General features: G+C 31.5%; 1 protein-coding gene across 1 annotated transcript; it reads left to right on the forward strand.

The window, feature by feature from the left end:
• Positions 1-2271: 2271 nt before the first annotated feature.
• Positions 2272-116876, forward strand: LOC129223051 (uncharacterized). Its single transcript, XM_054857615.1, has 8 exons — positions 2272-2385; positions 87578-87875; positions 99081-99269; positions 100741-100978; positions 102652-102845; positions 103282-103544; positions 112576-112865; positions 116629-116876. Exons 1-7 carry the CDS (start codon positions 2272-2274, stop codon positions 112840-112842), a joined length of 1563 nt encoding a protein of 520 aa, XP_054713590.1. The 3' UTR covers positions 112843-112865; positions 116629-116876.
• Positions 116877-144179: the final 27303 nt, after the last annotated feature.

Below are 144179 nucleotides of genomic sequence, written 5' to 3' on the forward strand. Positions count from 1 at the left end.
TTCTTATTGAGCGAGTGAAAAAAAAAAAAACTGAACTATAAGCTCCACGTCCGAAAAAAATAAGAACATAATTGTTCAACAATCTTTATTTTTGTAAAAACGATTTTTTTTTCAAAAAACTGTAATGGAGTAAGTTACTACAACTCAAAGGGTAAGTAACTACAACATAAAATATTTCCTATCTTAAAACTTGAACATTGCTATTTTTTCCGCCATTGAACCACTGTGCTACGGGGATTCTTTTTACATTGGAATGATAAAAAATACAAAGATAATTACAAAGAAGGAGTTTTTTTAGAAACTGCATATTCTTCAATCAAATTATGTTAAATATTTTTTTTAACCAAATCAACTCTAAGTTTTGAAACAAACACTACACAATAGGGCAGCCTATCGTTTTCTCTTTTAACCGGTTTAAATGTGTGAATCAATTTCCAAGGTCAACGAGAGGTTATCTAACCAAAGAGGATAACTGAACGTTAAGAAATTCAACTAAACAGTAAAAAAACTTAGACAAAAATTATCAGTAATCTCAATCTATTATTATCTTAAAAATATATTTAAATGGAATGTAAGTCATTATTTTAACTAAGCAAAACTAAGTAAATCAAAATTCACAGAATGGTATAAGGAAGTAGTTAAACTATATTGTGAAAATGATAATCTTTTTGGAGAAAAGAAGAATTTTTTAACGCAGACAGTAAAAAAAGAACCCCCCGAAGATTTTTTTTTTTTTTTTTTTTAAAGGAGCGTTTACAAAGTTCATATTAAACCCGTGCTATGTAGCCAATTTCATTTTTCATTTTACTTCAAGTTGACCATAGACCTAGAGAGTAGGATAAAAAAGTACGTATAGTCATGATTTAGATGTAGAAATACAATGTTCGTAACTGTTCCTGAGTTATCCTCGTACTTCGTTTACTGGTTTACGCTTCACTAATTTTATTTATTATGTATTTAATTGTTTATTTATTTTGGTGGGGATTCGAAATTTAAGTGAAAATTTATTTGTTTTCACAAAACATACCCATTACAAAAAATTATTACCAATGATTCAATAATAACCACATTAGTTTTAAACTTGTTTTAATTGGAAAAGCACTTCTAAGGTATAGTAGCCATTATCATTCCCACCAGAAAAGCCACTCTAAGTTTCTAAAGATTAAGCTTCTAGTCGTTCCAAGCAAGGGGAAAATTACTTTGTAACACTATGCATTTTAGAATATTTTAGATAAATTATCCAGTCACAGTTAAAAGGCTAAATTGTTGGTTTCATGAGTAGATGGCGCTACCCTTGGCGCCACTCCGAAAATTATCCAGTGTTGGCGACAAGATTCCTGAAACTCCGGAGATGGAACGAAAGCTGTTCACCACATTTTCCGCACTTCCACTCAAACGAGAGCCGGGAATGATTCTCCGGAGAAACTTTGGAGCAGAAATGCGTGGAGAAGCAATACTTTTTGCACGATTTTTACTGTTGCGTCGGAGTGGTTTTTACCGCTACTTCGAATATATCCGCAGTTAAAACTATTGAATTTTTCTGTAAAAAGGAAATCTCTGAAAAAATGTCTGAAGAATTGTATGGCATTTCGTTCTCTTGATTGGCAACACGAATTTGGATTTCCATTTGCATTTGATGAATGAAGCTAAAAGCCTTTATATTAAAAAAGAATTGTAATGTCTTTTCTGTTCAATTTACAAATATATAAAATACATACATATTGATTTTATCCGTTTTATGTGCAGTAAAATGTACAAAATATATTACAAAAAAGTTCGTTTTATGTTTTGTCCAATTTGAGAAAGCATCAAAATAATGTGTTAAAGATGTGACTGATAGTTTTTTTACGGTCAGCAGTGATGAAATAACAAGACTATTACTGTTGAAAAAAAAAATTCTTCAGAAAAATATGTAAAAAAATGCTATTGAATAATACTTGTTTTTCAAAAAATAACTTTTAAAAGATCTAGTAATGAGAAAATGGCCTTAATGTTTTCATCATAAAATACTAAACAATGATATTAAGATTTAAAAAAGTCTGTCAGTGAGTGAACGTATTCTTGAACAAATACTGATGACATGGTTTTGAACTTAAAGAGAAAAAACTCAGTTTATTGAATATGCATTTAAATAAAAGATTAAAGACTTTTGAACTAAAAGACTTAAGTATGAAACGAGCATATGGTAATCAATGAAGAAGAAGCAGTTTTAAGTATCAATTTTTATAAACGCATTTCGATTGCAATTTGCGATATGTTTTATGATATGTGATGGCTGGTGATCACGTGAACAATCCACCTGTGACATTTCCTGTTGGTGATGTCGTAAAACAGGGATACCTGTTTGTGAAGAGACCTCCTAGGAGATATTTTAGTAAAATACGAGTAAGTATAGTGATTATCCTTAATTAGTTATTCAAGGATTATTAGTTTAAAATGAAGCATGAGCAAAACCAGTACTGATTTGCAGTTTTTTGCATTGTTGAAAGTAACAGCTCTCATTTTATAAAGTAGAAGTATAGCTTTATGTCATCTACCTTTAATGTATTAAATGAGATATGTTGACATAAACCTTAAATTTTTAAAGCGAATTACCAGTAGTTGGCGCTGTACTACCGCCGTGGGAAGACAAAGCGCGGTATCTGCAAAAATGAGTGTTTGAGATCTTTGAAGAAACTTTTGGAATTTGACTTTTTTTTTTTTCGCGCTATTTTTCAGCGGAAACCGAATATGCAGGGTTGTACAATAAGGCTAATTTTCAGTTACAGATATATACTAGTAGTTGATATGTATAGGACATAAAATAATTTGAAAGAAAAATGTAGGCACCAAACGATCAGCTTAAAATAAGCTGAAAAACTAAACACTGTTTTCTAATTTTGTACTTTTCATAAAATTATGTTTATGCTTTATTTATTTATGTATTTTGCTAATTTCCTTTTTATTTGCAAGCATTTGTTCGAGTGGTTTTATTTGCTTTTAGCTTGGATGTTTAGAAGTAAAATATATATTGCTTACTTAAGACAAACGAGGAGAAATTTATAATTTATTTATTTTTATTTTATTACAGATGTTTGTTCTGTGCTGTTTTATAATTTAATTTTAACTATATTTAATCCCATGTAACTGTGATATGCTCTCTGTAAAATTTTCATAGGTTATTGTTAATACTTTAATGCAATGAAGAAAGTTTTTATATTTCTCTTACATTCATTTCGAAGTCTTAGTATTAGTGTACACGTTAGTGACAAAGTTCAAAATATGGTAATTGTCAACATTATCTGGTGAGTATCAACATTCGTATACCAAAGACATCGATGAAACACAGAATATTTTTGGCAAATCACTGATGAAAACGAGATTTTCCAGTTTATATCTATCGCGGTATCACATATATTTGGGACCGTATTATCTTTTTTTTACTTCCTTTTACAAAAAAAAAAGTATTGTATTCGCGAAAAAAATTTCACTTAAAAATAGACCTTAATTTTCATTTTGCTCACTCCCGAATGAATGTTGAGTTTTTTTTTTCGACTCGACCACACGTTGATAAGTTCCTAAGAACGTATAGACACGCGAAATATCCATAATGATTATTCTCGAGTTAATTACAACGAATTTTCTCGTGACGTCTGTATGTACGTATGTGCGGATGTGCGTATGTGCGTATGTACGTCACATAACTCGAGAACGGTAAGTCTTAGAAAGTTGAAATTTGGTATGTACATTCCTAGTGGGGGTCTAGATGTGCACCTCCCCTTTTGGTTGTATTCGAGTGTTATTAAAGGCTTCTTTTGAGCTTTTTTTGGGAGGGGGGAATCATTGTTAATTTTGATGTAAACTCAAGTGGTGTTATAATTTGGCGGGCACTTGGCGATATATCGCCAGTCTTTTGATCGTCAAGTTTTTGTCACCAACGTGGCGACAAATTTGGCGATTTTTTAAAAAAATCTGTTTCAATTTGGCCACTGTTGCTGATATTAGGAGAGTAAACTCTTGAATCACATTAAAATTGTCAGTAATGGGGAAATGACATTAAATTGGAGTAAAAGGAAGTCATGCGATGCACACATCAGCTCGTTTCCCTTCAAAATGATGTATTTTGTTGCCATTTTTTTGATATTGAAAAAGCATTTCTCCAAGGAAGCTGTTTTTCGTGAAATCTTTAGCTTCATTTCCTTTCTCTTAAAATTGCTTGCTTAATTCTGATTTAAAATTAGTTTTAAAATATGCTATCAATATGTGATTTAATTAAAAACTTTATAAAATATTTAAAATTATTTATTACTAATGGGCGTCAATATTTATTATCTAAAAAGCCTTTTTGGATCTAAAATTAACTGGTTGTTTTGGGGAAATTATTATAAAATCGTTATAAACATTTTTGCAATTATTTCAAACAGTTTTATTTTATACGCTCAAGATTTCTGAAAAAAGGCATTTTTACACAAACGTGTTTCTTATGCGCTATATAGGGACCGGATACGAAAAATCGCAAAAAAAAAAAAAAAAAAAAAAAAAAAAAAAAAAAAAAAAAAAAAAAAAAAAAAAAAAAAAATTTTTGTTGTTTTTGCAACACATCTAAAAAAGATTCTTTTATGCGGTGGGAAGGGATTGCATAAAAAAAGTCTCACATAGGAACTAACGTAAAAACATACAAAACAACTAGGAATTGCCTATTTAAATGGAATCAAAATAAACCAAGGGGTGGTATCTTTGCCGAGTAGTCGGGCAAAATTTCCCGAATAAGGACATTTTTGGGAGGTCACAGTGACTTCCCAATAAGGTGTCTTTGTCGTCACTTGAAGATCTAACTCATCGTCGTTTTGAAAATAATTTCGTCAATTGAGTCTCAATCTAATTGAAATTTTCATATACCTAAAAGAAAAATCACACAAAAAAAAAAAAAAAAGCACTCGAAATATAATCTGTACAAATAATGTACGAAATATATTCAAGAATTTTAAAGAAACTTTTAAAAAATCCATTGACATACATATTTTTAAAATAATGGGTGAATTGGAGACCTTGAGGTGAAAAGGAAAAGGTTCCAGATTATTTAGGCTTTATGATTTAAATATAAAGTGAAATATGTAAAGAGAAATATTTTTTTTGACATCACAATTAAACTAAAATGCTATATCATATTAAACAAAAAGTGTGTAACAAAGCTACATTTCACAAGAAAAATAATTTAGTTTCTCAATAATTCAATGTAGTATTTTGAAACTAATTGGTTTTTACCGCTAGACTCATTGCGTTGCTACTGGAGCAAAATTTTATTTAGTTATTCGGATTATTACTTATCATTTACAATTCATTGAATTAGTAGAAATATTAAGAACAAGAACGGGGCAGTTCCAGTATTAATTGCACGCTAGGAATCAACATATTAAATCAAAAAGTCATTAAAATTGGCTTTAAGGATACAATTTCTAATTTATGGTAAAAAATTTAAATTTAAAAGTATCTGTACAACAAGGATTTTTTTTATCCATGAAAGTTTTTAACAAGTGGAGCTATCTCCTTCTTGAATCGAAGTCTAATACAGCTATGGATAATTAAAGTAATTATCACACGCATATTTTTGAACAATGTATTGAAAGTTGCCTATTTGATAGAGTGGTTCCTAATATGATTATTTTTATTCAATATGTTGCTAGTCAATATTTGCTTTTTGGATGAAATCCTAAGTTAAAATAGCTAAGGTTTTATAGTTTTTTACAATCTTGAAGTTTCTGAACAAATAATCAAGTATTTTTCAAAATCCTCCACAAAACGCCTGAAATCAAAATAGGTGGCTATTTACAGCAATATATACTGGTATGTACAACGCATGGTACAATAAAAATTTTGCTCGTACGTATTTATATTTAGTCGTTTATTCAACTTTAAAAAAGTCCATAATGTTCCTCTAATATTATAGAAGTTATATCAAAATTGTAAGAATTATTGAATACTAATAAGTCAATTTTTTAGGCACCAAAGTTTTAAATTACTCAGTAATTTTAGTTAATTAAAGGCTACGTTAAAAAAAATCTTAATTAAAAATAAATAAAAAAACTTTAAAAAAACGCATTTCTTGCATGTTTTTTTTAAATTCACTTATCTATTAAAAATAGGCAAAATAATATTTTAAAAAAATCTTATCATTTAGAAAAGCGGTTATGGAAGAGTCGTGACAAACTGCATTTTCAAAAGTAGGGGAGACCGGGGCAATGACTATGCTATTAATTTTCGTGGTTTATTAATTTATTTTTAAGGATAGAAAAAATAATTTTACATGAGCTGTTAGAGTAGTCCTTTGTAGTATTAAATATATTGCCATTTACTTTTTCAAATAAAAATAACGAAGGATATTTTTATTTTTTCATAAGCTTAACTAATCGTCATCTTGTCCCAGTACTGGGGCAAGATGACTTTGACCTAGGGGCAAGATGACAACGTTGAAAAAGGTTGAACATATTTTATGTTTTGAATATGTTACCTACTTTTACAAATGATAACTGTGTTTTAACATCTTACTAAGTATCAAATTAAGCGTAATGCGTTGTAGCGTAATGTTCAAGTGTTAAGTTCTGCAGCTAAAAATAGACACAAATAAAAATACCATTTTCATGATTGGAACATTCCTCATGCCACCACTCTTGGCTTTTACAGCTCTGGATCCATTCTTCTGTTGGAGGGTCTCAAAATTCCACTTTCCAAGCAAGGCATCTTAGAACACTATTCTTTGAATTTGATGCAACTGCATTGCTTGGCATGAATACGGGCCCACACTAATAGACTTGGACCTACAGTAATTTGGTCTGAGTTTTTTTTTTTTTACTCCCTTTTTAGCTTCACAAGCTTATTTTCCCTGTTTTTTTAAATAATTCTTTTTTTTCCGCTTTGCTCCTTGTTCTGACATTTCTTTGACGGGTGAGCTTGTAAGAATATTTGAGCTTCAGTTTTTGTTTTCTCGCATTGTGTTGCTTTACGCAATGCATTGAAATCAAAAACACTAGCATGCTTATTTGGTGTATCGGAATCAGCATTTGCCATAACTTCTGCTTCGTCGGGAGGGTTTATATGTTGGTTTTCTACTCCCAAGGTCTGAGGATTAGCACTATTATTCAGTTTCAGAGCCAACAACGTCATAGTACGCTAAAAAACAAGAAAATTATGAGACTTGATACCTCATTCTTTAAACCCTTTATCGGCATTTCCAACTATAGCTGCTTTGAAGTAAGCGGTGCTCAAAAGCTCACCAACATTTTTTTTTCTGTGATAGTTTGTCCTTGATGAATGACCAAAAAGTTGTCACATACTTGGCTATAGTAGGTTTTTAATGGGCAGAAAAATGACGTATCAGGAGCTAGAGACGATGGGATGTGTGAAATGGCAACCCAACCATAATGTTTTTTCACTACGATATAAGATAGCCTGTAAAGCTTTGTGAGATTTACGATTGTCAATAATCAGCAGAGCAGGAGATTCTTTGCTTGGTTTAATTCATTGAACTAGTCATTTGGTCAACTAATTTATAAATAGCCCTTGGTCACCCACTTTCGAACGATATCTGCCTTCATTCAATGCGTCCTTTAGCCCCAGAGGAGAAGCGCAAGGTCGCGTGGACAAACAGATAGCGTTTACAGGAATTTAATAAAGTGGACAACGTAGTTAGTTTAATAAATTCCGAAACACGGGCAATAGGCAAGGTCGTCATCTTGCCCCGCGTTGCTGCCCGTCATCTTGCCCCAGACTGCCTGTTTGAACTGATTCTTCTCCGTTGCTATAACAGAAGGCGATTAATTGACATATATTAATGGTAATGGGTAGTATTTAAACAAAGTTACTCATAAATACTCAAGAGACACGGTATATCATGTATGTAAATGCAGCAGAGCTTATTTACGCATGCATAAAAGTTATATCGTGGCAACGGTAAACAATCAGAGCTAAAGAACTAACACAAATATGGCGATTTCAGCGTCTCTATACTATTGTTGAACGAACAGCGGATACAAGAGCCAGTAGCATGCAGTTGATGAAGTTACCTAGTTTAAAACGGAAAAATTAAGGCATTCGTCATCCTGCCGCGGTCTCCCCTACGTTGGGAAAACTTAATGATTGACAATCTCTGTTCTAAAATATTTACATTTTAAAAGCAAATACAATTATAAAGTAACAATTTACAGAGGAAAGTTTGTGTTTTAATTAAAATTATTACTAGAAGACGAAAAATAAACTATTTTATTTACCAAATACCAGAACATTAACTAGTGACGTACCTATATGGATGACACTCGAGGCGGTGATTTGTGTTGTCTGCCCCCCCCCCCCTTTACAAACGCAAAAAAAAAGTTTGAATTATTATCTCTGCAAAGTTGAAAATATTAGATCCATTTCAGTTTCAGCCCCTCCAAAGGGTGCTTCACATCGCAAGCGCTTCCCTTTCCCCGTGGTGATGCAACTGCGTTTGATAGAGTAAATATAATTTAAAACGAACTGAAATGTGCCTCACATGACTTCCTTTTACTCGAATTTAATGTCATTTTTCCATTATTGGTAATTTTAATGTGATTCAATAGTTTACCCTCTAAATATCACCTACAGGGGCCAAATTACAACCAGATAAAAAAAAAAATTGCCAAATTTGTCGCTAAATTGGCGACAAAATTTGCCGACCAAAAAACTGGCGATATATCGCCAAAGGTTCGCAAAATTCTAACAACACTTGAGTTTACATCGAAATTAACAATGATTTCCCCCCAAAAAAGGGGCACAAAACCCCTTTAGAAACACCCGAATGCAACAAAAAGAGAAGGTGCACAACTAGACCCCTCTAGGAGTCTACGTACCAAATTTCATTTTTCTAGGGAATACCGTTCTTGAGTTATGCGACATACATCCGCACATACGTACATACAGACGTCACGAGAAAACTCGTTGTAACTAACTCGAGAATCGTCAAAATGGACATTTCGCGTGTCTATACGTTCTTAGGCACTTATCCACGTGTGGTCGAGTCGAAAGAAAACTCAGCATTCATTCGGGTGTGAGCAAAATGAAAATTAAGGTCGATTTTTGATTGAAAATTTTTTCCCGAATACATTCCTTTTTTGTAAAAGGAAATAAAAAGGGTCGAAATTTCTGAATTTAAGTATTTATAATTTTCAAAAAATTTGCAATTCCACTTAGGGTGTCACCCACCAGACGGGTAACCCTCGGAGCGGAGCACCACCTTCACCCCCTCCCCTTAGTGACGCCACTGCATCAACTGAGCTTCACATTTTTCACTCGAAGGCTGCACTAAATTAAAAAATATATAGTCAAATCCATATCCACATATATATTTAATTTTTAATAAGCATAATAATAATATTTTTAATAAGCTGCATGTGGTATATTGTTATCAAACCTTAAAATGAAGTATGTTAGAAATTTAATTTCTTACATTCTACAGAATACAAAAATACTTTTAATATTATTCTTCACGAAAAGAAAGTCAAAACAAATAAACAAAAGACACATTTTAACAGAAAATTTTCCTGTTTTTTCCCCCATTAAAAAAAGTGGAAATTCTATCTTTATCAAAGAAAATAATTCGCTATTACATTATATCAATTTTTCACTTTCGTGTAGCTTTTGTCAAAATTGTGATTGTTTGATAACTTTAACTTTTCTTCCTTTTTGCGTGTAATTTATGCTGCTTTAAAAGGCGGCATGTATAGCATGTTCTTTTATTCATTTTCAATGCCTTAAACAGCCTTTTTTAGTAGAGGAGAAAGTGTTTTCATTGAAATTTCAGTCAATGGTATTTCTAATTGAAAGTAAAAGAAAATTTTATTTCGAAGAGTTTTTTTTTCTCTCTTTTTATATTTCATGTATGTCATTAATTTTTAAAACATTGTAACGGAAAAGCGTTTCAATCATATGTCTAAACATAATCACTATCTTTTTGTCAGAAATACATTTAATTTATTTCTTCCGTTTTTTTTAAAAACTTTTTATAATAAAGAAAATGTATGCCTTTCTTTGTTATTATAAATTTGGATTGAATTTCTTGCATTTTGATTTAAAAATTCTAAGTTTTTTTTTTTTTGAAGACCAGTTTTAAACATCCACCTTTTATAATTAAGAAGGTAATAGTTTGTTTTTCGGTGAAAGAACTAGAAGTGTATTTTGAGAGCTATATATGTTTTGAGAGCTATAATATAATGAATAGTTCAAATAAAATTATTGATGTTATTATTATAATTACTATTATTATTATTGTTATTATTATTATTATTATTACTTTTATTATTCGCTTTTTTTGAAGAATATTTGTACTAGAATCACCGATGATGGTCTATTTTTTTGCATATAAGGTTACGATTTGAAGAGAAAATCCAGAGTTCTCTATGGTCGTCTTCCTTAAGAATTGTACCTAGACTTTTATCAATTGTAACAGCTCGCTCCTAAACCCCGAAGATAAATCAGGATTACGAAAACTACAATCGACTTCGACTGCAGTGTAATCGGGATTTTATTATTGTTGAAAAACAAACTTTGCAGAAAATTTAGTTCTTGTCCAAACTTTTATTGGTGTTTAGTTAATTTCCTTAGGAAAACTACTACTTGTTTTCTTTAAAGATAGAAAGCAGCAAGAACGTGGGTTAGATAACACTTAGTGCTATTTTGCTAACCCTACTGTGTTGGTAATGCATACAGGGTGATCGGAAAATGATTGACCAAACGGGGCTATTGGTTTAACGAATACAAAGCCTTGGAGTACAGTGCGTGTCCATTCATAGCACTGAAGCGGGTAGAGGCAGCTGTGTAAAGCTGCGGAACCCTGCTGATAGTATTGTTATTTTGCGGTGATTATGTGAAGATTGTTTTCAGGGATACTTTTAACGCCTCTGCGCATTAACGTATTCCACGCAACGTATTCCACGTAACGTATTTCACGCATTGAAAATTCAGATATACGCACAAAATATAAGTCAAGCGCATCTTTGCCCTCTTTATTTTAAATTAAAATTTAGAACTTGTAAAAATAGGATGCGGAAAAAGAAAATAAAAACATTTTGAAGTAAAAATGCTACTCTTAGAACGCTGAGACTTTTTAGTTTTGAGTAAAAATTTCATTTTTACGCAAAACTAAACTTTGAGAATGCACTTCTGAAAAATTATCAAAAGTCACTTATGATTTTAGCGCAGTAGCAATTGATTAAGAAGCTGCATCAAAAGTTTCACATTTCTTCTCGTTGTTCTTTAAACAGTAGAAAATCTTCAATTAAATGGAATAGAAATAAAATTTATTGTTTACTAAAATTACTCTCATATTTCAACAGACTTTTTATGAATGCTAATTTGCAATCAGTGAGTTACAATAGATGGAAAGAATATAATTAAGGATTTAGCTATGAAGTTTTAATCTTTTTAAGTTAGTTTGGTGAAAAAACAAAACAAAACAAAAGAAACTCTACAAAGAAAGAAAGGAGTTCTATTAGCTTAAAAGACAGATTTAAGCTCGTAAGAAACGTTCATGCCCTAAGCAATATCTGTTTCCTAGAAAAAGTAATAGCAGATAAATTTTATTCAAAGATTTAATTACACAACGTTAATGAAATATTCTGGATCCTCTTAAGATGTGGGAACAAAAGTAATATTTTAAGCAAGACCTGTTAGGTTTTTACTAAGTTTAAGTTAAATGAAAAATGATATTTTACTAAAACACAAAAGAATGAATTGCTTCTGATTTTTGAACAAAAGCCATTTGGGCTGAGTAATTACTTTTGTTTTTTCATGCTGTCCATTAGTTTAGTGAGAGACTCCAAAATGGGTTTCGCATTTTTTCGTTTATAATTTTCGTCGCACTTAAATTATATAACAGCCTTTACAATTATTAACTGAATAATATTACACAAATATTATTCAATTTCAGTTTTTTGAACTTTCTTTTTTTACCTTTTTTTTGTTTTAAATCAAATAAAGAACATAAAAAAATAAAGTAAAAAAATAATTGAATAAAATACAATGTACATTAAAAAAGAAAAGAGAGATTTACCATTCATTAACATAACTTTCACTATACATATTCTCTCTTACGTCGCCATCGAGAATTGGTCATTTTTTAATGGTAACTGTTGTCTTTGGGCACCAAGAATGCTTGGGAACTAAACCCTGTGGGTTCTGCGTTCGGCTGACCACCTAACCGGAACATATGCCTAGCACCCTGGAGCCCATGGTCAGGAATACTAAGATGAGGGTCGCGCAATCCCTATGTGCAAGGGCGTGCGAAGCGCCTCTGCCTACACCACTGCCTCTGAAAAATGCCCACCAACACACTGTGTGGAGGGAAATCATGAAAAGTAATAACTGGTTGCGTTTAATCTGGCAGGACGTATAAGCCTAAAATACCCTTTATACTTTTCTATAAAACGATTGCTATGGCTGAACATAAAGAATAAAAAATTGCTGGATTAAAAATCAATGTTTAAATAAAAATTTACAATCTTGTTGGAATACACTTTTTTTTTAAAATCAACTTTATAAAGCTTTAAAAAAAAAGTCCATTTTGTGCAAATAGTTATATATACTGTACTTTAAAAAACATTTTCCTGTACTATATTTTCTATTTGTGTCTTCCAAAAATATAAAACGAATTTTGTATCTTCTATTAGGTAAAATAATTCAAGGATATTTGTTGTTAGTTCAAAGAAATCGCAAATCAAACAGCTTATTGCTTTTTATTTCGTTTTGTTATTTTAAGGTAAAAATTATGTACCCGAAGTTACCAATGTGCAAAACTGTATGAGTACATTAGTTACAATTACTATCACTATAAAAGCCACGCATTGAAACTTCATCTCAAACATAACGATAAATGTGAATGAAAAATCAACGCCTCTACTCGGAATTATTGATTTATCTACGCATGCATTCAGAGAGCGGAAGTATCAATTATTCATTGGAAACTATTTTAGCAAGTAAAAATACGCTTTTTTCATCACGTAGGAAATTACATGATCAAATCTTGACCTGAAACATGAAGTTCCATCCAGAACTAAACGAGCCAAGCATCGATTTTCAATCATTAAGTCAATATTTTCTGGATTACTTGAGGTTGAAATTATGTCAAACATGTAGCTTTCTAAGATTTAAAACTGATGTCAAACAACAAAATATGCATCTCTAATGCGAAAAAATGATGAAATAGAATATGTAGTATCAATTGTTAATCCCCAAATTGTTCAGTGTGATTCGTAAAAAAAACATTATTTGTGAACGATCTTTTAGGATTTGTAGCTTATTCTGAAAACGTTCCAAGAAATAGGAAACAGTTATTTAAAAAAAAAAAAAAAAAAAAAAACGAAGTACAATCTATTGTGATTTATGCAAGTCAAAGATAAATATGACTGAATTAAAATTAAATTAATTCAAAACGTAGATTTTTTTTATTGATTTTGAGGTAAATGAGTCAGAGTCGGTTTTTCCTTCCTCCAAGTACACTCCTTGTCCTGTGGAGTCAGAATCGGAACTGATTTTGTGCAAAGAAGTCGCAGCCGGAGTCAGAGGATTTAAGTTTTAGGTTTACTCCGGGGTTTACTTAGTCAGAGCCGGAGTCGATCGTTTTCTCTTTGACTCCGGACTCGTGGAAATAATGACTGTTAAGGCGATGGGTCTTTATTTTCGTTTTTAAGTTTTAGTTATTATTTTTTCCTCATGACAAATTGGTAACAAAAAATAAAAGGAAATTCTGAGTGTTTAATTTTTTAACGGAGAGAAAGTATTATTTTATTTTTTATGAAAACTATATATTTATTTAGGTGAACTTCTTTTTTAAAGATATTATCCTTTTTAATTTTTGATTAAAATCTGATGAACTTTATTTTTGTTTAAAGAAAGAGCTGCAAATGCTTTTAACAGATAAAAACGTTTGTTTTGATGTGATTTTTGTTTTGATTTTTTTTTTTTTTTTTTGTGAAACAGTTAATTTTTTTTTTTTTTTTTTTTTGTGGAAAGTCTAATATATGAGCTGCTTTTGCATTATTTAAAGGTGCTTCTATTTTATTTTTTGCGTATCTATTTCATTAAATTTCTTTTTTGGAGGCATAGTTTTTTATTTAACTCAACTTTAAAGGTTAAAAGAGTATATTTGACCTAATTTAGGGTCAAGGTTACTAAAAGAATATTTATCGAATTCTAGAAAGCAGATGTTGGTATGCGGAAAAGTAGGCTCGGTTAGTTCCAGGCGGATCTTCTTGTTTCGGAATGATTTTGTTTGTAAAAAGACTGCTGGTTTGCATGTGCAAATAACGTTTTTTAGCTAAATACCAACGCACAAACACACTATTAATGTTTTGAAAGAAACTTTTTTTTTCATTTTTTAAAAATTTATTTTAATACACTATATCATGAGAAACACTTGTACCTATTTATGATGGAATATTTATTTTATAGAAGTAAATGTTTACTCAATTTGCTCTCGGGTTTCGCATTTCTTTTTTCAAATATTAGCTCTAAGCGGCGAAAATAATTTATTTGTCCCGTCAATTTCAGATTTTAATCGGTTTTGTTTTTTGACAATTTTAATAAACTGCTCGAAGAAAAATTCTTTTCAAAAAATTGTAGAGCCACGGATTTTTGAACTTAAGAATTATTTCTTTTTAACTTTTTTAATGACCATTTTCTTTAATAATAGAGAGCTTTTGCTTGTCAGTCTGCCCTGTAACTGCTACGTTTAGTTCTCAACTATGAGAAAGAGTAAATTATGTAGCAACACTTTTAGATCGCGAGCTTCGATCTGCTTTAAGACGATGAAATTTAATAGACGCAAACTGTTGAAAGAAATTCCTCATATATATATATTAGCGAATGATCGAGTAATGCTGATGAAATAACGCTGATGATCGAGTAATCAGCAATGAAACATGCTCCATGGCGTGATAATTTGATAATATTTTCTGGTAGTATTTGACATGCTTTACTTCAACGAGGCTGAACTGTGTCCGGTACTTAGCTGTTTTGCTGGTAAGACTCGTTTTAGGGGAAGTTAAGAAACGTAAAAATGATCAACAGTGAATGCCATCTACTGAAGTTATATGTTAATCCACTGAAGTTAGTATTATAAATTTTAACTATCGAAATATCACCAAACAGGCAATTGCTGCGTTAAAATTTAGAAGAAATTTTCACCCGTCATACCTCAACGAATGGCATGAAATAATCATTTTCAAATGAAAAAAAAGTAGTTGAAGAAAACTTTTATCATAACATAGTATATCGATCTAGCCCAGAAAAAATCTTGCCCTGATTAAAGCTTCTTCACCAAGAAGGAAACAAAGTGCCCATGACAAAATGAAAACATTACAAAACATTTAACACGTATCTACGAGTAAATTAAATAGTGTTTCTTAGTTTTCAGTAACAAAGATGCATTGTATCCGATTCGGCTGATTATCGTGACAAAACACATATAATTATACATATAAATTAATTGTATAATTATATGTGTTTATGTATTTTCCTTATAGAACTCTAATTTGCGTCGGATCTCTACCAAATTTGTCTGAGGGAAGGAAAAGGGGGTCGAACGTCAAAAAAAAAAAAAAAAAAAGCTTGAGTTTTAGTTTTTGCACTCAAAAGGTTTTTTTACTCTTATTTTTCACCCGAAATAGTAATCGTGTCGTCTTGATTTTAGTTTCATTGGATATCCATTAAAATATCCTCGGGGAATATTTCATTCTGAAGGTATTGAAAACTCCAGGTTTATTGAAAATTAAGAAGTAATAATAAAATTTTTCCTGGTTGAGAAAAAAATCACTTTTAAATTACATGTTTATCGTCTGTGCGAGCTTATTAATTAGCGTTAAAAAGTCATCATTTTATCAAATTATCTGTTGTTATATTTTTTACTTGAGCGTGAACAAATAAAATTATTGCTCTTAATTTTAGACTTTTAATGTAATTGTAGGATTTAAAACTTTCTCATATTTATTTCTTCGCCAGTTATATTTTTTATTGTACTGACGGAGAAAATAATCGAGGATTTTTTGATACTATAGGGAGCACTATATAGAAACTTTCACTACTGACTTTAATAAAATCGGGACTTTAAGACTTAACTTTTACGATATTTCAAAACAATTGATGCTGTATTGAATTTTGAATGACCAACGTCGTTATTTTATTTGAGACACTTAGAGAATTAATTCAAAAGGAGAGTTTTTGAAGCTATTTTCCACACACACACACACACACACACACACACACACACATATATATATATATATATATATATATATATATATATATATATATATATATATATATATATATATATATATATATATATATATATATATATATATATATATATATATATATATATATATATATATATATATATATATATATATATATATATATATATTAATGGAAGTATTATTGATGTTATTTGAAAACTGTGTCCCTTATTCTAAGAGGGGCTTTTAAAAATTCATGTCCTTATAATAATATTGAATTTTAAAGACCGTTTTTCTTTTTATTCTTTAGAGTTTGGGGGAATATTGTCCTAATTCTAATGTGATTTTTTGTGGAATGTTGTTCTTACTCTACTGGTGATCTCCAAGGACTGGTGGCCTCACTCAATATAGAGTTTTAGGGACTAATTTTTAAAATTTACATTTTATTTTCGGGGGGGGGGGGGATGTTGTCCTAACTCTAATTAGGAGACGTTCGTTTGTTGACGTTATTATAGAACTGTTGCCTTAATTTTTAGGACCCTTTTAGTATTATTGTCTTCTTTTATTCAGGAGAAAAGCACGTGCCTCACGGCTCACGTGCCTCATTTTTTCCCCGCCAAGAATCGCTGCAACAATGAAGGTACCCCATGAACGCCAGAAACATTCTAATGGTAATTGGCATTGGTATTTTCTTTTACGAAATTTCCTCTTTGGAATGCGATTTTTTATGGATCAATGTCAAAATTCATATCTGGATTTTAAGGTACTGTTGCCATTATTCTAAAAAGAAATGCTACGCAATTTTATTTCTCTTATTTAAGCCAGATTGTTGAACATGAGCCACACATGACATATCTTTTATTTTAAAGGTAGGTCTTGCAAGGGTAGGCGACGCATCTAGTCCACATAAATAAAACAGAGAATATATGTGTGTGTATTTTTCCTTTACAAATCCAGTTCATGTTTTATTTCAACCAAATTTGGCTGGGAGGTACTTCTGCATCCGGGGAGGGTCGTAGTGCCTTTTTCGAAAGCTGAAAAAGTACCGTACATTATGAGTTTTGCCTCGATTTTAGTGAAAGCCCGTGAAAGTACCCCCTTTGAGGAATTTTGTCCGACGGATTTTAAAATTCCAAGGGCCTAAATTTACCATTAATAAAATGATATAAACATTTTTATGTCATAAAAACCCTTTGAAATTGGATATTTAGCGTCTGCGTGAACTCATCAATTAGCATAAAACAATCATTGCGTTAAATCATCTGTTCCCTTTTTCGCTTGAGTGATCAAATACGTTTCTCCCATTTGCTTTGACGCTTTTTATGTTGGGGTATGATTTAAAAATTTCGCCGTTTGGTTATTACTTCGCGATTTCTTAATTTTCTCTACTACCGACTGAAGGTAATTAAGATTTTTAGTAGCATTAATGGACACTTTTAGTATTGACTTTAATGTAATCGCGGCTTTTAGGTTTGCCCTTAACGTTGTTTAATAATGATTGATGCTTCAAGTGACTGACGTTCTTATTCTAATGGGGAATTTTACAGAACTTGTTTACAGGGAGTTTTTTTTGAAGCTATATTTAATTTGACTATAAGAATTTTAATGGAATTTAAAAGAGAGACTTTTGATGTTATTTTGAACTTTTTTCTTATCCAAAATTGGGTGCTGAAACTTTTTGCCTTACTCAAATAAATATTTTAGGGACTGTTGACGTTATTCAAAAAACTGTGACCCTTTTTCTAACGGAGAAATTTAGGGAATGTCCCTATTTTTCTCATGTAGAGTTTTGAGGGCTATTGTCCTTAATCTAATGGGATTTTTTACGGTTTGCTTTCCTTTTTTTTGATGGGAATATTAAGGAATGGATGGTTAGGAAACTAATGTCGAGATTGCACTAAAGATTTTTGACGACTATTCTAATGAGGATTTACAGTGTCTAAGGATTTCTGTCTCTCTGGCCTTGATTTTACTGATGCTTTTAGCTATATTTATCCTTATTTATTTAGGAGAAAAACCACGTACCAGGTACAATCTGATAGAAATGGAGAAAGTTAGAGGACAGTTAATTTCTTATACGAAGTTTTCTTTTTCAAATGGGAATCTAGAGGAACTAATCCCTAAGTTTTAATGATGATTTTTAAGGATTGTTGTTATTATTCTAACAGGAAATATTGCACTACATCTTTTTCTCTTTTCGCGAAGTAAGTTTGTTTAACGCGTGTCACTTGACTTTTTTTCAAGGCAAACCGTACTGCGTCGAACAATGCAGCTAGTTATAAGTAACTATATCAACGAATTGTAAGCTTGAATGAAATAAAGAGAATCTTTTTTTTTGTTTTATTTTAAACAAATCTCACTAATCGCTCTTTTTATTTTATTGAAAAAAAATATATGTTTGACGTGAAACATTATTTTATAGGTAAATATTTACCATTTTCTTAATGGCCTTTATTAAATTTGCTAATGAATTGATAAGCGATCTCTTTTAAAATTAAGGTATGATCGTTATGATTTGTGATAGAAGTACAGAAAAAGAGAAATAAAAACATTGAAAAATATTGCAGATACGAATTATGTATCAACAAGAAAAACAATATATCCCATACTAACCTTTTGTTTCAGATGTTTTCTTTACTTTCCTACTTCAATCTTTGCTTTTCTCTAAAAAACGAACGAAAGTTCCATTTTTTTAACAATTGCATCTCTTGCGCCTTCTAAATTTATTATCTATGTCACTCCCATGTGTAGTGCCTCTGAAGAGTAAGAAATCAAAACATGTGCTAGTAAATATTGATTTCTATATTTTTGTATTCGAAAAAGGTAGATTATTATTTGTGTATGAAAAAAATACTTTATATTTATGTTGAAAAAAACATTGAGTGTTTTTCTCCATTTTTATACTTTGTTTTTAAGATGCAACACTAACCGAAGATGTGAAAAGCGTAGTTTATGCAGTTAATTTATTTTAAATCATAGTTTCTTCATGCAATGGTTTTGAAAATATATATTTAAATTGTTTATCTTTAAAAGTGATTTCCATATCTTTGTTTTTCTACTAAAATGCAATTACATTTAATATAATTATTTGAAAAGAGGTTACATAGATTCAAAGGAGATTTTTCTTCTCACTTTTTGTGTTTAGTTTTTGCTCATGATATTCAACATGTTACTAATGCATAATAAATGAAACACGAACTCTCAAACTGAACGCCAAAAACCATTAAGGACCTTGTAGTTAATTATTTGTTCATTTTTCACTCGCTTGCTTTATGACATTAGGTGAGCCATTAATTATTTTGTAGTCGGAAAATGCTTAGTTTGTTAGACGAGGAAAACTATTTCGTTAAATAATTAAATGAGAGCAAGAACCATTGATTAAGCAATTAATAAACACAAAAAGCAATATCCAAACAATTAAATGCAATGCTTCCTTTTCAGTTTAAGTTTTAAACTGTCAAGTATCCTTTATTTTTTCAAAACTTATAATAATAATAATAATAATAATAATAATAATAATATGTTATTTAGTTAAATGTTGAACTTTTCAACATCGCAGTATAAATCTTTGGCCTTTGATTAACATCGATTTTACCAAAACATTCAAAAAAAGCTAAAATGGCACGGACGAAATTTAAAACGGAACTTCAATACTACCTACGGCTCAAAACAACTAAAGGATATTGAGGTTGTGGGTTGATTTTGAACCTGGAGATCTTTTGGGATGATTGATACATTATCGAAAGGCGTTAGTTAACAATTTGGGACAAAAATTACATTTGCATGGCAGGAAAAAATATATTTTTCTTTTTCAACTTTTGGGTACAAAAGGGAAAAAAAACGCACTTTGTGAGTAGAAGAAAAGCTATAAAAAAATGGGGTTTTCTTAAAAAAAATCGGTTTCAGTAAGGGGTATGGTAACCCCGGACGGCCAGCAATGTAAAACACCTCTGAGGCATGGAATTAATGAGGCTATTAATGAGGGGATGAGGCGTTCTGCCCCACTCCTCCTGAAGCACTCTTTCCGGTTCTTGGAGAGTTTGGGGAGGTGGTAGGCGTCCAAAACCTCGTTGCCTAGAATGTCCCAAACATGTTCTATTGGGTTCATATCTGGAGAACACGCTGGTCATTCTATTCGTATGATTCCTTCCGCCAAATAAAATCATTCATCAAGTAAGAACGATGTGGTCTGCAATTTTCGTCCACTAACATGAAGTCACCTCCAATTGCTGCAAGGTAAGGGAATACAATAAGTGTGAGGATCTCATTCCTACTTTGACGACATGTCAGAGTTTCATTCGGAATGACATGCAGATCGGTGCGCCCATCAATGGAGATGCCAGCATGCACCATCACACCACCATCACCAAATCTGAAATTTTCGGGCGCGAAAGCTGTATTGTTTGTAGTGCTAAGCTTCCTCCAGATGAAAATACGCCATTATATAGATAAAGACAAAAACGGGACTCATCAGAGAAAAAAATAATGTTCCATCCATTTCTTCTCCAATTCACATGATCTGTTACATACTCCCTTTATCGCGACGGTGTCTCGCAACTAATGTGACACAGACTATTGGTCGACGAGCATACAGACTTACACGTGAAGGTGATTTCGGACAGTTTGTGCCAAAATTGTGGGTACCAGTACCCGAGCGAAAGTGTCGTTGTAGTGGGGTGGCATTCATACTTCGGTGTCTCGGAGCCGTTTAAAGCTAGCTAACGATCTTCGTTGAGCGTTGTTGACCGTCTGCGATCTTGTCCTGATTTAACCCTGCCAGCATTTCCACTCTCTAAAAACCGTTTCCATCTCATAGAAATCACACTTTGCAAAACTCCAATAACTTCTTTTGCCTCGGCTTGTTTTTGGCTTCCCTCTAGCCTGACAACCACTTTAGAAGCTTCTGATTTTGTTAAATGACTTCCGTGAGACATCGCATTCATCGAAACAACGCGCTTACTGAATGTCGATCATTATTTTCTGCTTTGTCTTACAATAAGTTAAGAACGAAATCTCCTTCGCCGCCACTGAAACGTCGTTTTCGACGTCAAACTCAAAACTTGCATACTGCAGTGCTTGAAATTAAGAGAATTTGCATTTTTAACTCCCTTCTTCTGTTCTATGCAAAAAAAAATTTGTTAATTCCTGTTTTTTTGTACAAAAACTTACAATACCCTTTAATTGTTTTGAGCAGTGTATTCATGACACCACACTGTATCATCTAACTATATTTTTGCTCATTTAATATTCAAAAGAACCTTTTTAAAAGTAGTTTTTTATGTTATTGTTTTAAAATTTGTTTTCGCTTGAGATATTACAAAAAGTATCAAAGTAATATTTGTCTTAGATACCAAATTTATTACAAGTTGATAAGTCTTTCTCTTCAAATAATTGTCTGCCCCCCCCCCCCCCAAAAAAAAAAAAAAAACTTTTAGTTTAACTTTCGAATTACGTTGAACGTACTTATCAATAGAACCTGCTTAAAAATTCTCTAAACTGAAGTTAAAATAAAGGGCATTAACTTTTTATTGGCTATATAGTCCAGATAAAGATGTATGTCAACATAAAGAGTTTGCAAATCAAAGATATCAACAGAATTTGACAATAGAGGTTATATAACTTGTTAGGTGGTAATATATGGAAAAGCTTTTTTTTTTTTCTTTTTTTTTATGCGGATAGCAGATACTGCAAAAGTTGTTTTGCCAAAAAGCAACGTACTAAAATAAATTTCTACCTTTACACAAAAGCTCAAACTCTTAACCATTAGTGAATCCTACATACGTATCTCTTCCTCTTTTGGGCACCAAACTTGGATGATTGAAAATATTTGTTAATGAAACGAATAAAAGTGTTGCTAACATCCAATATTGAAATAAAACTCCTTGAGACCAGTTAGGAAAATCTAAAACTGGATATTTTTGTAGAACCGCAAATTAAAGCTCTCATTACTTTCATAACGGTTTGAATATAATCAAAAAATTTTAATGGGAATCTTTTAAAGAGAGCGTAACACAATTTCTTCGCAATTTAGAAGACGTGAACTATGGAAAACTAGTTTCAGAACAGCCTCTTTAACTCTGAAATGAAATACGTTTCTAGAAATAAATTTTCTGGTTTTACACTTGAACTTCTTTTTAAAATATATCCATTGTTTGTAAAGTAGGCAGAAATAGAAACGAACAACTGCTTGTGAGTACATACATATTAAAGACAATTCTTGAAGAAAGGAAAATTTAGTCGTTTTTATTAAACTTTAAAACGCAACTGCCTCTTTCCTCATTTTTTATTTAAAAGCTAATAAAATTCAGCAAACAAATGTGCTCAAAGTTACTTCAAAAAATACACGACCATTTTTTTCCGGTAAATTATATGTGAATATACATTTAAAAAACAAATGAAAAGCAAGAGAACATAAAATTTGACAGGAAAATTTTGCTTCTATTAGGAAGAGTATTAACCAAACAGTGGTAATTTAAAACTCATAAATCTTAAAGTTATTACGACTTTATTTGCATACTAAATGCAACCATTTAGTATAAGACAAAAATATTCCTCATATACTTGATGCAACAAGCATTTAAATAATTTGAAATGTTGAGGGTACAAAATGTTATTAGTATGAAACGATCTGCGATTAAGATCAAGTCCGTTTTAGAAATTATCGTTTTCCCCTTACACATTTTAAACTTTTTCTAGAGGATTTATATAACTTCCTGAATTTAAAGCCTTCTACTTTGATTTTGCTGCGGGGATACCTTATTTTGTTATGGTTAAACATTTTAAATGATTTTACATGTGAAACATGATTTCTTGGGCAATTTTTATTACTATTATTACTATTATTATTTTTGTAGAACGTATAAGAATTGCAAATTCGGAAGTGTTCAATATATTTCAAGCGTGTTTACATTGCTCTCACTGTTCATACAGTAGTTCAAACATTCAGTATTTCTCATACTTTTAATTCTTAATTCTTAATGAGAGCATTAATATGATTCCTCAATTTCAATTTATTACAAAATACAACATATTGGTGGAAATGAAACACGGAGAGCTACTAAAAATTCCAAAATTACAGACGTTTTAGCTCGTACAGTTTGTTAGTATTATTTCCCAATGTTCTTTCAAGAAAACTCTACAGCTCCAATGAATTGCTATAATGTGTAGAATGGTCAGCACTGGCGCCCAATCCTTCAAGTTTGACACTTACTTAAGGCTGTTAATCTTGTTCCATTATTCAGTTAATAGGAAAATATTTTGCCAAAATTGGGATGTCATCTATCTTGGTCATCGAATCTACAAATAAAACATTTACTTGTTTTCGTGCTGTCGCTTTTATATATTTAGGGAAATTTTATATTTGGTTTTTATTGTTATCCCCATTTATTATTCCCAAACTTTCTTCCTCAAAAAATACTATTCTAAAAAGATATTCTAACATTTTCTTATCATTTGTTTAGAGAAGAAAGCATTCCGTTACATCAGAGCTAAAAAAATAATGAAAGTTAAAAAAATATATCTTAAAACGCTTGATAATAAATTGACTGTATTGATTTTTCGTTTTACTCTATGTTTTTTATTCAATGTACTGCTTGTATTTTATGCGTTTACTTTACATTTTTGTCGTTTGCATTTCCGATTATAGCTTCGTTTGTATTGAAAGTTAAAATTATGTTCACAATATTTTGACGATAAAATTTTCAAACTAAATTTATCGTCATTCTATGTTATTTCTATTTTAATTTCATTTTGGACCAGAACCTCAATTACATTTCATGCATAATACAAAACTCCATTCAAATGCATTTAATTTAACAATAAGGCACAGGTAGACTCTAATTTCAGTTGTTTTTCACAAATACTATGCAAATTAGTGTTTTACGACCGAGTAGTAATTTTATTAATGTGTCAAAGTATCAAAATCACAGAAATTGGGGTGCCAATTATAAATAGTTACTTGCACAACATTTAAAAAATTGATTTTCCCTACAGCGAGTTAGTTGGAATGTTTCCATTATTTTAACAGGTTTAGGGTCTGGTGGGGGAAAGTGGTCAATGGGGTAAAGTGATCATACATCAAATAAATGGCTATAACTTAGAAAGAAATGTTCGAATGAATGTGAAAATTTTATTTTAGGATAGGGCAGTTAGAAACTATATTTTGAATACAAAATTTCACAATTGGAAAAATTTTATTTGGTAAAATAAAATATTTTGTGTGAATATGAAAAATTTAAAAATCTAAACACCTCTTTTAACTTCCTTGGAAAATTTTGTTTGTTAGAATTATGAACATATTGACTGTACAGGAAGCTTCCTACATGTCTCAAGAACTCTTACTCATTGGCAGTTAGCTGAATCTATTTTGGATAATTTTTTAGAACAATTTAAGTAAGATGGGGTAAAGTGGTCATAACATTAGGCTTAACGAATATTGTTTTTGTAAAGTCACTAAATCTTTAAGCATGAGGAAGACATAAATGAAATATTAATTTTAACTTAATATATATTGCTTTTACAGTAAACAGGGTTAAATATACGAGTATATGCGAATGCATACGCATATACTCGTGTAGGCTCGTATATATACGTATTCACATAACTGCACCAATAAAGGCGTAATATATGGGTATCTGCAAGTATTTTTTATCTATAAAGGTTCGACTATACACGTATATACCCACTTGTACTCGTACATATACGAACATTTATATACTTAGGTAGACACGTATACTTGAAATATATATAGACTCGAAACTCGAATAAACATTTACACACAAGGCACTCTTAGGCAAATTCTTAAAAGGTGTAAGAGGGGAGGAGAGGAAGAAAAAATCATAAAAAAATATGGTCACAAACACAACGCTGACGCGCTACATGCACGCAAAGACAGAAACTGAGGGATGAAAAACAGGTCACAAATGTATTACAAAAAGACAATTTTACACAACATTTTAGGTCTTAAAAAAGTTTTAAAGTGATTGTTGAAACTTGTGGCCGGCTGCTGTAATACATGCGTCGCAATCACAAAGCAATCTCTGTTGCAATAATGATACTTTTGAAAAACTTTCATCAGTCGTTGTGCCTTTGTTGTGATGCGTGTATCAGAGCTACAACAGGCCGTAACTTTTAACATATGCTCTAAATATTTCTTAAAAAGTAAAATGTTGCGTAAAATCATCTTTGTGTAACACATTTGTGACCTGTTTTGCATCCATCAGTTTCTGGCTTAGTGTGCATGTAGCGCGTCAGCGACCATAAGTTCATTATGATTCTTTGCTTGTTATCCTCCCCTCGCACACCCCTTTGATTTTTGCCCCTGAGCTTGGATTCACTCTGTAAGCATGCATGTATATTAGGCGATATACCCGTGTACACATATATGTACAGATATACTCTAAATGTACGTATATATGTCTATACTGGTACATTATCGTGTTTGCACGTAAACATACGTATATGCTCATTGCTTCCATATGTATGTACGTGAGTAGACATGTACAAATACGCACTGGATATATCCACGAAATAATTCGTGTATACCCGTATATGTGTGTATGTATGTACTCTTTTATACGCGTATATCCGTCTACTATACACGCATATACTCAGGTATGCATGTATATACTGGAGACACAAGTGCATACACGCATATGATATTCGTTTATACGCTTATATACTCGTACATACACGTGACACGTATATACTCGTGTAGACACGTATACTGTAGGCAATCACGTATACATGCTTATATGCACCTGTGTATATACTTGAGTAGGTCTGTACATGCATGTATCTGATGTATACATGTATCTACTTATATATGAACATGTATACTCATGTTTACACGGCGCGTATATACTCGTGTATACCCGCATATACTCGTGAATATACTTGTAACTTTACAAAAAACCGAAATATACAAATATTATGGTTATTTGTAACGGTTTTGCATCTATTTTGAACTATGACCACTTTACCCCATGCTATGACCACTTTCCCCCAACCCATGGGGTAAAATGGTCATAAATACATAGGGAAATGAAAGTGGTATAAAACTACTTAAATCAATATTTTTTTTCCTGAAATTCAATGTACCGTGTTCATTAATAATGCAATGTAAAATAACAATAAAAAAAGTTGAAGTGTTTAAAGAATTTATTGTATTTATTATCCACCTAAGTTGAAAACCTCCGATTTTATGACCTTACCAGACCCTATAAAAGTGTGATCGGTAACAAATATGGACAAAATGTGAATTTCGTGTAATTTGGGAACAAACTAAAATAAACCTTTATCAAACATTTCAACTTTTGCTCGATCTGGAAAAAAATGTAGAACAAAAGGGTTTAAAAAAAAACAATTTTGATTAGAAAAGAGATCATGTTAGCGAACAATAAAACGAAAGAAAAAAAAAAGCTAGGTGAAAACTTAAGATGACACGTTTCTTGTTTAAAACAGCTTCAAACATTTTAACAGAATTGTCACACGTATGGACAATCATTCGATGCGTTAAAATTCTAGTTTGGAAATATGCCGATAGTCAAATTGAGACAAAATAAAAATTAAATCAATATGTAACAAATGCAAGTTTACTGTATTCTTGGATACTTATAAAAATTGTGGTTGAAAAATACCAAAAAAAAAAGGGTTTCGTAACTAAAAAGCGGGGTAAAAAAATTAAACAAAGGCAGTACATATTTTAAAAGCAATTATTTTACTAATAAGCACGAAAGTAAATTACTTATGGAAAAATGACGTAATATCAGAATTAAGAACATTTTAATACCTTCCTTTATAAAAAATCATGATTTATTTGAGTTTCAAGAAATGTGTGCCTTAAGATGTAAACATAATTGTGTTTTAATGCAAGCCCTTAGAAAGCCCGATGCAGAATACAAAAAAGTGAAAAAAAAAACTTCTTCCGGAGAATTTTTAAATTATTTTTGATAAGTAAATAATACATTGTTAAAATTATTAAATAATAAATCTGTAGGATTTCACTTTGATGCCAGATAATTAATTTTTCCCTAATATGACAGATTTAGGATATTAATTCTCTTTTCTGCTGGTTCTTTCAAATTAAATTTTTCGCCAGAAGCTACGATTACATCATTCCCCAAGAACTTTTATTTTCACGCTTATTTATATTTTGGAGTGAATGCAAATGTAAAGATTTTAATATTATTCTGGCAACATTACATAATCCTAATTGTTGTTCCCATGTAGATTAAATGACACTTACGAAACGTATTTAAATGTTTATTGCATTTGTCTATAACTATTATGCAGGTAAAATGATGCTTATGTTTTGGAAAATAATTTGTTAAGAAAGACAAGCTTTTGTTATAAAAAACAATACACTTAGAAGCTTTATGGAATGTGGCACATAAACAAGCAGAAATTAATGTATTCCTTTATTGTTATATACGAGTATCTTTATAGTCTCTAATGTGCAATAAATATTTCTATTTATCTGTTATGAAAAATAGAAGCACAAGCGCACCTGTTTATTGTAAACTATCGAAAATTGTCTCGTCTTTTAGAAAATTATGTTGGAAGATGTTATGTTAATTGATGTGTTATGTCTACAAATATTTAAATATCTGTAGCAGCTTTGCTGCAATATTATATATATTAATGCATAACTGATGTAGCCGTATATCTATCCCATTCCTCCATCAAATACAAAAGACCTCGTTTCCTTAACTGCCAGATGAATAAGATTCTTTGAAAATTAAACAGATAAAAGTATTAAAAGAGTATATTCATGTTTATAGTGTAAATACAAGTTTTATATGTATGTGCTTGAATGAACTTGATTTTGCACAGAAAAATGTGCTTTACATATAAACGTACAATTTGTAAATTTAAATGTCACCAATTTTTAAACTGTCCCTCTCCAGCTAAGTACTCTTTATTTACACATTTAACATTAATAACAACACTAATTATAAAGGTTTGAAGGGATTTGTAGGATAAATTTAACGTACAACGGTGTAAGGCAGAAAATGAAAATTTATTTAATGACATACTTTAAAACTGGCTTTAATTTTGTCATAAAAATTATTTACGTGGGAGGACAAAAATGAGATAAGCCTCTGAGAAGTGACTTCATTGTAATAGCCATTTTTTTAAATCAAAGAAAGCTTTCATTAAAATTGCAACAAAAATAAACCTAACATTTACAATGAAAAGTTCTCAACACAATATAAAAGTTATTTAAAACATTTTTAGTTTTTTGAAAGAAACACTTGAGAACCATTTTTAAAAAACTGAGAAACCTGTAAGCCGGATTCTATTGAAAATGCATTAAAAACACGCTTACTATAAGGTTTCATATATAAACGTACGGCACTTTAAAAAAGAGAAACAGTTTTGCATGTACAGTAGTTTTAGAATGAAACCTAAATTAGAAGTTATGGACAAGACATTCCTTTGAAATCAAGAAGCGTGCATTTATAGTCGTCTACTTTTTGAAAACATATTAAAATATTTAAAGTTGCTTTAAAAATTCCACGTAAGGTTTCACATATCCTGTAGTATGTGACAGCAAAAGGAAATTAATTATTCTTCTTAATGTACCGCTTTCATATTTAAGTAATTTCTTCTAACAAATGCAGTTTTACACGCAATAATGAACTTTCTTCCATTACGGAAGGAGAATTGATTCTTTTCACACTAAACTTTTAAAAGCTTTGTTATCATTTGTAAATCAGCCTACAGGCACGAAAAATCGACTTGTTTTTCTGTTCCATGCTTTAGATGTTCATCCCACGTAAGATATTATTATGGATAAAAAAATGTCTCGGGTTTTATTTTGCATTGTGCGTGAATTTACGCTAAATGCTTGAAAAAGCGATTAATAAATAATGTGTTTTCAAGTGTAATGCTTTTCCATGCAGGAAATCACGTGCTTTTTTCGTGTTTCTGCTGGAACATAAGTTAAGTTGCACTAACTTTAGCATTGTAATTATATTTGGCTACAATGAATTCAACGGTAGGTACGAATAATTCTTACAGGCTATTGATACTTTTACACCTGTTCTATCAATAACAGTTTAAAGAGCTCATGAAAAATACATTAGGAACACACAAAAAGCAGAAAAATATGTTGAAAAAGTATGGGTAACAATCCTCTTTTAGTTCCAAATGTGTCCTAGAAAATTCATGGTTTTTAAAATATCATGCAATAGAGAAAAAATCTTTTTTTCAAGAATGATTTTTTACAGCCACATCCTCAGACCAGGTGTAGGTCAAATTCATTTTCCATTATAAATTCTACATTCAAACCTTTTTTTCACTAATTGTTGCGCACATCTGTTTTTCTCCTTTAACCATTAACAACTAGGGGAGACTGGGGATATTTGATCCTAAGGGATACATGATCTCACATAATTTTTTTTAACAAAATCATAAAGTAGAAATTTGAAACCTGACAATTATGTTAAAGGTATACTTGTACATAAAAACTGGCAAGCCAATTTTCAGCAATTTTGTTTTAGCTTAAGAAATGATTGTCTGAATGTGTCAAGGGAAACTTTTTTTTTATTAAAGCATTCTGAAGTTTACATTATCCGTTATATACAACTCAAAAGAAATCCAAGTGTAATGTTAAAGTATAGACAGTCTTTAATAACTGAGACATGTTTTTAGTTAATTGCCACTTATTGTTAACTAGTGGTACCCGCACGGCTTTGCCCGTAATAGAAAAAGTAAAAGGTCTTTTGGTTCGCCTGTATATTTACAAATAATGTATGGTGAATTTTCTCGAAAGTTGGCTTGTACCCATCTTACGGTTCCACGTTATGATGATTTCGTATCTCGCCAATTGGCTTGTGCCCATGTTACGGTTCCATGTTATGATAATTTCGTAATTTACTCGTCCATCTTACGATATTTTTTTTCTTAATATTGGAATAGAAAAAGAACCACATCGAATTTTCGAAAAATCGCTTCGAGGTGCACACTCCCAAGCTACATACTACCTTTGTGCCAAAATTCATGAAAATCGGCCGAACGGTTTAGGCGCTATGCGCGTCACAGACATCCTACAGACTGACAGACATCCAGTCATCCTCCGGACAGAGAGACTTTCAGCTTTATTATTAGTAAAGATAGAACAATTATGTTTGTAAAAATCGCATATTAGGGATACTTGATCCCTTCGTTAGAGGGATGCATGATCCCAGGGATCAAGTATCCATATGACAATATAAACACAGTGAAAACAATATAACTGTTGTTTACTTAGTTGACAATAACTTTAAACATTCAAAACTATGTTAACATAATAAAATTTATCATGGTATCAGTGATAGATTTAAGCAATCACTGCAGTAAATACGCTAAACAATTAAAATCGTATACAACCCTTGTAACTCACATAACACCTCAAACATCTAAACATAAACTAACTCTACTGATGAATTCTGTTCTGATCAGCCAAATGTGCTTGAACAAGTTGAAAAATATGTCAAATCCTTGTTTGAGGGGAAAAAATGATTTTGCCGTTGTTAGATTTACAACAAAAAAGTGAGTTGCCCATTATGTAGACCAATTAGCAGATATAATGCAAAATTGGATTTCTAGAGTTTGAAATAATTTTTCTAAAGCGAAAGGTAATATGCCTCATTAATATAATTTTCCTTAAAAATTGACAAAATGTGTTTAGTTGCACACATCGGGTTGAGCGGAACTTTAAGAACTACAAGAAACGAATTGTTTGCATTTGACTTTTCAGGTTTTGAAAACATAATCTAGGCTTTCTCTTCTTTTTTATAAGTACATCAATACTTACATTTTCTTCCCTCTTTTTAAAAATTAATTCAATTGATAAAACTCTTAATTTTTTATTATTGCAGGACAAGAAGCAAATAAGTTGATTTTTGTGCTAGTCATCCTATTTCTTTTATTTTCTCTAATTTTAGCTTCACTATGCTACTCAAAAAAATTGTTAGTTTTATTTAAAATACATATATTGTTCACAAATTTATTGAAGAATGAGTAACTGATCAAAAGCATCATAAGTTCATTAAAGATGTATACATTTTTTTTACAAATTTCCTAGTGGAATTTTAAACAATGTTGTTTTGTGTTCACATTATTACAATCTATTAAAAAATTTTTAAAAAAAAAACGTTATTTTTTAGAAGCATTATCTAGAAAACTAAAATCCATAAGTAAATTGCTCATCTAATGAAAAGTATGTGTATTTTCTGTGTGGGATCAAGTATCCTTTATGAAGGGATCATGTATCTCTTGATGTGGGGATACATGATCCGTTTATGAAATTATTGAAAACAAATTATTTTACCAAAACTATCTGTTTAATTTCAACTATAAAATACTGTCAGATAGAAGCTAAAATTACCTTTGCTCACGTACTTAAAAAAAAAAAAAAAAAAAAAAAAAAACAAAAGACAATTTGCAGCAGAGAAAAAAAATTTGAAAACTAAAGTGGGGATCAAGTATCCCCAGCCTCCCCTACTAATTATTGTTGTTTCTGCTGTCGTGACTGTGGTTATGATCTATTTCTGTGCTACCAGTTTATGTAATTGTATGTTTTGATGCTCTTTTTTCATGATAAACTCGATTTTGACCTGCCATCACTTTTTATAATGTTGAAAGTAAATTCAGTTTTTTGGGGGGGGGGGGGGGGAGAACGAAATATGATTTTTTTTTAATTTTGAGAGAGAGAGAGAGCAAACTTTTAATCATGTCATAATTTATTTCAAAAATTATCTTTCCGGTTTCTTCTGCACTGATTTTAAATTTGTTGCTGCAAAGCATTGCTTTAAAATGTCTGGATTTCATCAGTTTCGGATATTTTTCATATGTATACACCTATATTAGTAAAACAACAAAAAGCTTTGACTTTCTTCAGAAATGTTTCCTGTTTACCACTCCCCTCGACTTAGATATCGTGACATTTGAATTGCTACCATTGTTGTTCTGAAATTCAATGGGAGCAATAAGTTAACTGCTTAATAACAAATGGACCTTAAGACCCTACCCCTACGAAATGCTATTTACCCTCGTGCTCTTGTTATAGCGATATAAGATCGTAATGTCATCGACGTTCTGAGAAAAACGGCAAATTAAGGATTTCACACCTGAGAATTATGTGTCTTTTCATATAACATCAAAATAATTGTTTATTTCCTGTAACATTTTCTTTCGTGATTAGTTATCAAAATAAATAAACAGTTGATTAAAAGTTAGTATATGTTTAACGTACTGTAAATAAAAACTTGAACACAAATAAAAAGGCATTTATTAAATCAGCTCGGTAATTAATTAACAAAAAAATGAAAAACCTTGAGTGTCTGTAAAGTACATTTAGATAGAATTGTCTTTGTTTCCAAATACAACATTCTGGAAGAAAGCAAGGTTATTTCCTTCATTCACTTAATCTTCTAACTTCAGAACATTGATTCAAAAAATTTAACTTTATGCTTCAATTGCATGATTTTTTTCATTCTAAAGGTATGGAATTTAATAATATTAATTAATAAATTAAAGCATTTAACTCGGAGCCGAAATTTGTTTACGAATTTTTTAATTTATCTAAAAATACCGGAAAACTACTTACTTGGTTACTCATTAGCATCATGTTAATTGCAATCCTTTAAAAATGTAAATAGTTTAACGTTTTTATTTTTCTCCTTGTTTTATCATTACGATTTAAAATTTGTAAAAATACTCATTTAAAATTACACTTAGCAGACATGAATGATAATTAACCATTTACGTGTTTTCAACGTTTTGAAATACATTCTAACACGTTAACTAGATTTCAATATACAAGCAGTAATTAAATTTATTCAAGAAATTTAATCCAGAAATCAAGTAACAAGTTTTGTCATTAGCAGCTTAAATTGCGGGCAGTAATGGTCTAATCACGGCTTAAATGAATGACCCATTTTGTCTGATGAAAAAACTCTTCGGCGGTAATTTTTCTTATCTAACCATGTTTTTTATTCTCGGAAAAATGTATGCCGACTCATTAATAAGTAACAAAGTGTATCTCATGATAAATCTTAATCACTTAGTACATGTATCTTAGATTACAATGAAATTAAATATAATAATTTCTTTATTTCTAAATAAAAATGATTTTGAGATTGGTAATTTTTTATAGTAGACCGGGGTAGACCGGGGCAAGTTTACGCAGTGCCCTTTTTTCAAAACGAATTATAACTGAAGAGCAAGCAGTCATAGCATATTGATGCTGCAAATATCTAAGCAAATATCCTCACAAGATTTTGAGTATTAGACGGGCTTCGGTCTAGCATGCAGAAAGAATAATCTTTTTTCTGTCAAGTCGAGTAAATTTTGAGTTGAAAGTTTTGAAGCTTATTGTGAATGAATAATACCTAGTTAAGAAAGAACCAATATATAAAAAATAGTACAATATTATCCTGTTTTGATAATTGTATTTGTATGAACTGAAATATTGTTAAATTTTTTTGCATGTTAAAAATAAATCCTAACTTGGCGACGGGGCAAGTTTACGCGTTGACGTCTAAGCACCTTTATACGCACTTCTTATTCTGTCTAAACGAGCCCTGACGCTTTTTTTTGCTCCGAACTGTCTCAAAACTTTTCAGTATTTTCAGGCTGATTAGTTTTGAAAATCACTATTTAATTTTCAATTGAGTTACAAATTCGTGTCTTATGGATTACAATCATGTGATGCTGACTTCATGTCCGTTCAGCTTTCACTTTGTAAACTATGTAGTTTGTAATAAATTTGCTTTATTTTAACGATGGTAAGACATTATGTTCCAAACACTAACAGAATTACTTAAGGTGTCAAACTAAATATGTTTAAACGTGCCCCATGTCCGGGGCAAGTTTACGCAACCGACTGGGACTCAAAAATGTTTTTTTTCAGTGTTTAAAAACACAAACTGAACAACAACTGAATATACCAATTTTGACTCCATTAACTGCTTCATAAAACCGCAATGTCTGAAATTTCCTAAGTTAAAACATAGAATTTTAAAAATTTATTTAAAAAATGCGCATAAATGTGCCCCCCGGTTTACCCTACTAATAATACTATTTAATGCTAGCATCAAATGCGAAACATTACTTTCGAAATATCCCGTCAATTATGAGTCTTACTGAACTTGCGAAAGACATTTGGGAGACTTTTGGTTTTTTGATGTTATTTTAGTAGCCGCTAACCATGATCGTATCAATTAAAAGCTCCTTCACTAATGGGCTTTTATATCACCGTTTGAAATGTATCTAAACTTTCCGTACTTAATTTCAGAAAATTCCAGCAATAAAGCATTTTAGACTCAATTTTAAAAGTTTCCTGTGAAAAATATTTTAATTTAGATGTAAAATATCTTCCAAATTAAAAAAAAAACATATCTTATCGATTGTACCTGAAACTGTTAGAAAAATAAAATTCCTGGATGTAATGTTTAAGTCGATTCAAAGGAAGGTTAAGAGAAAACAACTATATAATATTATTAGAAGATGATTTATCTATGTTTCTATCTATGTCATTGTTACTCCTGGTGTGCGACAAAAAATAAGCATAGAACAAACTATTAATAGATTTGTAATTTTTCACACTTTGCACGTCTCCAGAACCTCAGAAGAGTGCTAATTGCTAATTTTAAGCTTCTTTCCCTTCCAAAGAAAAAAAAAAGCTATGGAAATCTGAGAAAATGGGAGGGAGGAGGTGGCATTTCCAAAAATGGGACGTGTAGGTTGGAAACGGGGGTGATATTTTGATTCAGAGGGTATCTTACATAAGAATCAGCAGGATTTATGTCAGAACCACTTTGAATGTATTTTTTTTTCTGTCACGCAGTGTAACTAGCGGAGATATTATTTACGTTAAATTTTACACAACAAAAGACCTTATTCAAAAATCAGAGAATATGCCAGTTAGTTTCTAGTTCTAGACCACTTACTCAAATTTTTGTTTTCCTTGCAAGTAATTTTGTTGTTTAAGTTCTTACAATTAAAAACGTTAAACATTTTGAAATTTCACGCTGAGATAATATTATCCGTATCATTTCTAAATTTTTATAAACCTCAATGTATGTTAATGCTTAACCTGTAACTTCGCTTTAATACTATTTTTCTGCATACAAACCTTAAAGAAAATGTACATATTATTCATTAACTCATAATTGCGTTTAGTTAAACATACCGTAAATATGATCCTATAAACAAGTTACGAGTTTCCCTTTTACAGCAACCATTTTTATTAAATCCTTTCTTGCCATATTTTTTGATTTCCTTACAAACCAAATTAAAAAATCAACCCATAAATTTCAAAATAATTCAAGTTTGTTAGGTAAAACTCATCGAATAGAGTGTCCTACGTAATCAATATAATTTATGACATGAATTAAGCAAGATCAACTTTGAAGCGAATGTGAAATAAATTGCGTTGAATTAAATTGCAGCAAAAGAAAACTAACCGAAGTATGGAAATTTGTGCATTCAGTCTTAATGTTCGTCTTTGTTAGATACTAGCATTGATGTATCACAAGCATATATTCGATGCATTTCCATTAGTGATTCTCAATATTTATGACTGTTTAGGTTAACTTATGAGGCAATCTTCCCTCAGAAACACTTGAGAATTTCTAAGATATAAGTATTTTACATTAACGTAAGAGTTAAGATTTTTTATTAGTAAGCTAGTGGTACCCGCACGGCTTTGCCCGTAGTAGAAAATTAAAAGGTCTTTTGGTTCGCCTGTATATTTACAAATAATGTATGGTGAATTTCTCCACAATTGGCTTGCTCATGTTACGATTCCACGTTATTATTACTTGGTAATTTACTTGTCCATCTTATAATAATTTTTCTCGGGAAAATGTTCTAGAAATTGGAATAGAAAAAGAACAAAACAGAATTTTTGAAAAATCGCTTCAAGGTGCACAACTACAGGCTACAAACTAACTTTGTGCCAAATTTCACAAAAATCGGCCGAACGGTCTAGGCGCTATGTGGCTATGTGCGTCACAGAGATCCAGATATCCAGACAGAGACTTTCAGCATTATTAATAGTAAAGATAATAATTCTGCCGAAGACGATTCCGGCATTACTAGTGAAGAAGTATTTTAAATGAGGTATCGCCAAGTCACCAATGGCGCTCCGAACCAAAGCTTTTGGGAAGGAGAAAATTCTCAATTTGGCCGAATGAAGCTCCCATTTTACCGAGATACAAAATACGAGCATGCACGCTTATCACACATACATAACATCAAAGGAGAAGGAACGTTAGGAATCAGTAAAAAACAACGTAAAAAAATAATAATCTCAATGTTGCAATATTATCTTCAAATTTGCGAAATCGTCAGAATTTATTTCCGAAATAGGGTTTTTTGGGAGGTCACAGTGACCTCCCGTGCTCTCCCCTCTTAAAAAGGACTCTCCAGTTTTGAAATGATATTACAGACAAACAATGAGAGATGTGAAAGTGAAACATTGTGGTATGTTTGACAAACAGTTCAAGCATTTCCCATACACTGGTTTTCAAAAATAGTTCAAAGATTGGGCATTAGAAGGCGATGTAGTCAAATGTCTTTAAAATAGCTTATAAATGTGTGAAAATTGAAGTCAAATCACGTAGGAGTTGCTTCAAAATGGTCAACATGATGTTATCGGATGTGAAAGTTCGAAGTCACTCCTCTGTACTGAGAGGGATGCTTTTGCCTCAAATATTGCTGCGAGTGACTTCGAACCTTACTTCTTCGGTTTCATCGGGTTACTACTGTGAAAGGCGGCCATATCGAACCAAAAGGAATGAGATTAACCTCTGTTACTAAGAACTCTGTTACTAAGTTCATAGACTATTCCAAAGAAATTCATGATTACATTGCCCTCTGTTGTCCTATATTGAAACGATTTCTGAAAACCGATGCGTAACGAATTCCAGATCTGTTTCTCTAATATATCATTTGCTTCACCTTTCTAGGCCTAAAATTTGGGGTTCCTTTTGAAACACCCTGTATGAGTAAAATTGCATATAAACAGAAGTCATTAACTACTACAAAGGCCAGGGTTTATCTTTTAGCATTCGTTCAAATAAAATATTATTTCAACTGTAAATAAGGCGTAGATTTGCTGTATGAATCTGATGGCTCTTAAATTAACTTTATTTTGGAGTTTACTTGCGTAAGCTACGACGAAAATCGAAAAAACTCCCCATTGTTTGTTGCCAGAAACCTGACGTTATATTTTGAAGCATCACATCATAAAAATTTTATTACATGCCTTAAGTTATATAGTTAAAAAAATAATAAATTTTTTGTGATTGAAATATTAATATTTTTATCTATAATGTCCGAGAGAAGTATTATTGTCTGTAGCAATTAAAAAAAAGTCGTTATAGGAGATATTTTGAACGAGTGTCTACAGTAATGGAACGCGCAAGTAGCTGCAATATAAAATTAAGTAATATTTTAGAAATTTTAAATTAGTTCACCGTGTTATACAATAGGGGAGGGTGGCCGAAAGGGATACATTTCTTTAAAAAATAATGTAGTTTTGTAACTTGTGATTAATAAGCTTATTTTTTTTTTGTTGTCAGTAATATTGCGTTATTATGCTAAACTATGATCCACCTACAAACTTTGATAGTCATTTCGTTTGTTTCTTTTTTAAATTTAAGGTTATAATTATTAAAATTGAAAAGCATGCTTTCGGGCAAAGCGGGTATAGGATTTATTCATATACACTCTATAATAGAAAAATCGACGCACCAAGAAGCAATCATCCGATTGCTTTGAAATTTCGTATGCATGCGTGTTTTGACCAGATATGCAAATGATTAAAATTTGGTGTCCAATGAATGAAAATTTGATCTAAAGCGCATCGGAATTGCGCATCCAGCAGATGAATATAAAGAGCAGTTCTTCAACGATTGTTGAAATTTTCGGTTTAATTGCGATTCAGATTACGTTTCAACAACTTAAAAAATGCCTCGCCGCAGGGTTTGTGCACATTAAGAGCAACTGTGAGATTTTGAGAGAGGTCGTATGATTGGATTGAAATAGGCCGGTTGGACAAGTCGAAGAATCGCTCTTCATTTGAGTCGAAGCGATGCGGCGTTTCGAAGATGGATGGGTGGAAAATGGCAGCGTTCAGCGTCAGGATGATAACGGTCGACCTAGGACCCCAACAGATCGTGAGGACAGAGTGATTGTCCAATCAGCTGTCACAGCGCCTTCTTCATCTCCATAAACCATCAGACGTTCAACCCAAACACCAATGTCCAGCATGACCAGTTACAGACGGTTGAGACAGTGAAATCTACGCTAGCCACCTACGTTACGCCACCTACCACGGACGCCTGCTCACTGCCAAGCTAGATTACATTGGTGCATGGCTCGATCAGGTTGGGATGATGCCGATTGGAGACGTATATCGTAAGTCTTTAGCGACGAATTCCGTTTCCAACTCTGTCCTGACGATCATCGAAGACGTGTTTGGAGACACCCAGGGCACAAAGGGGGGATCCTGTTTTCAGTATTGCACGCCACACCGGCCCTCAACAAGGCATCATGATCTGGGGTGCCGTTTCCTTTGATAGCCGAACCCCTTTTGTGATAATTAGAGGTACACTAACTGCACAGCGGTACGTCGACGACATCCTAAGAACTGTTTTGCTACCGTTCCTTTTGCAGTACCCTCGGCTGGTTTTTCAGCAGGACAATGCCTGACCACGTACGGCAGATGTTGCTATGAACTGTCTGCAAGTTTGTCAAACACAACACACATTTTCGTCCTATCCACCAATTTTCGTCTCAATCGGATAACTCCTTCTTATTTTTCCTCGTCAATTTTTTTGTTATAGAGTGTATTTATTTATAATTTCTTGAATCGTATGCTGATTTAGATTTTCTATTTCAATAGGATAAGTATAACTTTAAAAAGTTATTTTCTAGGATCGCAATTAATTTTTCTATTAATTTAATCAGTTATTTCTTTATGTTTTATAAACAAATTTTCTGACTTTAAATTGGATAAGTACAATTGTTATACATTTTGATTTATAATGGCGGATAGCTAGCCAACTATTTAATTTTTTTTAACTTCATATTTGATTTGCTAATGTTCCAAATCACAATTAGTTAACTTATGCGCTGTGGGCTCCTTGGTAGGGCAAAGCGAGTTTTCAACTGCTTGTAAAGTTTGATAATAAATAAATATTAGGTTTTAAATAATACAAAAATCACTTTTTATTTTGAAGTTCAAGAACCCTGCTAGGAAATAAAACCAAAATTGTTGCAATAAATGTGCAAAAACTAAAATTTTCGAGTGTTCTTCGAAAACCTACCCGCTTTGGGCCACTTTCCCTTATACCTTAACAATAAAGAATAAAATACTCCAGTACGTGTCTGCAAAAAATGTATTCTCATCTCAAGAATATGATATTGTAAACCAAGAGAATAATGCATTTCAATTATATTTTCATTTAAACATCAGAGAACCATTATGAATGCTCAACGACTAAACAGCACCAAATTACGCAGAAAAAACAGCTTAAAAAAAGTTAATTTTGATACAGAAATTATAAGTTTATCCAAAATTAATATTTATTTTTTAATTACTTTAAATTTAAATTATTCAACTGAAATAAGTTAGGTATTTAAATTTAAACTTAGCAACCAAATATTAGGCAAACAAGTTTTAATTATATATTATTAGTAATACATGATAAGAAAATTATTAATAAAAATATTTTTATTGAACAATCACGAATTGCATATTGTCTTCACTCGACCGTAGTACAGAGGTTTCCCAAACTTAAGTCCTCCGCGGACCCCCTCCGGAAAATTACGAACTTCGCGGACACCCCCCCCCTCCAGTGCGAACAAAAAAGAAAAGAAAAAAAAACACAGTTAATTCTTTTTTTTTTCTAATATATATTTACGCGTTTTTTCCTTAAATTGATGAACTCATTGTTCTGTTTATTTTTCAGAGCTCTTGTCTGGTTTTCATTTCTTACATTATATTTTTGAGTTATGGAAGTAAAATTCTATTTCAAATTCAATTCGGAATAAAAAATATTATCATCAAATTTCTTCAAAATGAGTCTTGAAAATTTTAAGCAAATGTTTATTCCTCATAAATGTGCTTTCGTTCTGAATTAAAAAATCGTTACTCGTTCTTCTAAATATGTAATTATATTTAACGTTTTAGCTGGAGAGCACTGCGGACCCCCTGGCATAGACTAGCGGACCCTCGGGGGTCCGAGGACCACAGTTTGGGAAACTCTGCCGTAGTTGACGCTGCTTTGATTTTTCAGATTACGATGACGACGAGGATAGGCTAGGTTGTTCTTTTTACATTCTTTTACGAAAAAGGAAGTATTGTATTCGCGAAAAAATTTCACTCAAAAATCGGCCTTAATTTCCATTTTGCTCACCCCCGAATGAATGTTGAGATTTTTTTTGACCCGACCACACATGGATATGTGCCACTAACGTATAGACACCTGAAATTTCAATTTTGACGATCCCCGAGTTAATTACAACGAGTTTTCTCATGACGTCCATATATACGTATGTATGTGCGTATGTGTGTATGTAAGTATGTATCTCGCACAACTCAAACACTGTATGTCCTAGAAAAGTGAAATTTGGTACGTAGACTCCTAGTGGGGTCTAGTTTTGCACCTTTTCTTTTGGTTGCATTCGGAAGTTCCTAAGGGGGTCTTTTGCATCTTTTTAGGGAGAGGGGGGAATCATTGTTAATTCCAATGCTAACTCAAGTGGTGTTATAATTTGTCAAACACTTGGCGATATATTGCAAAGCTTTTGGCCGCCAAGTTTTGTCACCAACTTGAAGAAAAATTTGCCGATTTTTAAAAAAATTTTAAGTCTGATTTTAATTTGGACAATTTTGGTGATATTTAAAGAGTTAACCGCTGAATCACATTAAAATTGCCAATAATCGCGAAATAAATCTGTGCAAAACGTTTTTTGCTGCGGTTTGCAAGAAACTAGGGGTGAAATAGTGTTTTCTTGCTTACTCCAAGGCGCTATTATCATTAAATTGGCGTAAAAGGAAGTCATGTGATGCACATCAGCTCGTTTAATATTTATTTAGAGAAGCTCATTTTTGTCGTTATGGTTGAAAATCTTTTGCATTTAACATTCTTTTTTTCATTTATTTATTTTTTTAAATTTTTAACTTAAGCAAATTTTACATTGAAAACGGGCCTCTTTTTTTTGTATAAAATCGCGTTTTTCCTCAGGAAAAAACATCCATACAGATGAACTAAAATAGCAAAATTTCATTTAAATACAAAAGTTACTGATCACTTCTTCCCATCATTCGAGATTGATAACAAATAAAAAACTATAACGGTGTACCCCGTAAATAAAATCTTTATGATAAGTCTGCGTTAAAAACATTGTCATAATAAACAAATTTTATTGCTGCATCCATTTCTTTTGTTTTTGAATATGCCTCTTATTGCCCAATTTAGAAAACAGCCAGTCATACTATGACGGGTGCGAATATCTTTTCATTTCCATTCGTAGATACAAGAAACCCAACGGGTGAGGTCCTGTACAATTCGGGATGGCAAAAACCATATTTTAACTCAAGGCGTTAAAATCAAGTAAATGCCACGGGTTCTGTGCTGGAATTTCTTCTTATTATTTTTTAAACCTAATTAACTTACCGTAAGAGCAATTAAATTGTCTAAGATTACTGTTTGCATACCTGGTTAGAAAAAGTCTAATAGAAACGCTAAATGTGCAATCGCTTAATAAATAAATAAATAAATAAATAAATATGAACTGAACTTCACAAATCCGACTAAAAACACTGGTCTGGACTAATAGTCATAATTCTGTAATGATAAGCAAAACGTTACGTGATACAGCTACATGTTTAAATCCGTTCAAAAGCTTACCTATGTATTGTGATATGCTTAGAGAAAACCTTTAAAAAAATAAAACATCTGCGTACCAATAATCATTTCAAAATATCATTTAACCGTTTTCCATTTTTTTAAAATATTTTACTAGGGGGCTGTGCCCCTGCTCGCTGACGCTCATCAAACCCAGAAGAATGCTTCGCAATCTAATTTGATTCGCACATACTTAAATCGTCTATTAGAAAGAATCAGATTAGAAAAGTCGTTATGAACTTTTATTTTGAACAAAATAAATTTTTTCCTCTCCCTCCGGTTGAAAATATAATTTAAGTGAAGAGTTCATAAATAAACACACAATCCTGCTGCCACCCGAAGACATAAAGAGCACGATAGAAATATGCATAGTCGATATATTAAAAAAAAAAAAAAAAAAAAACGCCCCCTTTCCCATGTTCCAAACTAACTTGTACCAACTTGCACAGCAATAGATTCTAAGGGGCCCCTGAGCATTTCAAAGCGGCAGTTTTGTACGTTTAAAAAGCCGCTTTCGAATTCGTGGTCTCTTGAAATAAATTTTTCTCCTTAGCGTTGCGGGCTTGAATTTATTTGAGTCTCGGACTTCTCGCTGCATTAGAAACCTTTATATATGCTGTTCTAATTACGGAGAAAATTGGAACAAGCTATATTTGATGCAGGAAAAAATCTCTTTGGAATGAAATAGAATGTTAAGAGGTGCGGTAAATATTCTCTCCCTTTCATAAGAAACTTACGTGTAATTTTAACTTAAAACGTTATTTACTGTTGGAATTTAATTATCTTCTGTCGTAACTGTTTGATTCGCTTAACCGTATGCAAATATCCGTAGTTTAAGAAGTTATTTAAGCAATCGACTGTATCCACGTGTGGGAGATTCGATGTGTTGATTTTGTCCGTTTAACATGTTGTGTAAATACTTTTGTTTTACGTTAATTCTTGAATGTAAGAATAAATATATTTTAACTTATAATATGGAAAATATTTCTAAGCCTCTAACTACACCAGGAAATGATACTGCATGCATTAACTCTGCTATTTATCGGAATATTTCCAAAAAAAAAAAACTAATTCGGAATTTAAAATAAAAAAAACCCTTGTACAAACTACCACGTCTCAAAGTAATTTTGTGCTAAATGTTAAGGCTGTAGGTGCTACAGATTCTCCTGGAGGCAAGCCAACCACAGACTTCCTTTCAAAATTTCTTTGACGTTACGTTTGGAGGTGACTCTGATGAGTCCTTTTGTTTCAATCCTTATTGATTTTTGAGACATTAAAAGAAAAACGTTAAGTCTTAAAAAAAAACAATTTATGCCTTTTACTTAAAATAATTACTCTAGTTTAACTTAATTTAAACTTTATTGTGAAATCTTACATTGATTAAGATGTTAGACACCAATTTAATTGGTTTCTCTCTTGAAATAAGTTAACTCTAGAATACGCAGAAGTAATTTTAATTAAATGTTTCTGTTTTGATAATATTTCCTTAGTTTTAATTTGGTTTATCTCATTGCCAAATTAACTTTATTAAAATGTTGTTTCGCATCCAGAACTAATCATTTTCTAAATAAGCGATCTGAGGAAAAAAAAAACATGGTAATCAGGAAATAAGTATTTGCAGAAATAACAATCTGTTACGTATCAACATCGAATATATATATATATATATATATATATATATATATATATATATATATATATATATATATATATATATATATATATATATATATATATATATATATATATATATATATATATATATATATAATTATCTTCATCAATAAGTCCGTATCAATATGTCCAGAAATAAGTACGTAGAGTGTGTTGTTTAATTGTGTATGTCAAAGTTTTTTTTTTTGTTTGTTTTATGTTTTTTAATTAGGTTTATTAAATCATTTGGGTCATAAATTCGCAGCACTGCATCATTTAAGCACTAACTATATCACAATCTAGAAACTTTGTCATTAAATATATGACTTTAAAGCTAAAGGAGACTATTTTTTGAAATATCAACATTGATTCATGAAAAAAGACTTTATAGGGTTGTTTGGGGCAAGTGAGACCCCTTTCGAGAACAGTTCAATTTTGAAAACCTATACAAAAGTCTTATTGTCTTACATTTTTAATGGACTGAAGTTCATCATTTTTTTCCTAAAATAATGCTTTAACTATTCTTAATGATTGTATTAAAAAAAAAAAAAAAATCAGATGGGTGTTCCACTTACCCCGTAATAAGAGGGTAAGTGGGTCAACCCCTCCTTTTATTTTACATTATATCTATCTACAGCATATCTAAAAAAGGGGTAAGCAGGTTTTACTTGATAAGGTATGTAAATTTTGAGTATGATTCAATTTTTTTTAAACGCATCTATTTACGAGATATTTTTTTGTAAATCTGTATGACAGAAAATTTTTAAACAAAAAACAGAACAATTACATCTGTTAAATTTATTGAAAGCCTATATGTACATATTTTACTTTTAACATATAAATGTGAGTTTAATAAACGTAATAAAGTTGATTAAGGTTGATTTTTGTAAGTTAATTAAAACTATAAGATGAAAAAGAATTTGTAAACACTAAATGGCTGCGTCTATTTAAAACTGGCTAAGGAAGAACTATCATCATACTGAACTTCATCCTCAGTAATAATTCCAACACATTATCTGCACCAGGCCAATAAACAGTCACTATTTCTATTCGTTCTTGCAAATTCAGAGGTTTCTTTTTTTCTTTTAATTTGCGTGATTACCTTCCAACATTAGGTGTACGTAATACTTTATGGTTTAATTTGATAAAAGTTTGACAAATACATAACCACCAGCTTTAGCATTTTTTATAGTTACACTATCTATTCCCACTAGTTCATCATAGTTGTCTTGTATTTCACAAATACAAATATTTAATCAGAGTTGCTCTTGATTTTGAAATTTCCATTATTATAGGGGGACTCACTTACCCCATAGTTAGTGGACTCACTTACCTCTTTTAGCAAAAATTTACGGGGCAAGTGGGACCTCTAATCTTAAACACTTATAAATAATATATCATACAAAAATTCTTGTTGCTGTATGAACTTTAAGTTAAACTATACGTAAAAAATGAATTATCATAAAAAAACTAAAATCTAACCTGGAAACACTTCTTTGAAAAATGTTGCTTAAACTCGCAAAAAAAAAAAAAAAAAAAAAAAGATTTTTTTTTCTTGACTAAGTGCTATGATCCAGAAAAAAATTCCACGAAACCCAAATATATGCAAAACCAATTACTGTGGTAAAATTTAACACGATCATTGTAAAAACTTTTAAAAACTAATACCATATTTCAGTTTTAGGGGGTGAACCGCTTACTCCAACCAACCCTCCCTTCTTTTTTTGCTTAATACATACTGTATTTAAAAACAAATTTGAAAAAAAAAATCATCAGTCTTTGAAAAATTTGCCAAATTCATTCTTGAGGTGTGAAACGTGCCATTGTTTAATTAAATTTGCATATTATTTTTTAGTCCAAGCATTATTTGGGAAACTTTACTCTTTAAGCTTATTATATCGGTAGTAAAATGTATCAAAAAAGAAATGCAAAACAATTCGAAAAAATAAAAGTATCCACCCATGCATTAATATTAATAGTTAAAATTAACTATATTTTGCTAATACTTGCGATCATTATTTAGGTTTGGAAAGAGTAAAGGCAAAATTCATTCAATTCAAACTATAAAAAGAAGTAAAAGTTTTTAAAATAATTATTTTAAATATTGTTAAAGCAAATTAAAACACACCCACACTCACAAAACCATTGTTTTCTACTTATAGAATAGCAATTAACTCAGAAGCAAAAAAAAAAAATCAGCTGGAGACGAAATGAAATGTCTACAAATAGATCGAAATCCCAAAGATGATGACATTTTTCCTGCATTTTGTTGAAGTAATTCAAAATTTTAATTACTATATTAGTTCCAAGTATTTATTTAATTGGCTCATTAATGGCTTAATTTTGAAAGTTTGAATTACACCCGAGGTTTCAAGAGTGAAAGTTTGAACAAAACGTCGTTCGGCTCAGTTGGCGTCGATTTCCTGGCACAATTAAAGTTAAAATAAAAAATGCGCCAAATGAAACATAAATTACAAATAAATACTGTTTACCCTCTTTCAGACTTAACTCAGAAAAACATTTTTTTTAATTTTGAAAATGTACAACAGTCAAACAATTGCTTTTAAATTTGAGTTAATGCCAACCCTGATTAATATGTAAATATACTTATTCTCGATACTAATCCAAAAAAGAAAAGAAAAGAAAAGAAAAGAAAAACTAGTATGTTGTGGCCATCACGAAACTTTCTTCTATATATATATATATATATATATATATATATATATATATATATATATATATATATATATATATTTATGATCCCTCCCCATGCTTGACGAGGAAGCAATATTCTCAACAAAAACAAAATTACGCATGCAAAAACTTGACAACCATCCCAATGTCTGAATTATTCGCAACTCCAGTGCTCGAATACGCTACCTTGCGGTGATTTACAAAACTGCCGAAGAAATTAAAACATAGCCACGTTGCGTTCCACGTGTGTCTGTTGACGTAAACACAGGCAGTTTGTTCTAAGTATTTATTAACGCAATCGATGTGTCTTAGTTTGCTTTCAGCTACAGAAATTAATTCGTCCCTTAGTAGTATTCTCGAGCTTCTCAAAATAATGTTAGTTTTCCTTATTTCCTTCTAAAATATGAGTTGATTGAGAAATGGTGAAAGCGAAAACTCTGGATTAACAAACTTGGATAACGTTATACAAAGTAAAATTTTTTATTGTTTTGTATGAATTTGTAAGAATATGAGTTTTTTTTAAATCTTAAATTAATTTAACTATCCATATTATACAGCAGCATTTAGTTGGAATGGACAGTATGTAAAATATTTTCTTGAATATATTATCGTAGAACAAAATGAAAAATGTTTAACCGAGAAAGAATTTACTTTATTCCTTTTATTCTCAGCTGAAAGGTTTCGCCAAATTTGTTTAGGGTTATAGTTTTAGTATTGTGCGAGCAGAGTAGCCTTGGCGAGATTTCGCGTTTTTAGTTAAACTATTTTTAATTTTTATCATGAGTAGAATAAAATGGTAGTAAGATTACAGAATTCGATAAGTAAAAAGAAATAATGGTCAATCAACTGAAAAGAAAACTACCACCATATATCCGTAAGAATTTTGTAGATGATTTGCATAACATGACATAATTAAATCGTAACTCAGAAATTAGAAACATCGAAACAGAAAAAATTTAAATTAACTGATTCGGGAATTCAAGAGAAATAACTCAGCTACAAATGCAAAACAATAAAGCGCTAGCCAAGCAAAGCAAAGAAGTATCATCTTCTTTTGGTAATAATTTGTAATGCCATATTAAATTTTCTAGCATTAATTTTTATTCTTGTCAGGCCACAATTATTATTTAGTTTTATCAAGAATTGATAAATATCGAATTCAACATCGTGAAAATGGCTGCTTAGAACTGCGAACTACGTAGTTTGCATTAATGTTTGACGTTCAGTAATGCTTCTTGAATTCTCATTTCTTTCTACGTGGGTCAGAATATCAACAAGACTTCGAAAATTAAATTAAAAAGAATAAAGCGAAAAAAATATGCATACGAACAAAATTTACTAGGCTTATAGCATTTTCTTCGTTACCACGTGCGTTTGTTTCAGTTTTTTCGTCCTCCATTAGACAGTGACTGCTGTGCCCCCTATAGTTCGTTGGAGTTGCGAATTACAAAAGCAAAGCAAAATGCGAAAATTGAAAATTATTTCAAAAGCCTTGCTTGAATTAATTACAAATATTTTATTTGTTAACAAACGCAAGATTGCAACAGTTAAAAATTTTAAATCATCGCGATTTTCTGGTTATTTTCCAACAGTTAAAATCACGCGAAAGACGCAGACGACAGTCTATTACAATTTACCTTTTTATTGCTGCATTTATAAAGCTATTTTTATTCACACAAAAAAAAGCCCCTCCCCCCATGGAGCAATTGGCGCCAAAATTGAACCAAAGCCTGTTTACATATGGATTCACATATATTCCAAATTTCAACCAGAACGTAGCATTACTTCTTGAGATAGGGCACTCACAATGGAAAAAAAGAACGGGCGATTGCGCTACCCCCCTTTTAGCTGTTGACACCAAAATAAAATCAGCTTTTATACCCACTAAGGGCTACTTGCCGATAGATTTTTCTTTCATTCCGTTCATTATTTCTTGAGATACAGCAGTCACAATTGACGACAAAAAAACGTTCTATAGCTCAGCTCCCGTTTGAGTTATTGACACCAAAATTGAATCAGCACTTGTTCCTGTTACTGGCAACATGTGGACCAAATTTTGTTTGATTCCGCCAGTTACTTCCTGAGTAATAGCAAGCACGCGTAACTCAAAAAACGTCCCATTGCTCCACCCCCCTTGGAGTAATTCGCGCCAAAAAACCAATGGGCACAAGTTTACATAGGGGCACATATGTGTACCAAATTTCGTTCGATTTCATTCGGTAGTTTTTGCTGTAGAGCGGCCACAAAAAACTGGTCACGCACAGACGTGACACATACACACACGGACACACACACATACATACACACACACACAGACAGACAGACAGACATTTTCCAAAAATAGTCGAAATGGACTCAACACACCTCAAAACGTTCGAATCCGTCAAAATTCAAAATTCGGAAATTTGCACGAATCCAATACTTTCTTCTATATATTACATATAGAAGAAAGTAAAAAACATAAAATCGCTGATGTAACTTGTATTACTAAAAACCAAAACGCTTAAAAAGTATTACTTATCATATTCGAAAAAAATTAAACTTCCGAAGTTTTTTACAAACATATGTACCAGTAAATACTTAAATAAATCCCTCAATTTGTACGAGGTTTTTAAAGCGTTCGTTATACGTAAATAAGACTTCGTAGTCTAATGCAGGCAATATAATTAGTTGAACGCTTTTTCTTTCGTAATTTAATCATAAAACGGGCCAGTGGTTTTTTTGGATATTATCCGAAATGTGTGTCAACTTTGAAAAATGACTAATTTTTGCCTACTACAACTTATGATAGTGTAGAAATTAAGGGACATTACTTCCTTTTCCACTTAAAGAACATTGAATGTGTCCCAATGTTCGATGATAAAAAATGCAATGGAACGGATATTTGCCATTTAAATTAACTAAAAAGCCGCTGAAGTCTCTGGAAAATGGTGGTTGAAAGAGGTAAAACAAAAGAATCCTACAACTTATGGCACGTTTTGAAGCTTAGTGAATTAGAGTAATTTTTCGTCGTGTTTATGAGGTTTGGCATTTGTAATCTTTTGAAACTAAACTAACATCACAAACTATAAACTTTCATTTTTTTTCCACAGGAAAAAAAAAGAATGTTTTATTTATTCGATTTATTTCTTAAATCACCGCAAGGTGAAGTAGTCAAACTCGAATTTAACGAATTAATGTATAGATATCGTGTTTCCAAATTGCCTGCGCTTGAGAAGCGGAACCTCCCCCTTGGAATGGGTCCATCGACACTCACATCATTTTGACGTTAAGTAAAATGATGCAGGTTGTAAACTTCACGAATTGAGACAAAAGAAAACATAACGATGTAATATAAGTCCTGTTAGGGTTATCTTATGAAATCTAATAACCTTTCGTAAACTCAAACGTGTGATACCAAGGGTGTTATTCTTCAATATATTATCAACTATTGAAACCTGACCGTACCTGTCTCAGGCCAAGATATAGATGCATATATCTCGTATGGATGTCGTTATTAATGATCACATATAAGACTTGGAGGAGCCACCAAATTTCACCAAATTTGGCGACTTTCGGTTATTTCTAACCATATTTCGTGCCATAAAAATCACATAAAGTGATGCCAACTTAGCAATATTTCATTAATTTTCCGCAAAACCTATTGTTAAGGCCCCCTATATATTAGGGTGCGTCTTATAATGCACTTTTTGAAAAAATTTTGAATTTCTTATGGGGCACCCCTTTAATTGCTTCCTTTTGATGAAAAAACACCCACTTAAAAGTTTCATAGAATTTGAACAAAATTTAGAGGTTGCTACCAGCGATTAAAATTACGTTCATTGTGAAAAAATAGAGTAAAAATATATTCCCAATTTTCTATTGCAATATTTGACATCAACATGAAATTGGGTTGGTTAAGGTAGAAACATAACCAAATACTTATTTCCTATACATACAAAAAAATAATAAGCATTTCATGGTTGCTATGCTGTGTAATAATGTAAACAAAAATCATGATAAAGTTCCACTACGCCATTCATATCATCGGTTTACAATTTCAGTCTTTTGCATTCACCAATATTGCAATTTTTTCCCTTTGTTTCTAGTAATGTGAAATATACAAGCCTTTTTCCATTGCTACTTATCATCCAAACTATTTGAAAATATCTCTTCAAAAAAACTTGATGAAAAGACCTTTATGGTGAAAAATCTGAATGTTAGTAATGAAATCCTCTATTTTTTTCCTTTGGTTTTAGTTCTACAACATCTGCTGTTCAGTGCTTCATTGGAGGAGTTGTTTTTTAGGTTTCTTTAAGAAAGAGACCAATTTGGTCTTGGTTTGGTTGAAAGAGACAGTTTGTCTCTTCAGAAATGACACGTAGATGTCAAATAAAATTACTTGAAGCAACAGTTTCCTTCTTGTAAGTGCAAATGCTATTCAACAACAAAAGATCAAATCTAGATAAATTTTATTGCAAATTCTTGTTCTTCAGAATCAGTCAAAGTACATTCAGTTACAACAGAGGCTAAAAAAAAAAAAAAAAAAAATACTTCCGCTACAGTTGATTCAGATTCTTAATTTTCTTTCTTCTGAAATTTCTTCTTTTCACGCAAGTTCTGTTGCCTTTTTAAATAGGGATTTATTTGTTACCAATTTCACCTTGTCCTCCTAGTTTTCTTTCAGTTAGAAATAATTTCTCGCCTGGAAGTGAAATCTTGCGTAAAGTATCATCAGCAAGAGCAAGGTCAAGCAAATAATCTAATGATGGATTCCAATAATTTTGTTTTTGATTATTGAAATAGAACGCTTTTAATTTTCTTTTTGAGTTCTTAACTGACAACTTGTGTTTCTTTGAGTTGCTAACCAACAGTTAGTTAAGAGTTTGAGAGTTGATTGTAGCTACAGTTAATTAACATGATTTAATAAAATATGAAATAATTTCAAAGTCAGTAACAATCTAATTTATTACTAATTAAAATTAATGACAAAAAGATAACATAAATAAATATTATAATAATCGATGCAAAAAAAAATATATTTCAAATTTTGCAGCAATGGTAGCAACCTCTAAATTTTATTCAATTTTTATTTTTATGATATGTGAATTTTTTTTTCATCCAAAGGAACAAAATGAGAGGGTGCCTCATGAAAAAATAACATCTTCAAAAATAAGACGCACCCTACTATATATACGAGCCGGCGCATCAGCTTAAGATCAGCCATTTTGGATCGGAGCGCGTGTTTGAGTGGTTGTCTTTTCTGGTGATTCATCGCATTTGGTGATTGTTCACTGCGAGCGATTATTAGCGGCACGTGGATTGTTTATAAAATAAAATATTATTTTCGGCAAATTTGGCGAAATTCTTTTGTGGTAACCCTAGCAGCGCAACAATGAAAAATCCGATCCAAAATGGCTAAACTTAAGCTGATGCGTCGGCCTATCTACTGTTTCCCAGAGATATAACGTCATTACTATGGGAAGCACCAAATATGCACGATACGTCACAAACCGCTAACACTCTATAACTTTATTTTACTTCTATTACTATAATACAATAAGTAATTTGATAAACTAATACACGTATTCATTATTTTACTTAAATTAATAAAGTAACAGCAGGGGTGCTCAGCTAGGGGGGACAAGCGCAGACTGCGCCATTGAAATTTTTAGGGGGTTGTTTTGAGGATATTTTTTTCCTCAATTGGGGGGGGGCTCTAGCTTCAGGGGGCTCCGCGAAATTGAGGGGGTGCGCCCTTATCCTTGGGGCACCCCTGGTAACAGAAAACCTATATAAATTACAGCATAATATCATTAACTTTGTAAGCAAACTTCGTTTCAAAGCTCATTATAGAAGTCTTACGGAGTTTAATGACAGATTGTTTTTTACTCACATCGGGAACTAAGTATACAACAAAAATATAAATTAGGAAAAGAATATAAAAAAAAAGATCTTTTAAAAGTTACCTTATTGCAGAATTTCGTTTTCGAATTTTCTGAGACTTGGAAAAACAGTTTTAGTATATGTTCTTTTAAATAATATATGATGCTCTGCGAGAACGAAATAGCAATCTTGAATAATTCCAAGTTAGTTCAGAGCGGTAACGTGCCCAAACAGAAAACGAGCCAGAGGGTTCAAATAAAGTCATTAACACTTCTCATATAATCCAGGTCAAAACGTTCACCTCAAGCAATAAATTCAGTTGTTGACAGAGTTTTGGAAACTCTTTGGTACTTCACAATTTGTTCAAACTAAGTTAGTGCTTCTTTAGCAATTTTCCAATAACCCTTATCCAGGTAAATTTTAAGTCTTACAGAAGTCCTTAGTTAAAACTTGTGATAAAGTTCAGCTATGTACTCTTTTATGATATAGCCACTTGATCTAAAGAACTTTTTCAAATCATGATAATAAATATCGAATAAATCACTTTAACTATTATTTTCAAGTTTAGTAAAATATTTAACACCTTTGTTACTGTAAACTATGGTAGTTTATTGCACTAAATAAAATATTTAATTGCCTGTTTTTAATGACTTATAGTGAGACTTGGTTACCTTAAGCATTTTCAACAAGAGTCCGAATATGCAAGTGTTTTCGAGGCAATTTTAGGTTTTTGTTTTATAAGAGCTATTCTTTATATTACTAATATAGCATTTGATACTTCGTTTAGTCTAGTAGATATTTCATTATTTCTTGAATAATCAAAAAATATTAATGTAGCACAGTTTAAAAATGTCAGGATATTTTAAACAACCTTTAGGGGGTTTATATACTTGAACAATTGGGGGCGTAAATGATTGCATAGGGATTCCACAATTGCATAACTGCTTGGATACTTAGAGCAGCATTAACACTTTTCAGAAAATTTGATTTGTATTCATACAAAACTCACACAAAAACAACACGTTTAGTTATCTTAAACATAAATTATAAGTGATTAACATTATAATACAAGTACAAGACTAAAATGGTTAACCAAAAAATAAGAATAAATGTTTTGTACTCGCCTTGTGCTAACGACATGCGTCACTACCATTCGGACACTAAAAATATTTTGAATTAAGAAACCAAGAAACCGCACGGAGCAACTTAGACAACACGTTCCCATTCCCTTAGAAATGAGAAATAACATCTACTTTTCATCTGAATTTTTCTTTGACATATGTCTGTAACTAAGGTGTTCCATACTAAAACCTTTGTTTTGAAAAGGAAGGCGAGTATAAGAATCGTTAATAGGAAACATTTGTTTTTACCACCACTAGTAGCCAAATCTCACTCATTAATTGTTAAAAAATTCGTTTGCATAATGTCAAACTGAACATTCTCTTACCAGGCTTGTTTTCAAAAAATATTTCACCACTGCATGATTCTTAATCCAACTAGATTCGTAAACTTCACAACTGCTTCGACAACATTTTCTACTAGTGATGCCCGCACAGCTTTGCCCGTAGATGAAAATTAAAAGGTCATTTGGTTCGCCTGTATATTTATAAATTATGGATGACGAATTTCTCGCCAATTTTCTATGTTCATTTGCTCGCCAATGTTACGGTTCCACGTTATGATAATTCCGTAATTTAGTAATTTACTTTTCCACGTTGTGATAGTTTGTTCGGTAAAATTTTTTTGAAATTGGAACAGAAAAAGAACAAAATGGAATTTTCAAAAAATCGCTTCGAGGTGCACACCCCTAGCTATGAGCTAAATTTCAAGAAAATCGGCAGAGCGGTCTAGGTGCTATGCCCGTCACAGAGATCCAGAAATCCAGACAAAGATCCAGATATCCAGACAGACTTTCAGCTTTATTATTAGTAAAGATATGATAATTTAAATCTCCTCTTGTCGTTTATTACATAATATTGAGGATGGCGTTTGGCAAAAAAAGTCATAACGTATGTATTTGATGTATTTATTCATTGTATACCCGTATACAATGAAATATTTCTCATGTATACCAGTTATCGTTAAAAGCTTCCGACAGACAGGTAGCATGACGAAACAAGTTTGACTGGATGCGCAACCCATCACATACTTGAACACAACAGGGAATGTAACCACATTGCGAAAATATAAACTATATAGGCATAAAAGTACATAGTTCAATAAATTGGCAAACTTTTACGGCTTTTGCATATGAATAAAATATAAAGATTAAAGGAGAAAAACGCAAAACTAAGATGTTAATTGTGATAAAATATTAGATGAAACCATTTAGTTTAATCCTTTCAGATGTGTGTTCAGTTCGGTTTTCAGAGGAATTATCTTCTAAGAAGACACCATATAAACAGAATTTTTCAATTTGCATAGATTACAAATTTAAAACCAATGCACTCGTATGTTTACTTAGAAAACATAAGTTAGAGAAACACAACTGATAAAACTAAATTACTGAAATTTTCCAAAGAGAAATTGTTAAAACATGCCTTAAAATCGATAAATCACTAGGTTTCATCCAAAAACCCATTCTCTGTTGGATATGCTAGTTATTAATACTTTCGGAAGAGCTGCAGGAGAGAGAAAAATGCAAATGATTTATTACCGATCTCTACTCTGCATCATCCTAACGGCAACAGTCATTTTCTCGTTGACATGAAAGAGTTACTATGTAGGGAAGAAATATTGTGCTCATCTAAAATAGTCAATGGTTGCGTAAACTTCTTATTACTGTTGCCATTTCATTGCAAATGCGGAGGCACTCTACTCAAAGAATGCATGCATAAGTAAGAGCGTTTTTAGCTGAATGGTTTTTCAAGAAAAGAAAATGCCTTTTAAACCATTTAAGCAGTAGTGATTGGTATATAAAAATATCTATACACATATACATATGGAAAACTCAATATGGAACAGATTCATGACTGACATTCTAATGATAATATATGATCGGTACAAACAAATTTAAAATAGAATTTTTTATTTTTACAAGCATTTAATAATATAATACAAAATATTTTTTTTCTTAAAAGCTTTTGGAATGAAATAATAGTTCTGGGCCAGAATAAGTAACAATTGTCAAAAACGTTCTGTTTCAAGTATGGTTTAAAAGGTCTGAACTCATTTACGACAATAGATTAAAAAAAGGAAAGAAACCAGCAGTGTAATTTATTTATCAAGTCGCTCTTTTTTGGTTATTTTCCATTAATTTTTCGATATTTTTGAATTCCTTATTTTGAAGTAAAATGTCAGATTTTTAAGTATTTTCAATTGTGATTCAAGCAAATTGTTAACGATCTTTTTGTCGGGACCCAGGTATAAAAGGTGTAAAGCTGAAAATTGCTTATCTTCACTCACGAAAAGTGTCTTGTTTTTAATATTAGAGACAAGAAAGATATCGTACAACGAAGAAAATACATTCACCAAGGGTGTCCTGTCCCGTCCATAGATGATGTATACTTATGTGCCAAGAAAGAAATATATAGATAAACTCTGCCCAAGAAAGATGACCACTATCGCGTGATGTCAATGTCGCTCCCAGCTCTATGAAACATAAGTTATGGGGACCCAGACATTAAGCTGGATCTTGCTTCTTTGCGTCCTCAAGTAGCTTTTCTTTTTAATATTGGCGACACTCTTATGCAGAAGAAAATTTTTCAACAAGGTTTTCCGTAGATGCCCCCCCCCCCCAAATACCCTCTCACTAATGAGGTGCACGAGATATAAAACAAAAGTTATGGAGACACAGTAAAGAAGCTTGATCTTGTTTCTTTGTGTCCTCGAGTAGCGTTTTCTTTTTCATTTTGGCGACAAGAGATATCTGTTATCCAGAAAAAAGTTTTTCAACAAGGTTTTCTGACGTGCACGAGATAGAAAGCAAAAGCTATGGGAACCCAGGCATGAAGCTTGATCGTGTTTATTTCATGGTTGTTTGGTTTAAACCATGGTTTTACCACGGTTTAAACTAAGTGGTTTTTTTTTTTCAAAAATTTTTTTTTTTTTGAAAAACTTTATCGTTTTCCTTCAAATGTTTTCATACATTTTACATTAATTGATGCAAAGTAACTAGTGAATTTTTATGGACAAATTACAAATTAAATAAATTTATAAACTTATATTTTTTTAGGTAATGCAAGCTTGCTAAATAGTTTTTATCATTTTTAAAATTAATGCAGCTTTCCTATTAGGTACATAAAAATACAAGGCAGACCAACTACATTTTTCTAAAACTACACGGAGAAAAAATTCAAGTAGCTAATTTTTGTATTTATTCAATTATCATAACTTTTCAGTCTTTTAAATTCCAAAATAGTCCAAAAAGCATATTTCAACCAAAATTTCATTTACTACCTAATTTGCTTGATTACTTAAGGTTTACTGCGATAGATTATGTACCATTGAAACGATGCATAGTGTATATAGATTTTAACGCTAGAATATTTAAAAGACAAGAGAAAAAATAACTAAAGAAGTCTAAGAACACTTATAGTAGGCATAAAATTGTGCTTATACCTACACGCCTTTTGCATCCCCGATAAACGTTTCAGTCAGAGCAAGAAACAAAAATGAATAAAATTATGAAAACAAAAAATATTCATGTAACTCAGCGTTCTAATAAAAAAAAAATACTGCAAAAAATTCACCTTTAAAAAAACTTTTTTTATCCCGATATTGTAAAAGAATACCCATGTATTAACGGTGGAAAAATCAATAAACATTAATTCTAATAAGTCTTCATTATTACAATATGTTAAAAGAGTACTTTTATACTGAGGCTCTTATTTTTTTCCTTTGATAAAGAAAAATTGTATTCCTAAACGCATTAAACCATGAGAAATAATGTCTACAATGGGAAACATAACGATTTTCTTAAAACAAACTAGTCCTGTTTCTATAATTGTTATCACTGTTCCATTAGGTAAATAAATTACATGATTTGTAACTTTTTTGAAAATCTTTAAACAAAATATGGATTAATCTTTTGCTTTTTAAAGTTCTGTAATGTACATCAAATTTGTAATTTATTTGTAGATACTGCAAAATACTTTCCTTGTTTTATAATGCGTGATTTTAATTTTATTTTTTTAATTTATCGTAGATAGTTATGATTATGAGAAAATTAATTTGCAAGAATTCATTCTTGGTTATTTGTAATTAATAATGTCTGAACTGTTACAGTAAATTATTTCTTTGATTATTTATACCAAGGTCCATTTACGTATTGTATTTTTTATACTAAATATTTTCAAACAATATTCTCCTATAGAAATATCTACGTATGAGGAAATGAAATTACCAGATTTCACTCTTAATTAGTCAACTAATTACGAAGAAATTAGTCACAAATATAAATATTAAACATTCCTTAACAAATAATTGATAAAATTTTCACGATTTTCATAAAATAAAATTGTTTTTATTACAAATAGTGTTTAAACCAATTAAACCCGGTTTAAACCAAAAAAACCTGGTTTAAACCAAAAAAAAAAAAAAAAAAACGTTTTTTTTTTTATTTTTTTACTAACCCTAGTTATTTGCGTCCTCGAACATTGTTTTCTTTGCAATGTTGGCGATAAGATCTTATGCAGAAGAACATTTTTAAACAAGGTTTCCTGTAGATAGTGTACAATTGGATGCTAAGAAAGAAAAAGTGTATCGATATGAGGCCAAACCATACTAATCAAGATTATTACCATCGCATAATTCCTGAAAGCTTGTGCGAGACATAAAATACAAGTTATTCCCTGTGGAAAAAAATAAATATCAATTTTAAATCTGAAATCAATCTTACTGTTGCGAGCTTTTTCTGTTTTTAGTTTATATGTTTTTGTTTTTTGTTAAAAGCGTTCCTGATATTTATCATAAAATATTATTGAAGTTTTACGCATTATTTTAGAGTATTTTTGTTTAACTTTTAAATTAGTGACATCTCATTTTTTTTTTAATTTTTAGGATATATTTTGCAAAGCAGTCTTTGAAAATAAAAGTTGAAGCTGAAAAATGTAATTTTATCATAAATGCATATTTAACAATTGCGCTAAAGCAGATACTTGATTACATTCAATGAAAAATATTAGATTTTCCTATTAAAGATGAATTTCTTAATGATGATTTGATGGAACGAGACAATAAGTCATTATCCACAAGTTTTCAACACAAGGATAGAACTGCGTAACTACAATAACTTTTAACGGAAAAAGTTACGGAAAATAACGCAACTTCCGTAGCAAATATATTTTCAAAGTAACAATATTTCTTCCAACAAATTTCCAACAATCAGCATAAAAGTTACTCTGCTTCTAAAATAAGGGGCAACGTGTCCTATAATAGAAAAAAAAATATTTCATTTCGCTTAGGAATCATAATTAATTCCCGTAAAAAAATATTTTACTTCGGAATTAAGTTGATGAGAAGACGATCTCTTTTATAACAGTTGGAAAAAGATATTTTCAAAATAATCGCTACTCAAAAGCTCTATTTCAGAACAAAAATAGTTTATTATTTACGAAATAAATATTATTGAAAAAATCTGTTAGCGGAGCGTTTTTTTGAAAAACGATAATTCCCAACTTACCCGTCCTACGAATAACAAGAAAACTGCTGACTTTTGCTTTAATTCTCCAATCATGTTGAAATTGCTTTGTTGGAACTTTTTGTCGCAAATGATACGAAATATCCATTAGTAGAAAACAATTTTATTATTTGACAAAATGTATTGTGTTTCTTACTTAGACGCCAAACCTGTTAGAAATTCTTGCTTGTGGAGTCTGCTACTTTTTACACATAGTTCTGGTAGAAAATATCAGTGGTTCTCAACCTGTGGTCCACAAGAAACGTTCATGTGATCCGCTAACAGCTAGGGAAAATAAACCTATATTAAATTGCCCAAATTCTCATGTACATGTTTTCAACAAAAACAATTGTATGTCGTAGTTATGCTGAAATTGTTATTTCATTTGTTTTTCCTAATGTAGTCTGAGAAAAACAGTAATCAATAATCTTTATTTTTACTAATAATAAAGCTGAAAGTCTCTCTGTCCGGATCTCTGTCTGTCAGGATCTCTGTGACGCGCATAGCGCCTAGACCGTTCGGCTGATTTTCATGAAATTTGGGACAAAGTTAGTTTTTAGCATGGGGGTGTGCACCTCGAAGCGATTTTTCGAAAATTCGATGTGGTTCTTTTCTATTCCAATTTTAAGAACAAAATTATCATAAAATGGACTAGTAAATAACGAAATTATCATAACGTGGAACCGTAACATGGATACAAGCCAATTGGCGAGAAAATTCACCATACATTATTTGTAAATATTTAGGCGAACCAAAATACCTTTTTATTTTTCTATTACGGGCAAAGCCGTGCGGCTAGCACTAGTGCAGCATACATCAATAATACAGTTATCGTCATCATGAAAATTAGAAAAAGTTAAATATTTAAATAATAACAATCTAGTAATAAAAAAATAAATGATAATCAGTAACAAATTTAACTATATTAATTCGTAATTGACATGGATTTTTTTAAAAAATAAAATTTTAAAACTTTTACTTTAACTATCGATTTTCGATCAATATGCAACGCAGTTTAATAGAGATATTTTTTAATTTGATTACTTTGCGACTATAAATTCTTTCAATTTTTACAAAAATGATTCCCTTTAAACATAATGATGATTAAAATATTATTTCAAGCTTTTGTTTTTTTTTAAAATAGAAATAAAAACTGCAGTAACAATAAATCAAAATTTAATCGTATTCAATTCTTAGAAATGCTATCAATTTTAGATGTGAAATAGTAAATCTGTATATATTAATAGGCAAGACGTTTTCTTTCGGTACCGATTTCTCCTCTGTTTGTGAACCGATTTCCTTCATTCTTTTTTTTTTTCGGTAGCTATTGCCGAGTTTTAGTGTCATTAATAAAATTTTTTGAAATCGAACGCTAATTACCCGAGATATTAACAAAAAACGCATTTTCGTCCTAAATGGCTCTTTCTACGCTAACGGATGGTCCAATTTTTTCGAATTTGATATGGTTGGAAAGGTCTTTAAAAAACACTCCTAACGAAAAAATTGTCAGCGCGCCCAAGGTCCAATAACCTAAATCCACTAGAAAAAAAGTTATAAGCGTTTTTTAGTAAGCGAAACTCAATAATTTTAATTTTATCTCTTTTTCATTGTTGGAAGCGTAAAACATTGAGTGCTAATTCATTTTTTAAACCTCTTTTTCTACACGAAAAATGCATTTTAATGCTTCGAGCTTGGTATGGTTGGAAAGCTCACGAAAAATGCCTTAAAACACGTTCTACTCGGTTATACCGCGCGGAAATCGAAACCGCTATGTTGGCTAGAAACAGCTCGAGAAGCATTTAAAAGTTAGTGAAAATTCATTTTTATTTGCTTTTTCACGCGACATATAGTTAGCGTGAAGAAATTGCTGGATAATATGGTGGTGTTGCCAATTCTCGCTTGTGCATAAAGAAATTAAATACTTGCATTCGTTTTTATTATTGAGGCTTTTTGGGTAATTACGGGCATTTAAAATATTTTCATTTTGATTATGTTTTCGCGATTTTAATATTTAAATAAATTATTTTACGGAGTGAGGGACAACTTTCAGTTCCAGCTCCCAATAATACCTGCATTTGCTATCACCACAAACAGATCTCAAGGTGAAACTTTTGATAAAATTGACGTATTATTACGTTCGCATGGAAAATTAGTATATGTTGCAGTGAGTAGAGTTCATTCATTTGACTGTTGGAAATTTTTTATTTAACTGCAAGATCCTGCCTACTTTTACAAAAAAATATTGTTTGTACAGAAGTTTTACGTATTAAGGGAATTTTGCGGCATCATTTCATTAAGAACGACTTCCATAATTGTGAAATTGGCGAACTTTATAAACTTTGGCACCAATGCCAGGACGAGAAATATTTTTCTTTTGCATTCGTAAAAAACGAGTACAGAAATGTCTCTTTGCAAGGAACTGACTACGAATGAAGTCCCTCTTTAAGGTGGGGTTAATTAAATTGTAACCGTTCGTGATAAGGGTGAGGAAATAAATGACAAGAGGAACATACAATGGAGAGAATGGGACATCAAGCTTTTTTTTTTTAAATAAGAACATTTATGAAAAACAGTGTGATATGTGGAAAAGGGAAGAGGGATTATGGTGAAGTGTGAAACTTTGCGACAAAAGGGAGATAGATCAAAAATTTTGAAAAGTGCATTTGTCAGTTTTCTCCTAAACCGTAAACAAATCACAAATCAGATTTTTTAAAAAAATACACTATTACTGCGACGTCCAGTGTTTTTGAATGGACAGTATTTAATGTAGCAAATAGGATTCGTTCATTTGACTGTCCGGAATTTAATAATTCTAACAGCAGAAATGAAGGCAACTTACTCAATAATATTAAACTTATTAAAAGAAAAAAGTTAATGCAGAAGTTTTACGTATAAACTGAGTTTTGCAGGATCATTTCATTCGGGAAGATTTCGATAATTGTTAAATTGGCGGGCGCTCTTCATCTATTGGCGTCAAATTTTTGGCACCGATTGGAGCTCGAGAAATGTTTTTACATACTAAAACAAAGAGTAGAGAAATGTATATTTGCATACGGTTGCCACAAAATAGGGGCTGTCCACGAATGAAGTCCCGCTTTAAGGTGAGGTTCACTAAATAGTAACAGTTTGTGACAAGGGAGAGGAAAGACATGACAAGAGAAGCATACAATGGGGAGAACATGACAACAAGACTTTTTTAATAGGAACGTTTATGAAAAACAGCGTGACATGTGACAAAGGGAAGAGGGGGTATAGTGAAGTGCAAAATAGTGTGACAAAGGGGGGTGGAGAGTGTCAAAATGGTTGAAAAGTTTGACATCAGTTATTCACCGCTCTTAACCATAAACAAATCACAAAGTCGACCTTTTTTAAAAATTGTACAACTATTTCGACGCTCAGTGTTCTTAAATGAACAGTTATATGTTGCCACGAGTAGAGTTCGTTCATTTGATACTTGGAAATTTATATTTCTAATGACGAAGAAGCAACTTACTCAATAATAGTAGATATTTTATAAGTTATATTGTTCACAAAGAAGTTTTACGTATAAACTTAGTTTTGATGCTTCATTTCTTACGGGAAGATTTCGAAAATTGGATAATTGGCGATTTTTATCATTGGCGTGAAATCATTTCGGGTTATGATAATTTGCTCTGTTCGCTAATGGCTCAATAAGTGGCATTTTATCGCTTTTGATCCCAAAAAATTAATTTCAATCTGCGCACCAATTAAAATAATTGTTAAAAAATATTAAACTTTTTCAAATTATTTTAAAAATATTTAAAACCTTTGTTTTTAAGCATCCTCTTTCAGTAAAAAAAACTTTGAAAATTTTGGAAATGACCCCATTACCGAAATATCCCCTTTCATCCATTTATTTTGAGATTAATAAATAAATAGGTAAATTGGAATAAAATATTACTGTGGTATTGTGTGTCCGTATAAAAATTTTATGTTTTCAGATATGCAGTTAACATGAGTAAGAGTAGAAATAAAAATGTTGGAAATACATACAAGTTTTCTCAAATATTCATTTATGAATATGGTCAAATTTCGAGCACTGGGCGAACAATAGTAAAATTAAATATGTGTGTCAGGTCAAAACTTGCATTATTCAAAACGGTTTGACAAATCTAAGACATAAACTAATCTAGTGTCCGAAATGGTATTATATTATGCCAAAAAATCCGTTAGTACGAAAAAAACTGCCTACTTGACCAGATAAATCTAGTACATCTAAGAATAGTACTGGTCTGACAAGTAACGATAAGCACGGTAAATGACTCTGTGCATAAATCCTGAATTGCTAAAGTATCTCATCAGTACCTCGTCCAAGATGACATAAATGGAGAGTAACGTCTATGATGAAAACGCTAACAACCACTCTTTATGTTTCCCGACTCTAAATGCATCTTTTCCCGTATAAGAGAAATCTCCTGTTGAGATCTATTTCGGGATGTGAAAGAGCTGTGGATAATTTACTACTCTCAAAACATAATCCTTCGTACTCTTTTTTTGCTCTTAGAGAGATTTCTGTTAATTTAATAAAAAAAACTATTGTTATATTTAAGGGAACGTACGAGTATTGATCTCGAAAGTTTTCAATCTTTGGAATATATATATAAATATATATATATATATATATATATATATATATATATATATATATATATATATATATATATATATATATATATATATAAGTTGTTCTCAAGTCTTTCTTGAATATAAACCACTTTGAAAAAATCCAGTAAATAAGGAAACTGTGGGAGAAAGTATATCAGATTATTTAAGTAATTTACCGTATAAATATAATTTGAAAGCCATTTTTCTCAAAATGAGGGTGTGTGTGTATTTTTGTTTATATTGCGGGCTTGATAACTTATAAACTAAAAAATATTTTTACATGAAATTTTTACTCAAGATGTATAATGCTGTGTTTTAAAAAGTGAACCTCAATGTATGTACATTTTCTTACTTGAAAAATTAGGAACGGTATGAAATTGATGAATACAATTCATGCATAAATGCAAAAAAAAAATGGTTCAGTTTATTAAACTAACAGTTTGAATTATTTAAATACCAAAAAAATTCTGGCATTACCAATATTTCTTATGTAATCATGCGCGCAAGGTGCCTGATGCAATTTTTAACTCATAATATTTTTAAATTTTTGCTCGTATTAATAACTCCAGTTAAATTAAACACCTACCAGTATTCGATTTTAATAAAATAACGTAAAAAATTAATACATTCTGTAAAAAGTATGTTGCAAAGTGTTCTAAAAGGAGGAACATGTGTCAATGTTAAAAAACAGCTGTCAAATGTGCTGCCGCATGGGAGAAAAAAGTGTTCTTAGTCAAATAAATTTTCTAAATATAGTGTTTTCTGAAGTGCTTTCAAAAGTGTGTTTTAAAGTTTTCTAATGAAGGGACAAGTTTCCGTGTTTAAAAAGTGGTCAAAACGAGTTCGAAAAGTGTCTGAGTATTTACAGTGCGGTAATCTAATTCATCCATTGAAATTATTTTAACTATTTCCTCTATTAAATTAATTCAACTTCAAAGTTGCATTAATTGAATAAACTTCAATAGCTACTTTAGGGTAAGAAATAGTCTGGCGGAACTCCAAAAATAAAATGGACACATAAAGAACGCTTCTTATAAACATTCAAAAGATCTCACTTTCACTGAGGAAAAAGCACAAATTTATTTGAATTGAAGAGCAGATAGAAACTTTCTCCTTCGTACAAGTTCATTTTAACTCAAGTCTCTGCTGCTTGAGTTGGAGTTATATTTGACTCGATTGTCAGTTATTTTTCCGTGTATAAAATGCGAAATGTCAGAATGAAAACTGTTTTCTGTTTTTCAGTTTATTTTCTATGGCATTAGAATGCTATACATTGAAATCAAAATATTAAATTTATTTTAAAGGTAGTGAAATGATTTGATGAAAAATATACTAATATAATTAATTTCTGAAATTGTTCCTAACCCAAACTAATTTAATCAATTCAATTAAATTGCTAAAAATAAAATAAAATACGTGTTTTAAGATTTGTATCACAAAATCTTATTATCCATCTTTCATGTTTTTCAACTTAATTTTCATCGAAACCAACCAAGAAAACTGTTAGTAAAAGCCTTTAGCGTTTATTGAATGTTTCAAAAAAACTTATGTATGAAGCATTACTTAATTTTTGTTGAGTCTCAAAATTTTACTTTATATCATTTTTGTAGCCCTTTAAGATTATGTTGATGCATTTTCGCTTTAAAGTTTAAAAACTTGTGGTAAAAGATATGAAGAATTTTCCATTCTGACAGACATTAAATACTACATCTTTTATCCTATCTGAATTTACTCTAGCATAAAAATCGCGGAAATTATTTATAGAGAATACGTGTGATGCTTTTGCATTAAAAAATAATAACTTATTTGCATTGCCGCAAGTTATATTCTTTACACACATTAAAAAGTATTTTTCGAAATTTCGTTAGAAATAAAACGATCTTCATCCTGTTTCTTTACTTGCTTTGGAAGGAAAAGGAAAAAACCCTAATGTATTACTTCTTATTTACCATATGTCTATCATTGTGCAATAAGTCAATATATTCCATAAAAAATGATTCTTCTGACGACAATTCGATTAAACTGGTTATTTTTTAAAGATTTTTCCTCTTAGTTATGGTAATGATTTTAAATTTCTTTTTTTTTTTAATTTCTAGCTAGCGTGTTATTATTTTAGGCTTCAGAAAGCTTAAGCTGGTATTCCTTATCTACAATTTGAAATCCATACTTTCGTGCAAAGTGAAAAATTCGTATCTGCAGCCGACTTCAAAATGAGAAATAGGAGTTGAAATTTTTGCGTCTTTTGCATTTGATTTAAATGCAACTTTTTAAAATTTTTTTAAAAATATTTCTTATTTACAAATGACCGTAAAACATTGTATTTCGATTAAATATATGACAAGGCCACCTGGTGACCGTAAGTTAATTTTGATAAAAAGTGCATACACGACTTTCGTTCCTGACGCACGGCAGCACAGCTTTAGACGTTTTAAACACCACATTTTGGAACAGTTGTATTTTCGGTTTTCTTAAATATGAACCCAAAGTTTTCAAAAAGCACACAACTGCTGTTTTAATGCCAGATTGTCGATTCATATTATTTTTTAATTTTTCATCGGAACAAAATGCAATGCTTTCTTTATAAAAGAATCTAAAGTTGAACACACATATAAAAAACGGGATTATTACCATAACATTCAAAGAAGATTAAGGAAAAATAATTTGTATGTTTAATTTATGAGTAAAAACAACATTATTTTCCATAAAATGTATTAAAAGTAGTACGCCAAATAGAAGCATATTTTAAATCCGTGAGAAAAACAGAAAAACTGCCCCAAAATTCGGTAAGCATAGGATTTTATGGTACTCAGACCAGGGTTTAAGCACTGAAGTACAATTTAATTTTAGAAATTTGAAACCTCGTTAAAAATTGGCACTTGACACATTACAGTAACAATTTTTAACTGAAATATGTAATTATTTTTGAAACAGAACGTTTACAGTTCTGCATCAGTTTTGCTGTCTCTCATATGAAAAAAAGCAATATGCCTCCTATAATCCAATAAATGAGAGCACACCCAAGCACAGGACAAGCATGGCAGCTTCTTATCGTTTTTAATTCGAAAAGTAGTACAAGGATGTGACTACTGCTAGATTCTTCCAGAAAACACCTTTGAAATGAAATCTTGCTTGGCAAAAATTTTGACTTTTTAATTCACTGAAGGGAGGGTAGAGGGGTCATGCTTTTGTCAGGCTTCCTGTAACACAACTATCGCATTACCTAAAAAGATTAAATAAGTTTTCAAACGCATCCTTCTATAGTCTGAAAATGATGAAATTACACTCAAGAACATTGACAATAGCGCCTCAAGAAAGAAGAAGGGTACAATCGCGAAACTTTGCATATAAGAAGAGTGACCTCTACTATGCAAATGATCCAAGTTTTTTGTCGACCGGCATGACCATTTACCCACAGTATCGGTGTAATCGGGAAAAAGGTGCTATATAAACTAGTGCATAATTTCTCACAGTTAAGCGAGTTTGAGAAAGGTTTGACCATTGGCATGAAAATTGCGGGCTGGTTGACGAGCTGTGTTGCTGCAAAGGTGGATCGTTCGGAGTGTTCCGTTAGAAACAGTTGGAGGCAGTGAACACGAGATGGTACTTATGTGCGAAAAACCGGGTCTGGAGCGACCAGGACGACGACGAGTAGAGAGGATCGAAGGGTCGTCTGGCAAGCGTCCGTGGATCACACAGTGACTCGTTCCACCATTCAAGCAGACATAGAGGTAGCAGTTGATCCTCGAACCATTTCTAGACGTCTAGCAGAAGTGAATCTGAAGTCTAAGCGTCCTTTTCGTGTACTCCCTTTAACGCCAAAACATAGGCAACTACATCTACAATGGTGCGAAGTCATGGCGACGTGGGGTGTCATTGACTGGCAAAAGGTGGTAATCAGTGATGAATCCCGGTTCATTTTGGGATCAGATGATAACCGCGCACGGGTGTGGAGGCGCCCTGGAGAAAGGTACCATTCCACCTATTCTTTTCCACGATACACTGCCCTCACCGCGGGTATAATGGTCTGGGGGGCCATAACCTATGATAGCCGGTCCACTCTAGTTGTGGTACGTGGAATCTTAACGTGTCAGTGTTATAATAATGAAATTCAGCAACCACATGTAGGACCGTTCCTAAATAGTCTCCCAGGGGCAAGTTTCCAGCAAGATAATGCTCGGCCTCATACAGCTAGAGTTGCTCAAGACTTCTTAGGTCATTTCGAGACTCTTCCACGGCCAGCCCGCTCCCCCGACTTGTCCCCTATAGAGCATGTATGGGAACAACTGGAACGGCAGATGCCGCCGTGCTACTCTGTGCAAGATTTAGAAGTGGCTGTTCAAAATTTGTGACTCCATTTCCCTCAGGACATCATCAGACGTTTAATTAGCTGAATGCCAGACCGTGTTGCGGCTTGTACTGCAGCAAAAGGGGGTTCAACGCGCTATTGAAGTAGCACTGTATTTATCTCATTTCTTAGCCTGTATTTGTTTAATTGTCTAGATTTTTGGGATCAAGTGTACCTCTCACATATATTATTCTGTATATTAAATTTCACTTCAATCCAATGTTTTCTTTTTGGGGCGCTATTTTCAATGTTCCTGAGTGTAGATAAGAAACGACCTTTTTTTTTTTTAAATAATGCGAGTTTTTTTTTTTTTTTCAAGATCCGATTGATCACGAAATTCAATCCATAGTGACAATGCGAACTGTTTCATTAGGAATACTTAGATCGTTCAGAAACTTCTTTTCATAGTCTTCGTTCCAATTGAGACATTTGTCGTATTCTCTTTTCACTCCAGGTCCCCCCGCACCTACTACCATTTGTGGTTTAACAGGTTGAATGGAACTCTAAAGAGAGCTCTGGTTTTTTGATACAGACCTGAAACCGGGCAATCCTTGGTCCAGCACCACCTACCCGTTTCACTTGTAGGACTTTTTGACCACGAGCATATTTAACATCCCCCAGTCACCGTTAATGAAGATGGTGGATCGACAGGCTTGGATCGACCCCGGGACCACCCTCCGGTCACAAGTCCGATGCTTTACCGATCAGGCCACCACGGCTTACGGTAGCACCAATTTTCCCAACCCTCGTCATATTTGATTATAGCCAACCATCTCTGGACCAGATTCATGTGAGCAAAAATATGGAGATGGAAAAGTCTGGAATGAGACTGCTAGACAGCATGCATCATAAATACTTGTCTGTCTGCAAATTTTCAATATTATTTTCTCACGTTGATATTACTCATGAAAAATTTTCCTCACTCTTAACTCATTTCTTATGAACTTATGCTGCTTTGCTTCTTTCTGGGCGCAGACATCGAAGATTAGCATACTACATGAAATGCATTTGTTCAAAGCATGTTGACTTGTTCTCTGTGCACTTCAAATTGACAATTAAAACCTTACATAAAATTCTTACACGTCAGAGACACTGCGCAACCAGGTGCCTGCCGCACCATCAGATTTTTACTGTAGTGTTGATTTAACGTTCGTTCGGACCTTTGAAAAAAAAATCTGTGTAATAACAAAAACTACTAAGTAAATATCGCCGGCTGAGTACTGCACTAGATAATTACAAATTTGGTGACATTGATCGTTTTCTTAAAACATTCTGTATTGAAGAAGATATAAATACTTCTAATTAAGTGCAATTTATCCAAGTAGCATGCACGGTGGAGAGATGGTTGGCTAACAGTAGAAACCAATGTGGAATGTGGGTTGGCAACGAACGATGAGCCAACGGGGGCCGCACAGTTTCATGGCATCATTGGGCCAACCGTGAATATTTTCGATGGGCCATCGTTGTCAAATGGTTGGTTGGGTAACGGTTGCCAAAGCAGACATTGCCTACGGTTGGCCAACCATAAGCTCAACCGTTGACCAACCATCTCCCAACCAATTGTACTACTAGGGTAGAAATAGTAGTTTAATAAAATTTAAATACAGTTCTTAAATTTTTCAAAAGTCGTGAAAAAATATTAATTTATTGAGTGTTATTTAAAGCAGAACTAATGGAACTGGAATTGTTTTTATCTAGTTGTAGCACTTGCCCCGAGATATTTTCTACAATTTCCGTTTTTGAAATTGGATAACCCAGAAAATGTAATAGGAAAACTAGGCCCTAATTATTTTATCTTCATAGTATTCGAAAATTGCTGGCTACATTCATTAGATTTTCACGAAAGAATGGAGATTCTTTGTGCTTTACATCGACTTCAATCATGTCATTCGGATTCTTGTTGGAATTAAATTTAAATCTCAAATGTTTGTTTTTACTCTTAGAATTGAAACTCCTTACTCATTTTATTCTCAAAAGATATATCTCATTTTATTGTAACTATTTGTTCTACTAGGGAGTGTTACAGGAGATAGTATTTATTTAAACATAAACGAAGTTGACTTTATCGTAAGGAATATTTGAACGTTTTAGGAAGTTTAAGGTCATTGGTAATTATAATATTAATAGTAATACTGTAACAATTTATTTTTAACCATTAAAAATGTTTATGTACTTCCTTCGACTGGACATTGAATTAGTGTCATGAAAAAACTATATCATTGCTTATGTTCTTAAAAAGTACAAGAATTAACCTTAATAGGTTTAAATTACTTCAAAAGGCTGAAACGTATATTTATTGCTTTTATTATTGATTCGCATAAAATGTGTAGGTAGTAGCTTGAGATAGCTAAAATTGTTACAAAAATAACTAAATTTGTTTTACGACTGTAATTTATCACGACATTTCAATACAAAGAAACAATATTTATTAACACAAAAATTACCTATTAACAAAAAAAAAAAAAAAGTTATGCGACAGTTCATAGGGGCAAAGGAATACTATACCCATCTCAGTTTTCCTGACCGAGGGCTTTGGAGTGCAAGGCAGATGAAGGGATGATCGACCATGACAAACTCAGGAAATTACATAAGATTTCAAAGATATCTGATTTTGAACGATTTGTAGTTTTTTTTTCTGAATTGTCGGTACATGAACATTTGACTGAATTAGAGTTGACAGATTCATTGAGTAAAATTACTTTAAACTAATATATGCTCAAAGATTAATAATTCCCCCCCCCTTCCCGTAACGTCACTTTATTAATGCGTCATTTCTTTTATTGCTAATCTCACATAAACCAAATCAAGTCAGAAGAGAGTCTTAAGACCAAACACATTTATGTAATTGAAAAAATCAAAAACTAAAGCATCGAAAACATTTGTAGTTGGGGGGAAGAAAACAGTACTCCACAGGCTTACCGTGAAAGCGAATTTTGACTTAAAGATGGAAATAAAGTTTCAATGTTTTAGTAAGCTTTCGTATGATATATGAACCTTCCAGATGATTCATCATTTTCATTCCTGGTTCAATTAAAGTGATTTAATCAGCTAAATTTTACTTAATGTTCACCTGAGACAGCAAACAGCGGATGGAAAGTCGTATTTCGTATCGTGGAGAAATATCATCTGACACGTTGTAAGATAACGGATAGTCCATTTTACAGCCTTTTAAATATAAATTTGTGGATAGTTTATTTTGTATCACTCATTTAATGCGTATATCACTTGAATTCATTTAAGACCTTGTTTGACAATGCTTTTGTCTTTATAACAAAATACCATGAAAAGTTTTACAATATTGACTTTTTGCACCTATATCAACATAAAGCTACTGAAGTTGCCCCAAAAGCATTTTTATTTTAAGTTTTCAAATGTTATGATACATTCTACAGTAGGTAATCCACGAAAAGTGGTCCTAACACACCAAAAAATTTTTTTCAAATAATATAGAAACAAATCTTATTTTTTGACAAAGACATATCTGTTCTTTTCAATTCCAGCATCAATTTTGTGTTTAAAATATTTTTATATTAGATTTTAGTCTCATTTGATAACATTTAGTCGAAGTAAAAAAAAATAAAAACATTGTTAGTGAAATAAATGTAAGAGACATTTTTTTACTTAATGATCTTTTTTTTTTTTGAAAAAAGTATCAAATATCATGAGCACAGATGCTTTACTATAATTATGAGTCAAAATTTTTTTAATAAAGACTTTTGATAAGTTTTTACCCGCCCCAAAGTATGCAGGTCACTTTTTGTCGGTCACACACGTAACACAAAAAGAACAAAAGTTTTCCTATAAGGTAAAATTGGAGGGCTAGAAGAAAAATATCTCATATCATAAATTAACTTGATACATAATACCTTAAACCAGATTTTCATCTTCAAACATTCGGCAGAAAATTTTTAACGAGGCTTTTTGAAAGATGTCACACACGTAACGCTCTTGAGTGATTTTCATTAAGAGTTGGGTCTTTACATTTGAAAGTCAGTTACAGAGCACTTTACATAATTCAACAAAAAATATTGCGTGCTGGTACTGAATCCAAGACTCAATGAGTGTGCGAAAATAATGATATTGATAAAATATAATAAATAAATAAAAAGAAAAAATAATTGTTCTTTTAATACCCAAAGAGCAATTTAAACATAATGTTCGCAATCTACATACTTTAAAATCAAAAGTACAATGTTCTAAATACCTTTAACCGCATTTATATTTTCTGATAATTTTTGATTTTTGAGAAAAAGTAAGTAAATTCTACTCACAATTCTACTGTGATTTATAACATTCCAAATCATTTAAACCACATAAGTATAAATTAGAAGTTCTTGATTATAAGCTTGACATTTACTATTTGATTCGTATGCAAATAAAAATTAATTTCATCTTCATTCTTTATTTTGTGAAATTATCCTTTCAATATAAATGTTTACTGGCTGCGTTGCCCGGCGTTGCACGGTCTACCTTGAAAATAATAGTTGCGTCAAGTGGTGCATTTTCAACAATCAGGCTTAAACAAAAGAAAAAATAGCGTTAGGTTTCCCGTAAATGTGTAGGAAAGAGCTGTTTTGTGCCTCAAAATTTAACTTTAGACGTCTTTGGCTTTTTTTTTAAATGTTATCATTGTTACTCATAGGCCTCACTCTATCCCGTTTTACGGATTTTCTGGAAAATCCCCCTAAAGGGGCAACCCCCAAAAGGGGGCGAAAGTACCCCTATATGTATTCTTAACCATCAAAGGACGGACCTCTGTCCCGAATTTTGGCAAAGATCCGATGTAAACTGAATTTGAACATTAAAACCCCTGTGTGTGGGGGGGGGGGGGGGGCAAAGTCCAGGAGGAGAGAATCCCCATGTGAGATTCTGAGCACCAAAGATCCTCTGTGCACAATTTGGCTAAGATCCAACGTAAACTGTGGATTTTTATTAGAAAATCCCCTTCAAATGTGTTTTGCACGCGGTCACACACGTAACGCTCTAATCACACACGTAACGATAATAAAATATTTTTTGTTGTATTGCATGAGCTTTAGAAAAAATATAAATTTGCAGAATACTTGCAAACTATACTTAAACACATACTCGTACACAGAAAATACTCTTCATTTACCTTTTAAAACTTCACAGGAATAATACAGGAGAGTCTTAAAATAGTATGAGCTATAGCTAATTTTCAGATTTTCTGAAACACACACGTAACTATGCATTTAAAATCTTATAAAAAAAATTACTACGAAAATAAAACTGCCACTCAGAACCTCTCACATATCTTCTGTTAATCCAGTAGAAACTGCAAAAAAATATTTTTAAAATATCATATTAATTTGTATTGTTATTTGCAGCGAAATGGTGTCAAAAAGTCACACACGTAACGCTGGAATGGCCCAGTGATTTACTTACAATCTAAGAAGTATGTCCACTTCTAAGTAGGAATAGAGAATTGCATTATCAAATTATTAAAAGCAGTTTAGGTTATTGTAGTTTAAAACCACATAGTTCAAATGCAACATTCCAAATTCTGAAAATCAAACAAGTAAAAATACTTGTAAATTTTTAATTAAAAATGTCTGAATATAGAAAGTAATATAAATTAAAATAATGGAAGACTCACATGACACATCATTTGAATCATAATTTCACGAATAAATCTAAGTAATTAATACAAATACATAATGGAATATTTATTAAAAATTGCATTAAAATCATTTACAATGAATTCTTAAGTGTTAAAACACTTTCTGAAGCAAATTAGACAATTAATAGAACTCTAACTAATTTCGTAAAGCTAATTCAATCGGTAGCACAATCGAGTTGCTGCTGTTGTTGTCGTGTCATAGTAATAATCATCATGAAGTTATGTATTATCATTGCCTCAAAAGGTTGGCCTTCTTTATTAATATATGACAACACAAGAAAGATGTACAGCACAAAGAGGGAAAATAACACCCATGAATCGGATGGGAATCGAGCTCACGACCTCCAGCATTCGAAGTGAAGTTTCTACCTCAGAGACGCGGAGTCTACAGCACATTAGAGTAGTGTTTCTTATTAAATGTTTCATTAATTATTCCTCGTTGGATTTAGATATTAACTACTTTCTGTATTGTGGTAATTTACAAGCAGAACACATTACATACTATGTAAGTAATTAAAGATATTCGGTATGTAAAGCGAGAGATTTTTCAAAGAAATAAATATTTTTTTCAGATTTTTTTAGCCGCAATTATGTGCCAATATTATCGATTAGCACACCAAACTATTTGATTAGCACTTAATGAAAATAAACATACATAATGAACAAAAAGTCGATTCAAGCAACATTTTTGCCAAAAAATAAATAAATCAATAAATAAAATGAACCGACGGGGATAAACGGCTACATGCACAAGTTGAAAGCAAAAATTTAAAAAATATGTATAATTTTAAGATTGGAATATTAAATTACGACATTAACCTGTTATGTCCTAACGAGAGATAAAAAAAAATATTTATGTTCCTTTAAAATTTACTTTTAACACAAGAATATAATTTATTACTTTTAAAGTATGAGGTATAAGGTTCTCAATACTGTCCCAGATCAAACGAAAGAAAAAATAACTCTTTTTTTATCAGAATGCTTTAAATTTATCTGAGGATGCTTCTCATTTGTCAAACCTATTTCACTAATATCAATACAACTGCAAACGTTTTAAAAATGATAATCAGTCCTTTTACACAAGAAGCAATCTATAAAACAACTCTCTATTATAACAAAAATTAAATGAAGAATTGCTACAAGCCAAGGAAGACTTAAAAGTTATTCTAAACATTTAAAAGGCTTCAATACGGATATCCTAGATAAGTGTTAGATAATAGAGATAGAAAGAAAATAAGTTGATGTTTTTGTTCCACGAGAGAAAACAAACACTTTTCTTATCTCTTAACTGAAAACACGGAAGAAAATAAATGGCATGAATTTTCTGCTGTTGTACAGTTGTTGAATCTTTAAAACAGATTAATTTTTAAGAGAAAACGTTTTATTTTTCTAGCTTTTGAGCGCACATCATCTATTTAAATGCTGGAGAAATATTTGTGTAAGTTGCAAAAAGCTGAATTGTTAATGCAATGCAAGCGTAATTTGAGATGCAATGTGTTTCAAATAGAAAAAAAAAAAAAAAAAAAAAAAAAAAAAACTTTACATTTTAGAAAAGAAGTAATTCTTGAAATTGTTATTTTATCTTAGTTCTTTTGACAGTTGCAAAGGCATTTTTACACTGACAAATACGTAAAGAATTTAAATAACAATAAAATTAAATCTTGAAATATTTATACTCGACTTTTTTTTAAATTAAGGTTCAAAATATGCTGCAAAATTTCAACCAAAAAAATAATTAAAAAAAATTTATATATATAAACACAGTTTGTTTTTAAGATATATTTTAGAATAGTAAAACATTTGGGTTTAAATTTTACTTTTCACATAATATAGTTTTCAAAAGTAGTTTAATGTTGTAGCATATTTTATTTCCCTCTGACTGTATATCCTTTCCTACTCGAATTTCATTTTTTGTGAAAAACATTTTAAAAAAAAAGGTTGAATTTATTATAGCATTACATAATTATATCCCACCAGAAATATAATGTACACCCCAAACCAAACCATGTGGCACGACAGTCAAAGGGCCCAGGCCTGCAGTGCCCAATAGGGTGGGCCGAAAAAACTTTTTTTGGAAATCTGTTTTTGGATAGTGCGGAAAAGTTGCTGTATGGGCCCGTTATTACCCACAAAAAATTTAGCTAAATTTGTTTAATATTTAGCCGGCGCTATTTGACCTTGAAAAACTGAAAAAAGGGCCAAAATGCACTTTTTTCAAAAAAAAAAAAAAAAGAAAATGGGGGGGGGGGGGTAAAAATAAAAGTTTGAAGCTAGCTTTAGCAAACATTAGAAGTATCTGTCAGTGAATTAGTTGAAATCCTCAAAGACTTTTATACATTTCGTAGAATATTTAGCTACGCTCCTTTAAGACTGACACATGGGAAAAATGAAAAAAAAAAAAAAATTAAAAGTAGTTTCAAAATAATTAAATACTGAAATATTACGCAATACGTTACTTAGAAAAAACTAGTGAAAATTCAATCAATTTTATGCGACATTTGTACGCCAATTTTAAAAAATGCACAACCTCAAATAAAAAATAGTTACATAAGATGCTAATTTTTTAATCTTCGGTTCCAATTGTTTCTCCTGGATAATAAACGGCGCTCAACTGCTTCTATTATTCCTAAGATTATGTTATAAGTATTTTATATATGTTTGACAAATAGAGCTCTTGAGTATTAAAAAAATGTGAATCCTCTGAAGTCTTTTAAACGGGAGCCGGACATTTCGAATGTCATTGCATTATTATCTTTGTTTTGGTATACAACACGACTGTTATGTAGAAACGCGCGAAAAAGAAAGTAACGCGAGCAAGCACAAGTAGTCTTCTATTTGGACCTGGAAGAGATTTGTCTCCTCCCGATGCTTTATTTCTTCCAACATATGAGGACATTATCAGATGTTATCAAATCACTAAGATGCAAATAAAGGGAGAAGGAAGTAAGCAACCATCTTCAGCAAGTGTGGCCGCTGTAGTTGCAAAAAAAAGCTATTGATATTTGGGGGCGTGCTTCCCTTCCCCTTGTTTCGATAAGAAGAGTGATTGCCATAATTTTATCTTATTATTCTAAATATAATAGCGCAACAAAAAATGCTAAAAATATAAAGACGCAACTTTTACAATCAAAGCTAGGCAAATTTAAAGCAGAGGCTACGACTTTGTTTGACGTTTGTGCCTGCAAATGTGCAGATTTATATTCGTGTAATTGCAGAAAAAAAGCAAAAGTCCCTGATAGAGAAAAACAATTCCTAATTGATCAAAGGACAGTAAGAAAAATGGCTATTGGAAAAGTGGATAAGGTAACAAATAATGCATATTTCGCTCATCCTGAACAGCTACTGTTGTCAATGTTGTTTGATTCAAGGAAATACATTCGGGAATTAGCTGTTAGGTGCATTCTGAACTCTAGGAATAGGAAGACGAAGAGCTCGGATGGTTACGATTTTTTAAACGTCCTAAACTCATTTTGAAGCCATTGATTATGTTGATTTAGTTCATTGGGCAAACTGTGTTGATACCGAGCCACCTCTTACAATGCATCTAAAAGACCAACAATGGAAAGAAATGTGCAAAGAACATTCTACAGAGTTTACTTTCGAGAAATTTCCCTGTCACACAGAAGCTGTGAAACGTTGTGTGAAACTAATAACCGAAGCTGCAATATAAGTTCGTGGTGAAACTGCACAAGATGGATACATTCGTGCCAAACTTCAAGCTAGGAAAGAACTTCCATCATTTGATAACAAGGGACAATATTATTCCAAAAAATAATATTCATTATGCATGAGGTATTATAAATCAAATTTGAAGATTTCTTTTTCAATATTTTATTATCTTTATATGTAATTCTAGAAAATGTATGATAGTATTGCGTGATAATAATTACTATGATTAATAGTGCTATTTAATTAATTAGTCTATGATTTAATTTTGAAAAATCATTTTCACAATGGTTTTTAAAAAAATTCAATATTTTTTCATTTTTCTCCAATTTTTTGATGTCCGAAAGGAGCGGTTAAATGCTCATTAAAATCAATGAAACATTTTATGGGCTCGAACTGGCTCATTATATAACATTTTCGGTGCATTCCAGCAAAATATTTGGAATTTAGTTTTTTAAAAAAAATTTCGACAAAAATTCATTTTTCTCATTTTTTTAGTGTTAAATAGCGCCGGCTAGATATTTTTTAATATCCAAGAAATTTTTTGTGAGTGCTAACTAGCTCATCATGCAACTTTTGTGCGCTATCCAAAAATTGATTTCGAAAAAAAAAAATTTCGGCTTATTTCGGCCCACCCTAGTGCCCAACTCAGTTTTCCTGACTCTGGGCTGCAAGGCTGATGTTCCGGTTAGGTGGTCAGCCTAACGCGGAACCCCCCAGTGTTTGGTCCTCAAGAACGCTTGGTACTTTTATTGACTCACTGAAAGGGTTGAATAGCTGAGTCAACCATGCCCAACCCGGGAATAGAACCCGGGCCTGTAGCGTGGGAGCGCGCCGCTGGTCTTCAATGTACAATCCAGTAGGATGTAATTCAGCTCAACAAACCGGATCAGCTGCACACTTGTGAGCTAACATGAAACAGCTTGCATGGGGGTATCCATATGCTGCAGTTTCAAGCCTTATTGACGACTGTCAGTCTGGAAAAGCCATAACCAAGACGAAGGTATTGTTATAAAAATAGAGGTTACTTTTACATTGGTAGCTAAGATAAATAATTTATCACATCAGGGAGGGTTCACAAATCTGGTGCAGGCGTTTACGAGATTAATTGAAATTCCTCCTATTCAGTAGCCGATACCTTTGTACGTTTTCGTGATATGCAACTGAAATGTTTTATGCGTTGCCTCATCTACTTGGCTTCAAAATTTTTTAAGTTAAAAATTGTTATCTTCATTGTAAGCTGAGTTTGAAATAAATTATTTAAAACAATTATTTAAAAGATGAATATATTTTATCAAATTCTCTATATTTTTATTTAAAATTTCAGTGGAATATTTTTTTGTGTGTTGTCAAGTGTTCTGGCAGTTAGGCAAGGTGACGCAAAACTCAGCGTGTCATGGGTTAAAAACGTGCAATGGTATTTTTCGATAAGCTGCTTATAGTATTTTTGTAAATATAAGTGATATTTATACAAAAATTCATAAATAATGAAAAATAGTAGGTAAACTCATTTCTGAAGTTTACAGCTTATTTTCAGTCATTTACGATAAAAGTTAACCAAAAAAATATTTTTTTTTTTCGTTTCTTCAATTAGCATGGGTGAATTATTTTTTATTGAAACATCTCAACTAAAACATGTCTTTTGTAGGACAAAAGTTACAGAAAATTAACAAGTTATTTTTAGAAAAAGTCGTAAAAATGTGAGTTTGGGAAAGTGTCTTAATATTATATAATGGTTATATAGCGTATTTCATTAATAAAAACATATGAAGCAGTGAAAAGCAAAGGGATATAAGTGGCAAAACTAATATTTGCAGATAACCAGTATAAATAGTCCTCTGTCTTGGGGCAAGAGATAGTACTAGTTGACCTGGTAAGTTCTGCTGCACAGCATGATTTAGGAACAAAAAATCTATTAAAGACTACCTAGGACGTTATCTTTAAACGCGTTTTACTTAAAACTTGAAAATGTCCACGAACATCCCTTTGCTTCTCATTGCCTTATATGTTCTCCAACAATAGATCCAGCGAAACAAAACATTAAAGAGAAAAAAAAATACTTTATTTTTTGCGGTAAAAAAAAATCTCATTCAGGCACAAATCTGCAATGGAGGTTTTATGCACGCTTTTATGGGATCCAGAGAAAAGTTTTAATATGAGCAAACAAAGGTAGGAGAAAATATGACAAGATTATCGTTAAATTCTAACTAGTGAGAATGCTAAAATGTAATAGTTCCCGCATAAAATTTAAAAAAAGGATAAAATTGAAGCCTTCAAAAGATAACTGATCCAAAATATTTTTAAAAATTAATTAATTTTTGGGGATTCTAAAACATTTCAAAAAATGGCATATGGTGTTAATCAATGACTTTTTCCGAAAATAGAAATTCAGAGAACATGTTCAGAAGAAAATTAACCTTGACTGTTATTAAAAGAAGGAAAACATATAAGGTCATTGTAGAAGATTTTCATTAAATCACTAATTATCATGTTAAAAATATTGCATTTATGAGATAAACATGTTTTCAAACTGAAATTGGGCCATTAAACTGTATACATTATATTAATATACATTATATTAATATACATTGATTTATACAATCCAACAAATATTGCTTTATGAAATAAAATCAATTGACTAATCCGTCAGTTAACAGAACTATAACTAGTTACCTTTGATTGTTAGTTTAAAGTGTGCAATAAGTTTGTTTTGCCTACACAGTGTATGTAATTGAAATTGAGCAAAAAAAAAAAAAAAAAGCTGAAAAAATATACTTAGAGCAAAAAAAAAAAAAAAATACAAAACTTAAATTCTAGTTTTAAATTCATCAAATTTAGTTAATTAGGCTACAAAGTGAAAACATTTCAAAGTATGAACCAGCGAAACAGAAAAATAAAAATTGCTTTGAAAGATTAAAATCAAATCTTAGCTACCGGCTATGTTAGATAATCTGCCAAAAAACAAGTTATTACTTGTATCTTCAATTAAGATTATCAGTCTCTTCGAATGTAGTATTATGCAATGTTTTCATTTTCGTAATGAATAACCAACACTTTTATTTTTCGAATTGAAAATATTCTTTTTCATACAAGAACATTTGTTCTATAATAAGCAGTAGAGTAATGAGCAATCATAGAAAAAAGTCACTTGAACAATTTTGGCATTGTATTTTGTACTTAGAAAAATCCACAAAAAAGAGTTTAGAAAAAACTCGTTTTTTTATTACTTTTGTTAGTACTTGAATAAAAAACAACAACAATGCAATGAACGTTATTGAGCAGCAATAAAGGGAAAAAATAGCATTTTTTACGCCAATGTTTTTTATCGAATTACAAAGAGTTTTTTTTTTAATTTAATACTGACGAGAAAATACGAAATAAAAAACAATGTAACTTAATTTAACAAAAACCTTGTGCATAATCATCACAAGGATTCCATTAAAATCTTTGAATTTACTTGTTTAGTCAAATATCTCGGGTGTATCACGTATCAAAAGATTAAATTGTGTTACAAATTAACCACCCTCTATTTTGTACACTTCCTTCATTCGCTGCACAAACGGTGAATTAGGAAATTTAAATGCAAACAGATTTTTTTCATTTAAAAATCACAGTTTGCTCAGCTAACTAAGTTTCAATTTAAATAAACATCTTTATCTGAACCAACTCAATTACGTTATCTGCAGACTGGCATCATTAAGATACAAACTATTGACGATAGGCATTCGTATTGTGCGCAATGTTGTACGTTATTAATTTTAAAGTGTTAGTAATTTCATTTAATAGAAAAGATGTTTTTACGTTTTAAAAATTGGATGGTTTTAAATCAAAGCTCTTTTGTTTTCTTAAAAAGCAATGTCATTTTTTTTTTTTTTTTTTTGTATTTTTTTAAAGTGAAATTCGTCTTATTCCTTACATAATTACTTTTCCCTTCTAAAACCCGCAAAATATTCAAATTGCTTGCTTTAGGTAAACTAAGTTTAATTCATATAGTTAATCTAGCTTTTCAATTTGCTTTTAGAACAACAAAATACATAATTTAGTAAAGAAAATTATGTTAAGATTAAAACCGAATGTTTAAAGATTTCATTCATGCTGACTGCTTTATTTACAAACAAAGACCACAAAGGGAAGAGGACCTTTCACTTGCTTCGCATAATTAACAGCGATAGATAGTAAGATGTCAGATGATTAACGATTAACTGAAATATTATATATATATATATATATATTTTACGCGATAGATATTTTACGCGACGCCCCCTCAATTTGTTCCATTATACAAATAAATGATCCTTGCAAAATTTTAAGTCAATCCATGAATATTAACACGTGCCCCTAGGGCCCCCTTTTTTGAGTTTCGAAGAAAAAATTGCGGATTTTCTCATTTCTATGTAAAAATATTCTAACGTTTCATTTTGAACCTCAATAGGTGCTGCTACTTCCAGACTGACCACTCTCTCACTTTCATTCTGTAAAATTTAACATGTTACAGAGGGTACATGTACACCAATGGCCATGGGTCAAACGTACCGCTTTTCTGCGCTTGTTAAAACCAAGCGGCAGGGGAACGTTTCCTCCCACTAAGATGAACACAAGGCCATTAATGAATGGCCTAGGTCATTAATGAATGATCTTTGACAACAACAAATTGCCTCCTCCAGGCTTTGGGGGGTTTCGATTTAAAAAATTCCCTGTGTATGGAATAGGTGTGGCAAATAGAGTCGCAAGGTTTCAATGCTATAAATATAAGTAATAGCAATTATATTTTAATTCGCTGTTCTTTAGTTATGAACTTACCTAAATGCTTCTGCAATTTTTAATTTTGAAAATATAAATTTCGAAAAAATCATCGAGTACTCCTAACATAAAAATATATTGTATATTACATAACTAAAATATAAATAAAAAAAATCCAGATCGGAACAATGTAGAAATCTATAAATTAATTTTCTTCTATTTAAGTACATAGTCCTTTATTATCATCAAATTCTTGTGATTCGCAAGGTTTAGAAACCGAAATGTCTATCTATCCTAACCTGTTGAACTTTTGTTTTCTACAGCTGGTCTACCACAACGCAAAAAAAGCTTGCCAACTATTGATATCGTCTCGCCTTTCATCACGGTTAGACAAATGCCATATTAGGGATAAAGATATTGTTCATTTATTTACAGCCTAAGTAGATGCAGTAAATTTAAATCCAAATGACCTAGTAATCAATCGTACATTCCTTAAGAGAGCAAGAGAAAATCTTTGAGAGATAAAATTAAATTTCATGAATTTAAATTTAGATTTTGTAGTTATTTACTGGGATACAAAGTTACATTCAGATGTAACTGGAAAAAGAACGCCAACAGGATTACTGTGATAGCTTCAGGTCCTAATATTGAATAGCTACTCGGAATTCCTTAGATATTTCTTCAGTTTTATATGATATCTTTGATTATAGCTCTTTATGGCTAACTGCTCTAGCTGTAGTGTTTGATACAACGACTTGCAATACCAACCGTATAAATTGTGCATGCAATTTTTTAGAGCAAAAACTGATGGATGATACATTACATTTGGATTGTCATCATCATGCACTTGAAATCGTACTGCAGAGTGTGTCCTTAAAGAAGTTCTTGCCTTTCTTAGTTCTAGATCAGATATTCAATTATTTAAGCGCTTCAAAACTTTGTGGAAAGATCTCCAACATTCAGAACTTATACTATTTCAATGAAGTACATATACCACTTCAATTCTAAAAGACGAAGTTGATGACATATTATAGTTCGTAAAAAGCGGAACTAAGAAAGATTACAGAGAATTCTCGTAACTCGTAATAATATTTCCCGGTGAATTTCCTCCTACAGGCATATGTTTTCGGCAACCTGGAGCTTATCCCTGAGCCAAATGGGTGGCAAAAGGAATTTTTGTTTGAAAATTTTTATATTTAGGAAACAATTGAAATTGACCTTATATGAAAAGAAAGCCCTTCAAAGCTGTTTTTTAAATTAAATGCTGTATGAAGATATGGTTTTTCGCAGCAACCCAATCGAGGCTCCTTTGAACAATATAATATGTCTGAAAAACTAGCAGCGTACAAAATGATGACAGCATGCAGCAGAAGCAGTGATCGGAAAATTCATAAATTACTTATGGTATTTAGGGGATAAACTAGTAGCTTTTTCGGTAATAGATGAAGGAACCAACTTTGAAGATAGGAAATGACTAGTTCAAAGAATGCTTGTGATGAGGAAGACGTGTCTGATGACTGTTTAACAAATTTCAGATAACAGTAGATGATTTGGAATACTTTTTTAGCAAAGATCTTCCTCTTTATAGAATCAATTACGAGTCAATAAAACTGTTTGATAAGTTACAAATACTAGAAGATTTTTTCCTATTCGATCCTGATTCACGGCAAAATGAAGGAAGCTGTTTAAAGGGAAGAGAGATTGTTAAAATACTGATAATTGTGAATGATACAATTGAAAGAGATGCACAATTAATCGAAGAGTTTCACAACTAATTTACCAAATATGAGTCACAAAAACAATTGATTTTACAGACCGTCCAAAACTTTCGGAAATTAATACACACTATCGAGATACATTGAGAAAAGCGTGCGATTAAGGAACGTTTCTAAAGCATTATTTCATTCTTTTTCAACGTAAAATCTTTAGATGATATAAAGTAATTAAAAAGATTAATTTTAGTGCTACCTCACTGTAAAAATATTTTGCAAACCTAGGAGAAACGATGTACTGGGTCTGTAGTAAAAACACATGTTCAAATTATGAAAACTTTTCAATAGCAATTCAATGTATGCATTGTTTTGGCTTTTGATGACAGAAAAAAAAAAAAAAAACATAATAAGGCCATTGGATTTTTTAAATTCTTTTTATTGTTATTCTTAATATATAATATATTTTCAGTAATTTTTTTTTTTTTTTTTTGTGAATTCTGAAACGGATATTTTACACATTTTTTTCTCCAGAAAGATTTATGCAACTAAATTTTTATTCTTTAATGTTTCCGTATTAATTGTTCTGAAAAGGGTTTGGGCTTTTTTAAATATAGACTTGAAAGTTGTGGAAAACTTGTATTTGATGTAAATTCTCTTCAAAGAATACTTTATTTTTTAAATTTCAAAAAAACAAAAAATACCCTGGTAATTTTTTTTTACATAGCAGGAGACTGATTTAAATATACTACGAAAAAAAGTAGCAGACATTGGTTGGGGAGCGACGGAGACTTCTTAAACCTCCCAATTTACAAAGCATTAAAACTGACTTAAGATAAGGAGGGGCAACACTCAATTCTTAAAATAAAAACTTATTATTTTTATTTTAAAATAAAAAAAAACACCCTCGCATTTTTTTCTATATCACGGAATAATGTTTAAATATACTACAAAAAAAAAAAAAAAACTTGAAGCATACAGTAGTTGGAACTCCGGAAAGATGACTAAATTAATATCTGAATTGAAAAAGCGTAAAAACTGACTTTAGATAACGAGTGGCAACACCCCGCTATTTACAGATTTCTTTTTTTTTTTTTGAAAAAGAAAAGTATTAGCCTGGAATTGATATCAAGTTCAGTTTAACTGGTTGAAAAATAAAGAAGGTGGAGAGATTTCTAAATTCGTACCAAAAATTGACTCCAAAAAGTGATTAATTATTGAAATTTTTAAAATAATCTCCAAGACGTAATTTTCATTTAAAAAATTTACAAAAAAAATTCGAGCTTTTCTCTTAGATATCTATTTGTAAAAAAATAATGACAAAATTTGAGACATGACGTCACTTGACATTACGCGATTTGACGTGAAATGACCCAGAACAAGATTTTAAACCCTGAACAAAGTTTACAAGATTTTTTGCTTCAAGTTATCGTGAGAAAACATGCAATGGTCACATACGCCCCTTTTCTCTACACTCTCCTATTTTTAAAGCAAAAAAAAAAAAAAAAATGTTCATTACCATTTTAATATTAACTTTTCAATTAAATATATGAGATGTCACACGCGGATCAAAATATTGTGCCCCGTTCAATGGTTCTATTACATAAAATTGCAACTTATAAAATACAGGGTGCTCAAACGTTTCGATTTTTATTTTCATCTTCATAAAGCTCAAACTTTTCAAGCTACAAATTTTACAACATTTGCATGTTTTCCTTTTCTTAATGTGGTAATTCAGTCGAACCTGCTTAATGGAATAGCCATTTTACCATAAAAAAATACTCTAATACTCAGGATATTCCATAAACCGGAATCAAAATAGCACATTACATTGGTTTGGTACATTTAAAATGTATCATATTAAGCGGGATGTTTTTATAACCGATATTATAAAAAGCGGGCTCGCCTGTATATAAACAGCGTTCGGTTAAGCATGCATATTCTGATTATTATCATAAAACACAATATATTTGAAACATTCCCTAACTCATTAATTTTCTGAATTTTTACTGTCATTTTGTAATTAATTACAATAAACTTTCTGCATGGCGCAAAACCTTTCCTCTAAAGTAGGAACAAAAGAATTCTCAAGCTCTTGGAAACAGTCCAAGAAATAAGTAACGTGAGAGTTTCTAAACTATCGTCTTGGTGAAACAATAACTTAAAGTATCCGAATTGCTTGAAAAGAAATACTCTGTATACATTGGGTTTATAAAAGCATTTTACAAATTACTGTTTAAATGCGTTCAGCGAAATTTGTTTTTCCAACAGTATTTGCTTACTAGAAACAAACACGAGTTACTGTCATTTTCTGTGACTTATAAATTGATTTTGAAATTTAAATCAGAATACAGTGGTCCTTTAAACGTTACTTTTATTTGATCAAAAAGTAATGTAATGTATTAGATAAGGATCGTGTAAAATAAAACCATCGGAGTAAGTTTCATGTGAAAACAAAAGCAACTTGGAGTATTGATATTCTAATAAACCAATTGTAACATATCGTAAATTTTAAATATGTTAAAAATAAAAAAAAAACATTCAAACAGCAAAGAAAAAATCCCCCCTCCAAAAATACTATAAATGTTTGTTTAAATGTTACCAATTAAGTTATTAAGGAGTATTTTCCCATTTATTTTAAATACTCCCCGTTCTATATCACATGGAATCACAATCTCAAACACAAGAATATCACTACAATGAGTGAAGAAAGCATCAGGAAGGTTTACTGCACTATAAGCCTGGCTTCCAAATAGGTTACTATCATTTGTTTTCAACATTGTAGCAGTATACACAAGTGATTAAGGGCTTGGCAAAAAATAATTTACTTTTACGACAAGGGATCAAACCTATTTATGAATCAGAATGGTTTTAAATCTTTGATAAAGTAGATACACGTATTTGAAGTTTACACAGTTTAAAAATGAGATTAAATACGTGATGCACCCCTTTCCCCTTCCATCATTCATACACTAAAAATCTTCAGTTTAGTCCACAAATTTATATTTTTGGACATGGGAACATGGATACACTTCGCGTTCTCCTATGACTTTTTTGAGAGAGCATTTATCTCAGCATGATAAATTTTGGAGTCGCTAGCCTGCTTTCTTCTATAACTGCTTTAGATACTTTTGTGGGGTGTCCTTCATAATCCTGCGTTTATAAAAATCGTCCATGGACCCTACATGACTTGATAGAGGTCATAAGAAATGCCCAAACTCGATTCATCATAACATGGCGTTTTAACTACTACGAAAAAACACTTTAGCTATGCGTACATGCAACATATTGAAAAAATAAAAATAGAAGCACATTACGATTCAAAAAGTGTGATTTTGGTGTCGTTTTCAAAAGATAAAATTGTGTTGTTGGACTCTGTATACGGTATGTATAAATCTACGATGTAGATTCAAGTCAGCTGATAAACGTGGAGGACATTCTACGCAACCACCATGACCAACGACTGGTAGCTGGAATGCATTTACACTTACTATTTGTAACATTTCTGGGCGGAAAATGTCTTTTCTTTCGTAATTTGTTGATGCAAAACACCGTAGTACTTGAATTTTTTCCCGCATCTCGTACTGTTTCTGAGATAACAACTCTGAGTTTTGTCACCTTTTGGCGCTATTACCGGCTTCATTGTACAACGCATGGCAACTTTACTATACCTAAAACCGATTCTTGCAGTTCATAGATTATTGGGGCGGCAGTGGACTTTATCGATTCTTTCTACACGTAGAAAACAAGTAAAAATGAAAAAAAAAATATATGCAAAAAGAATTTTTTAATATTTTAAAATCAAAAATATTAGCGCCAAAATGTATAGCGCCAATTACTAATTAAATTACTTTTAATATACAAAATGAGCATATTTCCTCTCTTTCAGGCTTGGCACAAGCGATATCTGGTGCTTCGGGATGAAACCCAGGACCGGAGTCCTTGTTTAGAGATGTATGAAAAAGACGAGCTTCTGACTGCCCCTCTTGGTTTAACTGGTCCAAAACTTATTCTGGACCTCGGTCAATGCGTCCACATCGGTTTCACATCGGATTCTACAAGATTTCCGTACGCCTTGGTGATCGTTTGCCAAGGGAGATCACCTCTCCTACTTGCTGCTGAAGATGAACTTAGTGCCAGGTCTTGGCTTTTGGCACTCGGACTTATCACGCACAAAGGAAATTCTGGTGATAATTTTTTTCGTGAACCTTTAACATGCTGCTACCTTTTTTTTTTTGAATTAATCAAGGAGTATTTGCTCGTTTAAGTGTGTTTGGAAATATCATTAACACACATATACACACACAGTGGTTTTACCGTCTCGACGTTTATGACTGTTTTATGGGGGGGGGGGAGACGAGTGCATAAGAGAGAAAAAAATCTTACACTTATTATTTTACACTTATTTTGTCAGTTTTTTTCGTTTTACAATTAATTCAGGGGTGAAAAATGTCGCCTGGGGCATAGAGGACAAGAGTTTTAATTGCGTGTGTCTGCCATCATAGCCTTGAATTTCATAATTGTGGTGTACTTTATACATCCACTCATTCAACTACTTTTTACTAAACAGCAGGAAATGCAATTGTCTAAAGCAGATGGTTCCCTTCGCAATGAAAATCCATTACTCGTAAGTGCTTCTAAAAGTAAAGATTCCAAACATCAGCAAGCATCTCTTCCTCACCTTTATTTCTGTCAATCGCTTTTGGGTACAATGAATCAGTTTATAACTGTAAAATAATATGTATTTCATGATGAAAAACGAAAACCCCAAGCTTCTTGTGATTGGGGTTTAGTTACAGGGAAAGGTAAAGGAAAATGAAATAGCGAGACAATGAGAAATGGTAAAATATTTTAATTGTTTACAGCGCCACCTACCTAACCATATATATACAAAATACTTAAACGTAAATAATTCCAGTCAAAAACAAATTGCTATAAAGATCAATGCATGTAATTATACAAGTATTTATCAAAATTCGTCATCCATATTGTAGTCTATTTCCCAAAAATACTTTTTTGTTAACTAAAATTACAATTTTTGTTTAAAAAATTTAAGTATTAATTGATCTCCAGCTTAGTACTTTTTCATATGTTAAATTAGTTTATTTATGCTACTTTTTAATATTGTTATTAACATTTTATTTATCTGCTGTTTGTATGTGCTAGATTACGTCATTGTTATGTTTTTCAAGCCGTAATCATCCTGCGTGATGCATAAAAAATCAATTGTTTCTCAAAATAACTATTACACGGCTTTTTTTTACAAATTTAGTAAAGTGGGCAAGATTTTTCATATCGATTGTAGCAGTCCCTCTGGTTTAGTAGGAGCGAGTGATTATCCTCCTGAAGTCGGTGCCATACTGCTCTCCTAAAGTCCATCTGTCTAGGCTTTAGCCAGTCATCTAAAACTGATAAAACCGCGCAAACCGTAGACGCAGAGGATTTGGGATTTTCCAATCCATGCATTACTTATTTAGTTAAAATAAGCATGTTTTGGTTTTAAATGTCCTGTAAAATTTTACAAGTGCACGCTTTGCAAAGTGAATGGGGTAGAGTGAAATAGTTCAATATCGTTTACTTATTTATCTTATCATTAAGTATTTCATTTACATTCCTTAATTCATTAATTTACTTATCACACAACTAACACACCTCCACAAGTCAAAAATTGTCGATTTTGCGTTACATACATGTCCCAGTGCATTTTATTAGGCCTATTAAAATGCAAGACAGCCACAAACAAAAAAACCCCCTCATTTTTGAGATGTGTCAGTGTGCTAGTATAAGAATTTAAGCTAAGTCGCATTACATTTTAATTTATTTTTCTTGTTTTTGCAGATGTGGCAGTGTTTAATAGGTGCGCGTTATTTATTCATTCATTCCTTTATTTTCGCGTTCATTCACTCATTTATTTTGTCTCATATATTAACTAATTAGTTTATTTATGGTTACTATTTCATTATTTATTTCTTTATTTCTATATTCATTTAATAAAAAATTATTAAGTTAATAAAAGTCATTTAAAAGTATTTAAAAAAGAACTCTTTTTATTTTGAATAATGCAAAATAAAAGTGTAAATTTTCCACTTTTTTGAAAAGTATAAATTTTCTGCAAAAAATAATTAATGCTTCAATGAAAGTTTTTTTTTATTTAATGTGTTTGTATTTCTTTATGAACTGCAATTTTCAAAACAAATTTACAATTTGTTCATTTTGAAAAAGGTAAATTATTTTAACTATCTTTGCTCCGCATTCCCCAACTAAAACTCCCATTTGTTTACTCTGACTAAGAGGTCATTATAACACCAAAACAGGTGCACTTTGATTTTTTTTCCGTCCAAGTGTTTTTTTTTTTCTTATTTTTATCTGTTCTAGCTTATCCTATTTTGTGTTTCAATACATCTAACTTTTGATTTCCGGTAATAATACCCTCAAAAAAAAATTATTTATTTTAAGCGATATTAAAATGGAATAACATTGAACAATAAGCTATTTTTTCAACATTTTTTTTTTTCAAAAGTTCTGCCGTTTCTGAAAAAATATTCCTCCACCTTTTCCATAATTTTCTTCCCTCAGAACTACTAACGGCAAAATCTGGTACGTTATATTTTACTGTTTATTGAAACAGCAAACATTGTTTTCCACACATTTTAACAGAATTCTGTTTTTTTTTTCCCAATGAAATACTTCTAAAATACTTTTTACTTTTTTGATATTACTCATGAAAATAAATTGTAAATACAATGTTCACCATTGACCATTTAGAAGGCGTTTAATGAATTTATATTTTTATTTCATTGACATTTTTTATCTGAATTAACATAACCAGGTGTAAAATACTGAGTTTTTAAAAAGTCTTTGCAGCAAAAATAAAAAATATTTTTTTTTTTTTTAAACCAAAAAACTATCCTCCCATATATAGGGGATAACGGTCGAAAGCGGGTGGGTCGCCCAAAGTGGTTAGGTCTCCGTATCCTCCCCTCCGCCATGGTATGTAAGTGGCAATGCATACGTATGTCTTGTGTACATGAACAGCTCCGAGTTTTAAAATTTTAATCAGTCCCAACGAAGCAGCAGACAAGCGGCACGGCAAAAAATGAAGTTTTGTAACTTGTGATTAGACCAGCTTATTTTTTTAATTGCCATTAATATTACATTATTCTGACACCATCCATCTACAAACTACCATAGTCATTTCGTTTGTTCAAGGTTATAATTATTGAAATATAAAACGTGCCTTCGGGCAAAGCAGGTTGGGCAAAGCGGGTATAGGATTTAATCATATATTTATTTATAATTTCTTGATTCGACAGCTGAATTAGATTTTCTGTTTCAATGGGATAAGTATAACTTTTTTTAGGATGGCAATTAATTAGTCTATTAATTTAATCAGTTATTTCTTTATGTTTTATAAACAAACGTGCTGCCTTTAACTTGGATAAGTACAACTGATTAATATATATATATATATATATACATATATATATATATATATATATATATATATATATATATATATATATATATGTTTGCATAATGGCAGATAGCTAGTCAACTATTTTAATCATTTACAACTTCATATTTGATTGGTAACTGTACCACATCACAATTAGTTAAGCTTACCCGCTTTAGGCTCCCTGGTAGGGCAAAGCCTGTTTTTCAAATGTTTGTAAAGTTTGATAATAAATGAAGGAGATTTTGAGGCTCAACGCCCCAGAGCCATTAGCTTTAACTCATTATCAATTCCAATATGACAATTTACTTCTATTTCGGGGTTTTTATGACCTAACCATCTCCCCTCATTAGAATTCTGCCTGCAGCAGTGTGTGCCGCGAAGTTGAAAATCGTCTCTTCACAGAGGTACGAAGATGCGGAATGGTATTAACGTCGTTAAAAGTTAAAAAAATAACTAAATTCGATACAATTTCTTTAAAAAAAATTGTTTTCATCTTAAATAGATTTTTTTTAAATGAATTTTTCTTATTAGTTCGAAACTTAAATGCACCCTGTACATTTTAAATTAAACCCAACTCAATCCTAAGTTCAATATAAGTGTTTTTGTTAATTCAAAATACATTTTGAAAAAAAAAAGTCTAATGAATTAAATGCTGTATAAGGGAATTTCTGTCTTCGCTTAATAAAACATGAAATGCTTAATTTTATATTTAAGATCTGTTTTGTGATTTTCATTATCTGTAAATCAAACATTTTTTTTTGTCGTAAATAGAGCAAAAGTTATCTGTTTTTTAATCTGTTAAAACAGTTTGCCGGTAAATATTTCTAATTAATTTGTTCTAGCATATACGTTACTAGAAAAAATTACTTAGTAGGATTATATAAATTTGGAAATTGACTCAAATAACCACTTTTTATTTAAAGCCATAATAATGAAATTAAGAGTAGATTAATCTTTTTAATAACAACATCCAGTACAGTTAAATGATTAGCGGGAAATTTTTAATTAGGGGTAGATTTTAATAGGAACTTCAATAACACTTTCAAAGTATATATTTCTAATTCGTAGTTAAACGAAATAGTATTTTCATCGTACGTGTTACTCGCAAGTTTTTATCTAAAAAACCCGAAGAAACTGAGAGCATATTAAAAAAATAATAATAACTTTTTCATTCATTTAAATGAAAATAAGGCTTTAATAAAAGTTTACTGAAGTAATTTGTTTAAATAAATATTTATGAAGATAAGTTGCAATCCTTTTTCGACGACAAATTTTCTGCAGCTAATTTGATAAAAATATACCCTCAGAGCACTAAGGATTCACGTTTAAAATTTTATACGAGTGAAGCGTCAACATAGAGTGATTTACCTAAAATAAGAATTGACGAAAGAAAGATTAAGGTATCGTAAATGAGATTTATTAAACTTCTAAAAATATTCGAAGTGTGTTTATTTTTCTAAGCATAGTGCTTTAAAATTGAAGCTGTGTATTGCTTATTAAACACACAAACACACACGTACGTGTGTGTGTGTAAGTGCAGTGTATTATAAGTATATGTGATGGAGATTATACTAACCTATAGTAATGTACAATCTCTATTTATTCTATTTTATAACTTTTCCAATAACTTTTTAATTTCTTTAATATGTATGCAATTTTTCTTTTCTTCTTTTTTCCCTTTCACACATTGTACAAAATTAGAGCTTAACATCTACGTGGAATTCAGAAAAAAATCATATATTTCAGAAATATGTCAGCCCTATTTCTAAACAGTTGAATTATGTTTACGAAAACACTTTCAGCTCTTTTATGACTCGTTTAAATATTTAAAACGTATTTTTGAACCAGAAAACTTTTTTCAACCACTTACTCTTAAATTCAAACATATTTTTAAGCACTTCCAGAATGAAGGGACACGTGCCATAAATTTCAGTTGCGTAAATATCATTCACTTAATCCAGAACTTCAAATAGTTTAATTATAGTAGTGTCTTTTCAAGGTCACTTGTTTCTATGGTTACCACTAGCATTTTAATCCCTATTTTATGCTTCGCTTGCAATAATCCCATTTGTTCATTATAGAATTAATGCTAAATCATGCGATCATCGAAAAAAAGGGCTTATTTTTATCTTACAATCTTGTGATACTGGGTTTTTACGAAGATATCTTTTATTCGAACCTTGTATATTATATCTCTTTTGGACATATTTAACCTTACACCACGTTATTTTGTATATTACCTTTAGGACAGGAATTAGTAAATGATGGGAACAAGTCCTATCAATTGGCTTAGCAAAAGCTGGGGCAAAGACCTCAAGTCATGTGACTGAACAACGACGAATGGTTGAAACGTTTTGCGTGAAACTAACGAAGGGAACTTGATTTCTTCCAATGCTTTTCTTAAAATTTACCGCGTGACTTGGGGATCTTCCTTTACGAATGAAAGTCGTCATTCCTTTCATTTTATCTCTTCTCAATGATATTACCTGGCTTCAGAATCATGCATACATAATCAGATATACTTCATGGCATTTCAGGCAAATATTTGATTTCGATGAATGTAAAAACTCAGATATAATTTGTTTATATTTATATTTCAACAGTTTGCCTCTATATATTTGTCATCACGAAGATCTAATTTACTTCCACAAACTAATCTATCATTACGTAATTTGCAACATTTCTTGTGCATACTGACAATAAGCTAAAGATTTATCTCAAAATTGTAACAGCAATTTTCTTTATTATTGGATCTATCCTTTACTTCGCAGCGGAATTCTAAAAAAAAACGTTTATATAAGTTATTGCTATACTTCCTAACGTTAAAGCAATAAAGTCTCGGCACGAATTCAAGTGATGGTATAACGGAGTAAAAGCCACTAAAAACTTAGTGTGTTAAATTAGCTAACTTTTAACTTAATGCTCTACCTTAGTTCCAGACTGACGTAAGCCCAAAAACTGCGATTTTCCGTTTATTAGTACATTTTATGTAGAAACCTATTCCACATCGAGCCATGTGAATGTTTTTTTTTTTTTTAGTGCTTTTTAAGATATTTTACCAGGGTTTAAAAAGTGTGCGTCTCAAAATATATATTCACTAGAAAATTTTGTTTTTCGTTTTATCTGTAAAATTATCATAATGTCATTTACATCTCTCTTTCTTTGAGGTACAGAATTCGCAAGGCAGGATTTCCGTTTTTAATTTAATTTATTAACTTTGTGTTATCTGCGTAATATTTCAATTATTTTTTTTTTCTTTTCTTTTTTTTTTTGCTGTAAAGCAATAATAAAACACCTTTTATCGTATTTCTCATACATGTACCTCAGATCTACGACCAAGTGAGTCACATAGTCGCCACTTTAAAGAAAAGCGGGAAAACGTTTGTCTGACGCATGCAGAAGTTGGGATGCGCGCTCTTTTAACACTGGTAAAAATAACAAAGGTTATATATATATATATATATATATATATATATATATATATATATATATATATATATATATATATATATATATATATACAGTCCAGTCACATTAATGTGACCATCTGTCAAAAGCAAGAATAACCACCTTTCGCAGAGCAGACTGTTGCGAGACGTGCAGAAAGAGAGTCACTTAGGTTCCTGAAGGTGTTCTCTGGGATGTTGAGCCATGACGACTCTAATGCCGTATCCAGCTGCTCTAGATTACGCGGTTGATGATCCATGGCGCCAACAATTCGATCGAGATGGTCCCACAGATGCTCGATTGGGTTTAAGTCAGGTGAGTTTGCTGGCCAGGGGAGGACGGTAAACTCATCCTGGTGCTCTTTGAACCACGCACGTACACTGGCAGCTGTATGGCACCTCGCATTGTCCTGCTGGAAGATGCCATCATCCTGAGAAAAAACAATGCGCATGTAGGGGTGGACATGGTCCGCAAGGACAGATGCGTACTTGTATTGATCCATCGTGCCTTCCACAATGATCAGTGAACCCAGATAATGCCAGGAAAACATTCCCTAGACCATAATGCTCCCGCCTCCAGCTTGGACCTTTCCGGCAATGGTTGCTGGGTGGTTCCTTTCAGAGGTTTCACGCCTGATACGCCAACGTACATCTGTCCGATGGAACATAAAACGCGATTCATCTGAAAACGCTACCTGTCGCCACTCAGTGGACGTCCAGCTGCTGTACTGGAGTGCAAATTCTAGCCTTCGTCGTCGATGAACAGCAGTCGGCATAGGTGCACGAACCAGGCGTCCGCTTCGGAGGCCCAGACGCAGCAATGTTCGCTGAATAGGTTTGGGAGACACTTTTGGTAGCCTTTTGGTTCATTTTGGTGGTCAGTTGCTCAACGGTAGCCCGTCTATCTGGCCGAACGCATCTCCGTAACCGTCGTTCGCCTCTGTCATCTATGGCCCGTGGTGCACCACATTTGCCACGTCGCTGATTTTGGACACTCCCATTTTGCCATGCACGGTACACTTTTACCACGGCGACACGCGAACAGTTCAAAAACTCAGCCGTGTCGGAAATGCTTCCACCTTTGCCCGAAAGCCAATGATCATGCCATTTTGGACGTCGGATAAATCGCTTCGTTTCTGCATTATGCCAACGATTGAAATTTTTTCCGAAGCCCTCACACACCCTTTATATTCGCTCAACTGCACTGTGCACTGTGCTGTCACCTGCCTTTTGTGATTAGTTATTTAACTCTGACGTGGAAAGTACGTGGTGGTCACATTAATGTGACTGGACTGTATATATATATATATATATATATATTAGGGTGGTCCTTATTTTTGAAGTTGCAGATATTTTACGCGACGCCCCCTCAATTTGTTCCATTATACAAATAAATGATCCCTGCAAAATTTTAAGTCAATCCATGAATATTAACACGTGCCCCTAGGGCCCCCTTTTTTGAGTTTCGAAGAAAAAATTGTGGATTTTCTCATTTTTATGTAAAAATAATTCTAACGTTTTATATTTAATGTAATTTTGAACCTCAATAGGTGCTGCTACTTCCAGACCGACCATTTTCTCACCTTAATTCTGTAAAATTTAACATGTTACAGCGGGTACATGTACACCAATGGCATTGGGTCAAGCGTACGGATCTTCTGCGCTTGTTCGAACCAAGCAGCAGGGGAACGTTTCTTCTCACCAAGATGGACACAAGGGTTCTATGAATGATCTTTGACAGCAACAAATTGCCTCCTCCAGGCTTTGGGGGTGTTGATTTACAAAATTCCCTGTGTATGTAATAGGTGTGTGGCAAATAGAGTCGCAAAGTTTCAATGCTATAAATACAAGTAATTGCAATTATATTTTAATTTGCTGTACTTTAGTTATAAACATACCTAAATGCTTATACAATTTTTAATTTTTAAAATATAAATTTCGAAAAATCCTCGATTACATCTAACAAAAAAATACAAAGTATTTTCCATAGCTAAAATATAAATTAAAAAAAAAAATATCCAGATCAGAACAATGTAGAAATACATACTTTAAATTATTTTTCTTCTATTTCAGTACATAGTCCTTTATTATTATCAAATTCTTGAGATTCACAAGATTTAGAAACCGGAACGGATATCTATCCTAAACTGTTGAACTTTTGTTTTCTACAGCTGGATTACCTCAATGCAAAAAAGCTTGACAACTATTGATATCTGCTCACCTTTCATCACAGTTAGACAAAAGCCATATTAGGGATAAAGATGTTGTTCATTTATTTACAGCCTGTATAGATGCAAGAAATTTGAATCTAAATCACCTAGTGATCAATGGTACATTCCTTAAGAGAGCAAGAGAAAATCTTCGAGAGGCAAAATTAAATTTCATGAATTTAAATTTAGATTTTGTAGTTATTCACTGGGATACAAAGTTACATCCAGATGCAAATGAAAAAAGAACGCCTACAGGATTACCGTGATAACTTCAGGTCCGAATATTGAACAGCTACACCGAATTCCTTAGATATTTCTTCAGTTGCTTATGATATCTTACAGCACTTTATTACTAACTATTCTAGCTGTAGTGTTTGATACAACGACTTGCAATACCAATGAATTGTGCATACAATTTTTTAGAGCAAAAACTGAACGGTGATATATTATAGTTGGATTGCCATCATCATGCACTTGAAATCGTTCTGCAGAGTGTCTTTAAAGAATTTCTTGCCTTTCTTAGTTCTCTAGACTAAATATTCCACTATTAAAGCGCAGCGCTTTAAAATATTGTGGAAAGATCTCCATCATTCAGAACTTATAACATTGCAATCAAGTACACATACCACTTAAATTCTAAAAGACGAAGTTGATGACATATTATTGGTCGTAGAAAGCGGAATTGAGAAATATTGCAGAGAATTCTCATAACTTGTAATAATATTTGTTGGTGAAGTCGTCCCTCCTACAGGGTTATGTTTTCGGCAACCTGAAGCTTATCCCTCAGCCAGATGGGTGGCAAAAGGAATTTATTGTTTGAATATTTATATATTTAGGACACAATTTCAATTGACCTTACATGAAGAGAATGCCCGTAAATGCTGTTTTACATATAATGTTGTATGAAAATATGGTTTTCCGCAACAACCCAATCTAGGCCTTTTAAAATAATGTGTCTAAAATACTAGCAGTGTACAAAATGATGACAAACATGCAGCAGAAACAGTGATTGGAAAATTCATAAATCACACTTATAGTACTTAGGGGATGAACTAGTAGCTTTGTCCGTATTGGATGAAGAAATTAACTTTGAAGATAGGAAAAGACTACTCCAAAAAAATGCTTGCTGAAAAGGAAGACGTGACTGATGACTGAATAAAAAACAGTCGATAATTTGGAATACTTTCTTAGTAAAGATCTTCCTCTTTATAGAATTAATTACAAGTCAATAAAACTGTTTGATAAATTACAAACACCAAAAGATGTTTTCCTATCTGATCCTGATTCATGGCAAAATGAAGGAAGTTATTCAAAGGGAAGAGATATCGTTAAAATGCTGAAAGTTGTGAATGATACAGCTGAAAGAGGAGCACAATTAACCGAAGAATTTCCCAATCAATTTACCAAATATGAGTCACAAAAGCAATTTAGTACTTTACAGACAATCGAAGACTATCAGGAAAAATATGCACACGATTTAGATACATTGAGAAAAGCGTACGATTAAGGTAAAGTTTCTAAAGCACTATATCATTCGTATTCAATGTAAAATCTTTAGATGATATAAAGTAATTAAAAACATTAATTTTAGTGCTACCTCGCTGTAAAAAATATTTTGCAAACCTAGGAGACACGATGTACGGGATCTGAAGTAAAAACTCGAAGATTTGTGGGGAAATTATCAAAAGTGTTAAAGTTCAACGTCCTAGGGGCACGTGTTATTATTGACCGATCAAGTTCAAATTTTGCACCGATTACTTTTTATTATAGTGTCACAAAACTAGGGGGCGTCACTTGTTGAATTCCGAAAAAAAAAATTTCCCATATAAATAAGGACCACCCTAATATATATATATATATATATATATATATATATATATATATATATATATATATATATATATATATATATATATATATATATATATATATATATATATATATATATATATATATATATATATATATATATATATATATATATATATATATATATATATATATATATATATATATACATTACGTTTACATTTCTCGATGCGGCGTAAGATTCTGCTCTATATAAAATGCACTAAAAAACGAAGAATCGCAATTTTTGAACTTAAACCAGTCTTTCTCTGAGACACAGATATTATGGAAATATGAACTGAATACGGAACGTGTCATATGGAAATATAATACTAGGCAAGTCAATATATTGCATAGGAAAAAATATTAGAACACTTATGTTGTCTGAAAAGTAAACTTACTTGAAAAGGTAACATTTTAGTTTCATTCCAGCTCACTGTCCGAGGACCACTTTTATCCCTCCACCGTCCCTGATGTTCGACAATAATCGGCGAGGCCATCGCAGCAAATCTGCCTTTCGGGACACCTGTTCCTTGCCTCAGGAATCTTCAACTTCATTATCTGTAGAAAGTACGGCGGCAATGCTTTTACCTGAGGAATATAATGACAGCGACATGGATTGTAAGTTATCGTTAAAAACGTAATATAACTTAAGTGCAAGTGTAGGTGCATATGCCATGATTAATAACTTTTCGGTTAAGAAATAATTGATGTGGCAAATAGAAGTTTAGAAATAACAAGTAAAAGATTTTTTTTTGTCCACATTTGGGCAAAATGGCAACGATGCAAATGTCGAAAAAAAATTTTTTTTCTCACCTAAAGTGCTTATAACAATTTCTCCTGGTTATTTAATCGCCGCCGTTATTTTTACTGTAGGTAGAAAATGTTTTAAACTGTATTTCTTTTCCAATGTTTCGAATAAAATTCAAATTGAAACGATACGATAATCATTTTTAATTTGAAAGATCCATTTATCGGTTAAAATTAAATTTCAAATTAAAAAAAAACTATTCATCGTTTATTCGTCATAAGCCTTCACACCACTAACCTAGACAAATTGAGAATATTTCAAAAAAATTGGTCTTGTAGTCTCCTAATTTACAAAGGACATACAAATTTGAAGTTTGCTTCATTCATATAAAAATGAAATTCAAAATCTTTGCTATAATGAAGTTGAAACTGTTTATAGAACGTTAAAATCAAAGATATATGAACAAAATAGTTCATGTAAAAATAAATAATTTTTAGTGTGGAGTCACTAATTACACTATTAATAACAAAAAGAAGAATCCTAACAATTTACACGAACTATCATTCTTGAATGAAAGCACTATATATTGTGAGTTGTCCTGTCCCCCCCCCCAAGTGTATGCATATTCTGGTGGAGTTCAGAATTAATATAAATAGTGGTGTTATTTAATCAAGTTGAGATAATTTTAATCATTCAAGTAATAAGATGTATTTTTCGAAAAGTATTTTAAGAGTTCAGTCTGTACGACTTATTTTTTACCTTACAAACTTACGCAAGTTAACTGATTATTTAATTGGCTACTGTTCGTTTATTTTGTGTTTATTTTATTGAACATCTTTTGTGCAGCTAACGGTACTTAAATTTAAAAGGAAATATAATTAATATAAATTTGTTATGCTTGTACTTAAAACAAATCAAAGAACACTTATTCCACATTTATGCTTTAAAAGTGGTTTTTAGGTAGCAGTTACAATCGATTTTTTAATATGAATTGAATGAAGTCCAACAAGTTTGAAATAAAACAGCTACGATAATTGAATAAGTTAATAAACTGTAACTTTAAAAAAAATAGTGTTATATAATCGCATAGGAATTATTACTTTACATTAAAAATGTCTACCAGTAATTTATTTGAAACGCTGCTTTACAACTCAAAACTTAACTTTGTGTCTAAACTAAAATTACGAACGATAAAGTTAGCTTTTAATGTTTATCTCCTTCTAACATGAAACTATTTTTAAATATTTAAATTTGTCTTATGATACATTTTTATGTTCCTAAGATATTTATGGTGGCTTGTAAGTGCAAGATACCTTAAGTATTTCGTTGTAAATATTGCAGTGTCTTTTGCACGTGATATCTTCCAAGTTTCTGTTAATCCGACGGAAGATTCGCAGCGACTGGGCATGAACGGTGATTTGCAGCTGGCGGTTTTCAGCCACGGCATTGGTTTAGCGAAACCAGGAATGGCCTCCTGTTTTGTAGTTTGGCCTGTGGCATACATACGTCAGTATCTACATGAATCTACGGGTAGCACTGGAAGAACAAAAACAACTATCGTATCATTAGAAGTTGGCAGGTAAGCCAATCCGCCTTTTTTTTTTTCAATTAAATTTATTTATTTTTATTTTTTCATACCCTAAAAAGAATGATCAGTGATTTTTCAAAGATGGCAATGTGAAGCTTTGTGTAGCATTGTAAAATATTTATTAAGTTTTATACAGAGACTAATATTCTTATTTGCTTTTTCACATAGTTTCAGTAATACATGAACATGTAACTGTATTTAATGGGCCCACAAAAAAGAGCAAATTATTATTTTTACAAATACTATTATCAAAAGTATTTCTTTTTTTATGTATAAATTCAGGGTTGTCCTCTTTTGTCCAACCCGGAAAAAATCGCCGGAAAAACCGTTCCGGACAAAATGTCATTTTGTCCATTTTGTTCTCTTTTTCGGTAAACTGAAAGTTTTTAGTTAAAAGTTTTAAGTTTGAAAATATTAAATAATTGTACAGATTCTTCCTATTGAAGTAAACTCTTAATATAACAATGCCATATATAAATATGTATATAAACAATTGATTGAAAAATATTTTAAAGTGAAAATTAAAAAAAAGTTTGATCAGTTGAAGTTTATGTAAGTGTATATGAATCATATAAGAGTTAATAAGTTATTATGCATGTATAGCATTTATGAAAACAAACACATCAGCTGTACATTTTAAAATATGTATCTGTGATGTGGAGGTTTATTGCCCGCAATAAATGCATTTATAAAATTCAAAAGTATAAATAAAAAGTTTTTCAAGGTTGCAGTCTCAAACATTAAAAATCATATTAAAAAAAAAGGGAAAAATTACTTGATATTAATAAAGGAAATGTTGACATGAAGTGAAATCTGTTCCTGTAATACAAATACAAGTGTGATAATCAGCAACAAGCTCTGAACCCAGCTAGGCTGTTCCAAGTCAATTTATTAGTCTCCAATGAAGATTGATGACCATTTTAAACCCTCTTGCTCATTAGTCTCTTCCTTTACACTATTCTGAGTACCCAAAACCCTACTAAAGAAGTAATTTGTATGACATTAACTTATCCATAAAAACATGCAGAGTACATAAATATTTTACTATGGGGTGACATCAATAAAAACTAGAAAAACATAACAGTAAAATGTTTTTAGTCCATAAATTTTCGTTTTGTATGTATGTCTCCAAGTATTTCTTTTGACTTTTCAATTGAGTTTAATTTCTGCTATTGTTATATATATATTAGTGTAATCACGCCCAACAGCTTATTCACATTGTTGAATTTTATTACTTTTCAGTAAATTATGATCTAAAAGTAGTTTCACTAATGTGTGATTAAAATTGTTTTTGGAATTTATTAAATTCTAAAGTTAGCAATCATTATTTTTTAATTAAATAATATTTTATTATATCATAACAATAAATTTATGTATGAATAATCAGTTGATTTTTCATTTCGTCCATTTTGTCCATTTCGTCCAAATTTGTCCATTTTGTCCAATTTCTTCAGGCGTCTCGGACTTTTTACAAAAAGTGGACAAAATAGCAACCCTGCATCAGTTGAGGTACTTATTTTTTTTTTTGGCAAAAGTTTAGGTTTTAATAATTTAGAAGTGCGAAAAATTATCTTTTTTATGTTTACCGGACGATTAAAATAAAACTTCAATGCAATTTCAAACGCGTTGCTTTCTTCAGATATTGTTTTTTGCATTATTTCCAGGAGGTCAGCAACAGGTGAAGGAGTGTTTCAATTTAGAACACAAAGAGGGGCGGAAATAATTCGAGAGCTGAAATCTATAGTGGAGCTATGGGCGGCTCGCAAAGCAGTTCTTGCAATCCAGCAATCATCGGCAAAACACGAATTTTCAAAGTCGTCTCCTAAACATGGTAGAGGGCACTCTTGGACTTTTTCTGGTAAACTAATTTTGGTTATACTTATTTAAAATAAAAAAATAATAATTTTTTCTTTAAATTATTAGAGTGTTAAAAGATATCAGCTGATCTTAGTTCTTGAATTAGAAGAAAACAAAATGTACTATTTATATGTTTATACGTAAACGAAGGGGTATAATTGAACTTTGGGAAGCATAAACAACAACTGATGTAGAAAAATTGTTATTATCTAATTGGGAATATATGATATTATGTACAGTGTTTTTACATTTTAGACCAAAATAGTTATGATGTGCTCTCTATAGATCATACTTTATGTAAATATAAAAAAAAGTTGTAGTCAAGCATTTTTGCAGAAGTTTGAAGCATAAATTCTCGCACACATACAAAAGTGCATGAACTCTATATGTTTATACTATGTAAAAGTACTTAAATAAAAACTTGTTTCTCTTTTCAGGTCGCTCAGCCCCCTGTACTCCAAGTCTTGCTATCCCCCACACTTGGCATAAACCAAAGTCTAGTCCAACTCCTAACAAAAAGAGCATCACGGAAGCAACTATGCGTCCGAATAGTTGCCCTGAGCATATGAAACCGCTGAAGCAGCACGAAATGCCGATCGCTGAGCAGCCAGTTAACTATATCGTCCCTTGCTTTGAAGAATCTCCACCATCTGAGAAAATAGATGAGTCGAAAAGCCCAACTGTACATAACAAAAAGACGGTAAATTTTAAGTATACAGGTGTTCCGGTTTAACCAGCAAGACCTCTATTTTCGCAACTGTTAGTCGTAGATGCATACTTCCTGTTGCAATTATAGTAAAAATCAGATGCAGAGTTAAGCTACTGAAAGTTTGAAGTGAAAAAAAAAAAAAATGTGTCAAAAAATTTAGCTTATCATACGGACTATAGGTCTTCTAACCTATGTTTAGGGAAATAATCTCCTTTGAAAAATAATTCCAACACAAAAAGTTTGCCATTAGTACGACCAATATTTACTGAGATTTGAAACACAGCGTTTGGTGACTTACACCATTTTACACTCCACGTCATTAACACTTTTTGGAGGTAAATATAGCCGTTAACAAGGGTTTATAAAATTATATGTGAGCAGAGAGTGCGGTTTTTCAAATTCTTCGAGGTTTTGTAGTGTATATTTAGTATCATGGCATAACATTTGCATTTTATTTTTGAATAGCAATGAAAAATATGAATACTTATTTTCTTACTCTACAACATGTCATTCTTCTAAAAGTGCGATGAGTTCCAGTATATGGTCCCTCAAAACTTAGAACTCGAATATCTCCTTGAGTTTTGGTCGCACAAAGGTCGAGTTTTTAATCTTAGTAATATTTTTCAATGTAAATTTACCCCTAAATATAAATAAGGGAACCTAAAGCACGTATAAAAAGTTAAATTTTGTATTTTTACTCATTTTTATTTTTGCTTTAAACTTTCAATGCCTAAACTCTGCATCTGATTTTGAATATTTTTGCAATTGGAAGTATGCATCTAGGACAAATCGTTGATGAAATAGAGGCCTTGCAGGTTAAAACCGAAAACACTGTATATTTTTGATTTTTAATTATTACTCTAGTTGATCTTTATTGATTTGAAATGTTTCAGTAAGTGAATGAACTGAACTGCTGGAAATGTTTACACGTTAGATATAATATTAGCTAGATATACAACGGGAAGCCAGTTAAATGGGAAAACACCATTACACCCGTGCAAGCTACGCCTTTACCTGTCTATTTGAGTTTCGCGCGTTCGATGGAAACTTCTGCACAAAAAGTTAATTTCATTGCACTTTCTAGGTTCTTTCTAACTTCGGAACGCTGCATTTACCAAGCTGTATATTCCAAAAAGGCTGAACGGTTAATATTTTTGCTACGGAGCTTTCGCTACGGGATTTTGCATCTAGTTGTACTACATCTATGGGGTATACATACTACAAATATTGGGCTTAACAAATGATTACAAAAATCAACAATATCTATTACGGATAAATTGACTTTAAATACTTAAGAATAAAGTTTTGCCTACCTTACGCGATTTGTTTTTTCATTAAACTTCAACTAATATGTCAATTATTATCTGCACTGTCCATCAAAAAATTAACCGTTTAGTTTTTTTTCCCCGGATACGCAGATTCGTAAATGTAGCTTTCCGAATTTACAAATAACCTATAAAGTGCAATGAAATCAACTATTTGGGAAAAAGTTTTCTACTTTTATCGGAAGCTTTCCGTTCTTTCACTGAAGAACGTCTATTCGTAAAAGAATCCTGAAGCGTTCTTTCTTTGCACATATTTTTCAATCGCTCAGAGTATTTTTCGTGCAGCTCGATACTTTTTTGGAAAATCTGATCAATATACAAGAAGAGGAATATAGGACAAAATGAAATGGTGAAATATTTACAATGCTTTTCATGTCACTTGTCCAATAATATTGTAACTGTGTATTAACACATGAAGTTCATTTCAGTCAAGGAAAAATTACTTCCGAAAATCAAAGAATATGATAATACAATCATTTTCAAAAATGGCACTTATTTTCTAATATTTTGCTGTAAGTCAAGAATTATTTTTGTTTTTATAAAATGATAAAGTGCGTGTTATTAACATTTTAAGTATTATTTGAGGCCTACGAATATTCAGTGCATTATTTATTTGTTTAATCTTAAGTTTATTTGTATTTTAAATGCTTTGTACACTAAATCAGGTGCATGCGGGCAAAGTTGACTGGACAAAGTAAAATAGTTTATTTCATTTATTATTTCAATCTTTTATCAAATCACTTGCATATTCGTTTATAAATTACTACATTCACATATCTTTGTTTGATATTTCCCTTATTTATTTATTCATTCACCATTTTACTCAATTATTTATCTTTTGGGTCATTCCATAGAAATGTCAACCTCAACCTCAGAAATGTTTTTTGCACAAAGCCTTATTGTGACCTATCATTTCATTCAGCATACTTTCTAGTACATAAATCTAGTAACAGTTTGCAAAAATTTCATTCGGTGTTTTTCTTCTGGCTCTAAACGTGCGAGGTTGTAGAAAAGGCTTAGCATGTGCAAAAAACATGCGGCTACGTTTTCTTGCGTAATGCAAAATGTTTTGCAAATTTTTAAAAGAACTATGTTTATTCTAAATGATTAGATGTTGGCCCAATAAAATTCACTGTTATTTTTTCATACATAATAAGATAAGTATTTTAATTAGTTTGGTTATTTCACTGAAAATATTTACGCTACGTTAGTCACGAAAAAGTACTATTTTCTGCTTAAAAACTGAACCAGATGATTGAACCAAACAGCACTTTTTATTTTCTTACATCTATGTCATATCTACTTAAAAAGTGCAAAATATGTATTTCAGTATCAGTAGATAAAAAATACTTAGTGTGATTAACGTAACATTTGAGCTGTGACTAACGTAACGTTTTAAAAATGACTGCTAATAATTAAAACTTATTTAATTTAATGTACATTTTCATGAACAATTTTGAATATGCCGGCATTTTATATTGATTAAAAATATAAAGTGTGAAAAATACCAGTAAAATTACATTATATAGACCTTTTGTTTACTTAGAAAAATACCTTTTTTAAAGTCTTTATAAAGATACTTCCAATTTAAAGAATTATTAAAAAAGAAAAAAGGTGAGTAAAGCTAATTGAGTGCTTTGCTGAAGGTGCATTCAACACAAGAATCCAAGCTTAAGAATTAAGTTAATAGAAATACAGTCTTAGCAAAGGAGAATGTCTCTATTTTTTAGAAAATACATGTCCACCTATTATTAAAATGAAATAATGGATGCTCGTTGGAAAACATTTGAAGATGTTACATGATACAGTGACAATAAGCGCTGTTGCGATACATTTCAGGAAATGCAAGAATGATCACTTAGAAATTCAAACATTTGCAGTGATATCTATAACTAAAATGCATTCTGCAAAAACGTTCGAATATTTTTTTTTCAACATTACATTTTAATTCAAAAGCATGCACAATACGTTCGATGAATCAGTAAACCTTAAAAAATAATATGCCATTGAAAAGTACTACGGATAACTAGCATATCGGCAGAATACTAGAATTCGGTGAAACTCTCAATTTGCATAAAGTTAATTTTTTAAAAGAGATATTTAGGATTTAATTAGCCCAAGAATGATGTTATTCAGTTTGTAAAAGCAGTTTTTTTTTATTTGTTTATTTTTTTCGCACATTCAAATTGAGTTAACTGAACTGAATCCTTCCATTCAATTTCTTACCCTATTATAGAAAAAAAAATAAAGAAAGAACCATAATGCAACACAAAGAAGGTTCCCATAAAGTATAAAAGTAGAATAAGAGCAAGAAATTAATTATAAAAAGGTGTTTATATGCATTCATTGTTTGCTATTCGATGGTTACGTTAGTCACGTTACGTTAGTCACACACAGTTTTTCATAAAAGTACCATTAAGGGCCAAAAAAGATTCATCTGTAACAAATCTGTAGTACATTTTTAAAAATAGATTGTTTACCTCTCACAAATATATCGGCCAATTTTAAATATCTGCTTAAGTTTCAGAAAAATTTGCCTCGTAACATAAGCATTGTTGCTCAGGCTTGCAAAAATGTTACGTTAGTCACAATGCCTTTTTTGGTGAAAAAACACCTGCCAGCGCTTATTTTGCTTCAAATTCTTGGTAGAAATTAAAAATAGTCACTTTGTACATTTTAAATCTGCATATTAAACCAAAACACATTCATTTTTACTCCCGGTGTAAGTAAAAAGAGTTTGAAAATCAGCTGCGAATGTTACGTTAGTCACTATGGAATGACCCTTTTCTCATATATTAACTTATTTAATTGTTTATTTATTCTCGTATTGTTTTCTTTCTTTTTCATTTATTCTTTAATTATTTTATTTACTCATTTATCTGATCAAAAATATCTTTATAATCGAATAGAAAATATGTCATTATAAATATATTTTATTTTTCACTTTTTCCCATGAAAAAAAAAAAGAAATAAAAATTTTTCACCTTTTTTGGAAGCAGACGATTATTGACAAAAATGAAAAATAATGTTTCAATGCAAGTGTTATTATAAAATAGTATATTATTCTATCTTTATGTACCGTAAATTTCAAAACAAACTTCCAACATGTTCGTTTTAAAAAAAACTAAGTTATCTAAACTCACTCTTTCACTTTGCTCGCCATTTTCCTTCATATTAAATATGCATGACATATCAGTGTTGTTATAAATTTTGCAAAACTACGTTTATGTTTTGCACTTAACTCTAATTAAAGATAGGTGTAAGCATTTAGTTTGTAAACTCGCCGACTCATATGAATTTTACCAAAAGAAAAGAAAATGTTGGGAATTCAGATTAATTACATTACTGCCGCTCTTTATCTCTTTTTACATTAGCGTAATTGTAATTCACACTGAATTCATTTAAGATAGGGTCCGTTGAGGTAGGTTGAAACTAAACTTTATTGTTTCAATTTTATTGATATAAAGTTGCAACATTAAAGCTATAACTCCCTTTCTTTTGGGTGATTTGTGAGATAAAATTGTGTACATTGTGACCAAGACTGCATTTTCTCACTGGGTACAGAAAATACGACTTTGACTTTCTTACGGAATGAAATCAAAACTACACTGACTGCATTTAAACCTGAGACAAAGGGGTTAATAAAAATAGATTTGATTCCCAAGGTTAATGTAGGTAGGTAATCTCTAAATATAAAAACAGTTTTGACAATTTAAAAGATTCAAACCAACAATGCTCAATATGTGGTCCACATGTCAGATGCGACCCACAGAATCCTCTAAAAGCAATTTAACGTCATTTAAAAAGGGAAATAACACAAGACAGAAAAATATGCGCTTTTATGAAAATTTCACACGATTTTTTTTTAACAACATTTAATCTTGCAAACAAAATTGGAATAATGTTAAAAATACGTTTTACCCCTATTTACCCAGGATACAGCATGCATGAAGTAAATAGGAACATTTAAATTGCACATCAAAAGTTGCAGGGCGAAGAGAAATCCGTAACTAAATGCTTTCCGTTATCTTCGATATGACAAGTAAAACTAGTTAAAATATGTTACTTCACATTTTTTAATCTGCTGGAGATGAAAATGTAAGAGCATTAAACATCAAAATACATTTTTTAGTGTCATTTTCAAACAATGATGACACCATTGCTTGGAAACTCGTGGAATTGGCAGAATATCTTTTCAATCTCTCCTAGCCCTTAGCTATCAACAGCCTTGATTCAAAAAACGACACAGTTGTAGGAATAAAGTTGAATTCAACATACCCCATGTTTCCTTTTACCAACTGGAACTAGTTAATACATTTTCCCAATGAGAAGTAGCAGCAACGGGTCAAAGATTATCGAAAGGGAAATTAGTTTGTGCGCTAAATTATTATGAAAATCATTTAAATATTAGTGCACCTCAGAGCCAGTTTACAGTGCTGGCCAAATTATTAGACTAAAGAGTTTTTTTTTTGTTTTTCGTACACTATTTGTATTAAAATACTATTTATTTTACTGTTAAAGTACAGTACATAGTGTACACTGATTATTACGTTATTTTAGAATAATTTAATGTTTGCAGGTGGCAGCACTGTCTGCTTTGTTTATGTTCTTTGTTTATCTACCTACCAGGAACATAACCTCAATCAGCTTAAACAGTTCACTAGTTCTTTTTATTAGTGCGTTCTGTTATATTTAAAGTTAGTTTTAGGTAATTAGTGAACTAATTACTTTAGGTAATTAAGTGATTAGTTATGTGTATGTGAGTATATATAATAGTGAGTATAAACACTTTTTTACCTCCTTTTTTAAAAAGTTAAGAAATGGTGTAAACCTTGTGAAAAGTATGGCAAAAAGACCTAAAATGCTCAGCAACAACACTAAATATTAGATTATTCTTTCACTGTTCGTTAATGTGTGTATAGTTATGTAATCGATAAAGAATTTGCTTTTAAAGCAGTTTTAGTCTAATAATTTGGCCAGCAGTGTAGTGTAAGCCAAAAATTGCGATTTCCCGTTTAGTACCCATTGTATCTAGAATCCTATTCCACATCGCGCTATATGAACGTAATTAAAAAAAAAAAATCCTTTGTTATTATTTACCAGTGTTAAAACAGCACACATTAAATCCTTTACATGTACCGAATAATAGTTTTCCCTCTGTCCTGTAAAGTTGCGAAAATGTGACCTACGTTAGTCTGGCTCTGAGGTACAGAATTTTACTTAAAATATTTATTTTTACCGAAAGTTAAATTGTGTTCAATGATTGAAACGTGAAATATTAATCAGATGCTGTCAGGTATAAGTGAATGAAAAAAAAACTGGGATTTTCTTAATATCTTATAATGATACAAGTTTTCCTCCGCAATGCATTTTAACATGTTTAATATATTATTACACTTGCAAGTTAGGTATTTATTTTTATATGTTTTTCCTGTCAATTATACAAGGCGTTTGTATTAAAATGTTAAAATTTTTATGATCGAAGGGATTTATGTCAAAGTTAGAGGCTTGCGTTAAAAAAGTAAAAGAAACGAAGTTAGAAAGTTAGCAATTAGTTTGTCGTTAAAGAAATTTTGACATTTTTCATGTTTATAAAAATTGCTGTAGGATCAACGTTCGCTCTGTATGCTTAAGTCCACAATTTTGACAGAATTAATCTCGTTTTTATTTTTTCATTGGAAAAATAAGTAGCCGTGAACTTTCTTAATTAAGTTTTGCTTTGTACATGCCAGAACTACACTGCAAATTAAGTAAAACAAGTAAGCGGTTATGAACTGCGGAATGAATAATAAATATACTTCCTTTTTTAATTTTTTCATATAATAATATATTGTCATGTATAGATATTTCATTTTATTGTAGTAAGGCCTTAAAAATAGCGGCTTGCAACCTGAGAAGCGTTTACCATAAAAAGGTAACAGTCAAGTCTTACTACGAAAAACAGAAAGAGAGTTTGAAAACTGAAAAAAATATAACTAAAAAAGCATTAAAAAAAAAGTTGATGTTTTATTTATCAAATTGTATTAACATCTTGGTACACCCACACACCCCATATATATATATATATATATATATATATATATATATATATATATATAATCTGTGTGCGTGTGTGTGCTGTGCACTAGGGGACTCCGCCCCCTGCTCGTTGACACTCACAAACCCCTGAAGATTGCTTCATAATCTTATTTGAGTCGCACGGATTTAAATCGTCAATTAGAAATAATCTTACAAAACACGCGTTACGAGTTCCACTCGGAACAGAAAACACCTCTTTCACGGGTTTTAAACTAACTTGTACTAACTTGCAGAGCTAAGGATTTAATAAGCTCCCAAGCATTGCAAAACGGCAGTTTTGTACGTTTTAAAAATCGCTTGTATATTGTCGTTGAAAATAATCTTTTCGAACGATATAGAATGTTGAAGGGTGTTGGAAATTTCTCGTCCATTGATTCACACTTGGGTAGGGTTACTTGTGAGCTGAAACGTTACGCTCCACAACTCTAGGTTTAAGTTAGTCCAAAATAAGATCAATGCAATGCAATAGTAGTAAAATTCACTTACGTGTGAAATCCATTTTTTATTAATCAACTGTATTTACCGATATCGAACGGTTACTACAGCACGAAACTTTAGCTCAATGGGGTCGTTTCTAATATTTTAAAAGTTTTTTTTTTCTTTTTTCTGAAAGAACATGGTTAAAAACATAGGATCTACACATTTTTTAAATAATTTGTTTAAGTTTAATATTTTTAAAAAATTACTTAAATCGGTGATATTTTATTGTTTACATTTCTTGGCGATGACATCACAAATGATGAAATGCCATTCTGTGTTGCCATTTACAGAGCAAAAGATTTAATTCGCATCTTTACTCACGCGTATTGGCAGCGATATGGTTGATAGCAAGTGTAGAGGGCAATTTTTATTCGCTTCTTTATTATCATAACGTGGAAACGCGGTACAAATATGCGCCAAAAAGTATCATTTGTGACGTCATCTAGACCACGCCTTGTTTGAAAATCGGACATTTTAAAAAAATAATTAAAAAATAACTGTTGGGAAAATGAAAGAATTTTCTGGGTCCATATTATTTTTATTTTGCTTATTCTATCAATTTCACTGACTAAAAGTACTACTTTTGACTGAAGGAAACAACCCCATTCATGTATTGATTCAAGAATATTTCAAATGTTTCTATACTGTCTAGGTTTTTTCCTATACTAATACAGTAAAACCTGTAAAGTTGACCATCCTTGTAAGTTGACCACCTGTCTAAGCTGACCGCTATTCTCAGGCACATAATTAGATCTATATCATATAATTCAACCTCTATAAGTTGACTACCTGTTTAAGTTGTCCACGAAAGTAGTGCAACGCACGTGGTCAACTTACACAGGTTTCACTGTATTAATAACCTATGAAAAATGTTTTTTTTCCCCCAATTCAAAAAAAAGGGGGGGCAAGCCCCATGAAGGAATGAAAGGAAAATTTCTATGTTTTTGTATAACAAACCGCATTAAAAGATAAAAAATAAAATTTTAGCAGCATTTTATCTTTTAAAAAATATAATAACAAGTGAAGTTCTAGTTTTAGACCATTTAACAGGACACGTGTATCAAAATGTTTTTTGCATGATTCTAGCGCTCAAGCATTATGTCTATTATTTCTTTGTTTATTTTTTACTGTCTACACAGGTGACTGCAGATGTCGGAAAAGATGGTTGCGTCAGGACAAAGCATACTCGAATCATCATGGGAGCGTGTTCCATTCCAGAAGTTCGATCTGTGAGGGTGGAAGCTTGCTCGGGGGACAGTAGCGATGAGTGCTGCTATATCGAAGTAGACTCTCCAAAAGCAGAGCCCCTCAAGTCAACACCAGTTGCTAGTCCAGCGAAAAGTTCCAACTGTGGCCATGAGCCAGAAGGTAAAGGAAAGATGTTCAAGAAGTGCGTCGTACTTTGAGAAGGTGCACTGTCCACAATAAGGTTATTTTTAAATTGGTAGCTAATGCATATTTTGCGCGAAAATGTGGGACATTGAACTTTTAGGATACTTGTAGGTCAATTTCAGAATTCGGTGTGCCTTTATTTAAAAAGAAATGGAAAACTACAGAAGAAAACACAAATTTAAAGAAACTCCGGCAGTGATTGCCGATATCATGCCGAGATGAATTACTCCATTCAGAAACATAAAAGTTAAAAAAAAAAAAACATTTTCTAAATGACATAAGAAACCCAAAAAATGGAAAATAATTCCAACTACTAAGTTTTGTTAGTCTCAAAAGCAGAATCAAGAGGGATAAATTTAAAATTCTTTTAAATGCCTTCTTTACGTACTAAAATGAAATATAAATATTTTATTTGTCAACAAATAGAAATTAGCGTAAAATAAAAATTTTGCATCATTTAAATTTCTCTTCTTGTCGACCAACAACGAAATGGTTCCAATCACTTAAATAAGGGCTTAGAGTTGAATCTGCTCTGCTTGCTGAAAAAGGTTATGACTCTAATTCTATTAGATGGACTGGATAGTAATGTCATTTTTTTCAAACAAATAAATCTTTTGAAGTTTTTACTTTGAGTAGAATTACACCCTTTCATATCATGTTTCTTTTTTTTTTTTTTTTGGATTTTTTTTCTAACTAACCCTTTTCCTTTTATACATTTTTGAAAATGGTCACTTTATGTGCATGAGAAGCAATGCCTTCTTTACTTTAAAAAGCAATGATGAAAGCATAGAGAAAGATAAATGTTTTTTTTTTTTTTTTTTTTTTTTGTTTTGTTTTTGTAGGAGGAGAATCTGAAGTTGAAATAAAACCGTTAAAATGTTTATTTAGAAATCGGAATTAATTGAAACATAATTGAAAATAGGGCATTATAATGCTTCAATTTATTTTGAGATTATTTGACCGTTGCGTCAGATTGCATGAACGATGTGTTTAGGCAATAAGTCCTTTTTCGAAAATTAGCCGTTCGTCAAATGTTTTTTTTTTTTTTTTTTTGAGCAATCACGATTGCTTATTGCTTTCATTTGACTGTTTTTGGCGTTCCTATGATTTTATTTTCCCACCGCCACCCTCTGCCAGCACCACCACCGGCCGGCCTCACGATGCTGCTCCTCTAGCGAAAACGGTCTCCAGGTTGCGTCAATATCACACGAATACATACATGTCAATATACACTTACACGCATACATACACACACCTACAACACATACATACACCCACACACACAAACACATACACACACGCACCTACAACACATACATACACCCACACACACAAACACATACACACACGCACCTACAACACACACACATAAACACATAAACACACGCATACATACAGACACCTACACATACACACACACTCACACCTACACATACACACAATTACCCAAACACTCATGCCTGCACACACACACAAACACACATGCCTACACACACATACACATACCCCCCACACACAAACAAACATACCCCTTCTCCCCCACGCACACAAATCACATGCCTACATACACACACACACACACGTGATTGCGAAAAACATAATTTGAATTCAAGATGTCAAAATTCAAATTATTTTTTTTTTTTTTTTTTGCAGTTTTATTTGAATGAGTCTTCTGTCAGTTGCAGTGCAAACACTCCTGGATTAATATTTAAACAACGATTGCATAAAATTATCTGTCGGAAAAAAAAAAAAAAAAAAAAACGCTACTTTTTACTTTTTTACAGCAAACATTGCAAATATTTTTCTATGTTTTACTATAGCTAAAAGTTATCCGCGTGTAAAATATTTTTTCACAGTTTGTTTTTCGTTTGTGTATTCACATTTGAACCTTAGATTTTTTACGAGAAAATTAAAAATAAAAAAAATTATGGAGTTTATACTGCATATTGGTACCAGTCCGGCATACCTCAAAAAAATCTTTAAATGATCTTGGCCTTGCTCCAGAAGAAGTACTCTCGAGCTCTATTAAGAGTCTTCAAGACACCAAAACGTCCTCCAGTGGAGCTATTATGTAGTTCTTTTTGAGAGCATAAGAAATTTTTGATCAGAGGAGCAATAAATGTCACCTAGTTGCTTTACCATCGTCTGATTCCCTTTTTCGGCACAGGACGCTGTGTTCTGAACTGCATAAAATTTCAAATGATCATCTATGACGGTACAGTCCAGTCCCGACCTACGCGAGGGATGTGTTCCAAGAGTCCTCGCGTAAGTTGAAATTTTGCGTTGTGGAAAAATATATGCATACAAATTTTTTAAAGCATACCAAATGCTTTTAGGCACTTATAAACAACCCTAAAACTGCTCTAAAGCATTCCTTAACCATTACAGTTTCTTCCTTAAAGAACTGAACTTTTACTGTATTCAAAAAATAAAAAAAATTGTTATTCAACATGAAATACTTAAGATGCACAAAATGAATGACCAATGGGAATAAAATATATAAAATAAAACAACACGGTACCACTGCATGCTGTAAAATTAAAATGATGCACAAAATAGTACTGTACAGTAGATACAGTAGCAATATTTACGAGTTAAAAAATGAGGATACTAGTGATGATTTATGCTCCAAGATCAGATCGTTCTTATCTAATATACTCGTATTTTTAAATACGCTTCACCTTTCATTTAAAACGTTCCAATTTGTGGCTACATCTCCTCTACCTGAACTTTTTATTAATACAAAATGCAAGATCGCACGTAGCTTCCATTTTCATGATTTTTACTTTGCTAGACTGCTCTGCAAGCTTTAATATTGAAACTAAGTTCTAAACTTTTACGGACATCTTTTTGTTTTGACTTTTAATGGTATATATGAAAGATTCACTCATACTTATTGTCACGCTACCTTCGACGTTTTGTAATTGTTTAAGCATATCGAGAATCTTAGCCTTTTAAATTTTTTTATCAGAAACTTTCTTTTTCTTCACATTTTCAAACTTCAGATGAAGGTGACGCTAAAGTGCCATTATGGTTATTTGATGCACTGGACTAGTTTGGCGTGGGAACTTTGGCTGTCAGTGATGCTCAAAGGGACGTAAAAACATTCACGAAATCAATACTTAGTACCCAGTAACGAAGCTGATACTTCCTTGTAAAAAAATCATGTTGTGGGGGAAAAATTCGCGTTAGCTCCAAAATTCGTTACTCGTGAAAAATTCGCGTTATAGCCATTTCGCGTAAGTCGGATCGCGTTGTAGTGGGAGCCGACTGTATATAGTTTTGTTCTGGACTTTATTTTTTTTAAACCCCGTAATTTTCTAAACACTTTGGTCTACTTAGCAACTTCTCCTCAACCAAATGCGATACCGTGGCTACATTGAATGATATTCTAAATGTAAAGTAGATGTGTCGATTTTAAAACCCTCTTTCAACGGGGAAATCAGTGGCATTTCCCATCGTTTTCCCATTTTTCAGAAAAAAAAATAAATAAATATAACAAGCACACAATTCAGGGAGTCAATCAGCATTATAAATAGAAAAATAAAATTTAAGACAAACAGAGTAATTAAAAAACACACCAAAACAAGCCAAATGAACTTGATTCACATTTTCTCTTTAGCGAAAAAAATAAAAATAAAATTGAAAAATGAGTAACTGAACTGTATTCTTTTAAAAACATCTTTTAAAAGTATCTAGTTCCTATTTCAAAAGTTTTTCTTTATCATGAATGTCATTTGAATCTATTTCATTTACATCTATTGGTCTTTCATTTCTAAGATATGATTCTTTATTTTCAGCTTATCTTCAAGTTTTGCCAACGTAACCCATTGCAGTTCATCGATGGGACATCAAGAGTCAATTTGTATGGAATACAGAAATAATTCATTTGTAGATTAATGTATTTTTGCGATTTATTTCACCATGAAAGTTTGTTCTAAAACTTTTTGCTAATATTTATTCAAATTACATGCTTGTATTGATGAAAACATTTTCAAGCATTATCTTCTTTACAATTCTCAGATACTATTTTTCAAAAATTACTATCTTTTTCTCAGCATCAAAAATTTTTGTTTAAATTTGAAAATATATTGAACTCATTCATGTGAATTAATTTGAATGTTTCGTGTTTTTATCTGTTGGATGATTTTTTAAAAATATAATTCACTTATTTGTTGCGTAAACATAACATTTTTAAGCAATATGTTTTTTAACTAATATTCCTTAATTTGTTTTTGATTTTAAAGTTTATTTAAAATTCCAAAATGTATTTTTCTTACTTACTTGTGATATTTTTAGATATATTTTCAACACTGGGTTTTTGGAGCAGTTTTTTTTTTTAATTAATTTTCTTCAGGTATAAAAATATCTGATTAAAACCAATTATTGAGTAATCAATCAATATAACTTTTTAACCGGTTTAGGAAAGTTTTTGAATAATGTTTACAGTAATGACAATAAATAAGAACTATAATTAAGTACATTCTTTGATGATATTAAATACATGAATTACATTTTTTTGCATTAAATCAGTAGTCTTCAATTGTTAGTAATTCCAATTATTATTGACTTTTGAAAAGTTCCATTCTAGCTTTATTTATATATTTATTTATTTATTTATTTATTGTTCTACTTTACCGTGTAAGAGTTGATGTTTTTATAAAGAAAATTTTAATTTTCGAAAGTACTTGAAACATTTCATAGGCTCATCATGAATTTGAAACATCTCATAGATCTTTATTGAATCTCAAATATATTCATGGTTACGTATCTATGAACAAATAATTGATAGCTAACGAGCATTTCAAAACAGAAGAAATGTTTAAATAAAACTATTTTTCTGCTTCTTAAAACGACGGCTGACTGCAAGAAAATGATTCAGCAGCAGCCGATGTCTGATAAACAATGGTGCTCAACTATGTTTTCTTAATCTTTATTTTTATATTTTTGAATGAGTTCCAAGGGTCTAATGCTAGAAAAATAATTTGTCTTTTTCTTGTGTTCCGAAAGTAAATATTAGATTTCATAGCATTTCTATCTTCTCTGGTATTTTCGACATCGTTTCTTACTCAGCGAGAATGTAGTATTTCTATTAATACTTAAATGTAAATAAAGTATATATGTTATTTCTTGAAGCCTTTTTTATTTCTTCAACAATTGTTTGCATTCATAAATGAAAAAATGCGTGCAACAAGCACTTCATGATGAACAAATTGAGTGAACTAGTTACTAAGATAAATATTTGTTTTTAAAACATAATACTCTCTTCCGCTAAAAACAAATTAAAACGTTTTCTTACTTAAATTATAAGTTAATGTGCTAATTTTCATTACGACATTCAACTGTAGGAGAACTAACAAATATTGCAGAGAATAAAAAAAAAAAATAATAATAATGGCAGAACTTTCATTTTTCTCATTTTTTTGAATTACTATTCTGCCGTGCTAAGCGCAAAAGTCGTATACAGTCTTGTCCCGACTTACGCGAGGGATGCGTTCCAAGACTCCTCGCATAAGTTGAAATTTCCGGTTGTGGAAAAATATATGCATATAAATTTTTTTAAGCATACCAAATACTTTAAGGCAATTATAAACACCCCTCAAACTGCTCTAAAGCATTCCTTAGCCATTACAGTTTCTTCCATAAAGAACTGAACTTTTACTGTATTTAAAAAATAAAAAACTGTTATTCAACATGAAATACTTTAGATTCACAAAATGAATGACCAATGGGAATAAAAGATATAAAATAAAACATACAATAGATACAGAAACAATATTTACGAGATAAAAAATGAGGATACTAGTGATGATTTATGCTCCAAGATCAGATCGTTATTCTTATGTAATACATTTTTAAGTACGCTTCACCTTTTATTTAAAACGTTTCAATTTGCGGCTGCATCTCCTCTACCTGATCTTTTTATTAATCCACAATGCAAGAGCGCGCATAGCTTCTATTTTTATAATTTTTACTTTGCTAGACTGCTCTGCAAGTTTCAATATTGAAACTAAGTTCTAAACTTTTACGGACATGTTTTTGTTTTGACATTTAATTGTACATATGTAAGATTTACTTATTGTCGCGCTACCTTCGACGTTTTGTTCAAGCATATCGAGAATCTTAGCCTTTTTAAATTTTTTTACCAGAAACTTTTTTTTTCTTCACATTTTCGTACTTTAGATGAAGGTGATACTAAGGTGTCATTATGGTTATTTGATGCACTAGACTAGTTTGGCGTGGGAACTTTGGCTGTCATTGATGCTTAAATGGACGTAATAACATTCACGAAATCAATATTTAGTAGCCAATAACGAAGCTAATACTTCCTTATAAAAAAAAATCATGTTGTGGGTGAAAAATTCGCGTTAGCTCAAAAATTCGTTACTCGTGAAAAATTCGCGTTATAGCCATTTCGCGTAAGTCGGATCGCGTTGTAGCGGGAGTCGACTGTATGCAGCTGACTACCAAACGGCACAACCTTGAGGGTCACGGATCTGGACGAAATTCTGGATTTAGGTCAAATCGCGTTACATATGAACCCAGGTAAAGCGGTTTGACTGCATACTAAGCCCTAGTTCGGCCGTAATGGGGGTCCAAAGTTGCTAGTTTAGCCTCAGAAAAACAATGGTTTTTCCTTTGAAATTAAACTTTTTAACCCTTTTCTTGCTATTGCGCTATCACTCAACTAAATGCGTTTACAATATAGAATAAATTCCTCCACCCGTACGTCGCACTATGAAGAGATGCGAAAGATGTTACGAGAGCAAATAATGTGCCAATGCTTCAAACTCCAAGGAAAACACTATTGCAGTTCGGGGACCAAACAAACAAATTTAGACCCTCCTTGACATCGAACTTATAGCCTATGCACCAAAAATATTTTACACGGCCTCATATCTAGTACGAATTGACAGAAATCCAGAAGTTTATCCAGATTCATGATCCTCAAGTTTTTGCCGTCTGTACCAAACTGAGTTCCAGGATTCCGGAATTGCCATGGCATTTTATTGGAGTTTGAAACTTTAACATAGCATTTGCCCTCTGTATACATTCGACGTCTCTTGTCAGTACAATGTAGCGGTGGAGGGGTGATTTTTTCCATGTTGTCAATAATTGAAAGAAAAGGGTAAAAATAAGTTCAATTTAAAATGAAAAAGCATTGCATTCGAATCAGCTAGCCATTGGACTCAGCTAGCAACATTGGATCCTAATTACAGCCAAACTAGGGCCCATGCAGTCAAACCGCTTTACCTGGGTTCATATCTAGTGCGAACTGACATAAATCCAGAATTTTATCCAGATCTATGACACTCACTGTCGTGCCGTTTTGTAGTGAGTTTAAAATGAGAAATTAAAGTTTAAAGTTTTGCACTCCATGTATTTGATTCAGGTATCACTTTTTCAGAATTAAAAAAAATATATTTCCCATTAGTAAATGATTGTAAGACTTTGTATTTAGGTGAAATATGTGGCAAAGAACCATCTGGTGACCGTATATCAATTTTAATAAAAAAGTGAAGAGACGACTTCTGTGCTCAGCACGCCACTATACAGGGTTACTAAAAAAGAATCAATCATTTTCAAAAACCGATTTGTCCAAAAGTTTTATACTTACAAATATGATTGATGAATGAAAATAGTCACAAACTATTCAAATTTTACACTTCCTCTACAAATGTTTATGTATGCCTTTTCGGTCACAAGATATTTTTTGTTCACATTCATTATTAATCAAATTTTGTAAGTATAATATTTTTGCATAAATCAACTTTTGAAAAGAATGATTTTTTTTTTTTTTGTAATAACCCTGTATTAAGAGACCCGATGCCTACAGGAATTAAATTAGTTTAATGCATTATGTAAATTTAATTGTTGTAATGTCAAGGACGGGGAAAATTCAGCTCGAACTAGTTGTGCATCAGTAAATCAATAAGTAAATAACTAAATCAATAAACTAGTTTGAACTTTGACATCTCGAATTCAAATTATGAGGTTGCAGTCACAAGTTGCGATATGACCCTAGTCATTGGATTTATGCTTTATCCAAACGGCTCTTGTCCCACGGATTCGATTTTATTAAAAACCAGACCATCTCTTTAGATACAAACATCATCCAGCACGCAAAAAAATTCTACGATAATGTCTCTCCTTTTCTACTGTGGCTTCCATGTCATCTGGCCAAAGGGTATCAAGCATGTCCCTCCTCAAAGGTGTGTGTGTGTAGCCGTATGTGCATGCGCGAGCTCTCGTGTGAGTATGTGTGTGCGTGTGTGTAGAAAATGGACGTCGCCGTTCAAATGAAGCGGATTCAGGTGAACAGTGCTGCTAGTGAGCACCTGTACAGCCCGGATCCAAAATCAAATACCAGAAACAAAAACAACAATAATATTAACAAGTGTAACACCATTAATATTAGTGATAATATTAATCATAAAAAACTCTCCTAGACGTCGTGTAAGCCCCAAAACATTAGGCGTCCATATTTGCCAGTAAGCTTTCGTTTTTCTATATCATCATTTTTTTTTCTCTGAATGTCTCAAAAAACATACATTTTAAATCTACATTTACAATCAAGTTTCAGAGGAAAAGTTCTATGTTTTTTAAATATTCCGGTTTTCAATAAAAATCATTTTGTTTGAAGTTCTACAAATATTCAAAGAAAAAATTTATACATATTAATGAAAGCATTTATATTACTTTTTTAAATTGAGTCAGTCCATGCCATAATGTGCTATTATATCCCTTATTATAATGCGCAAAAAAGTATTAAGCGACACTGTTTTGAAAACGAGTCTCCACAAAAAGTTGAAAGATTTACTTTAAATATTATTTTTTCCTAAATTCATATTTTCATTACTTCAGCTTTTCTCAAACACGTAGGAAAACGGCATACATTTCCATATCGCACGCATAAACATAAATTGTAAACTAACAAAACATAAGTAAACACAATAGCAGACATTGAATCAGCAATTTTTCCTTTTCAGAGCGACAGATAACGGAATAGAGATTTGGAGTGGTATTTCAACTGTAGCATCTTCCGTATGTTAGCAATAAATATCACCGATTGTCATCTGTTGGTGCGTAAATGCCAAAACATTTATTACAAATGCTGTTTTGTACCGAATCGTAAACTTTTACGGATAGTTTTCTTGAAAAATGTCACGAACTAATGGGAAGGTTATTTCTATCTTGTCGATAACTTTCTGTTCTTTTTCTGCGACTTTTTTACTTGTAGGATAGACAACAATAATTCAATGCATTCACCTTTCGGTGAAACATCATTATATGGATGCCTGAGTTGCCAAATCGATTAATTCCACTTTAAAAAAATAATCATTTCCGCTTTAATAGTGCTTAATCAATTGTGAAATAGCATGTGAATTAATATTAAAATTTTGGTTCAGTACATTTCTTACCATATGATGGCAGAAAATGTAACACAAGGTCCTATTTACTCCTATGGATAACACCATCTTCTTCATCACTTTTCTCCACTTTTTGTTTTATGAATAAACCGATTTGGCAAGTGAGGCATCCATATACGAGGGGGACCCAAAAATAACCGGGTTTTTGTTCTAAAATATTTATGTATTAGTTTATTCACAAAATTTCTTTTGTCTCCTTTAAAGTGATCACCTTTAGATGCAATACACTTGTTAATTATTTTTTTCCACTGTTAGAAGCTCACCTGAAACTCTCTAACTTTGACCATGTCCAGTGTCCGTTGCGAAGCAGTTTTTACAGTCTCCACATCATCAAAACTCTTCATTTTCAGATTTTTTTTCATCCTCGGGAACGGAAAAAGATCACAGGGGGCTAGGTCTGGCGAATACGGGGGTCGAAGAATGAATGGCCACCCCTGTGAGCGGTTAAGTAAAGGTTGTGTGTAGGGGAGCGTTATCATTGTGAAGGAACCATCTTTCCAATCGCCCTAGCGAACACCAACTCATTCTTATTTTTTCTAAATTTTCGTCAATCGTAAAACGACCACTCTCGTTGATTTTTTGGCAGATTTTTTCAACGTTTTCATCATTTCGAGACGTTGAAGGGCGCTCAGAGCGAGCATGATCTTCAACATTCATGCTACCGCGTTTCAAGTACCAAAACCACTCGAATACTTATGTACGGCTCATAGCATCGGTCTTGAAAGCTTGTTGAAACATTTAGTAAGCTACTCCGTTGCCGACTTTTCAAGCAGGGGAAGCAAAATTTCAAGTTTAGTTTGTTCTTTTAAATCTGCCATGTAATGATTTCGCAAGCGGAAAGAAACAGCACCTGAGAAAACCAACCCTACGATCAGACGGTATCAATTAAACTGACGCCACTTGCACAGCTGGTTTGTGAATGTCTCTACTTGGGAGCCATCTAGCTGGAGAACACTCTACTACATCTAGGATTGGCATCGCACCATTTGTCCGGTTTCCTTTGGGTCTCCCCTCGTATGTACTCAAACTAGTTTTGGGGCAGGAGATAGGAATTGAGTTTAAAAAAAAAAATCCCAAAAACTACTTTAGTAGCAACGAAAACCATTTTCGCAACACAATTCTTTTTTTAAGAAGATAAATAGGGACCGCATAAAAAATACCACATAGAAACTAACTCAAAACCTTGAAAAATAACTAGGAATTTCATCAAAGGCAAGACGCGGCAGTTATTTGTAATCTCGACAAATCTTTTATAATCTGATTTAGAAAAAAATCAAAATAACGTTTTAAAATATTTTATTTGCATAAGTATATTTATTTTATACATACAAAAACATTCGCTATTTATAATCATTATTTTTCGTAATCTCACAATGCGTGACAATTCTTGTTGTAAACTGGTTTCAAATTGCTTTCGTTAAATTAAATATATTGACTGGCAGTCATTTTTTGATAACTTCGTCAACTATGTTAAAATTTGGTTGACATTTTCAGGTTCCGAAAATGAAAGCACCGCACAAAAACAGGTTTGAGTATATATATGCATGTGTATTAACGAAAACGAAAGTTTTGCGTTGATATTTATCAAAAAACCCCTACCTTTGCTCTCCTCAACCTGCTTAAATTCATTAACTTCGGGTATTCCTACATACTCCAATTCGTACAACAAACGAAATTACTGAAACGGTGACGCTTCAGGTACAATTCTAAAAAAAGGAGCGATATAACAGCTTCTTCGCTATAAGTGTACATTATTTTGAATAAACTAGTCCATTGAAAAATCTATTATTTAAAGCAATTAAAATTGTATAAGTATTAAAAAATTGTATAAATACCAGTTTTTATGTTTACGATATTTTAGAGCCTTAAATAATCTGTTGTTTGATTATAAATAGTCCAATTTATTTTTAAACCAAATTTTATAACATTAGGCATAAAAATGTTTTGTTCTCCTCTACTTTGATACATATTTTTTAAATTTTAAAATCGTTTATTGGTTTATAAATGACTAGCTTTTTACATCCAACCGTTATTGGGCAAGTTTGTCTTATATTTTAAATTTTTAGTTTGTAAATATATATTTCAGGAAATCCTTCAGTGGATTTTCCATATAGAATCTTTCAAGAACACATCTACCATTTCTATTCCGAACATAAATTTTATTTTTGTTTCAAAACAAGGAGGGGTCTTTGAAATTGAGCTTTTGAAAGGTTTCTTTCTTATGGACAAGACATTACTTCTCTTATCAGATTGCAGTTTTTTTCTTTGTTTGACATTGATTAAGACTCTTTTTAAGGAAATGTGCCATCAAGTAAAATCAAGTATTTCACTCAAGGGAAGATATGGTAATAATTGGATTTTTTTTTGAAAATTCTTACTCTAAATTATTTTTTAGAATTGATGATAAAGTTTAAACTAAATTTGTCAGACAATAAAAAATGCAGCAGTAGAATAATTTTTTTTATTTTAATGGTGCTCGAGTTTCTAAGTTGAACTTTGATTATATTGTAAAAAAACATGTGTGTTTTAATACGTTTTTTTTTTTGGGGGGGGGGGGGGATTTTCTGAAAATAACGGAACTCTCCTAGGTTGATCATTTCTAGTTTTAAGTCTGCCCGTAACTAAGTGAGTGTGACTATAAGTGGTTAAATCAGTCTATTCCAAATTATGTCAAAAATTACATAAATCATAGTTAAACATTTCCCAGCTATAAAAGTGCAATATCTAAATCCTAACACCGTGAGAATTTTTTTTTTCTGTGCATTAGAACTGCGAAATCAAAGTTAAACAGAAATAAAAACCATAAAAAAGACTTCCTTCATTCCCAACTTTATTAAAATTATATTTTAAAGAAAGGTATTTTCAAAATATAAACTTTAAAAGTGTTAGATCTAAACTGGTGTAAGTTTGTTAATTATTATTAGCACATTTAGTTAAAATGTTCTTTGAAAACTATCACTGCATTTTCCATACAAAGAACTTAGAAATAACAAAAGAAAACATAAAATCATAAATTAAAATGTTTCTAATTTTTAAAAACCAATTGTTCTTTCATTTTAATTTAGTCAAGTTTTATTTTCAAAATTCCATGTTTCGCAAAATCTTATACCCATCAATATATCAACATAAACCAATTTACTGTGGCATCTTTTCGAAAATGTGTATTTAATGTTTCATCGGCATTCTCTATTTCAATTTGATTTCCCTGTTCCCTTAATTCTACTCATGATTAAGTTCCATTTAGAGAGTTTGGTGTGATCAAAGTTAATTGAACGGCACGGAAGGATAAATGTTATTACGTTATATGGAATACTTTCGTTTTGCATAACTTCTAACTAACTCAATTTTCAGCGGTGTTTGACGTTTAGAGTAACTGTACTAACTAATAAATGATAAATTATTTTCTTTATCTAAATTACGAAATAAAATACAAAGTATTCACATCTGAGAACGAAGTATTGCACGTTTGGGTTTTAAAAACGATAGAAAAGAGAGAAAGCATAAGTTGATTTATCGATCTAAAATGTCATATTATCGCTATTGTTGCACAAATGACACACTGCAAATAATCAAACACTTTTTGAACACTTCACATGGACACTTGTCTCTTTTTTTAGAACACTTATTTCGGAAAATTTATTAGAACCGTTGTAAGATCACTTTTTAAAACATGTTTTGAACACGTACACTTGTCCCCTTTTTTAGAACACTTTTTTGGGTCAGTTTCCAAAAATACTTCCAGAAACACAGTTCGGAACATATATTTAGTTCAGCATTCTTTTTAGCGTACTTTTTAAGCACTTATAGGATCGCGTTAAAGACACGTTTTTGAACACTTCACTGAACATTTTGTGGCACACATACAGGTACAGTTTCTATAATGCGTTTTAGAACAGTTTCTTCGCACTAATATCATCCGAGGATACTTACCTCGGATATAAAAGTAGCTTTTAGAAATTATAAATATGCACTAAATTCGTGTTCATTTTGAAACTGCAGGCTGATGATGGTTTAGGCTTTGGATGAATCTAATTATTAGTTGGCGTAGCTACTATGAAAATTTAAAATACAATGATATTTCCAAGATAATTGAATAGCTTACAGCAGAATTGCACACGAACAATGTTTAAAAAGAAAAGGGTTGCAGGAAAATGTAGTGCACAATATTACTTAGTACAGAAGCTGCATACATTTAAAATATTCATTTCCATATTTTAGTTCTCAAAGCTAATCCATACTGTAAAAAGTAATCAAAAGTGTACAAACAAAGGCTCACATAACTTCAGTTTGCTGCTTCATAAATTTCATTTTCAAAAATTTTAATTTCTCAAAGATCAAAATAAATTTGCCTTCATTGTTTGAATTCGTGCTACTTTGCTATTTAGTGATCTATTGCTTGGTATCTGATCAGTGACCTTAAACATTAGTTATGTTCCTTTAAAAATGTAAGTGCAGTGGAATTCTTTAATGACTAATTATTTCCTTGAATATTAACTAAAACGATGAGTACTGGATCTCGGGGAGAAGGGGGGGGGGAGTTGGGACCCTTGCCCCCATGAGACAATTTTTGGGGGACAACAAATTTGTTCTATTTACGTGGGGGGGGGGGGGGTCGTTGAAACTCAATATAAAACTTGTAGGAGAATGAGTAGGAGCATCAGTTTCAAGATTTGCCCTAGCTCCGAAAAATCGTATATCCGGCACTGACAATTATCAATTAATTATTTTTAGTTTTAGATCCTTGCATAAGGAAGAAAAGTGTTTGCGAAAAACAAAATAAATAAAAAATTACTTAGTCGTCAGTGACTGGCATACACTTTCAGTTTAGTAGCCCTTTTTTACCATTAGTAGCCACTTTATTCAAAACATTTATTTATTTCTTGAATGAGGAAAAAATGTACTACATTAAAACATGAGCTGTGGAAAAGGTATTACCGTATGAGATCTAACTGTAATTCCATGCATTTGCCTTTTTTCTATCCCCTCCCCCCCCCTCCCGTCAAAGGTGAGTACAAACCTTTTACATAAGCTTCCAGGTTTGTGCTTGTTTTTAAAGGGTGCGGTTTGGATCCTGAAATTAATAATGGCTTTTATTATTGATTGAAAGGCAACATGTAATACTAAGGTTGGGATTGTTATTACATTGCAAACTAATTGCTTCAAAATAGAAATGATTTGTGTATGAAAATTCATTGGTGCAAAAATTGTGTGGCCGTTTCTGTTCTTAAGACGTAACTGGTTGAGTACTCTTTTTAGCTTCTATCGTATGGCATTTAATCTCCAAACGGCAACTAAATGCCATACATTCAGGTCTAACTCAATCAGACAGTTAATATCAAGTTCATTAACTAATGCAGCTAAATTTAAAATACGCATTTGATTTGTGTTTTAAACTTATGCACATAACACCGAACAGAATTTATCTTAATTATCTAGTCATTAAACACAATATGTTTAAAATTAATTTATTTAACTTTATACATACACATTAAAAAAATTACATAACAATGCTTGAAACTATCGTTCTTCTACAACCGAGTAAACCATTACCTAAAAAAAAAAAATAAGAAACAGTCTTTTTTTTACAAACATACGCTTAATTACGAGAACACAAGCAATACGGTGAATGGGACAAAGTGAAATAGTTTATTTTGTTTACTCACTCAATTACACTGTTCGGCAAAAAAAAAAAAAAAAAACTTCAAAATGTTTCTGACTTTTCGTCGGCTGATTCTTATGTTAAATGACCCTCTGAACCCGAACATGACCTCCGTTTTCTCCCTATACGTACCAATTTTTTTTAAAGGCCCCCCAAGTTTTTTTCAATTTTCCTTAGTTTTAGAGTATTTTTTTAGGAGGTGAAAGGAGCTTTATATTAAATGCTAACATAGTTTTGGTGGGCAAGAGAGGTTCAAAGTTCAAGATCATGGACACCCATCGCAAAAAAGGGGGTACTTGGGGTGTATACCCCCCCTCCAAATATTAGAAAAATCACGAAAAACGATCTTTTTATTCTGCTTTTTTAAAAAAGGTGTTTGTAAAAAGCATTTCGGTGTAGAATGAGAGTATATGACTCTCTTCTATGACTCCTATGTCCAAAAAAATTTTCGCGACCTAAAAAAAATTTAAAAAAAAAACAAAAAAACAGTCTTTTGAATGTCGCACGTTACATACGAGTTGAATCGCAGGTCTTCATTCGAATAGATATTCTTCTGGATGATTCTTATACAAAATGACTCCTTGTTTCCAAATACGACCATCTTCCCCCCCCCATCACGTCTCCTTTTTAGAACCTCCCCCCTCCCCTGATTCAAAGTCATTTATTGTTTTAAATTTTGAGGGGAAAATGAGCATTACAATAACCGTAAACATTATTCTGAATGAATAGAGTTGTGCAAAGTTCTAAATCTTGTTCATATATAGCAAAAAAAAACTTGCCCCCCCCCAAAAAAAAAATGGGGAGTTCTACAAAAATCGGTACATGTAGGAGGATAACTGAGATCATTTTTGGATTCAGGGGGTAAATTTGCAGAAGAATCAGGCGGATTAGCCTCAGAAGCATTTGAGAGTAATTTTTGCTGCACAGTGTGTTTGGAGGGGTGCCCCCCCCCCCCGTTTTCCTTTTTGCTACATATGCATAGGATTTTGAGCTTTGCACATATCCAATAATTCAGAATTTTGTTTACGGTTATTGTAATGCTCTTTTCCCCCTTCAAATAAAAAATAGCGGGGGAGAGGAGGGGGTAGGTTCTAAAAAGGGGGCGTGATAGGGAGAAAGATGGTCGTATTTGGAAACAAGGGGTCATAGGGGTCATTTTACATAGAAATCAGCCAGAGGAATGCCTTTTTGAATGAAGACCTGCGATTCAACTCGTATGCAACGTGCGACATTCACATGATTTTTGTTTTTTTTTTTACGTCGCGAAATTTTTTTTGGACATAGGAGTCATAGAAGCTTAGTCTTATACTCTCATTCGGCTCCGAATTTTTTTTTATAAACATCTTTTTTTTAAAAATTAGAATAAAAGGAATGTTTTTCGTGATTTTTATTTTATTTTGAGAGGTTATACTCCCCCCCCCCAAGTCCCCCTTTTTGCGATCGGTGTCCATGATCTTGAACTTTGAACCTCTCTTGCCCACCAAAACAATGTTAGCGGTTAATATAAAGCTCCTTTCACCTCCAAAAAAAAATAATAATAATTGCTCTAAAACTAAAGAAAATTGAAAAAAACTTGGGGGTCCTTTAAAAAAAATTGGTACGTATAGGGGGGGGGGGGGCAACGGAGGTCATATTCGGGTTCAGGCTGTCATTCTACATAAGAATCAGCCGACAAAATGTCAGAAGCATTTTGAAGGGTTTTTTTTTTTTTTTTTGCCAAGCAATGTAATTTACAATATCACTTACGGATTCATTTATTAATTTATTTACATTTCTTCATTCATTAATTCAATTATTTATTCATGCCTTCACCCAGTTTCTTATTCATTTCCTATTTTATACGGTCAATAATTTTTCTTCATATATTAAGTATTTTATTTATTTAACTATTCGTTCATTGTTTCATTACCTTTTTATTATTCATTCTACCCTTCTTTTAATCATTCATTTGAACAAATACATTTTTTATGAGTGAATAGAACATTTTTCATTCAGAAAAATATTTTATTTTTCACTCTTTCTATAAAAAATAAAGGGCTAAATTTCCACTTTTTTTTTTTTTTTTAATGTTCTTTCTTTGTAAAGTGTAATTTTCAAAAAAAATTTCCAATTTGTTCATTTAAAAAAAAATCAAGCAAGCTTAGCAATTTCACTTTACCCCACATTCCCCTACTATTTTTTCTATAATAATAATTTTTCCGAAAAAAAGCTCCTATATACCTGTCTTCCTCCTTTTCTCTTTACATCATCAAAGATAGCTAAAATGTTTTAGACGCATCAGTTTTTACAATTTTCCGGAGACCCCCCCCCTCCAACCAGAGTTTCCTTCCTCTAACATCACCAAAGATAGCTTTGAACTATACTTAAAAAAAAAAACATTTTCAAAATTTTGTGGTTAATAATATCCTTATTCCTCAAGTTACTTTACTAAACTGTTTTTAACACTTCAGCTTCAAAAAACTTTCTGCTGAAATGAAACCCAGGAACATAAAACCCAAAGTTCCTTAAAAATGCCCTAAATGTACAGTTTTAAAACTGCATTCTTACATTTTTTCCTAGAGGTATCCTTTCCCCCTCTACATACTTTTCCCCATCTTTACATAATCAAAGACAGCTTAAACATATTTTAGACTAGATAAATCTCCGAGGGAGATCTCCCTACACCCTTTCCAGAACTGCAAAAATGGCTTAAACTTGCGCTACTAATATTGAATTCGGCATTTTTCTCACAAAAAGACCTGATATTTCCTGTTTCCTGAGTTTGTGGTCACCCTTAACCTATCTCTCAATGTGATAGAACATATAACAACTAAATTACAATTGAAATAGTTTTTACACTGCAACAGATATCACGTTTAGTTATCCAACAATTTTTACTAAGTCTTTCATGGAACTTTTCATGGTTCAAAAAAAAAAAAAAAAATGCTTTTGTGTTTAAGTTATCAGGTTGTACTTGTTTTACAAAGAACTAAAGGTTTTTTTTTTCAAAGAAATAAAGGGTGAAATTTTTTATTCACATGTTTTTTTATCACACGGCAAATTAAAAAGTGGGATTAAAGAAAAAACTATTAAGCATTTTTTTCTGAACTATCGGTTTTAACTATTTTTGTGTCATGACCCCATTTTTAAGAACAGGAGACCCGATACATGTATTGTACGTACTCAAAACACACATTTATATAAGGATTCCTGTTTTCTCTAATTGCTTTAATGATTTCAAAAATTTGACTAAGATACTTAATAAGATTTTTAGATAATGTTTGTTTTTGAATTCAGATTATTCATTCGAACAATACTTTGCTTGGCATTTCTGCAAAACATCGATCATGAAACTCAAATTTCATGATTTTTTAACTGCAACAGATAATAAAATTAATTATCCATAAATAAGATTCTAAATGGTACGCAATATTTTATCCTCAAAATTCAAAATAAAATTGATTGATATGAAACATTAGACAATATATTTTGTCAAACATCATTACTTAGAAGAATCTTGATCTCTGGACCTAGGTTTGAATCTCATTCCTACTATTGTGGTAGATTTTGATTATATTTAAGTTTAACCAAATTTAAGCCGCAGAACATCCAGCGATTCATTCTTTTTCGGTTTGTTGAACCAGAAAGTTGTGCACAAGATGATCGATCTTATGGGATGCTTACAAGCAAAAATACAAACTTATCGAAAAATTGCTAACCAGAAAAATGAAATAACCTGAACTATTTGTAAAAACAAAAAGTAGATGACAGAACTTATAAAAAGCATTTAGATGAAAGAGATGCTTTTTTTTAAAGATTGAAATTGAACATCGTAAGAAATGCCCTTCGACTTTCATTAGATATTTTTTTGGGTCATAACCCGTAGTTTAGGAGCCCTTGTTTAAACCTCTAATTCCGATACTCTTAAAAAATTCTAAATCGAAAGATAAGGACAGGAGTCCTAAATCAATCGTCAAGTTTCAAAATTAGAATCGTAACACGTTAGTCTTAACGTAACTACACAGTTTTAAAACACAGGATTTCATTTTATTTCAAAACGTAAGTGGTATGGTAAATTATTAGTTTATTTAAAACAAAAGTATGAAGCTCAGTAAATGTACAAATACAAAAATTATCTGTAAAGAACATAAAAAAGGAAAGTGACGTACCTTTTGAGCATTCAAAAATTTCAGGAAAACGATTGCGGCTGATCCAGATTGTTTACAAACATGGCGTAGCTAAGAAAGCAGTGATTTCACAAGCACTCTCAAACCAAACTTCGGCTGAACAGAGATTCCCAGCAAAACTCATTCGGTGCACTTTTGGAACGTTTTCTGTATAACGGAACGGATTAGTAAAACATTTCAGCTTCTTTTCTTTGTCCATAACACATTCGAAATACATTTTATCACATATTCAGGCAACTGGAACACTTAAAGTGTTTCATATGTGTACCGATTATTTGCAGTGCAGGAACTGAAAACGTCTCAGGCAACTTTCCTGTTAAATGCATAACGTATTATAAAATCTTTATGGAGTCCCTTCTCTCACACTTCCAAGCATTATGTTTTAGTTATTTTTCACTAAAAATTTTATAATAAGATATTTCAAAAACCAAGCTCAGGTGTTCAGCATGTAGATAAGGATAAAAAATGAATATAAATAATATTTTCCTCTCTCTGCAAAGTTTTCATATTTTATAGTATATATAAAATATAAATGAATATGTAGGAGAAACTTCTGTAACAACGGACGGTTGTACCTAAAGACGGAACGCTAGACGGAAATTCCCGGTGTTTTCAGGAGGGAGTAGGTGGAGTGCCCCGCAAGTAATTCTCCGCCTTTTTCAATATCTCACGTGTATTCAACGACTTCAAATAAACAGGTACGCTTTTATCACATTTTTTTCGATTTTGCTAGAGGGTAATAGTAAAAAAAAGATAGTATAGGTTGTTTTCTTGTGTAGGTTTTGTTTTGTAACATTTTTTATCGCTGTAATGATCATATTTTCTAAAGTTTTCAAGCTAATGTTTCTTAATTTAAATACTGTTTTTTTTCCGATGGGATAGGGTTGCAAAGTCGAAATGGCATAGCTTTGTACGAAAGAAGACAAGACACTTCCTTTTGTTTTAAATTTTTTAAAACGTTTCTGCCTAACCAGGGAACCACACGACTTATGTAACAAAATTTAAAATAAATCGTAGTACTCGAAAGAGGGCAATTCCACTACACATGTGACCTAGATGTTAAAAAAAACTAAACTTTTTTGCATGTTCTAAGGATTAATAAAAGTTTACAAATTAGAATCTGTCAACTTTACCAGCAACAGTTTTTCTGAAAATTTGAATGGAATGGATAAAATATTTTAGGCCTTTTTATATAGTACTACATTTTCAGATCAACTTACTTCAACAAGAACCACAAATAAATTTTATTCTGGCATTGATCTCAAAAAAATGTACTTTTGAAAAAAAAAGTGCTCATGAAAATTTATATTTCAACGAAATGAAATGATGATTTCATTTGTGGGTGTTTTGTGAACAAAACATTTACTTTTTAACTTTAAGAAAACCATTTCAACTGTATTATACCTTTAATACTTTTCTTTCTACTGAGATACTAAAAAAAGAAACTAATAATATGTTAACAATTGGCGATATTTAAAGGCCAGTTTGAAAATATTTTCTCTGAAGAAAACTCGGATTTGCTGCTATTAATATATGTTTCCCTAAGATTTTTACATAATACAAAATTTAAATTCCGTCTTTCGATGGAATGATAACTACATGATTGGAATACGTAGCTCTTGTTGAATACATAGCTTGACTTAGATGAAATAAAAATTCTTTTCACGTACACAAATTTTATTTTGCTTTAAAGAGTGAAGTCTTTTTATTCAAATAACTGCAATGTTTGTATTTTAGATTTGCTATCATATTCTTTTACAGCACACGAAATAAAGATCTATGTATACGTATTTGTTTTTTTTATTGTCATCATATTGCTAATAGTTGCTTATTTATTAATGTTTTTCTGTCATTCACAACTGTAAATTACAATATTATGTTTTTCAGTCATTCCTATCTAGAAATTAGAATATTAATAAGTCATTCTTATTTTTCAGTCATTCCTATCTAGAAATTACAATTTTATGTTTCTCAGTTATCTTTCGCATTCAGCTTTTGTTTTTAGGAAAATATGAAATTAATTCCGTCAGATAAAAATAAGAATTTCAGGGATACCGAAATGAGTCTACTTGGCCACAAGGCCGTGTGTTGATCTTTACAATCGCAATTTCTTCATAGGATCCAAGCCATATTAAATAACACATAAATGTTTAGCTTAAAATACGCAGAGGAAGCTAAAGAGTATCGTATTAAACTTTTTAGTCAATATAATACAGGTCCATGCATGGATTGGTAAAAAAACAAGTTTGAGAAACCCTGCAGAAAAAAATCAAAATGGTAGGAAAGAATTTCATACATTGTTGATCAAATGTTTATTGTTTAAAACTAAGGTTCTAATTTTTATTCATGACATTATAAAGTATCAACAGTTTAACGTAAGTGGCTTTTATACTAGCTGATTAACTACACTACAACAATCAGGTGGACATTTAACACGTTCAACAGGTATCTAGTGATATCAGAAATTTCAAAAAAGTGCCTGAACTAAAAACAGTTGGGGATTAGTCCTTTTTTACTAAGAGCATCAAAAAATGATACATTTCTTTAAAAAAAAAGTTGTGTAACTTGTGATTAGTCGAGGACCAGCTTATTATTATTATTATTTTATTTATTTATTTTTTTGATGGTCAGTAATATTACGTTATTTTGACCCCATCCAAGTACAAACTACGATAGTCACTTCGTTTGTTTCTTTTTTAAATTCAAAGTTATAATTACTGAAATAAATAACGTGCCTTCGTTTAAAGCGGATATAGGATTTAGTCATATATTTATTGATACTTTCGTGACTCGTGTGCTGTCATAGATTTTTTTTTAATAGGATAAATATAACTTTAAAAAGTTATTTTTTAGGATGGCAATTAATAAGTCTATTAATTTAATCAATTATTTCTTTATGATTTATAAACAAATGTGCTGACTGGATAAGTACAACTCTTTTATATATATATTTAACAATGGCATATAGCTTGCCAATTATTTTAGTCATTTATAACTTCATATTTATTTGACAAATGTATCAAATCACAATTAGTTAAGCTTTCAGCTCCCTAGAAGGGCAAAGCGGGTTTTTCAAATGTTTGTAACTTTTATGATAAATAAATATTATGTTTTAAATAATACAAAAATCACTTGCTATTTTGAAGTTCAAGAACTATGCTAGGAAATAAAACAGAAATTGTGGCGATAAAAATCCAAAAACTACGATTTTCAAGCGTACTTCGAAAACCTACCCGCTTTAAACCCTTTTCCTCCCCAAAAGCAGTAACCAAAAAATGAAGATGCCTAGAAACAGATATGATGGGGAAAGGATGATTATTTGACATAATTCCCCATTTCTCTTTGAAATGTGCAAAAGTTCTTTATTTTTAGAAGTAAATCCTAATTAAATTCAAATTAACATGAAACAACTTCTGACCTCATGACGTATGACTGTATCTCTTACTGGACATTTGCCTATTACTGGTGCCGTTAGCCTACAGCAAATGTCATTTTAAATAGATTTCTGTTACATCAGAGACAATGTTACTAGTCATTGCTTTATTCTTTAAATGACCGATGAATATGTGAAACATATTAATAAATTGATTATCTTTCGTGATTTTCATATCACGCATATCTATTTAAACAGATGTATAAAAAACAGTGTTCATCCAATAATGCAAGCAAAAAACGTATGAGATTTGCGATGCAGTATTACGTGAGTTTACTTTGTACGTACTATTTTATTAAAAACTTCTCAATCAATTGAAAAAAATAAAAGTAATGACATTAAAAACATATGTTTTTAATGTCATTACTTTCTAAAATGGATTAATTTTCTTCTTGTTCCAGAAACTTCGAAACTACTATTTATAAAAGACAATACATGTAATACATAATAATGTTTCCCACATATATTCCACTGATGTACTTAAAGAGATGGAATGCATTAATCTCAACATTTAAAAGTAAGTTTATTGCCCATTGTTAAAACGCTTAGTTTATCTGAATATTTTATTAATATTTTAGGAAAACGTTTTCCTTTCTTTAAGAAAGTATTTCAAAAGAGTTATCTAAAAGTAAAGCTCATTAAAACAATGTAGTATTTGATTGCTATAGAATAAACAAAAATTATGACCTATTCTATGAAAATATTTTGATTTCTTTTAAAACTAGAACTGACTTAAATATCGTTCTTAATCTCTTTAACACAAAACAAAAACGAGCTGATAAGTGCATCACATGACTTACTTTTACGCCAATTTAATGATAATAGTAGCTTGGAGTAAGCAAAGAAACACTTTAAATATTTTTACCCCATGTTTGTTGCGAACTGAAGCAAAAAAACTTTTTATACATATTAATTTTTACAATATTGGACATTTTAATGTGATTCAGTGGTTAACACTCGAAATATCGCCAATAGTGGCCAAAATGAAGCCAGATTTAAAAAAATATAAACACCCTAAATTTATCGCCAAATTGGTGATAAAACTTGACAACCAAAAGCTTGGCGATATAATTTGGCAAGTGCTTGCCAAATTATAACACCACATGAGTTTTTATTGAAATTAATAAAGATTTCACTACAAAAAGGTGAAAATGACCCCCTTTGGAACATACGAATGCAACCAAAAGGGGAGGTGCACAACTAAACCTCATTAGGAGTCTGCATACCAAATTTCAACATTCTAGGTTATACCGTTTTTAAGTTATGCAAGATACATACGCACATACACACATATGCACATACACTCATACGCATATTGAAAAAAAAAAAAAAAACTCAATATTCATTCGGGGGCGAGCAAAATGGAAATTGAGGTCGATTTTTTGGGTGAAGTTTTTTTCGCGAATACAGTACTTCATTTACTTCGTTAAAACACATAAATTAATTTATAGCATCAGACGCAGGAAAAAGAGCACTGTTGATTCATATGTAAGATCAGATGAGTGACGATAAAACACCTTTTGATTTTTTTTTTTTTTTTTTTTTGCTTTTGATTAAAACTGTTTTAATAATCCTCTTATTGGCTAAAACACCTGATATTTTGTTCCAGTACCAAAATTGTAATTAAAAAGGTTTGCAGGAATTATTATCAATACTTAATTATCGCAACAAATGCACGTTTAAAAATTCAAAAATATATTTTAAATTAATTTTAAAATTAAAGATTTGCGGAATTTTTTAATTTGACTACTTTGATATTACTCAAAGAAATTTTTTAGAACAAAGACATTAAACCTGAAACACAAACATAACTTTCGACTTTCAGCAATTAAACTTTTATATTAGAGCAGATTCATTAACTTGTACTTTAATAGGGAGAATGTAAAAATTATATTGTTTTGGGATAATGAGTTAACTCAAAAATCACCGCAACAGAATCTTTTCCTTAATCAGCGAGAAAACTAGAATGTTTCTGAAACATGAACTGTAGTAATTATTTCTAAGTTTCTATAAACTATTAAAACTAAACTTGTACGCAATTAAACAATTTTCGGGAATTGAACACTCCTTGCTTTTATCGTTAAACTGAAGATATGAGTTTCGCATGTCATTTCATAAAATGAAATGGGGTTCAATTGAGAAAGTTAATAGTAAAAAAATCGTTATTTTCTAAAATAGCATTATTAAACAAAAATTTGTCATCGGAAAATAAATTCAAAATCTTTTATTCAAAATAACTAAATATTGAATGCTTGAAAAAAAACGTACAATTGTAGGTTTTGCTCATATGGAATTAAAAAAATTTCCAAATTTCAATGCAACAATTTCTAACGAGCTGATGTGTGCATCACATGACTTCCTTTTACTCCAATTTAATGTTATTTCCCCATTATTGGCAATTTTAATGTGATTCAATTGTTTACTCTCTAAATATCACCAACAGTGATCAAATTGAAACCAAATTTATAAAAAAAATAAGAAAAAAATCGCTAAATTTGTCGCCTAGTTGGCGACGAAACTTGGCGACCAAAAGACTGGCGATATATTGCCAAGTGTCCGACAAATTATAACACAACTTGAGTTTACAACGAAATTTACAATGATTCCCCCCCCAAAAGGGGCAAAAGTCCCCCTTAGGAACATCCGAATACAACCAAAAGGAAAGGTGCACAACTAGACCCCACTAGGAGTCTACGTACCAAATTTCAACTTTTTAGGACATACCGTTTTTGAGTTATGCGAGATACATACACACATACGCACATACATACATACATACGGACGTCACGACAAAATTCGTCGTAATTAACTCGGGCGTCGTCAAAATGGATATTTTGGATGTCTGTACGTTCCTAGGCATATATCCACGTGTGATCGGGTCGAAAAAAAAAAAACTCATCATTCTTTCGGGGATGAGAAAAATGGAAATTAAGCCCGATTTTTGAGTGAAAATTTTTTTGCGAATACAATACTTCCTTTTTTGTAAAAGGAAGTAAAAAAGAGGGTGAGATAACTTTTAATTGAATTAAGAATTATAGTAAATTTTCAAAATAATTGCAGTCTGCACAAGCATGCCTTTCATTTCACATTTTTATAATCGACGAAAGCTATGCATCGATTCATTTTCAAAGCGCAAGAAAAATGATTAAAGTAATGTTTATATAATGTGTGTACAACAGTATTTTTTGCATTATTAACGCAACGTTAACAATTTCTTGTACTCGTACAAGCACAAAAATTACGTACTTCTTACCGAAAAGAATTTTTTTTCACTTTTTCCTCAAAGTAGTGTTAGTAAATTAATTTTAGATGCAGTAAGTATAAATCAGATCATTTGAGTAACAACGTAGCCATTGCAAAACTAAATAAAACCTGTGAACTAATAATGATTTCGCGACTATAGTTTAATAAATGACTGGGTTTGTATCTGGTACTAGTACAAGCAGTTGTTTTGATTCCTTTCATAATGCAAGCAACACAGTTTGTAGTCCATATTAAACATCATTCTTCTAATGCTTTGGAAGTGAATCAACACATAGCATTAGTCGATTATAAAATGTTAAATGAAGGAGATGCTTATGAGCACTGTATTTATTTTAAAAATTTACCTCATTTTTTAATTCAATTCAAATTTATCTTGCACTTTTTTCTTTAGTGTAGAACAACTTACAAAATTTCCTTCAATGCTTTCTGTCTGAACTTTTTAAAAAGCTGGAAGAAGGAAAGCTGGAAAAGGATGGATCTTTTGTACCAAAAGATGAGAAAATTAGAATTTCTACCAATAAGTTTCAAAGATCAATCTACCAATCTATCAACCTAATCTGTCTATCTACCTATCTATATCTATCTACCTATCTATATCTATCTATCTATCTTTGCCTCTATTTGTCTATCCACATACCTATCTGTATATCTATCTACATATTTGTCCATCTACATTTCTCTCTATCTATCTCTTTACCTATATGTCTACGTATTTATCTATCTATCGACCTATCTATATATCTTCCTCTCTACCCATCTATTAATCTATCTATCTTCCTGTCTATTCATCTATTATAATCTATCTATCCGTATCTCTATATCTCTATCTGTATATCTACCAGTTTATCTATGTGTCTATATCCATCTATCTACCAATCTGTCTATCTACCTACCTATCTATCTATCTATCTATCTATCTATCTACCAGTTTATCTATCTAAATATCTATCTACATATCTATCTGTATATCTCTCTATTTATCTAGCTATATGTCTATGTCTCTGTCTACCTCCATATCTATCTATCTATCATTCTTTCTACCTACCTACCTGTACCTATATATACATCTAGCTATTTATCTATATCTGTATCTATCTCTTTATATATCATGTTTCTATCTATAACTATCTATCCATTTGTCTACCTGTTTATCTATCTATTTATCTATCTGTATATCTAGTTATCTATCTATATCTCTATCTGTCTATCTAAATATATATCTGTCTATCTTTCTATCTACCTACCTACCTGTACCCATATATCCATCTATCTACCTACCTATCTATCTAGTTCTATCTACGCATCTATATATATCTACTTATATGCCTATCTCCCTATCTATCTACCTATTTATCTATCGGTACGTCTATCAATATCTCTATCTGTCTATCTATATGTCTACTTATCTATCACTATATGTCTATCTATTATCAATCTATCAGTCTAACAACCTATTATGTCTATTCACCTACTTATACCTATCTTTCCACCTATCTACCTGTCTGTCTATCTCTCTCTCTCTCTATATCAGTTTGTCTCCCTATCTATACACCTATTTATCTATCTATATCTGCCTATCTACATATCTATCTATTTAAATATCTGTCCATCTACACATCTGTCTATTATCTATCTAGTTACCTTTCCCCATATTCACTTATCTACCTACATGTCGAATTTTCTACCTATTTATCTACAACTGTATCTATCACCTTATACATCTATGGTTCTATCTATATCTATATATCCATTTATCTACCTGTTTATCTACCTAACTATATGCATCTATCTACCTGTGTATATACCTATTTATCTATCTCTACATCTATCCATATCACTATCTGTCTATCTATATGTCTACCTATCTTTCTATCTATCTACCAGTTTATCAACCAAATCTGCTAATCCAAACTTCTATATATTTCTATAAATTTCTCTATCAGTCTATCTACCTATCTATATACCTATTTATCTATCTATTTACTTATTTATGTATCTATAAATCTATCTATATCTCTCTAGGTAGACAGACAGGTAGATAGAGCAATAAGTAAATAGATAGGCAAGTAGATAGATAATAATTCAGTAGATAGACAGATGGAGAAATAGAAATATAGATATATAGAGATAGGCAGATTGGTAGATAGATTATTCTATTTCTGAAGTATACAGTAAAAAGAATAAAATACCAGAATTGTTTTGAAATGCTAAGCATTTTTCGTAATGCACTCAAAAAGACAAAGTAATTTTTCTGGGTCAGAGGGGACAATTTAAATATTCCAAGAGAATGACGCTGCAAACGAAAAAAAGTGCGGATCAAATAATTTTAAACCAAACTTTCGCATGAAGAAAAATACTGATGCTTTAACACTCAAATTTACGATTAATTTTTATATACCGCTTAGTTGATGACTTGCAATGGCGTATAAATTATTTTAACTACATATAAGCCTTTATGTTGTTTTTGCTGGGATAAAATTTTATTTATGCTCAAACTTAAGAATATTTATTTATTTATTATTTTTAAAAGGGTAAAAAGGTGCAAAACGTTTTATTTGATCGCATTTTTTTTATTAAACATTGAAATCTCAAAACCCTCCCCTAAAAAAAGAAAAAAAAGGATAACTTTAATTTCAGCTGAAGAGATAAGAAATTTTTTTTCTGTTAAAGATTTCCGAATGTCTTGAGTTTGCAGTTAAAAAATTGATAGGGACCTTGCGCATTATCCCAGCCACAAGATGATCGAATCTTGTGCAATACTTAACTTATATTTTCAAGAGGCGATATTTAATTTAATGAACATCGAATGTACAAATTCATTTCGTTAAAAGCTTCACAAAAATGTCATCCAATATTAAAATTTTGTTTGAAATTTTAATGTATCTAATTATATCTTAATTACATTCCTTACTGCCAAAATAAGCGTACTCTTCTTTTTACTCGCTATTCATTTAATTATTTTTCATGCACTTTTCACAATTCCCGGATATGTCAGTTTTGATAGAACTGAATTAGAAACAAAACAGGGATGAATAGAAAATAAAACTAAAACTAAACGAGCTGATGTGTGCATCACATGACTTCCTTTTACACCAATTTAATGCTATTTCCCTATTATTGCAATTTTAATGGGATTCTCTCTCTAACTCTTTAAATATCACTAGCAATGGCCACATTGAAAGCAGATTTAAAAAAAAAAAAAAAAAAAAAATCGCCAAATTTTTCGCCAAGTTGGCGACAAAACTTGGCAACCAAAAGACTGGCGATATATCGCCAAGTGACCGCCAAATTATAACACCACTTGAGTTTACATCGAAATTAACAATGATTTCCCCCCAAAAAGGTGCAAAAGACCCCTTTAGAAACACCGGAATGCAACCAAAATAGGAGGTGCACAACTAGACCCCACTACGAGTCTATGTACCAAATTTCAACTTTCTAGGACATACCATTTTTGAGTTATGCGAGATACATACGCACATACGCACATACGCACATACACACATACGCACATACATACAGACGTCACGAGAAAAGTCGTTGTAATTACCTCGGTGATGGTCAAAATGGATATTTCGCGTGTCTATACATTCTTAGGCACTTTTCCGCATGTGGTCGAATCGAAAAAAAAACTCAACATTCATTTGGGGGTGAGCAAAATGGAAATTAAGGGCGATTTTTGAGTGAAAATTTTTTCGCGAATACAATACTTCCTTTTTTGTAAAAGGAAGTAAAAAATATAAAGAGTTTATGAAACTTTTCGTTTTTTATTTTGACACGTCAAAGCATGAAAAGATATAATTTACTCTTGTATTCAATTCATTTAAAATTTATAATCTGCTTACTTACAATTTTAATGTGTTTAGAATGGCTATGATTTAAGTTGTAAAAGAAAATGAAGCTATAAATAAAATAAATAAATAAAAAATAATTTGAATTTTGACATCTGGGAATTCAAATTATGTTTTTCGCAATCACGTGTGTTTGTGAATGCGTGCAGACATGAGTGTGTGTGTGTGTGTGTATGTATGTGTATGTGTGCGTATGCGTGCATGTGTGTATGTGTGTGTAGTAGGTGTGTGTGTGTATGTGTGTGTAGTAGGTGTGTGTGTGTATGTGTGTGTAGTGGTGTGTGTGTGTATGTGTGTGTAGTAGGTGTGTGTGTGTGTGTATGTATGCGTGTGTGTGTGTGTAGGATATGGGTGCAACCTGGAGACGGTTTTCGCTCGAGGAACAGCATCGTGAGGCCGGTCGACGGTGGTGCTGCAGAAGGCGGTGGGGGGAAAATAAAATCATAGGAATTCAAAACAGTCAAATGAGAACAATGAGCAATGTGATTGTTCAATAATGTTGAAATTAAAGATAATTCTCTTGGTTTTACGATGCGCAAAATAATTTCGAGATTTCACTAACACTGAAATGAAACTTTCGAAATCTCACACAATTTAAACATGACAAATAAAGCTTCTTCTGAAAAAGAATGACACGGTTAATTTAATAAAAAAGTTTATGTAACAGAAATAGTCATAACGCTTATGTAAAACTAGAAGGAAAGGGATTTTTGTACACTACTGTAATGCACTTTATAACTTTTTCTCAATGTTGAATATAAATATGTAATATTTCAACTGGTACTAGCTGCATCACCCGGCTTTGCACGGTCGACCTCAAAAATAAAGTTTATATCAAGTGAATCGGGCTTGAACAAAAAAAAAGTAAAATTTTGCGACAGATTGCGGAAAAATAACCAAAAAGGAAACATTTTAAATCCCCTGATTATAGGAAAAGCCTTTAAAACAAAAGCCAGAATTTTAATTGTTCATATTCGAGAAGAAAAAATGGCAACAAATCTTTCGTCTCGATGGTTCTCTTTACACTACAAATTTCAATAGAAGCATTGTTACGGAAAGTTGAGGTGAAGCACTGAATAATTATTTGAGTACAGGAAAGCCTTCAAAAAAATAGAAATTTTATGTCGAAATTTAAGTATCATAATTAATTATAGTTAATTGATAGTTCCTCAAATTATTATCGGAGGATTATGTTAAATAGCCAAACTTAAAGATGGCACAATTATGAAATATCGATACCTGATTCGATGATCAATTCACTGTCCGATGGTCCTTCGGGAGAAATAACTCGAAAATACATACTTACGTACATACATACCTACATAGGTACATATATAGATACGTTGGTACATACATAGATATATACGCTGAGCTTTTAATTACATAAGATATTTGCATACATATTCCACTAATTTCAGAAACACGTTTTTTAATGAAATTATTTAATTTAAACGCTTATTATGCCTTTTCAACTTGATAGATCTCGAGTACTAAACAGCACAAAAAAGGTCGCACAAGGTACCTGAATGACCCCACCTCTTAATTTT

This window comes from Uloborus diversus, chromosome 5 (assembly GCF_026930045.1).
Source record: "Uloborus diversus isolate 005 chromosome 5, Udiv.v.3.1, whole genome shotgun sequence".
In the NCBI taxonomy this organism is placed as follows: Eukaryota; Metazoa; Arthropoda; class Arachnida; order Araneae; family Uloboridae; genus Uloborus; species Uloborus diversus.

Excerpts from the sequence above, each read along its gene's own strand:
- LOC129223051 (XM_054857615.1), top strand. The coding sequence starts at position 2,272 with ATGGCTGGTGATCACGTGAACAATCCACCTGTGACATTTCCTGTTGGT. Across the intron at positions 99,270-100,740 it reads TAATGACAGCGACATGGATT|TGTCTTTTGCACGTGATATC; the intron begins GTAAGTTATCGT and ends TAAATATTGCAG. Across the intron at positions 102,846-103,281 it reads GCACTCTTGGACTTTTTCTG|GTCGCTCAGCCCCCTGTACT; the intron begins GTAAACTAATTT and ends TTCTCTTTTCAG.